Source organism: Bos mutus, chromosome 11 (assembly GCF_027580195.1).
Source record: "Bos mutus isolate GX-2022 chromosome 11, NWIPB_WYAK_1.1, whole genome shotgun sequence".
Classification (NCBI taxonomy): Eukaryota; Metazoa; Chordata; class Mammalia; order Artiodactyla; family Bovidae; genus Bos; species Bos mutus.
In genome coordinates, this window is record NC_091627.1 from 86,243,173 (window position 1) to 86,387,351 (window position 144,179).

The 144,179-nt window shown below is 42.3% G+C and overlaps 1 long non-coding RNA gene across 1 annotated transcript; it reads left to right on the plus strand.

Annotated features, from left to right (window-relative positions):
* Positions 1–2,883: 2,883 nt before the first annotated feature.
* Positions 2,884–51,012, plus strand: LOC138990002 (uncharacterized). Its single transcript, XR_011466192.1, has 3 exons — positions 2,884–4,629; positions 49,823–50,019; positions 50,809–51,012. It is a non-coding gene; the product is annotated as an uncharacterized lncRNA (long non-coding RNA).
* The last annotated feature ends 93,167 nt before the right edge of the window (positions 51,013–144,179 follow it).

The following is a 144,179-nucleotide window of genomic DNA, read 5'->3' on the forward strand; positions in this document are numbered from 1 at the left end:
AGCTATAAAATTAAGACCTAAGAGTTCTTGGTTATATAAACAGAATTCTTCCAAGACCATAATTATTCCCATAATCAAGAACTATTTGTGAAGTCATCAGTGTGTGATTTTCTGAAGATAAAAGCAAGAAGACTTGATCCTTACAGGCTGGATAGCTGTAATATGGACCAAGAAGTAAGTTTTTGAGTGTCTAAAAATTTAACCAATATGAATTAATAATATAAATGTTATGAATGTATAAAACAAAAATGTTTATATCATGGGACAGTGAGTGATAGGGAAATTTTTCGACAGGGGAAACCCAGCTCCTGATTTTAGGATGACACCTTCCATTTCAGGTGTTCAGAGCCTGAGACCCACAGGGACTCTCTGGCATGGCAGAACTGTGTTCTATATTCTGTTGCCATTTGCAACAGATCTGAAGGGGTGATGGGTCAAACAGAAGGAGCCCTTCTGGGGTTAATGACCATAAAAGCTGAAGACCAAGGCTGCACAATGATACTCATTGGAGTGAGTTTCTTTTAATGGATGTCCTTGGTCACCTTAAAGAAACCTGAGTGTCAAAGAATTGATGCTTTTGAACTGTGGTGCTGGAAAAGACTCTTGAGAGTCCCTTGGACAGCAAGGAGATCAAACCAGTCAATCCTAAAGGACATTAGTCCTGAATATTCACTGGAAGGACTGATGCTGAAGCTGAAACTCCGATACTTTGGCCACCTGATGGGAAGTGCTGACTCACTGGGAAAGACCTTGATGCTGGGAAAGATTGAAGGAGGGAAGGAGGAGAAGAGGACATCAGAGGATGAGAAGGTTGGATGGCATCATCAACTCAACAGACATGAGATAACAAAGTCCAGGAGATAGTGAAGGACAGGGAAGCCTGGCATGCTGCCGTTTACGGGGTTGCGAAGAGTCAGACATGACTTAGCGACTGGACAGCAACATTGCTCACCTTGAAGAGACTAAGAATGTTTAAGTAACTTAGCCAACACTCAGTAAGGAAGGGAATCAGGATTCAAACTCAAACTGCCTGACTCCAGAGCAAACAGTTTTAACCACAAGTCTATACCGCCTACTTCAGAATTCTGCCAACCTGAGTGTCAGTAATTTCCAATCCTGACAAATGGAAGCCATCAACATTAGGGATTCTCTAACTAGACTGCATGTTAGGACCCCTTGGAGAGCTTTGTAAAAACCACCCATGCCAGGCTCATCCCCAGAGTTTCCAGTATTATTGGCTTGAGGGAAGACCTGGTTATCAGTTGTTTTTGAAAGCTCTCCCTAGGTGATTCTAAGTGAAGCTGGGGTGTGAATCACTAATGTTCATAGTGAAAAATGTCAGACTCCAATGAAACTCAGGTCTGGGGCTGCCCTCGTGGGATGTATCCATGGCAGCTTTGAGCTGATGGTTTGAGTAGTGGCTTGTGGCAGGGGATACAAATCTTAGAATCGTTAAGCAGTAGATAAAGCTCTGGACCCATGAGAGCTCTGCTCTTGGTGAAAACTCCCCATGTACCACAGGCCTCTGCTGGAGAAACTACCCAGAGAGCACAAGAGGGATTTATTTGGCTGCAAATGAATGTTTGTATCAAGAAGACAGATTTAACCATTTAAGTTCCTATTAATGGGAGAACACTTTCTCACTCCTCTCTGGTTTCCAGGAATGGAGACTTCCCCTAAACGGCATTTTCTTACCTCATCACTAACATTCCAGGGAGGCTGTGCAAGTTGCCAGTGGGAACGAGTGGAAGGGAAAACAGGTGTCATCCAGGCCCTTTCTCTCTCCCTTCCTGGTAGAAGCCAGCTTCCCCGGAAAAGCTCACATTCTGCTCTGCTCTGTTTTTGTCTTTGGTCTCTCAGGGGAGACAAGTTTTCTAAGACTGCCCACGTGGCAATGCTTCCTAATCAGGGTGCAGAGCTAGCCATGCCATATATCTCAGCTGTCCTCATTAAGGTGATATCTTAACCACCCTCTGCCTTATTCCTTATCTCTTACACAGTTTAGAACTTGGATGGGGGAAAGACAGTTGTTATATATTGACTTCATAAAAATGTCTCATCAGTTCCCTTTAAAATGCCATTTTCCACAAGTTAAACAAAAGACTCCAAAAAATATGACAAGTTCTCTCCCTATCCATACTGTCTCACCATTGTACTACAGCCCTCATTATAATGCTTTAGCTTTTTCTTGAAATAATAATAATCAAATCATTTGTAATCCATATGTTTCTACCCAAGACTGGCAACCAGAACTTTAGGATTAATTGCAAGAGCTCTAAAGAGGTTTTTGGACACTTGTCCCAAGAGCTTCCACAAACAGCACCAAGATGAGTAGCAAGCCCCGACTCAGAGATCCCCACTGCTTTGCCAGGTTATGATGCCTTCTTTCCTAAGTAGTGGCCAAGAGAAAAGGCTTTTCAGATCTTCTGGAGGGTGTATGACATGAAAAGCTCGTTCTGGTAAATGGAACCAGACCCCTGTCATCTGACACCAACCATGTCCCTAGGCCTAGAGAGAACCAGAGGAGGACGAGCAGATAACCTGCAGCCTAAATAAGTACTGTCATCACTGCCCTGGAATCTCTCTGAAGCCTGCCCGGCTACAGCGTAGAATTCCACAGGGCACGTGGCACTCTTGGACTCCATCCAAAGGAGTAAGTTGCCAGGAGGTCCTCATCCCAACATGTGCCTCTGGGACCGTGTTCCTCAGCAAGCTTCAGCACAGCGAGTGTTAATAAAATCCTGCTGCTAGTCAGCTGATCGCTACATGCATGTTGATTCAGTCAAGGCTCCGTTTAGAAGCAACAACCCACTTTGTCACTCACCCATTCCTCATTCCCTCATTGACCAGTGAGTTTGTTCATAAGGCAGGTCTGGGTGTTGGACAGAAGGAGCCTCTGCTTACTGGCCTAATCCAGAGGGCTTTCCTATGACGTGTTGTTTTCTATCACCAGCACCTCCGCTTCATGCCATACTCTTGGCTAATTGAAGCTGCTGAAGGCAGGAGGATCCCACTAATGGACTCGGCTCTCCCTCAGGGCTCAGACGCCAAGACAATGTCACAGCAGCGGGAGGAAGAGCCCAGATGGCCCGGCTCAGGTGGTGAAGGCCTTTAGAAGCTGCCTTGAGGCTCTCAGTGGCTTTAGATCGAAAACCATCTTGGCCCCTTCCAGCAGCGTAAGGCATTTTATGACAGCCTGAAAGCACAGAGCTTAAACAGAATGATGATCACAGGGCAGGAATTTGGACTCCAGGAGAACTGCCTAAGCACAGATTATTTTTCTCCGGTATTTGATGAGAACAAACGAAGTTAAGAATTTTCCTTTTGTTCGTCTGGCCTGTGGCATTGTTTACTTTCTTTTTATTATTCTCGAAGGCACTTAGAGCTCTGGCAGCGTTTCTGTCCTAAAATCTTATTGTCAGAGGTTTATTTTTCAGCTGTTTCAAATCATATCTGATAGAGTGAGTGCTTTGCCTGGGTTCATCGCTTTACCTCAAAAGAAATAAAGTTCACCCTTTAAATGACAATATTGATTGTCTACAGCTTTAAGTTTTCTACACTTAAGCTGCAGGCTTCATTTCAAAACCTGTTTTCCCTCATCACAGAGGAACGATGGTGGAAGTCTCACTCTGCTGGAGTCTGGGTAATGACCTAACACCGTCGTTTGGACTATCACTGCGTTTTGTCAGATTTTCACTGCGCGTGGAGTAATTCTTTGTCAATGGTGGTTCTGTCAACTGTGGTTTGGAGGCAATGAGGTTTTATACTTCTGCCTGAAATTTCTTAAATATATAAGCTTTTAACGTTTGCGAAGTTGACTTCAGTCCTCTTTTAAAAGAAACCCAATATGCTGTTTTTCCTCTCCTCAATCAGGACGTGCGTCGGAGAGTCTGGACTTCACGTGCTGCTCTTCCAAAACAAGGACAGGATATCAACCCAGAGAAATGAGCCCTTCAGACCTGTGATGATCTGTGAAGAGCTCAGATGGACTTAGCAGGCATTTTCTTGACACCTGGGAAAAGTCAGCATGTGAGAGAGGGAGTAGCATTATGGTTACGAGGCTACGTTCTAGAGCTGGGCTGCCTGGTTGAATGCCAGCTACTCAGCTGTAGTGGGTTAAATGGTGTCCCCTGCAAAAAAAAAAAAAAAAAAAGATAAGAGCACCTCCTAACCCCAGGAACCTGTGACTGTGGCCTTATTGGGGAAAAGGGTCTCAGCAAATGTAAATACATTAAGGATTTCTGAGATGAGATCCCCCTGCAGGACGAGTCCTGTATCCAATAAAGAGAAGACACAGATGCAGAAGAGAAGGTCATGTGAAGATGGAAGCAGAGACTGGAGTGATGCTGTCATAGGCCAGGGAACACCTGAAGCCACCAGAAGCTAGAAGAGGACAGAAGTGTTTCTCCTTAGAGACTCTGGAGGGAGTGTGGTCCTGCTGGCCCCTTGGCTTTGGACTTCTGGACCCCAGAACTGTGAGAGAATACATTTCCGTTGTCTTAAGCCACCAGGTTTGTGGTTATTTGTTAGAGCAGCCCTAGGAAACAAACACGTCACTTACCAGCTGAGTGACCTTGGACACAATATTTGACCTCTACAAATCGGACCCCTTGAAATGCCTTCACACAGGTGAGTGTCTGCACCTGGTATGCTCATACACATGACTTTTTTTTTTCTTGTGACAACAGGCAAATACAACAGAGCTGAGACTTCAACCCAGTAAGTGCTGGTCAAAAGAGTCACTATCTTGCAGATGTAGAGGGCAGACTTGTGGACATAGAGGGGAAAGGGAGGGTGGAACACAATGACACATATGCACTACCGTGTATAAAATAGCTGTCTAGTGGGAAGCTGCTGTATAGCACAGGGAGCTCAGCTCAGAGCTCTGTGATGACATAGAGGGGTGGGATATGGGGAGAGAGGGAGGCTAAAGAGGGAGGGAATATGTGTATACATACAGCTGATTGACTTCATTGTACAGGAGAAACTTGTGCTTGGCACGTAACATGTGCTCAATAGGGTATTCATCACTGTTTCACTTTTACTTACCCTACAGAGTTGTGATGAGAATCAAACGAAAGAGTGTATTTAGAAGAATGCAGTGTATTCAACTGGTAATTATGACCATGATCAAATGACTGGGTCTTTCCGCTTTCATGATCTGCCCTTGCATTTGCTTATAATTAGTGCTAACTAAGCATGTGTGAAGCAAGAAGCCAGGGGCAAAGAGTGTATACATAGAACAACACTGAGCTGGAAGCTTGGTTTTCTAGAGTCTCCTTAGGGCAGCTTCTACCCTGCTGCTGGTAAATCATTTAGGAGACTCCTGCTCTGGAGGATAGTCTTTGGAAGACCCTATGTCCCTACATGGAATGGTTGTTTGAATCCCCAGAGTGTCCCTGTTCTGAGAATGGCCAATGCATGGTTTGTTCTCCAAGGGCCATGTGTGTGTGTTGTAGCCCTTGCTGATCAGCTCTGTGGTGGGCCCTGCCTCGGTCTCCAGGATTTTTCAAACAGGTTCTGAGGAACTAGAATGGGTCCTCTCTGGTGGTAGGAGAAGGCAATGGCAAGCCACTCCAGTACTCTTGCCTAGAAAATCCCATGGATGGAGGAGCCTGGTAGGCTGAAGTCCATGGGGTCGCTATAAGTCGGACTCGACTGAGCGACTTCACTTTCACTTTTCACTTTCACACAATGGAGAAGGCAATGGCAACCCACTCCAGTGTTCTTGCCTGGAGAATCCCAGGGATGGCAGAGCCTGGTGGGCTGCCGTCTATGGGGTTGCACAGAGTCGGACACGACTGAAGCAACTTAGCAGCAGCAGCAGCAGTCTCTGGTGGTGCAGCTGTAACACATGAGGTGGGGAATGTGCGGCAGCCCAGTTTGCTGCCCATCTGCCATAAGAGAGAATGAGACTGATGTGCAGAGAGCACCCAAGTGAGCACGTAGTGTGGGCCCTAAGAACATTTGAAGCCACAGCACTCCTGCCCTTCCCAAGGTCACGACTAACCTTCCAATACATTCCCTTTTTACCTAAACGGTATTTCTGTTACTTGCAACCAAGAGAATTTTCCTCTCCCTTAAGAACCAGTCCAAAAATCTCCTGTTCTGCAAAAATTCTCCTGACCTCCTCCCCACGAGATCTAGTCTGGGCCATAGAATTTTGCACTTCCCTTCCCAGGGTGGGTTCTAGTCCCCCTGAATTACTAAGGGCTTCCCTGGTGGCTCAGACAGTAAAGAATCTGCCTGAAATGTGGGAGACCTGGGTTTGATCCCTGAGTTGGGAAGATTCCCTGGAGAAGGGAATAGCAACCCAGTCCAGTATTCTTGCCATGGACAGAGGAGCCTGGCAGGTTGCAGTCCATGGGGTCACAAAGAGTTGGACACAACTGAGCAACTAATACTTTCCCTTTCTGAAGTACAAAGCTTCTTAAGGACAGTGTTTAGGTCTGACTTGTCACCTGTCCCAGTGCTATGCACCAACGACAGACTGGCTTTGTTTTCCAATGAACATATGAATGACGTAGAATGTATGCACTCAGGTCAGATTACCTCTATGATCTTTTCCAAACTGGAGATTCTCTAATGGTGATCCTAAGTTATTTGTAAAGGGGGGTTCTGAAGTTTCAGTGGATGGTTCCAGAATTCCAGAAGTGATAATTTCCATTTTATGTTTAATTTTACTTCTTTACCTCCATCTTTCCTTGACAAAGGTGTGTCTCTAGCACCACTCATGATTTGGAGTGATGAATTGCTGGCATCGTTCTTAGGTTCACAAATGGAGTGAGAAGGGATAAGGAAGGGAGAGAAGCTGCAAATGAGAGATAAAGAGCTACGAGAAAGCTCATGGTACGTATGTGTGTGAGAGAACTCTCCAGAAAGAGAAGTGAACTGAATTATGTGTGAAGGTCAGAGGGAGAGGAGTTGGTGCCTGCAGGAAGCTTGTCTGATCAGTCATCACAGTGAAGCAACTAAACTGACAGAAGCCGTAAGAGGTTAGATTTCTCTGTTCCTGACATACAGGTGGCCAACAGGCACATGAAAAAATGTTCACCGTTGCTAATTATTAGAGAAATGCAAATCAAAAATACAGTAAGTACCACCTCTCTCTGGTCAGCATGGCCAAAATGTCTATAAATAACAATTGCTAGAGAGGGTGTGGAGAAAAAGGAACCATCCTACACTGTTGGTGGCAATGCAAATTGGTACAGCCACTATGGGGAACAGTATAGGGCTTCCTTAAAAAACTAAAACTACAATTGCCATATGATCTTTCAATCACACTCACGGGCATATCTCTAGAAAAAACTAATTTGTAAAGACATATGCACCCCAGTGTTCACTGCAGCACTGTTTACAATAGACAGGATATGGAAGCAACGTAAATGTACATTGACAGATGAGTGGATAAAGAAGATGTGGTACATGTATACAATGGAATGTTACTCAGCCATAAAAAGGATGATACAAAAAAGGATGATGCAAATAATGCCATTTGCAGTAACATGGATGGACTGGAGATTATCATACTAAGTGAAATAAGCTAGACAACGAAAAATATCATATGATATCGCTTATATGGGAATCCAAAAAAAAGATACAAATGAACTTATCTACCAAACAGAAATAGACTCACAGGCATAGAAAAGCTAATGGTTACCAAAGGGAAAAGGATGGGGAGGGATTAAATTAGGAGGTTGGGATGAACATATCCACTGCTACTGCTAAGTCACTTCAGTCATGTCCAACTCTGTGTGACCCCATAGATGGCAGCCCACCAGGATCCACCATCCCTGGGACTCTCCAGGCAAGAACACTAGAGTGGGCTGCCATTTCCTTCTCCAATGCATGAAAGTGAAAAGTGAAAGTGAAGTCGCTCAGTCGTGTTCGACTCTTAGCGACCCCATGGACTGCAGCCTACCAGCATTGCTCTATATAAAACAGATAAGCAACAAAGATGTACAGCACAGGGAACTATCTGAAAAAGAATATATATGTCTGAATTACTGTGCTATATACCTCAAACTAACACAATACTGTAAATCAACTATGCAATTTTTTTGTTAAGTTTTAAAGATTTCTCTGTTCCTGGCCACCTAAAAAATTACTTTCATTTCCCAAAGTGTTTTCCAGAGAACAGTCTGGTAGGGGGAGAACCTGGCTGCAAAGAGGTCATGGAACACTGAGTCTACTTTCTTCATGAAGGGAGACAAACTACTTTGGGCCATTTCTTTGAAGTCCCTCTAGAGGCTTCTAAAGGTTGGGTAGTGGCATCTGGTCTTTAATCCCAGACTTCAAACTTGTTGATTTTTGCCCTGAACCATCTGCTTCTCAACTTTCAGAGAATCTTTTCCTTTGTGACCTGTAGGGAAAGAAATATTGCATTTTTATTTCTTTCTGTTTTGCCTTCCCCTCCCAGTCACAGCATTAGAAAGGGGGGACTTATTTGTCAGATGGTGCGCTGAAAGACGCAAAGTGCTGACCTTGGCGTCTGCAGCACATCTCCTCAGCTGGATGCCTTTCCCTTTACTCTCTGATAGGAAGGGAGCGACGCTGAGTCTAGTCTTGGGACCGTTCAATGTCAGCACACTGTTTCTACTACTTGCCGTCATCAAGATCACGAGGAGCATGGGCTCTGGGACCTGACTGCCTGTTTGAATTCCAGCGGAATAAGTACCTGGACATACCATCTCAGACCCAGTCTCCACGCCTCCAAGGTGACATAATGATAGCTGCTGGCTCGATGAGGCATTGTGAGGATTAAATGAGACAAAACACGGAAAGCCTTCACTCAGTGTCTGGCGTTTTATAACTCGCATGAACATTAGTTGGGGTTTCCCAAGTGGCATTAGTGGCAAAGAACCTGCCTGCCAATGCAGGAGATATAAGAGAGGTGGATTCAATCCCTGGACTGGGAATATCCCCTGGAAGAGGGCATGGCAACAGACCCCAGTATTCTTGCCTGGAGAACCCCATGGACAGAAGAGCCTGGAGGGCTACAGTCCATAGGGTCGCAGAGACTTGGACACGACTGAAGTGACTTAGTATGCATGAACACTAGCAATTATTACTATACTACTACATCTTTAATATAGTAATAGTATTTTCAATAATAAAGTGGGAGAAAGCTCTGCACTGGCCGGAGAACTTGCAGCAAGAGGGAAGCTTAAGTAGTCAAACAAGCCCTTCCTTGAGTTCATCCCACTCCAAAGAATTTGGTGTTGTTGTATATGGGATATGAAGTTCAGAAATGGCTGTTTCCAAACTGATGGCTTCCCCGAGGACCTTTTCTCCATTGTGGTTCATCTGATCATGCCCTCTGTTTCCAGCGGTAATGATCGTTTCAAACCAGCCGCAAGCTGGAAGAACATTGCTCTGTGGTAAGCCCAGTGCCACCCTAATTCCATCTTCTCCAATTCTACAAACCCCAGGTGGTATGTGGGACAATTAACGTAGGCTTCCATGACAAACAGTTGCTGGGCATCGTAGAAACCCTCACTTCAAGAGGACTGCAGGTTCTGGTCCTCAGAATGATGACCATGATAATTGAGCTACCTTTCTGGACAAAATGGCAGCTCTCTCAGTGGAAAAGTTTAGGAGACTGATTTTTCCCCTCTGCAACTACTATTTGCTGCATGAGATTTCAGAAGATAATGAAAAAGAGCAAGTTTATAAGACACTATGAGGTTGTATAAATAAAATGAAGTCATATCTGGAAAAAATGTACCAAAGAACATTGAACCAAAAATATCTAACTTTGCAATCCATACTCGGCCAAAAGTCCCATTGAATTAAAGCACAGACAGTGTAACTATGTACACAAGATGCCTTTAAAGTTCCTCCATAAATTTAGAGAAAAAGGAATAGTCTGTTTAGAGGCACTAAGGCAAAATTCCTTACTGTGGATTTATAGGCCCTTGTACAAGTGGTCCCCAACACCCTTTTTAATTTTTTTAATTATAAATAAGAAAGAACAGATTCTACCCTCATGACTTCCACTTTTGAACTTGTAATCACCAGCACAAAAAAACAGAATTCTTGGAAAAAAGGAAGGCTGAATTCCAGGCCTCTGAAAGGGAAGTTAGTCTGACTGAACATTGATTGTATTTTAAATCTACCACATTTCTCCTTTGAAACCCATGTATTTTTTAACATCTTAGTTGCTTTATGTTGAATTTGTTGAAGAAAATTTCTCAATGTTTTCAGGCCTTTATCCTAATGGTTTTTATTTCTTAATTTCCCCTTTTTTCATTTCTTTTTAAGAATTTCTTTTCTTTTCTTTGAATAAGTGAGAAAATCAAGCTGACTAAGCAATACTATATGAGTCATCCATTTATTAATAACATAGAAATTCTGGGAATTGTAGCTTTCTTTTGGTGCTCACCTTCATTGCATGTATTGAAATCAGTAGTTTCTAGGCAAACCTAGGCAGTTTTTGCATGCGTGCTAAGTCACTTCATTTGTGTCCAACTCTGCAACCCTATGGACTGTAGCCAGCCAGTCTCCTCTGTCCATGGGATTCTTCAGGCAAGAATACTGGAGTGGGTTGCCATGCCCTCCTCCAGGGGATCTTCTGGAGCCAGAGATCAAACCTGCATCTCCTGCATTGCAGGCAGATTCTTTACTGCTAAGCCACTGGGGAAACTCCCGGCAGTTTTTAGGGGATGTCTAAAGGGGTGGTATCTTGGTTCTTACTGTAGAAGTGCCTGCAGCTGCTGTGACCCAAATTTAAGCAGTAAGTCAGGGGTGTGGCTGGCAAAGGAGGAGGAAGTGGCTATGAAGAGCTAACGTTAACAAACAGATGACCAACCAAGGGGTGGTAAAAAATCTGCCTGCAATGCAGGATACCCTGATTGGATCCCTGGGTCAGAAAGATCCCCTGGAGTAGGAAATGACAACCCACTCCAGTATTCTTGCCTGGAGAATTTCATGGACAGAGGAGCCTGGTGGGATACAGTCCATGGGGTCGCTTAGAGTGGGACACAACTGAGCACCACACACACATAATCAACCAAGTCATCCCTCCCCCAACACCTACAATTACCAAGAGTGATAATGTGGAGATAGCTGTGCAATGGGCGGTGCATATGTTTGCTCTCTATGAGTATTCCTTTATTACAGCTCAGTGCTACTGAACTCTGATTATATGGCACAGAAATGTATGGGATGCAGGAGGACTGTGGGATTTACCCTCGATCCCACAGCCTTATCTCCATATAAAGTAACTATCAACTACACTGAGACCGCAGGATTTATATGAACATATCATGTCATTGCATTTATTAAAAATATTCACAATCACCATTTCATACAATTTCCCCGCAACTCTACGATATAGGTAGGGAACATCATTTTCATTTTACCAAAGAAGTACTAAATATAGGAAAAGTGCTTGATCTGACTAACAATATAAGAAGTATGCATTATAACAGGAAAGCATACTTGGACTATCAAACTAACAAAGTCATGTAGATCATCAAATCAGCAATATTTTCAAATAACGTTTATGCTGGCAAGGTTGCACGAAGATGGAATTTCTCTTTCTGCTAGTGGAGGCACACGCTGGTTAAACCTTTCTGAAGGGCAATTTGCAACATGTATCAGAACCTTTAAACGTATTTAAACCTTTGGATGCAGTGATTTCATATCTGAGAGTTCCTTCTAAGAAAGTAATAGGAAATGTGGACAAATATTATCAACAAAGATGTTTCTCACAACATTTTCATTAAGGTGAAAACTTGGAAATAAGTGAAATATTTAACCACAGAAAACAGTCATGATACATCTACACAGTGGAGTACTATAAGGCTCCTGGAAGTGATATCTTTGAGGAACTTTTAATGATGTGAGAAAATGTTCAGAATACAAAGGTTAAGTGAAAAAGCAGGATGAAAGGCTTACCTAATAGCATGATCATAGTTATATAAAAACATGTACCTAAACCCATTTAAACTAGACTGGAGAAAATAAGACTATAGCTTCAGAGGTTTCTAGGTTATGTATAATTTTGGATTTTAAAAATACTTTTCTGCATGTTCCCTATTTTTTAGAAGGAGGCTATATTACTTTTATAGTCAGGGGGAAAAAAACCCCAACAAAGTTCTAAAAATAAAGTGGAAAAGTATGCTCAGAGAGATTAATTAACTTGCCCAAGGTCACACAGCTGCAAAGCAGAGGAGCCAGTACCTAAACCTGGTTCTGGCTCTAATTCCAGTGTCTCCTTCCCCATACCACAGTGTCTCTGAAAATAGTTAACTTCAGCAATGTATCACTGATGTCTGAGTTTTTAGAGAACAAACCATTTGTGGAATCATGCTAGAATCTTCATGACTTCTAGATTAGACTCAGATATACAAGCATTACTTTGTGGGTGGTGGTGGTTTAGTCGCTAACTCACGTCCAACTCTTTCGACCCCATGGACTATAGCCTGACAGGCTCCTCTGTCCATGGGATTCTCCAGGCAAGAATATTGGAGTGGGTTGCCATTTCCTTCTCCAGGGGATCTTACCAACCCAGGGATTGAACTGGGTCTCCTGCGTTGCAGGCAGATTTTTTACCAGCTGAGCTACAAGGGAATTCTTTTGTAGTACTGCTTAAATTTCTGACTCCTACAAGCTTCTGACACCCAATTTGAGAACACACAAGTATGTTAAGCTCACTGCTGGGTATTACCTGCATGAGATGTGAAGCTCCCTTAACACAGAGAACCATGGAGATCCAACACAGAACACGACCTGGAAAGGTTATTTATTCCAGTGATTTCTAAAATGAACTAAACGGCAAAATTACTGGGATGATTTTCCAGAAATACAGATCCAGGTCCACCCTAGAGATTCTATTTTAGTAAGTCTGTGGTGAAGCCCTTGCCTTTGTACCAAGACTGTCTTTAAACTACTCTAGCCAGTGGTGGAAATACGTCTGAGGAGCTCCCTGTATGCACAGTGAGTCACAGGTAGCAATTCCACTACTCAAGTTTAGAAAAACTCCCCCTCAAATATCAGGATTCACTTAGAACTCAAGTGTGCTGCCACTGAGTCCTGTGATGACTTGGCCCACCCTCTCAGTGGGTAATGGGGGAACCACCTTGTCGTGCAGTGCTGCCTGTGTTGGCTTTCTACTCCTGCTTAATAAATGACACCCCTCGCTCAAAAAAAATACTTGGTGTCTTCAAACTACAAACATCTATTACACTTTGTGTTGGTCAAAAATCTGGGCACAGCTTCACCGAGTGCCTCTGGGTCAAGGTCTCTCTGAGGTTGCAGGCGAGCTGTTGGCCAGGGCTGTGGTTTCATCTGAATGCCAGAGAGGGGACAAAAAAGGGGAGGGAATTTACTTTCATGCTCCCTGATGTAGTTACTGGCAAGTCTCTTTTCTTTTTTCTGCAGCCTAATTCACAGCATGGTTCCCACAGAAAGAATGATCAAAGAGAAAGAGAGAGAACGAGAGAAAGTGAGAACGTTTGCATTCAAGCTGGAAACCACAATCTTTTTCTGCTCTAATCTCAGAAATCACATCTCATCACTTTTCTGCATTTTCTAGATGCCAGTGAATAGCCAAGGGGAGGGAATTACACAAGGGTGTGAATACCAGGATTCAGAGGCCACTGGCTACCTTGGAGGATGCTTGCTATGCTGCCCCAGGCAAACAGCAGAGTTAAAGTTGTACACTAAACCACCTTCATCTCTATTCTACAACTTCTACTTGACAAATAGGCAGAGGTGGGACTGGAGTGAACTCTGCCTATTGGTGGTAATTGAGTCAATAGACCCCAAAGTAGAAAGAAAAAAAACTTCATGTTTAATATAGGGCAGTACCTGAATTTTCACTCACAGCATAAGCCATGATACTTTAGGTATCAATGCTGCTGCTGCTGCTGCTAAGTCGCTTCAGTTGTGTCTGACTCTGTGGGACCCCATAGACGGCAGCCCACCAGGCTCCCCCGTCCCTGGGATTCTCCAGGTAAGAACACTGGAGTGGGTTGCCATTTCCTCCTCCAATGCATGAAAGTGAAAAGTGAAAGTGAAGTCACTCAGTCGTGTCCGACTCCTAGCGACCCCATGGACTGCAGCCTACCAGGCTCCTCTGTCCAATAGAGAGACTCGATTAGCCAATAGGTTCAATCAGTCTACTTTGGTCTTTAAAGGAGGGAACATTTCAAATGAACTTGGGAACTATTATTTTCAACTCTGACACACTAGTGAAATATTCAGTTCTACTAGAAAGCATACTTGAACTTCAAGTCCTGACCTCAAATGCAACTTGCTCAGGGGTGGATATAATTATATTTTCCATCCTCTTTGGAAGATAGACAACAAATACTGAGTAAAAATAAATATATTTATTTATATTTTGTACATATGTGTATATATACATATATGTATACATATCCATGTATATATTAAATATGTATATTTAATATATGTGTGTATGTACACACCCCACACTCTTCATTGGGACCACCTAGGGTGCCTTTACTTACCCATGATCTCCAGCTCAGCCTTGGTAGCAGAGCCTTCTAGTAATGTTGACAAAGCTAGGCATCCAGACACAACCAGCTTATCCACTAGACCTGCCGTGTAGAGTTAATTTCAACCTGCCATCTGGTCGCCAGCTGACCACTGCTACACGCATTTCCAGCATCTCAACTTGCTATTGTCAGTGCCCCAAATTAAAGCAGTCAATACAGCTGCGCCATGGCTGCTCTTAGTAGAGGGTGTTTTCTGACTCACTCTGTGAAATCACTGATGAGGAGGGAATCCCCACCGTCATTTCAGCTGCCAAGACATTTCACACCAACAAGCTGTGAAAGGAAGGCTGCTAATGACACGAAAGCCCTTTTTATGGCCAGGGCTGGGCCAAGGCCACCAGAAAGGCTATGCTTTCCCCATGCTGCTGGACCACTCAGAGGAGTTCTTAACAACCAAGACTGATCCGTCTGTTCATGGAAGGTAGGAGAAGGACAGGCCAATCCCCAAGCCATGCCCAAGGACCCTGAGAACACTGGCAGGATTCCTTATCCATATCCAATCCTTCCTTCACACCTCAACATTTTAGAAGGGAACTTAGGTTTAGAGGTAAAATAAAAGAGGTAATACTTTTGGCAGATCACCTAGGAAAACTAAAAGTGATTCCCAAGGTACCTGTTTGAGTTGCAGAAAGTCTCATAAATATTGCTACCCCATCAATGTCTCTCTCTGCCCCTAATTCAAGCCAGGTGATGGCCCAAACACTTGCACAAAGTGATTGCCAAGGGAAGCCCTTGTGGTGCAGTGGAAAGACCCCTGCTTTGGAGTCAGAGAACTTGCTTCCATGTTTTACTTTTGTTACTTTCTTGCTGTGTGACCGTGTGTAAAAACTAGGACTTTCTGAATTTCATATTCTTATCTATTTATTATCAACAACTTCATATGATTGCTGTGAGATTAAGTGAATATTAAAATTATGTCTCTAGACATAGGAGGGAATATTAAAATAATGTCAGTATTTAAAAAAATGTTTTTAACCATTCTGTCCTTGTGACAGACTGGCATCAGAAATATGATTCTTTGGGATAAAACTCTGCTCTCTGGTGTGTGTGTGTGTGTGTGTGTGTGTGTGTGTGTGTGTGTATGTACTCCGGTATCTGATTCTTTGCGACCCCATGGACTGTGCCAGGCTCCTCTGTCTGTGGGATTTTCCAGGCAAGAATACTGGAGTGGGTTGCCATTTCCTCCTCCAGGGTGCCCTCTTTTAAAAGTAAACATCTTTGGAAAAAAAGGTAACAGAATCTAAGTGATCAGTCAAAAGATTGAACTTCCTCAGCAAATAGGTATTTTAAAGTACTCAAGGGATGAGGGTGCAAGAGAAAAGGGATTTGGGGGAGCTTAGGAATGGTGTCTTCAAAGAACAGAAATGCAGGTAGGTGTCTCTGGTCTCCATGTGACACAGGCTGGCTGGTGCAGGGACATTTTTTGAGAAGGAGAAGGGGACCCTGGAGGTGGGGCGACCGCTTGATTCCAGTCTGATATTTGAACTCTAAGTTCTTGTTTCTTGTTCACCAATGTTTTCCCCCACGGCTTATTACAGGGCTTGGCGTATGATAGTTGCTAAATGAATGTTTGTAGACTAAAAACTATGCTTTGCAGACTTTGCCCTTTTCCCAGGGTCAGTCCTCAATTAGCTGATTGACCCAGGTTTTGGGATACCTCTCCTGGACACACTTCTCTTCCTGCCCTCTGCCTTTCCCTCTGGTATTTCTGAGGTGGGGCAAATCTCCACCCCCGACCCTGAGGCATTACAACCCTGGCAATGGCTTCCCAAATGCCCATGAAGCCCCTCAACAGAGATCTGCGTGGTGGGGGCCCCTCCTACAAACAGGTCAGTTCCTCATCATTTAAGACTCAGAAGCAGAATGGGCGCTGATTCCAGGTGTGACACGCAGGTGTAGGTGACATCTCTAAGGCAGGGGCACCCAGCCCAGCAGAATAAGCATGAGTATCATAGAAGCCAAGGGGCTAGCAGGCTCATGGGTCAGGAACTGGCCTGATCTGACAAGACAATGCTCAGGCCTCCTGGTATTTTCGGATTCCTGTCTTTATTACAAGAGCCTCTCTGACCAGTTTTATGATTCTTCTATATGAAACTAAAGCACCATTACAGCTCTTGATTAGAGGTAATTATAGGGCAGATATAGATTCAGGGGGAAAAAAAATCTGTTTCCCCAGTAACCAGGAGACTAAATTCAGGGGCTGAGAAAATTAGAAAGTGTCAAATAGAGAAGCATCAAATTGGTTTTCACCTGATTAAAATAACAGCTCAAAATTCCCTTTTTTCCCACACATTCACAGTAGATTTTTTAGAGTGTTCACTGCCTGAGTCTCAGTGAAGGTTGAAACCCTATCCTTGTGTTTTGCTGACACCAATGCAAAGACTCCTAAGGCTGGACTTGTAAGGGCCTGGGGAGGCCATGACCCCCACATGGTAAAGTGATGGCACTTCTTCTTGAGCAAACATTATCCTTCTTGGAGTTTCACCTGCTGATCCAGTATTAACATTCTGTCCCTTTCCTTCTCTAAAAACACGTGAATGGGAAAGCTATTCACTATTTATCCATCTGAGGCAGGTTTGCATTGTTAAAAATTAATACTTAGTCACAAACGAATCATTAATAGGCCAAGATTTAGGAGTGCAGTGGGGAATTTTATCAAATCAACCGAGTCTCCCTGAAGTCTCTCAGTTACTGTAGAAGCAATCTTTTACTCAGCATTTGTGGGAAGGCAGGATGGCTAGGGGAGTTCCAATGTTTTAAATAACTAAGAATGAGAATAGATGTCCTTTGGAAGAAATCCCTGTTGAATTCACTCGAGGTGAACTTTTGCTGTTGTTGTTCAGTGCTAAGTCATGTCCGTCATGTCCGACTCTTTGTGACCCCATGGACTGCAGCATGCCAGATTTCCCTGTCCTTCACTATCCTGGAGTTGTCCTTCCTTCCTGGAGTTTGCTCAAACTCATGTCCATTGAGCTATTTAACCATCTCATCCTCTGCTGCCCCCTCCTCCTTTGGCCTTCAATCTTTCCCAGCATCAGGGTATTTTCCAGTGAGTTGGCTCCTCACATCAGGTGGCCAAAGTACTGGACCTTCAGCTTCAGCATCAGTCCTTCCAATGAATATCCAGGATTGCTTTCCTTTAGGATTGATCTTCTTGCTTTCCAAGGAACTCTTAAGGGTCTTCTCCAGTACCACAATTTGAAAGCATCTGTTCTTCAGCATTCAGCTTTATTTTAGAGAAGGAAATGGCAGCCCACTCCAGTATCTTTTGCCTGGAAAATGCCATGGACAGAGGAGCCTGGCAGGTTACAGTCTATGGGGTTGCAAAGAGGCAGACATGATGGAGCATGCATATTCAGCTTTCTTTATGGTCCAACTCTCACATCCATATATGACTAGTGGTAAAACCATAGTTTTGACTAGATGAACTTTTGCTGGCAAAGTGATGTCTCTGCTTTTTAATATGCTGTCTAGGTTTATCATAACCTTCCTTCCAATGAGCAAGCATCAATCACCATCTGCAGTGATTCTGGTGCTCAAGAAAACAAAATCTGTCACTACTTCTACTTTTTTCCCTTCCATTTTCCATGAAGTGATGGGACTGGATGCCATGAGCTTAGTTTTTTGAATGTTGAGTTTTAAGCCAGCTTTTTCACTCTCTTCTTTCACTCCCATCAGGAGGCTCTTTAGTTCCTCTTCACCTTCTGCCATTAGAGTGGTATCATCTACATATCTGAGGTTGTTGGTATTTCTCCTGGTAATGTTGATTCCAGCTTGTAATTCATCCAGCCCTTTGCATGATGTACTCCACATGTAAGTTAAATAAGTAGGGTGACAATATATAGCCTTGACATACTCCTACCAGTGGTCATGTATGGATGTGACAGTTGGACTGTGAAGAAAGCTGAGTGCTGAAGAATTGGTGCTTTTGAACTGTGGTGTTGGAGAAGACTCTTGAGAGTCCCTTGGACTGCAAGGAGATCCAACCTGTCCATTCTAAAGGAGATCAGATCTGGGTGTTCTTTGGAAGGAATGATGTTGAGGCTGAAACTCCAGTACTTTGGCCATCTCATGCGAAGAGTTGACTCATTGGAAAAGACTCTGATGCTGGGAGGGATTGAGGGCAGGAGGAAAAGGGGATGACAGAGGATGAGATGGCTGGATGGCATCACTGACTCGATGGACGTGAGTCTGAGTGAACTTCGGGAGATGGTGATGGACAGGGAGGCCTGGCGTGCTGCAATTCATGGGGTCACAAAGAGTCGGACACGACTGAGCAACTGAACTGAACTGAACTGAACTCCTATCCCACTTTTGAACCAGTTCGTTGTTCCAGGCCATGTGGGAAGCTTAATCCCAACACCAAAGCAACACTGAAACCCAGGCTGTAGGAACCCAGCTTCAGGACTCTACCCACTGTGCGATCCACCTTCTGGAGGTCCAGTTCAACGCTCTGCAAGAGGTCAACCTCTCTTCAGTGAGTCCAGGACTCCCAACTCTTGTTAAATGTCCAGTCTAGGCCTGTCTTAAAGCACTCATCATGACTGAGGGGTGCTGATGGCTGAGGAGATGGTGCCCAGGGCAGTCTGGGTGCAACACACTGAAGCAGGGCAGATGTCCAGGGCTCTGCTTTCCCAGAAGCCTGGACGTGAGGGTGCCAACTTGCCTCAAGCAGTTGGAATTCTTCAGGACCTGCCTGACTCACTTCCAACATTACATTCAGTGATGGCATCTCCCAATCTGTCTGGCCAAATCCCTTCTCATTAAATCTCTTCTGATAACCTTCACTCAGCACACGGTATCAATATGAGATTGCCCCAGGGAGGTGGGGATGGAAGAGGCTTGGAATCGTTTTCTCATGGGCAGGGGCAGTGGAGAAACAACACCAGTGGAAACTGAGGACCATGGGAGGCAGAGCTCCACTTGGGACCCCCATCCCCGGGGTCCCTTCTCGGCAGCTCCCCGGGTGCTGGCGTACAGAATGCTTTCACAAGAGTTTTCAAAGGAAGATGACCTCCATACACTCAGCTTAGAGGAATTTGCACTGTCAGTCTCCTGAGCCACAGTGGTCAGGTCACGGCTTCTAGCTTATCACACAGTCACACCTCAGGTGTGCTCCATGTGTGTGTGCGTGCACGCGCACATTCAGTCACTCAGTTTTGTACACAGCCCTGCAGATCCTTCCCCACACTGGGTCTCAGCACTGGGCCAGCCTCTGGCTCAAGTATGCCAGTGGCCCAGCATTTACATTCATAAGTGGCTTAGAAGTCTGTGCTCTTATCTCCATGTAGCAAAGGAAGAAATAAACTTCTATACAAATGATCGTTGGTTAGCAAGTGGTCAGCCAGGCAGGAGAGATAGTTCTGCTGAAGTCAGGGTCCACAATGTGTGTGTCAGGAACATATTGTTGAGAATATATGTGTCAGGAAGAACATACGGAAGAAGCATGTAGGTCATGGAAGAAAGGGCCTTGTTAATTCCATGCAGGTTATGTCATACTTCCCACTTGGGATTTTGCTGCATGGAATCGGACCTTCCCAGAGACTTCACTTACCTAGTCCAGGAACTGACAAGAACTAGGCTGGCCTTGGAAACCATTCCCCGTGCAGAGAAATTTGTGCTTAAGAACAGGAGCTCGGCATTAGGTGTCTGGGTGACACAGCCTTGGGCAAATCACTGTTGTCTCTTGTGTCTCAGTCTTCTTGTCTGTAAAACACAGAAAATATCAGGTTCTTCCCTGAGTTCATTGTGAGAATTAAATGTGACGATGTCTGTAAGAAGGTTAACTCTGCACTTACCATGTGGCAATAGATTCCACTCTTACTCAGATGGGCGTGTTCTCCTGACAACACTTCAGACAGAATAGAGACTTCTGGCAACTTTCAGGGACATACAGAAGGTTGAAATGAATCCTTCCCATGGGTTTCTAGAGCTTTCCCAGAGGAAGAGAGCAACTAGGAATCAGCATTGCCCCAATGAGATATTTGCACGTGGATAAATGTTGTTTGCTTGAATCTCTAGGACAGATATGAAGCATCGCTCCAGATCTCTGGAAGTTTCTTTGTAAAAATATTCATACTGTACCCAGAGCAAGGTCTTTCTTCATCCAGGTGAAAAGAGATTACTCTATTAATATGGAGAATGATCTAAGGTGAATCATATATAAAGTGTGGATTCTTTGTACTTGCTTCTGAGAGTGAACAACTCCTCAGCAGCTATACCCCTGGGATATTAATATTAAACATCCACACACCCTGCCCACAAAGACACCATCTAAACTTGCTATATAACACTTGAGATATTCTCCAGAGAGAGGACCCAGATCTGAGACTGCAGGACAGGAATGCCCCCTTCACCTATTACAGATCAAACTGTTACTCTCCCTCTTTACTCTCTCCCCAAAGTGCTGTAAGGTAGGTATATGCCTATATTTTTTAATGACTTGCTAAATCACTGAACTCTCAACCAGGAATGAGAACCGCTGTAGTTGATGATATCTGCAGATCTTATTCAGATTAATTTTGTTAGTCTCTCTTTACCATTTTTGGGGGGTAGTGGAGAAGATGGTCATTTTTATTGTGTTCATGACAGCTGATTACTTTCTGTGCTCATGCCAGCTTGGTTAACAATAAGCTTCCTCTGGCAGTCTGCATGGAAGTGAAGTCAATTGCCTGTATGTGGGTGAGTCTGTGTCCGTGTACTCAATTTCCTTGTATTAACTTAGGGACCATTTCTCACCTTGTTCTCTAGCTTTGCAGCCAAAATAAGTACAGGGCTCCTATTGATTTTTGTGACCTAGAGTTGGGTTGCTTTCAGTAGAAATGAAACATACTCAGATCTGTCCCATGGAGAATAGAGCAAGCAGAGAAATAAACCATAAATTCAGGTATACCCAAGTATAGGCTGTGGTTGGATTTCCTTCTTTCTTTGAGTGCAGACCAAATGCTACAGTTGGGCTTAAACTTTCTGTACAGGGCAGATTTTGGGAGTTTTTACTATGAAGTATAGTTTCCATTATTCATCCTATTCTCATGAGTTCTACTAGCTAAAGGAACCACCACTGTGGAATGTACAGAACTCAGCTTACCTAGAGTACTAGCTCCTTGAGACCAGGTAAATTTGAAGTGGGATAAAACATGAAAAAGGAGCAGTTCTCTGCCCTCCCGCTGTGTGTTTTCCATTGGCAAGTATGTTCAGTCACTTCAGTCATTCAGTCATGTCTGACTCTTTGGAACCCCATGGACTGCAGCATGCCAGGCTTCCTTGTCCATCAACAGTTCCCAGAGTTTACTCAAACTCATGTCCATTGAGTTGGTGATGCCATCCAACCATCTCATCCTCTGTTGTCCCCTTTCCTCCTGCCTTCAATCTTTCCCAGCATCAAAGTCTTTTCAAATAAGTCAGTTCTTTGCATCAGGTGGCCAAAGTATTGGAGTTTCAGCTTCAGCATCAGTCCCTCCAATGAATATTCAGGACTGATTTCTTTTAGGATGGACTGGTTGGATCTCCTTGCAGTCCAAGGGACTCTCAAGAGTCTTCTCCAAAAGTTCGAAAGCATCAATTCTTTGGCGCTCAGCTTTCTTCACAGTCCAACTCTCACATCCATACATGACCACTGGAAAAACCATAGCCTTGACTAGATGGACCTTTGTTGGCAAAGTAATAGCTCTGCTTTTGAATATGCTATCTAGGTTGGTCATAACTTTCCTTCCAAGGGGTAAGCGTCTTTTAATTTCATGGCTGCAGTCACCATCTGCAGTGATTTTGGAGCCCCCAAAAATAAAGTCTGACATTATTTCCACTGTTTCCCCATCTATTTCCCATGAAGTGATGGGACCAGATGCCATGATCTTAGTTTTCTGAATGTTGAGTTTAAGCCAACTTTTTCATTCTGCTCTTTCACTTTCATCAAGAAGCTTTTAGTTCCTCTTCACTTTCTACCATAAGGGTGTCATCTGCATATCTGAGGTTATTGATATTTCTCCCAGCAATCTTGATTTCAGCCTGTGTTTCTTGCAGTCCAGCGTTTCTCATGATGTACTCTGCATATAAGTTAAATAAGCTGGGTGACAATATACAGCCTTGACGTACTCCTTCCCCTATTTGGAACCAGTCTGTTGTTCCAGATAAAATGTGTTTATACTTGATTCAATTCTGCAAATAGTGTAATTATATAATCTGATATGGTTTTGTGTTTTTTAAATATATATATATTGTATTGAAGTATAGTTGACTTAGAATGTTTCAGGTGCACAGAAAGGTGATTCAGTTACACAAAATACACATATATTATTTTTGAAATTATTTTCCATTATAGATTATTATAAGATACTGACTATAGTTCCCTATGCTATACAGTAAACTTTATTTGCTTGTTGCATATCTATTTTTTAATTAGAAATTTAGCATTTTATTCATAGTAAGTCAACCAAGTGGAATCAAGATGTCATAATTTTTTTAGTTAGGCAAAAATTCATAAGTTTTATAAAATATATATCATATATATATATACAAATACTATATATGTATGGGAGCACTGAATATGAAATAGAAAAAGTGAAACCAACTAAATAAAAGTAAAAGATCATCCTGTGGTCCAGTTCTTCTTAAACATGGCTGCTCCTTAGAATCGTATCTGGAGCTTTGGAGGAAAAAAGCAATACCTGGGCATTTGTATTTTTCAAAAAATTCCAAGATATTTCAGATATGCATCTTTATTTTAAAAGGTGATTATAGGTTTTCCTATTAAATGTTAGTGTTGATGATATAGAATTCTATTGTTGCCCAATCATGATACAATGATATTAAGGAGTAATAGTTACATAATCACAATAGTAAAAGATGTTTTTCAATTTTCACAATCATTAGCCAGAGAGCATTTAAAGATCAGTGCAATTGCAAGCTGTAATGGGAACATGATTAACCTAATAATATAAAATAATTCCATATTGTTTGGGAGGTTAAGCAGAGAGATATAGTATTTGGAAGTACATATATGCACAGGTTTTCATCCACCCAGTCAGTCTATGTCTTTTGGTTGATGCATTTGACTCATTTACATTTAAGGTGATTATCAATATGTATCATCCTATTATCATTTTCTTAATTGTTTTGGGTTTATTTTTTGTAGGTCTTTTCCTTGTCTTGTTTCCTGCTTAGAGAAGTTCCTTTAGCATTTGTTGTAAAACTGGTTTGGTGGTGCTGAATTCTTTCAATTTTTGCTTATCTGAAAGCTTTTGATTTCTCCATCAAATCTGAATGAGGCTTGCTGGGTAGAGTATTCTTGATTGTAGGTTCTTCTCTTTTCATCACTTTAAATATATCATGTAATATTGGTGTGTTTAATGTTGTCCCAGAGGTAGCTTTATCTTTTAAAGTCAATGGAAGTTAATAGCTTTGTTGTGGGATTGGAACTGTATTTCTGCTGTTTCTGTTAGGCAAACAAAACCAAATGCTTTCTTAACTCTCTCATTTGATTCTTGGACTTGGTATGCTTGTTAAAGCCCACCAAATTGAATCATTGTGTGTCAGGGATGGTGTTTCATGTAACGGCATTCTCACCTTTACACAGAGTGAGTGTCTGTCTCACCTAGAAGGAGAGAACCAGTCATGCCAACCCCTGAGGCTGTGGGCATTTGGACCTCCTGATTAATTTGTGAAATTAATTTCACAAAACTCTTTTTAAAAATGGATTCTTTTTTTTTTTTTAATTTATTTGATTGTGCTTGGTCTTAGCTGCAGCATAGGGAATCTTTTAGTTGCGGCAAGTGGAATCTAGTTCCCTGACCAGGATCAAACGCGGGTACCCTGCATTGAGAGCACAGCATCTTAGCCATTGGACCACGAGGGAAGTCACAAAACTTTTTAACTTCAGAATTTCATATGTTGAAAAGATCAGAACCTGCAGAGGTCACTCATTTTAAATATTTTCCCTTTAATTATTTTTTTATTGATATAAAGAGATGCCTGGGTGATTGTCGTTTTTTAATGAAACTTCTGTGAGGAGAGTTAAGGTAGAATTTCCTCTCTGTATTTTGTTTGCTTCCTTTCTGCCCACTTCTCTTTGCTCATCTTGCCAAAACTAACGTTTCTCTATGGCTTTGGTATGCTTTATCCTCAAGATGGACTTTTGATCTTGAAAGATTTAAAGTTTGGAATAAGCATTGGTGGCCTCAAGTTTGGAAAAAAAAAAACTTCTTAATTTTCTTAATGTCTTACTTTTTTGAACTTGCCACCACTCAGGAATGTGGCTTCCCTTATGTAAGATCCAATTAATCAATTCAAAGGTATTGGGCAATTATCCAGTGAATGTGGGAAAATACAGCTGGGCTGAAGCAAGCTGCTGAGCAGTCATGAATTCACCAGATATGACTCTCACAACTCTGCTTAGCATGATTCATGTAGACCTAGCTGAGGAATCTAACTCGGGACTTGAAGTTGGAAAAACACTCATCCTTAGTTCTAGTTGGTAGTACTGGTCTAGCAACTTCTTAAATCTTTCCTTATTTTCAATTCCTTGATCATTCTCCCTCACAAAAAAAAAGAAGGTCTCATTTGCTGATTAATTGTACAGCATCTTAAACACAAAACCTGTAGGACCAGTAACTCTTTATCGTTAAGGAGTTTTATTAAAGATAGTAAGAAAGCTAGGGTAATTAAGTTTATCAGTCATTAGGCCATAAGTTCCTTAAATGATAATGTGAGACTTAACCCTCCTGTGAGGTCAAAGGCCCCCCCTCTAGCCATCAAGAGTTAGTCTTGAGCAATGTCCTCCATGCCCAGGGGTCCCCAGGCTCTCATCTGACATTCCTTGTAGCTGAGGCATTGGTGCCCTGCACCCACAGCTAGCCCATGACAGTATGCTCCCTTAATTGCTATAATTGCTATCAAAATGTTGCCAAACATCTTTCCTTTTTGATTCATATTGAAGTCAGCTTCTTTTGATTCATACTGAAGTCAGCTAAATTACTCTAGAAAAGGGAGTCCAGGGACTCTTTTGTGGAGCAATGTAATGGAATTGGCCCCCATGAGCATACACAATGAGAATTCAGATAAGCTGAAAATTGATGCAGAAAGGCAGAGACGGAAACAGAAGGGCAACATGATGCTCAGTTATTGTGTGAAAGAGAAGGGAAAGCCACCTTCCATAACTCCAAGCATAAGTCACAGATAGCCCTGCCCGAATAGGACTTGGGAGAAAACAAGTACAACCAGCTAAGAGAAACCAGAAGTAGCTGCAAATGCTTCTTGCAAAAGCTTTTAATGATGCTCCCCCAAACCTAGTGACTCACCTTCTTCTCCTGCTGCCATCAGAAACTCACTTGATAGGAGCAGATGAGGCTCTAGGTTCTGGTGAGAAAGAATCATGTTATGTTACTAAAAGAGCTACAAATGGAGCCCATTTGAGAGGCTCTGCAGAGAGACGAATCTCCACAGAGAGGTGTGTTTAACTTCAGAAATTTGGAAGGAGAAATCTCAGGACAGACTGGAAGCACCCTTACCTTTTCCCCAGGGAGAGGATCAGAACTGCTCTCCTGCCTCCCTTCCCAAGAGCCCGCAGTCACTGGAAGGAAAGCCCAGGAGATTCGAGAATGCCTGGCACTGCCAATGCTGCATTGCCAGAAGAGTCTTGGGGCAGGGAGCCAAGTTATTCCTGGAGCAGGAAAGGGCTCCCAGGAGAAAATGGGGCACGTAGAGGCCTGAGGAAGGCAAAGAGGTAAAGAGCTGAGGCCAGAAAAAAGGGAAGAGAAGGAAGGGATTATTAAGAATAGAAATTACATCCCCAAGACACTCCCTCAGAAGCCCTCGGCAGTGAGGTCTCTCCTTCCGGGCGATGTGTCTACACAACACCTGACTTCCTCTCCTAAGCTGAGTACAGCTTTGAGAATGAGGTAGAAACCCTCCATGGAAATAGACTTAACTCTTCATCCAGATTCAGGATATTCTTCATTTGGGGAAGCAGGGAAAAGAATGCTGGTATGAATCAGTTTCTTCAAGAGATGGTATAAGATGGGCTGAAGGAGCAGGATTGGCAGAAAGAATCTGAGAAGCAGGAATCAGTAGTTCCAAGTCACCAGATCAAAAATGCATTAAACATGTGGTTGAAGGAACAGGCCCAGATCAGAATGCCTCATGACGTCGGCGTTAGCTGTTACAAAGCAAACTGAATACATAAGCATCCTTTTGACTCTGCAGGTCAAAGTGCCCCAGAAAGTTTGCAGGGAGCAAGACAGAGTAGATGGAAATTAATTTTCACTAATGCAATACTCATAAATATGACTATAGCTTCTTTGTTTAATGTTCTGCCTTTACCGACTTATTTTAATGAATGTAAAAATGTATAATAAATTTTATAGATTTACACATGACCTCAGCTTCCCTAATCCTGTTTTTCTTATAAGGTTACATGTTTCTCAACTGGAAATTCCTCCCCCACAAAGGGCTTCACAAACCTAATATCTGCAGTTGGTCATGAATTAAATGTAATGCTATCAAACTGTACAGCACTGCCATTAACTGACAGTAAGTTTGAGATGTGGCAGATATTATAGGAAGATAAAAATAATGGCCATTATACTGCCATTTGCAGCAACACGGATGGGCCTAGGGACTGTCATGCTGAGTGAAGTAAATCAGAGAAGGAGAAATGTCATGTGACATCCCTTATGTGCAGAATCTAGAAGGAAATGATACAAATGAACTTATTTACAAAACAGAAACAGACCCACAGACTTAGAGAACAAACCTAAGGTTGCCAGGGGCAAGAAAGGAAGGAAGAGATCGTTCGGGAGCTGGATGACCATGTGCACATTGCTATATTTAAAATGGATAACCAACAAGGTCCTACTATATAGCACAGGGGACTCTGCTCAATGTTATGTGGCAACCTAAAATGGGAGGGGACTTTGTGGGAGAAGAGATACATGCATATGTATGGTTGAGTCCCTTTGCTGTCCACCTGAAGCTATGACAACATTGTTAGCCAGCTATACTTCAACATAAAATTAAAAGTGTTTTTTTTTTAATTAAAAAAATTACTGATCTTTGTTTATTGATTGGTTACTACTTACCAGCCACCATGCTCTACGTTTCATCTCATTTGATCCTCCTGACAACACGGTCCGGTGGTATTATCCTACTTGACATACTTTACAAATATGGAATCTGAGGCAAAGAAAATATGAGGGATTTGTTCCACATGCTAAACTATTGTAACAAGTAGCAGAGAGGGGGATTCAAACCCCAGACTATCTTATCCCAACGTTTGCAGGTGCTGCCTGTCTATGGGAAAGCAAGGTAACAGAGGGGTTGTGATGGCCCTTGAAGAATGAGTGAAAATTGGACATAGAAAGACGAAAAGGAGAAGTTCAAACTGAGGTTGGGGCAGAGGAGCAAAGACAGATGGAGAGTAGGGAAGACCCGTCTGCTTGCTGTTCAAGTTCACACTGGGACCTAGCAAGAGCTGAGGATGGAAAGCCCAATGGGACCAAATGGGGATGCCCTTGAAATAAAGGCTGAGGACTTTCCACATGATTCATCATGGGAGAGAGAGTTCGTGGGGGTTCCCTCAGTCTTAGTTTGAGTGATGCAACCCGCTCATTTCATTTAACAATCCTTTAGGCCATTTTTGAAGTGATTATTTTTGGCAGCAATGATGTAGGCAGGAAGTAAGGAGGTATAAGTGTGGCAGGAGAGAGCATAAAGAAGAGGTTGTTGAGAGGGTACGGTAGGAATATCTGCCAGGCTGATGGGAAATATTTTGACTGACTTATTCACTCATGTAAACTGGTTTGTCTAATTTGCTTCTTCTGGTACAATGTCAGGCCCTATAAATACAGAAAAAAGAAAAAGGAGAAGGAAATGAATTCTTTAACTCCTGCAGAAAGCTGTAGCTTAGGTTCTCCAGGGGCAGATGGCAGCTGATACTTCTGTCAAGCTGAGTGGTCTCCAGCCTAAGCTTAGACCTTCCTGGCTGGTCATTGCAGCTGATTTCTATTGACAAATCGGCTGTCCCACTGTTGGGGAAGCGAGTCCTCCTAAGTAGACCTACTAGTTTTGAGTCTTATTTCAGACAAGCATTTGGTTAGGGGAGTAAGGACTGGTGGATTTTACTAATGTAAACTGGTGGGTTTTATTAATATAAACGTTTATATTGGCTTGGTCAAAAAGTTGGTTCGAGTTTTCCATAAGATGTTGCAGAAAAACCCAAATGACTTTTTGGCCAACCTAGTATGTGTTATGTCATTTGATTCCCCCAGTAACCCTGAGAAGTGATTATTCCTCAACTACAGCTGTGGAAATAGGCTGAGAGAAGGCACTGTGAGTCACATAGTAAGAAAGCAGAGAAGAAGCCTGGTTCTTTCTACCTCCAAGCTTAACGCTCTATCTCCCCCATTACTGTGGGTTTAGGTTAAAAACAAACTAAGCAGCAGAGCCAGGGAGGAGTGGGTGAAGGAACTACAATAAGGGAGTAGAAGGAAAAAATCTGAGAGGTTTGCCTTGATGTTTGAATGCAAATTGAGGTTTGGACCTGCCATTTGGGATCCCAATGGACTTTTAGCCAAGGGCCGCTGAAAGCTCTCCTCTCCCCCAGCTTTTGAGTTTTCTAGAAGGAATCTCTCTTTCAATCTCTTTGCCAGAAAATGAATGTGAAGGAGTCCTCACAAAGAGATGAGCTGGATTTCAGAGATTTATGTCTGTGATTTCACTGTGAAAACAGAACTATTTTCCTCGATCTGTTGGGGGGCCACAGTAAGAAGCAAGTGAGGTTTACTTTTGATGAAGCATGTGGTTCATAGCACAGGTGATTTGTAGGTAAAATACAGAGGATTAAAAAGAAAAAGTATAAAGAAAATATAACAGAATTCCAGTTACCCCGCTCCAGGACAAGGAAACAAAGGGTCAGTTTTGGGAATATAATTTGATATATTTTTGTACATTTTTTCAGCATTAAGATGCAAGTCATTCTGCACTTAGAAGTTGGTTTTGTATCAGTTCACATAGGATGCATCTATTTTTCCCTGTTGTTATAAAAACAGCTCAAGACACGCATGACAAGTCTTCTGAAAAATGCCATGATTTCTGAGCCACTGCAGATAATTGCACATTAATATGAATCGACAAAGACTAGTTTGCATCCAGGTCTATGACTGGTAGGGTAATAGGGGGTCCAACTGATACGTCAACTGGGTGTAATGACTTCAGGCAATGTTAAGGCCCTTCAGTGTAAAATCAATGGGATAATAGTAGCAGTAAAGCCACATCCTAAAAAATTTAGCCCTTTGGAAGTGGTAGTCCTAACAGTGGTAGCCCAGACCCAGGCAGGAAGTGGACTCAGTTTAAGTCACTTGATCTGAACTATCATGTGATGTGAAGGAGCCCAGAGACAGTCCCAAAATAAAGGAGAGCTCCCTGGAAACTAGTGGGTTTTTCTAGACCTGGGACTATTTGCCCCTTAAGAATAGTGGTCATGGTTTATACACCAGTCCATCCCGCCAAAACTGACCACAGATGTTTACTCTAGAACAATGCACATCAAGGTCTGGTTAAACATGTGAACTTTTTAGCCACTGTTTACACACCAGACATCATGTCTATGAGGCCTAACTGGAAAAGAAATCACAATGAGGAAAAGAAGTCCCCTAAACGCTGCTTCCCAAGGTGGCGCTAGTGGTAAGGACCCGCCTGCCAGTGCAGGAGGAGAGATGCTGACACCATCTTTCAGTTGGGAAGATCCCCTGGAGGAGGGCATGGCAATTCACTCCAGTATTCTTGCCTGAAGAATTCCATGGACAGAGGAGTCTGGCAGGCTACAGTCCATAGGGTCGCAAAAAGTCGGACAGCACACACAGCCGGTCTAGGTGGAAATATTGTCTCTGAGCCCATGAACATTTTGCTTCCATGGCTGAAAGCAGCATGGCTTTTTCCACCTGGAGTTGAGGTCCAGTTTGTTTGGGCTGGAATTGGTACTCCATTTTCTAATAATGGACTGCTTTTGGTTCGCATGTACTCTCTGTTGCCAAGTCTGGTGGGACTCTTTGCTACCCCATGGACTATAGCTTGCCAGGCTTCTCTGTCCATGGGATTTTCCAGGCAAGAATACTGGAGTGGGTTGCCATTTCCTTCTCCAAGAGATTTTCCAGACCCAAGGATCAAACCTGCATCTTCAGTGTCTCCTGCATTGGCAGGTGAGTTCTTTACCACTGAGCCACCTGGGAAGTGCTTTGGGTCCCAGTTTGTCTAAATTTAGTAACTGAGACTGTGACCTCTTTTTCAACAGAAAATTTTCTGCTCTAGAAATGGTTGTGTGTGTGTGTGTGTTACTCACTCAGTCATGTCTGACTATTTGCAACCCCATGGACGGTAGCTCTCCATGTTCCTCTGTCCATGGGATTCTCCAGGCAAGAATATAGGAGCAGATTGCCATTTCCTTCTCCAGGGGATCTTCCAGACCCAGGGATTGAACTTGGGTCACCCACATTACAGGAAGATTTTTTTTTAACCACTGAGCTGCCAGGGAAGCAAAGATGTTTACTAATCACTTACTTAACCTATTGCAACCTATTTTGGGAGCCTACCTGAGTAACACACATGCTCATGTCAGTGTGGTATGAAATAGATTGGCAGGGCCCCTTCCAGGGGTAAAACAGACACCTAAATCATTGTGTATTTTTGCCCTTCTTTCCCTGAGCTTCTCTACCATTCACATGCACTTTCATTACTCTTTATCATGTATTATTTTAATTATTCTATTCTATTACTGTGAACTCTACATAGGTAGAGGCCAAGCATAGTACCTGGTACAGAGTAGAACATCAATTTAAAAAATTGCTGATGATGAATTTAAAAAGAATAATGTGTTGGGACTTCGCAGTTTGCTCAAACTCATGTCCTTTGAGTCGGTGATGCCATCCAACCATCTCATCCTGTGTTGCCCCTTCTCCTCCTACCCTCAATCTTTCCCAGCATCAGGGTCTTTTCCAATGAGGCAGCTCTTGGCCTCAGGTGGCCAAAGTATTGGAACATCAACCTCAGCATCAGTCCCTCCAGTGAACATTCAGGACTGAGTTCCTTTAGGATTGACTGGTTTGATCCGATTTGTATCACAGTCTAAAGACATTCCCTGCCCAAAACGACTTTCTCCTTCTTTAGTTTTCACAGACATTACTCCCAGTCAATCTCTTACACTCCTGTCCCCATCACAGTGTCTGCTTCCTAGAGGACCTAAAGTGACACACCTACACACCTACACACCACCTCATCAGAGTTCTTTTCTTCCTTAAACACGGTGGAGAGATGTTACTAACTTGAATGTATAGTGTTTCCCCACCTAACTGTAGCTTTGTTGAAGTGTCCCTCCTCACCCCAAGGAAAATCTTTAACATTACAACAAATTCTATTCCAAATTGTGCTTTGGAGCCTCCTATTTTTTGCACAAAAATGCCATCTCCTTGGGGTGGCTGAACTTGAGAATGGGGCATTCTAAGACACCACATATGAGTTCTTTGACAAAACTTCGCAAGCTTGGATCACAGCCTGAAAGAAACCTGAGTGCCCCTCTGGGGATTCACAGGGGCCCTGAACATATTGGGAGGTGATAATGAGCGTAATCATGTTTGAATGGGTTTGTGAGGGCTCTTGGATGGGGCCCTTGAGAAGCTGAGTGCTTTTCTTCCACTTGGCATTTTGCATTTTTGGCACAAGATATGTTAAAGCTTGGAATGAGGTTATCACAAGCTATTATTTTGCCAAAAAGCAACTACTGCTTCAAGTCTTATGTTCTCTCCTTTCTTGTTTGCTTCTGCCTTGCCAGAGAGACTGCTCTCATGTGGCTCCTGGTAGCCCCACGAGGAGCTGACAGTGAAACTGGGGGAAGTGGGGTGAAAAACGTAACCAAGAAAACCAAACAGCCCAAGTCCTATTATTTCTCCACTTGCTGCTCACAATCTGGCATTCCTGCACTCTCGGAGCCCCTCTCCCCATTATGAGGCATATCAGCTACACAGCAGACACATACTTCTCCTATTACATAATGCCTCAATACTAGGCATTGAAAATATCAGTTCCTTCAGCTATGACTTTGTGTGTTCAACTACATTTAAAAAGAAAAAAAGAAAGTACTAAAAAGCATCAATTCAAGCAGGCTTTACTGTAATGCAGCAAGAAGATCGTTGGTGCACTCTTTTAAGGAACAGAATGTAAAACGTTGATATAGTTGACTGCTTCCTCCAGGGAGCCTTCCCTGACCTCTCCTTGGCTCCAGCCACTTCATTCATTCATCAGTCATTCATCAATCGCATAGGCCCCTGGGTATGTGACTGTGTAACTGTGGTTAGTTTGTTTGTATGCCCTTTCTGGGAGTTGAAAGGAATGGGACATACAGAACCTATATGACGTATAAGACATATAGAACAACCTCTAACTGAAGCCAGGAAGTCCCTCTCATAAAGAGTAGACATGTCGTAAGCAAGCATCAAGTTCCAAAGACAGTATGTATGGTCAAGTCAGGTGTTGTTAGCATTAGCTTTGAAAATCCCCGAATGAGAGGCACATGGGAGCTGAGGCAATATGGGACAGAGTGGGGCAGGCCCATGTCTTTGGTATCACTTTTACCCCAGGGAGGAAACAACTTTATAAGTGGGATGGCATGGAGAATCATCTACACTATTCAATCATTTTCCCATGTGCATTTTTATCAAAGTTATAAATGTCATATTTTATTGAATCAAACTATTCTACCAGATTTGTTATAGAAATGAACAGTTCCCATATCTTCTTTTTTTTTTTTCCCCCATTGGGAATGATTTCCAACTCTAATGATAGCATCTCCATATTTAATTCTAAATAACACACTCATATTGCTACTTATTGTTTTTTCAGTTTTAGACATTATCTGTTGACTTTCTATAATGGAAAACAGAGAATTTAATTCTTTTTTATTTCCCTTCACTTTCACATGCCCATCTAATTTCCTCATCCTCCCATTGCAATTATATTATAATCTTGCTTAGCTCAATATCTAGTGTTTACATTTTTATGTCTATGTAAATAGTATCCACAGCTAAGCCGTGTAAATGTATTAGTTTCCTTTCTTGAACAACTTTCTATTTTCCCTGAAACTAATAATTTTTTTTTCATCTGCTTTTTTATGCACTTTCACTACCACAACCTCAAACTCTCCATCAGTTGCCCCAGTCTCCTGCCAGTATATCCAAATACATCACAAGGGTAATTGATTTTATCTTGGAGAAATCTTCTGGAGCCTTCTGACCCATCCCTATATGGTCCAGTGACCCTTCCTAGAAGGGTCACAGCTGTCACCCTGAGTCATGCTTCCACACTATCCTGGGAATGCCATCAGCTTTTCTCCCACGTTGGGTCCCCTCTTTCCTGAATCCCATGGTTCCCTCTTCTTCAGCTCAAATTAGGGTGAGTGTAACTTACCAAAACTTCTTGAGAAAGGGTGAAGAGAACACTTTTCAAAAACCTTGAATGTCGAAATAGGCCTTATTTTATCCTCAGACTTCACTGATGTTTTTAAAAATGTTTTTGTTTGTTTATTTGACTATGCGAAGTCTTAGTCGTGGCATGCAGGATTTTCAATCTTTAGTTGTGGCACGCGAACTCTTAGCTGTGGCACGTGAGATTTTAGTTCCTCAACCAGGGATTGAACCCGGGCCCCCTGAACTGGGAGGGTAGAGTCTTAACCACTGGACCATCCGGGAAGTTCAGACTTTACTGAGGCTTTGAGTGTAGAATTCTGGGTTAGAAGTTATTTTCTTTCAGAATTATGAAGGCATGATTCCTCTGTTCTACCATCTAACATTGCAACTAAGAAGAATGATACCATTCTAAGCTGTTTCTTTAAGTGTGCTTCTCTGTGAAAGCTTGTAGGATCTCATCCTTGTCTCAAGCATTCTGAAACTTCACAATGATTTCCACTGATATGAGTCTATTTTTATTTACTGGCCCTGGCACTTGATGGATCCTTTCAATATGAAAACTCGTATCTTCCAACTGAGGAAAATCTTCTCAAATTATTTTTTTACTGATTTTTCTCCCTTTATTTTGCCTCTTTTCTTTTTTCTGTGACTCTTGTTTGCATATTGGACTCCTTAGAATAGTCTTTCTTAACTTTTAAAAACTTTTCTATTTTCTATCTCTATTTTCTATAGAAATTATAGAGAAATTACAGAGAATATTTCTATTCTCTATTTTCTATCTCTTTTTGCTTTACTTGCTAGAAAATTTCTTCAACTTTATCTTTCAACTCCTCTATCGAGTTCTCCATTTTTGCTGTCATATTTTTAATTTCTGAGAGCTTCCCTCCCCCCCAGGAATGTCTCTTTTTAATAAAGCATCCTGATCTTATTTCATAGTTGCAGAATCTTATCCCACTAAAGCTACTGACGTACAGTTGGGATTCACACACACACACACACACACACAGAGGGACATGCATTTTCTTCTCCCTTACAAAGTCTCCACTTCCTCTAAACTGGTTTAATTTTTAAAAATTTGTTTTCCTTTCCATCTTCCATATGAGGTTTTCCTCATATGTCTCATGATCCTTGATTACGTTTACTATTTTTTGTCGTTGTTTGGTAGCCAAGTCACATCTGACTCTTTGCAACCCCATGGACTGCAGCATGTCAGGCCTCCCAGTCCCTCATCATCTCTTGGAGTTCGCCCAAGTTCATGTCCATTGAATCGGTGATGCCATCCAGCCATCTCATCCTCTGTTGCCCTCTTCTCCTTCTGCCTTCAATCTTTCCCAACATCAGGGTCTTTTCCAGTGAGTCAGCTGTTAATATCAGGTGGCCAAAGTATTGAAGCTTCAGCTTCAACATCAGTCCTTCCACTGAATATTCAGGATTGATTTCCTTTAATATTGACTGGTTTGACCTCCTTGCTTTCCAAGGGATTCTCAAGAGTCTACTCCAGGACCATGGCTTGAAAACATCAATTCTTCTGTGCTCTGCCTTCTTTATGGTCCAGCTCTCTCATCTGTACATGACCACAAAAGACCATAGCCTTGACTATATGGACCTTTGTCAGCAAGGTGATGTCTTTGCTTTTTAACACACTGTCTAGGTTTGTCATAGATTTCCTGCCAAGAAGCAATTGTCTTCCAATTTCATGGCTGCAGTCACCATCTGCAGTGATTTTAGAGCCCAAGAACAGGAAATCTGTCACTGCTTCCACCTTTTCCCCTCCTATTGGCCATGAAGTGATGGGACTGGAAACCATGATCTTCGTTTTTCTAATATTGAGTTTTAAGCTGGCTTTTTTATTCTCCTCCTTTACCCTCATCAACAGACTCTTTAGTTCCTCTTCACTTTCTGTCATTAGAGTGGTATCATCTGCCTATTTGAGATTGATATTTCTCCTGGCAATCTCGATTCCAGTTTATAACTCATCCACCCTGGCATTTTGCATCATGTGTTCTGTGTATAAGTTAAAAAAACAGGGTGACAATAAACAGCCTTTAACATTTAAGGCACTAAAAAACTGATTGGAAGCTTCAAAGCATTGATGGCTCTTGTTAAGTATTAGCTTCTTTGTAGGGTGATCTGGATGGAACCCCCAATGTCAGTCTCTTGAGGTGTTTCCTCTTGACTTGGTCAGGTTTCCCAGAGAAGACACATCCAATCTTCCATCTGGAGGGTGAAGACCCATCAGTTGGTGTTCCAATAGCTGACTGTTTCAGAAACTTTGTAGGGTAAATTGAGCTCCCTTTTTCATAGTTGCCTGAGAATTCAGCTGTCTTGGGTTTACTGTCATGCCTCCAACATGTTGCTGTCATTGTTTCTTTTCCCATTTTCTTCACCCTTGTTAGTTTGCTGTGCTGTGCTAAGTTGCTTCAGTCACGTCCAACTCTTTGTGACTCTATGGGCCATAGCCCGCCATGCTCCTCTGGCCATGGGGATTCACCAGGCAAGAATACTGGAGTGGGTTGCCATGCTCTCCTCCAGGGGACCTTTGCGACCCAGGGATCAAACCCACATCTCTTGCGGCTCTCCCATTGTAGGCAAATTCTTTACCACTGATCCACCTGGGAAGCTTGTTAGTTTATGCCTATTTTTTTTTAAAAAGTTCAGGTTTGGAGAGGGAGTGAAAATAGATACATGTACTCAATTCACCATCTTAACCAGAATCCATTATTTAATTGTCTTCTTTCTTCATTTATAGTTTCACAAGCAAAAATTTGGATTTGTGTAAGTTATATGCTCATAGGCTTTGTCTTCCCAGGGATTATGGTAATATTTGATGAGTATCTTATAATTTATAATTATTTTCTCACTCCTGATCTCATTTGGTTTTCACTATGACCTAGTAAGGACTTGGGTTTGATCCTTGGGTCAGGAAGATCCACTGGAGCAGGAAATGGCAACCCACTCCAATATTCTTCCCTGGGAAATCCCATGGGCAGAGGAATCTGATGGTCTACAGTCCATAGGGTCACAAGAATCGGACATGACTTAGCAACTAAACCACCAGTGAGGTAGAAACTATTATTCTTTATTTTTAAGTATGAGAAAACTAAGGTTGAAAGAGGTTGAGTCCTACCCAAGTTCCATTAGTTGGTAAGGCTGAGACAAGACTCAAAACTAGATTTCCTGACTCCAGGCTTTTTTGGTGAACATTCTATAATCAATCAGTAAAGAAGCCTGTCTCACTAGTGGACAGCTCTGCTAGGAGATCTCTCCTTTAATAGCTGAAATCTGCCTCTTCTAACACTTTCCCACAAATTCTGGTTCTGCCATCTTTAGCTACATGGCATAGATCTAATTTTATTTCCCAATATGAGGCCTTTAACTCTTTATATTCAGCAATCATTGGGATGCAGATGAAAGGCAGTGGAGTCATGAAATTTAAAATCTGAGTCTAGGATGTTGGATGAGTGTCACAGTTGCCTTTGGTTGCAGGTAGGGTGTGAATGAAATGCCAGAATTCTCAAAGAATGATGGTAATGACTGATGGGAGGGTAGCAGATGACAGCAACATGGTGCATCTGAATAGCTTAAAACTCAAAGGAGGAGGAGACTTTGCCTGTGAGTGCCTGATAGAGGTGCAAGGAGAAGATTGCAGAAGGTCATCCCTGCCTCCTAGGCATAGAATTAGGTTGTAAACAATCCAGATAAGACAAGGAGGTAGAAGAAACAATGGTCTTATAGATTGAAAATGTAGAAGTGTTCATTACAAGGAAATGAGGTTTCAGCAAGGTGAAGTGAAAATAATTGGGATGAGGTAGTGAAAGGTGTGGAGAAGGAAATGGCAACCCACTCCAGTATTCTTGCCTGGAGAATCCTGTGGACAGAGGAGCCTAGTGGGCTGCCGTCTATGGGGTCACACAGAGTCGGACATGACTGAAGCGAGTTAGCATGCATGCATGCATTGGAGAAGGAACTGGCAACCCACTCCAATATTCTTGCCTGGAGAATCCTAGGGACAGAGAAGCCTGGTGGGCTGCCATCTATGGGGTTGCACAAAGTCGGACACGACTGAAGCGACTTAGCAGCAGCAGTGAAAGTTGCCTCAGCTGGTATAGAATCTGCCTGCAGTATGGGAGACCTGAGCTTGATCCCTGGGCTGGGAAGATCTCCAGGAGAAGGGAGTGACTACCCATTCCAGTATTCTGATCTGGAGAATTCCATGGACAGTATAGTTTACGGAGTCTCAAAGAGTTGGACATGACTGAGCGACTTATACCTACAGTGAAAAGCAGAGTTGGGAAAAAGTAAGCTCAATGCAATTCAAGGATGTACCTGTGGGACTTTCTTGGTGGTCCAGTGGCTAAGAATCCATACTCCCAATGCAGGGGGCCTGGGTTTGATCCCTGATCAGGGAGCTAGATCTCCCATGTTGCAAGTAAGAGTTCACACACCACTACTAAAAGATCCCTGCATGTCAAAACTAAGACCTGGTGTGTATTAACTATAATTATAATATTTGTAACATTATGAAAGTTTATTTGATTTATTTAAATAATTCTGTACCCCTGACCTGCTGCTGAGTCAGTTGAGGACACTACCAAGACAGCCAGAGTCTTGCTTCGGTCTCTCCCTTCTTCCAATGGGAACATGCCAGTGGGGAAAGCCCGTGTTCTCACCTGTAACGTGTCCTGGCTTGCCACCTGGCCCACAGTGTTTTTTCCTGTCCATCACTGCCAAAGGCACTGGGTAAAGGATTTGGCCTGAAGCCAAAGCAAATAGCAGCTGAGAGACACCCAACAGTTGGCATCTGGCTCAGATGGCTCTGGCGCCTTCCTAGAGAAGGCCCCTTCCCCCCAAGAAGTCTGCCTGACTTGATGAAAACTACAGCTAACATATGTTCAGGGCTTTGGGGCTTACAGGCATTTCCATGTATAATATCTCATTACATCCTCCCAAACTATGTTGGTTGTAAGTTTTGACTCCCATTATATAGATGAAAGTGAAAGTCAGTCGTGTCTAACTCTTTGCAACCCCATGGACTATACAGTCCATGGAATTCTCCAGGCCAGAATACTGGAGTGGGCGGCCTTTCCCTTCTCCAGGGGATCTTCCCAACCCAGGGATCGAACCCAGGGCTCCTGCATTGCAGGCGGATTCTTTACCAGCTGAGCCACAAGGGAAGCCTCTGTCCTGGTGGCTCAGATGAACCTCTGACCTGGTGGTTCAGAGGGTAAAGTGTCTGCCTACAATGTGGGAGACCTGGGTTCAATCCCTGGGTCGGGAAGATCCCCTGGAGAAGGAAATGGCAACCCACTCCAGTACTCTTGCCTAGAAAATTCCATGGATGGAGGAGCCTGGTAGGCTACAGTCCATGGGGTTGCAAAGAGTCAGACACGACTGAGCAACTTCACCACCACATAGATGAAGAAACTTCCTTCTCCATCCCTTAGAAACGAGTGACACCAATCCCTTCTCCCCACCAACCATGAGTTCATTTTCTAAGTCTGTGAGTTTCTTTCTCACAGAGGTTTCTTTCTTACTTACTTATATTATATTATAAGTAAGTTCATTTGTATGGAAGTGATAGTTAAGGACTTTAGGAAGGTCATGTACACATTGCTATATTTAAAATGGATAAACAACAAAAACCTACTGTATAGCACATGGAACTCTGCTCAATGTTACATGCCAGCCTGAACGGGAGGGGGTTTGGGGGAGAATGGATACGTGTGTATGTATTGCTGAGTCCCTTTACTGCTCACCTGAAACTATCATAACATTGTTAATCACTATACTCAATACAAAATGTTTTTGGTGTTTAAAATAAAAAATTTTTTTTAAAAAAGAAAGAAATGAATGACACTGAGTCATTAACTCTCTCTGAACATCAGCTTTTTTAGAAATAAAATAGGATTAAGACTTTCCCAGGTGGGGCTAGTGGTAAAGAACCCACCTGCCACTCTAGGAAACATAGGAGATGTGGGTTTGATCCCTGGGTTTGGAAGATCCCCTAGAGATGTGGCATGGCAATCCGCTCCAGTATTCTTACCTGGAGAATGCCATGGATAGAGGAGCTTGGTGGGCTACAGTCCGTAAGACTGCAAAGAGTCAGACATGACTAAAAACACACACATGCATACATGCACTCACAGTTCAGGATCTTTCATACAAAGCTCAAGCTCAGAGTCTCATTGACTCTTACCTCATCTTTATGACCAGTAAAGAATCAGACCATTTATTCCTGATAGAAGATCCCGGAATATTCCTAACATCTTGCTGGGAGTCCACAGTCAAGGTTGTGACCAAATCTCTCAGTCCTTGACCCCCGTCACTCTCTTTGGCCATGTGGAGGGAGCACAGTTCCCTCATCACATCTAATCGGTTTTCCAGAGACCTCTAAGTTGTTCTGGAGCAAATAATGCTGAGAAAGGGGGATACAGAAGCTGGAAGGATGGAAACAAGATATTTCAGGGTATGCTGAACTGATTATTTCAGACCTGATCCTGTCTGAATCAGCATTTCAGAACTGTGGTCTGAAGGGGCTGAGGCAATCCCTGAGGAACTTCACGATGAAAGTGAAATGTCCAAGGCAACCCTTTCTCTGAGCAGAGAGATCCAACGGGTACTTCCCAGACCCCTGCCAGTTCTGACCTTGGACTTGCTCATGGGCGGGAGAGAAGACTGAAGTGATTTCATGCAGTGGAGACCAGACCACCTTCTCCCTGCAGACTTTAGAGAAATTAATCCCTGGGCCAATGGGAAAATGCTAGTAAATTATTCACATGTATATCTGCTTGTCATTTAGTAAAGTGAGATTAATAACATGGGTCATAAGTCACTTGTGAAGCATAAGGGGTGTGGGTTGCTGTGTAGATTTTAAGCTTCCTCTCAGTGGCTAAAGTTGGTTTTTGTTGGGTCTGTCTTACTCCCCTCCTGTTCTCTCCACCAACAACAGAGATAAGGACAGCAGGAAATAGTTTGGATTCTGAGCTCTGTTCTCTCTGTACAACCCCTGTGCCCATGAGGGCAGGCAGGAGGAAGAGAAGGGCCACAGACTGGGGGCCTCCACCGCTCAGAGCTGCGGTGTGCAGCACCTCCCGCCCCCCAGCCCACAACATTTATGGGGACTCCTAGGAGACTCTTGAAGAAAGGACACCAGGAATAAGGCAGTCCGGCTCCAGAACTGCCATATGTGACACACAGTATTATTACTAAGATGAAGAAGCTGAGGTTTAGAGAGGTCAAGCAATTTGCCCAAAGGCTTACAGCAAGCAGAACCAGAATCTGCTGCCTCCAACTCCTTCTGCTTCTCCCACCACCACTTGAACCTTAACTTCACTGAGTTGGAGTCTCATCATCACTGAAATGATGACAATTTTACTGGGCACTCTCTCTGTGTGAGGTAAGCACGCTACTCCTGTTAACTCATTTAATCCTTAAAATAACCTATGGGCAGGAGCTATTTTTATCCCTGTTTACAGATGAGAGAACTGAGGCTTAGAGAGATCAGAAACCCACCCTAACCAAAGCTCATGTTCTAATCCACCTTGCTGCATAAATTCCCATGTGCAATTGGAATGATTTTCCCCACCCTCTGACCTCACCAGGTAACACTGAAAACAAAATTAGATGATAGATGTTAAAATGCTTTGTGAAAGTTAAATGTGTGTGGCATAAAATAAAGACAAATTAAAATCTCAACTCCTGCAGATCTTATACTATAATAAAGCCCAAACTAACTCCCGCAAAACTGACACAACCACAAGTCCTTGCTCACGTAAAGTGGTAGAGAGAGAGAAAAAATAGCACAAGCAAAACCGTAGAAGGCCTATTTAACATGGTGTATGTGTGCTAAGTCGCTTCAGTTGTGTCCGACTCTTCACAACCCCACAGACCATAGCCAATCAGGCTCCTCTGTCCAAGGGATTCTCCAGGCAAGAATACTGGAGTGGGTAGCCGTTCTCTTCTCCAGGGGATCTTTCTGACCCAGGATTGAACTCATGTCTCTTATGTCTCCTGCATTGGCAGATGGTTCTTTACCAGTAGTGCAGTAGCTGACTGCAAAAAGAAGTTGCAAAGGGAGAGTGCAGGAGCTAAGGAGCCCCAGTCCTGGCCAGCGGGGCCAGGCTGCTCTGTCCACTGGGGCCAGGCTGCCCTGTCCCTGGGAAGGAAAGCAGGAGTTCAGGCAAGGATAGAGATTCTGATGAAAGTGAGTGGAAGGGGGCTATACTCTTGATGCCACAGCGATGTGTGTGTGTGTGTGTGTGCACACACGCGTGAGACAGGCAGGGCCACTCACCCACCCTCTGCAGTATCATGCACAGTAGGTTCCACCTTTTCTTAAACACAGACCCCACTCATCTTCCACCTAGTGCTTCTTGCTGCCACAGCCCCTGATCCCCTACAGAATCAAAATACACTCTGCTCTTGGCGCAGACTCTTGCTCTCACTGCGGGCCTCTTCCATGGACTTTTATGTCTCTGTTTACTTTGTGAGCTTCTTGAGTGGCTCATGCCTTTAAAGGAAATGCTCCAACCCTGGCCTGTCATTACGGCCCTTTGCTGGCCACTGGCTGTGCTCACCCCACTCCTGGGACGGGTGAGCCTGGGCTTTTAATTTGCTGTGACAGGAGATAATTGTTGCTTGGGTTTTGACCTCTGAAAATAAACCAGGGTGGTGCTTCCCAGCTGGGACTCCACAGAGGCAAGCTCACCCCTGTGGCCCGTGCCAGGGGAGGCTTAGCCAGGGTTGAAATGGCTGGTCTCAATGTCCCTCACCCCCTTTCCTTTTCTGGATCGCAAAATGTACAATTAGTGTTTTCTTTAAGAGCTCAAGATGGCAAAGTTAAGAAAGTTCAGGGATACTTTCTGATATTGTATGCAAGGATTCCAGAGGAGGGATTCTGTGAAATCTCAGTCTCTAGGGATATTAACCCCTCCTCCACTCAGGCCTAACCCCCAGTTACAGTTCTGTTTAAGTTCAAGTACATCACAGGCAGCCCACCAGGGCTATACTCTGTGTCTTTTTCTTCTTTTTTAAAATACAACATCATGCATAGAAGTATCTAGGCAAGGTCTCACCAATCGAAACACATGGAATTGCAAATCAGGTTATCGGGTTTTGATTGATGGGCAAGACACTTCTCACTCTAAAATGAGATAGCTGGAGAGATGTTCTAAGTTTCCTTCCAGCACAGGGATCCGTTTATCTTGAACTCCATTGCCTGGCTTGTTTCACCATACCAGAACTGTGAGAAGTATTGTGAAGCCTGAGTCAGCCATACAAGTTCAGACAGTATTAAGATGTCTAACTGTCCATTTCAACTCTGGCTTGGGACTAAGATAACACAGAAGGAGAAGCAAGGGCAGGGAAGCTCAGAGTGGGTGAGAAGAATGAATTCATGAGGACCCTGGCCCCATGTGCTCAGGGCCCTGTAAAAGGTCCTGCTTGAGCCCCAGGTCTCTGTTCAAATCTGTCCCTTTACTTCCAGTAGTCATGTATGGATGTGAGAGTTGGACTGTAAAGAAAGCTGAGAGCCGAAGAATTGATGCTTTTGAACTGTGGTGTTGGACAAGACTCGAGAGTCCCTTGGACTGCAAGGAGATCAAACCAGTCAATCCTAAAGGAAATCAGCCTGAATATTCATTGGAAGGACTGATGTTGAAGATAAAGTTCCAATACTTGGCCACCTGATGCAAATAACTGACTCATTTGAAAAGACCCTGATGCTGGGAAAGATTGAAGGCAGGAGGAGAAGGGGATGACAGAGGATGAGATGATTGGATGGCATTACCAACTAGGTGGACATAAGTTTAAGCAAGCTCCGGGAGTTGGTAATGGACAGGGAATCCTGGCGTGCTATAGTCTATGGGGTCACAAAGAGTCAGACATGACTGAGTGACTGAACTGAACTGAACTCAGTAGCTATGTGACCCTGGGAGAGTTATCTAACTTCTCTTAGTGTCCCCTGCTACAATGTGGGAAACCTAGCAGACACCTCACTGAGCTGAGGTTTAAGATAGATCTCCTGAGGTCTAAGACAGATCCAGTAAGTGTGGTAGTTATTTGTGCATCTCTAACAATGCTCACTTTCCTCCTTTTGGGTACATGGTCAAACAACATTTCCTTCATCCCTTGAGGTTGAACTTATTAACGTGGCTTGTTGTGGCCAATGAAATGAGAGCAGTATTCTGTATTGCTCTATGCAGAAGCATTTAATAGTCAGTGTGAGACACTGCTGTGCTCCTTTTTTGCCTTGGCAACCTGTGATGCCATAGAAGGAACAGGTAGAAGCCCTTTTACTCCAGGTCAGCATATGGAGAAATGTGGAGCAGAGCACCTAGCCAACCTTCACTGGACATTTAATGAGATTGCAAAGTAGACTTTATTTGCTCCTGAGGTCTGGGGAATACTTGTTACCACTGCACAAACTAGCTTACCCTGACTATAACAATATTGATGAAGCACCTAGCAAAGCTCTTATAACAATTATTATCTCATAATAAATGATAGTTCCCATCTTGATTCATGCAAGAAGGCTAGGACTACTGTCTTTGGAAGCAACCACAGACTCTGTCTGTGAAAGTTCTGTCACTTTCCTAGTGACAAAGGGTGAGTTTAAACTCAATGGAGGCTCTCAGTTCCCAGGTCAACACTGTATCCAAGAAAAAGGAAACTCCTTCCAGGAATCAGAGAGGAGTATCACTATTTGCCCCAGGTGTACAGTCAAGGCATCTTGTACCTGGGTTTTCACCAACCAGAAGGTAGGTGGTAGAGCAATTGGTTTCTTCAATGAATAACTTCAGTGAAGTTATTTCTCAGGCATAAGCCTAACACATCCTCTGCTCAGAGTAACAGATAATAGCTGGTTACCTGATTCCAAGATTTGGTTTTGATTATCAGTGCAGACACCAAAATCTTTGTTCTTATTAACACATCCTAGGAATGTTTTTCTTATTAAACTCACTAAGTTATAAAACTATAGGAATCTCATTTACATTTGAGTAAAGGGAACCACAGAACCTGGTCATTCTTTTCGGGGAGTTGCTGGTGTCAAAGCAAGGTATCACCAGTATAGAAGAAGCAACACAGGTGAAAGTTAAGAGCATGACATCAGGTGCCCCTGAGACATACGTTTGCATCCCAATTTCTTCACTTAACTGTAAATAGTATGTGTTCAAGAACTTAGAACTGGTTTTGATCCATAGACAATAGTCAATAAATATGTCTTTTCATATACAATGGGCTAGTTGATAATTTTTCACATTTTTATTATTGCTTTAGTCATTTATTCATTCAAAAGATATTTGCTTCAAATGTTATTGGTGACATGACTTCATTTCATCTTCCCAGAAACTCTATGAGGTCGGTAATAATGTTCTCATTTTTTTTTTTTAAACTGAGTCATGCAGGTTGTGGAATCTTAGTTTCTTGACCAGGGATTGAACCCGGGACCTCAGTGGAGAGAGTGCAGAGTCCTAACCACTGGACCACCAGGAAATTCCCTTGTTCTTATTTATAAGTGATTAAATTGAGGCATAGAGACAATAAGAATCTTGAGACAACGTAGCTAGTTAAGTGAAAGAGCTGGGTAAGCGAAAACCAGATCTTAAATAAAGAAGTCTCTCATACTCATAGCCATAGAGAAGTAGATCTTGTGAGTAAACTCCAAATCTACACAGCTCCTGGAAGGAGAGAAAAGGTTCTTTTAATATCCCCCAACTCACTCTGAAGCCCAGTGAGTTTGAACTTGACAGGGATATTTATTATAGAAAGGCATGCTGACCAGAAATGGGTCATCTGAGCATAAATACAACCTGTGCAAAGAATGTGTGGTTAAAGAGGAAAAATGACCCCCCCCCCACACCACAACCCAGGAGGCTATGCAGTCTCAACACAGCAGCTGAGGACCAGCATCCATTGTCCTCTGGCCAAGACGTCTCAGAAGGGGGACAGGGACCTGGGTCTCTAAGGCAATCCTTGAGCACAAGTTTAAAGCTTATCCACTAAATTAAACACAATCTCAGGCATCTTACCTTCTCACAAGGTACCCTGGTGACCACTGAGATACTGACTGTACTCAGGAACAAGTGTGCACATCCTCTGACCAAGCTCTTGGAGGAAGGAAGCTGGAGCTCTAGGACAGCGCTTGCCTCCAGCCACCCAGTGCCGCACCTCTCAGGTCTCTGCCAGATGTCACCTCTGCATTCTCCAGAAAGTGGGGAGCCTGCCCTTCTCTCCCCCTCCTGAGTGGAGTACCTTCGGCTTCTGACTTAGTCCGTGGTTCCTGTGGAGAGAGAAGAGCCAAGTCTGGGTTCCTTTCCTTGGCCTCACTCCAGCCCACACACCTAAGCACAGCCTCATCCTTTAAAAAGAAAAACAACTGATTTGGCTGTACCAGGTCTTAGTTGTAGCCTACGGAATTTTAGCTGTGGCATGTGGAATCTAGTTCCCTAATGAGGGATCAAACCTGGGCCCCCTGCGCTGGGAGCGCTCAGTCTTAGCCACTAGACCACCAAGGAAGTCACCATCCTCATTCAAACAAAAGGGCCTGTGCACATCAATGCCTTCCAATAATGACTGGGACTGGGGAGATGAACTCTCAGTGTGGTTCCATGATGCATCATCCAACCCAGGAAATGGTGGAGAGCGCAAAGGTAGACGGTGCTCGGTCGCTTCCGTGGTGTCCAACTCTTTGTAACCCTGTGAACTGTAGCCTGCCAGGCTCCTCTTCTCCAGGCAAGAATAATGGAGTAGGTTGCCATGCCCTCCTCCAGCGGATCTTCCCAACCCAGGAATCAAACACATGTCTCCTGTATCTCCTGCATTGCAGGTGGATTCTTTACCCGCTGAGCCACCTGGGAAGGCTAGGTGAGGCTCTAGAACAACAGGACAATTCCAGGAAGACTGGGGGCCTCTGTCCATGCTTGTTCCCCATCAAACGAGTCTCTGAGTGCCTTGCTGCAAATTCTGGGGACTCTACCCTTGGCTAGTGCTGCGTTTACACTTACTGGCCAAAAGGTGTGAAAGAGAACCATGGGCAAATTTCAGCTGCCTGCCTGGAAATATAAGACAAGTGCTCAGAGATTTAAATGAAGAAGTAGGTTTAGGGGTTTAATTTCTACCAAATCAACCCAACCATCATGGAATCCAGAGCCCCCAGTTTAGGAGACAGCTGCCTGCAGCCCATTTGGGGTGGCATTTTGGGGAGCACAAGAGGGCTGCTTGTCTTCATTTGCACTGATTTGCTGCTGCCAGTTAAAGGGCTCTTATTTAAGACTAGAGTCATTTGTTTCCTCTTTACGCCTTGAACAAGATTCCTCCCTCGGCTAGAGAATAAGTACAATGTTTGTAAACAGCTGTCTTTAGGCTGGCACAGCAGCCTTCCCCTTATGCAACTGAGTTTTCTCTGAAAAGACAGCTGTTAAAAGCCCAGCCTGACACTTACTGACTTGACTGTGCTGTATCCATGGGGAAATCAGAGTCACCGGATTGAATGGGCTAATCAAGTCCTATGAATCACTGTCTGTATGAATAGCTGCTTTTCCAGAGACTAAAGCCACATGGCTGGGAAGAACAACTTTCAGCTGCTTTTCTTGCATCCGATCAAAATGACTTATCACTTGAATGTCGTAATCATTGCAAGGTCTTTTTTACTTCCATGTTTTATACCAGACTGTTGAGTATTGGATGACTTAGCAATTTCAGTCCATTAAGCTTTTATAAGTTTAATCTGTGATTTAAAAAATCCTTCTCTTTGAGCATCTGTGAAAGGGGAAGAGTTAAGAACTATAAAAATCAAGCAATTGGCAGGAGGCCAATAAGCCTGGTCCATCCACCTGAAAGATAGAACTTCATGGAAGCTAGGGGTGGAGATGTGTTAAAACTAATGTTTTTTGAATCTTCTGAAAAGGTTATAAGCAGACTTACTCTGCAGAGTCTGATAAATGCCAAAGATTGAAAGGGGTCTCAGGGTGGTGTAATAGTCTATCATAGGGTTGCAATACAGCCCATGTGTCCTTAACTGTTCTAAAAGCTAATTCTCAAGCAGTCCAGGAAAGTACCTGGCAATGGTAGGGACTCAGGAAATAGTCATTGATGAAATGACCTGGTGTTGTCCCAGCTTCCAGGGTACCTGGTGGAGCAACTTTGTCTTCCCAGAGGCTAAGATAGATCCCAGCCATGAGTCTAACCTACTGAGGCAGCCCCTCCACTTCAGCCATCCATGGCCCATGTGGGCGGGAAGAGAGAAACTCTGAATGGTCACTTAACTGTGTTTGCTGTTAAAAAGAGCAAACCCTAGATGCTTGCTCAGAAGCTATTTCCCTCCTTGTGGACAAGTGAGCTCTGCATAGGGGAGCAAGCCAGAGGATTGGTAGGGGGCTTCTAGAGGAGGTGATATTTTACAGCAACTCCAAAATGATCAGAAATGCCCCCAGGCTCTCTCAGGTGTGGAGCCTCATCCAAACGGATGGCTCAGAGTGAGTTTGTTGACACCCATGCTGTATGAGCACCCGGCAGCTGGAGGAGCCTGGGGCAGCAAGTGCAGACACACCTGGCGGAAGCCATATTGACAGATGAGCTGGGTCTTGAGTGAGGGCAACCCAAGGTAATGCTGTGGAGCCTCAGGCCAACTGGAAATCCCTACCTCCTGCCCCCAGCCCAGCCGCTCAACTTGACCCACAAGGCATCTCCAGGGACTCTTACCAGCCTTTTCCAGAGATGATATTTGCCACACTGGCATTTCCTACACTTCTCCCGGCAACCGCATCTCTGGGGGCTGCTGGGAGTTCACTGACGGAGCTACTCAGGATGGTGGGTCAGCAGGCTGGCATCCTTAAGAAGGTGGTGTTTAGCTCTGAATTGGGAGCTTCTGGGACTCAATATCCCCTCTCCCCTGCCATACCCAAACCCCAAGGTCACCTTTCCTAAGAAAGAACTCCTTCAGAACATTCCAGCCTTAGCTCCTTCTGATGTCCCTGCCATGCAGACAGCCCCTGAGTGACAGCATCCCCTTTATGTGCAGTGTCACTGGGCTGACTGCAGAAAGGTCACTCAAGGAGCGTGATGAGAATCCAGGCTCGTGAGCCTCACCCACAACACTTCCAGCGTGGAGGAAGGATGAGGGGAACAGCATCCGGTATGCAGACACATCTCCAGGTGCTCCTGAAACAGCGCTGGGGCTGGGAAGCGCTAACAATTGGAACTTCAAAAGTGTATTTAAATAGTCCTTACTTTGTTAAACCTGTGAAACAGTAAATTTGACCCCCAGCTTTAGAAGAAGCTTCCTGACAGCTTTAGAAGAAGCAGTTCCCTCTTTTACTCAAACAAGGCTGCTCTCTGGGTTCTTAACACTCTGAACCAGCAAGAATCTTTGAGCAGCTCCAGTGCAGCATGGGCTGCAAACCGCCTCCCTGAGCATTCCAGACTCCCACAGATGCGGCTCCTAGCCGCTCCCAAACTGATGCAGTTGAGTGAGGCCATGGGCTTTCCTGCAGGGCTCACCAGATCCCAAAAGCTACTAGGAGGGGTTTTTCCTTGGGTATGGAGCATTTACAGCTCAGGAAGAAGTCAAACTTGACCCGCATTGCAGAATGAAGCCCTGGAAACAGCTAAATTGCCATATTGTGTGAAGGGCAGCAATGTGTCTTAAAAAAAAAAAATGAGCAAAGCCAGAAGGCTCGTTGCTAACAACATTCTGAATTAAGTACCAAGAAAGACTGCTTGTTGCTAGTGCTGAGGCAGGAAATAACTCCTTTTCCTTTAACTAATCTCTTTGTTTACTTTATTTCCTTTGTTCCATAGGACTGGCTCAGAGAAGGCCTGATTTTTGTTTGTTTGTTTTGCTTTGTTTTATAGTTCCCGATGGGTAGGATTTGGTAAAGTTGAGCCTCAGTCCAGGGAGTCCCATGGCTGAAGCCACTCACTCACAGCAGACTCGCTGCAGGACAAAGGGTGCAGGCAGCCACGGCCAGCAACACATGTGCTCCTCAGTTGGGAGACCACCTGCCTTGTCCACCATCACGGTCCCTGCCCAAGGCTGCCGGCTGAGCCAGGCAAGGCTGACCTGCATGTTGGGTGGGAGTGGGTGGAGGGGGAGGCTTGTCAGACTTTCTCATATTTGTGGTCAGGTGTTTGGCACTATGCTTACTGAATGCAGAACACAAGAATGAGAGATGAGGAAACAACAGATTTCCAAAGAGGGCTAGACAGATTTCTCTGTCTCAGTTTCTGCTCACACTTACTCACAGATGCATTCAAAGTAGAGGAAAGGGGAGGATGGGAAGGAAAGAAGGAGAAGGAGGAAGAGGGGCGGGGGAGGAGTGAGGGGGAAGGAGGGAGAATGGAGTGGGGGAGAGGGAATGATAAACCACAGGTTCCTCCATGGGCTGAACTAGGCTGCCTCGGAGGTGACGGGAGAGCCCATGCCCCACCACCATGGCTCCGCGATGTCAAGCACATCACCTGCCCGCTTCACCCATTCCTTACAGTGTGGAGAGCTAAGAATAGGCCATGGAGCATGGTTCTAGACCAGCAAGGTGGTGCGTGCCTGCATGGCTCCTCACCCATGGTCTCTGGTGCCAGAGCACCCCTGGGGAACTGTGTAAATGTCCTGCTCTTTTTACAAAGTTGCTTCTTTTTAATTTAAAGAACCCACTGGTCTGATCTCTAGTTTGTCCACATTGTGACATCTGGAGACACGAGGGGTCTCTACCTCCGCTCTGCCCTGTCAGTCAAGGATGAGGAGAGAAGACCCAGGAGCCAGTGTCCATGGGGAACCAGGGGGAGGGGCAGTGCCCAACACATTTAACCCCTTTCTTCCCACACTGTTCTCTTCCTGGTAGAGACGTGTCACGACAACACCCAAGCTCAGTCCACCTGAACATTCATGGCTCTTGGCACCGCAGACGTCGCGGATGAAGAAATGGGTGCATAATGTGTCCAAGGGCGAGATCCTACTTAAATACACTTTCCTGCCTTCCAATAACAGAAGGAAATCACTGTTCTTTTGGGTCAAGCAAAAATAAAGCTGTTTTTTGAAAGCGCTATTTAAAGGGCTTATTATCTCACAGGCTGCTAACTACGTACTCCACACCACACTCAATAAAACTTCATATGACTGTCTTTGAAATTAACAGCCACCTCTTATGCTGCTCAAGTTATTAAAGACGTTGGTATGGCAGAGAGACTGTAAACTTTCTATACTGGTGATTAGTCAGCGAGACTACAGCCCACCAAATCTCCCAGAGCGTTCCCAACAAAAAGTTCCTTGTGACCCAGGCACCAATTTTTCTTTCTTGTCTGTTCATTCTAATTCCACTCAATTACTCCTGAGCAAGCTGTTTTATTCCTGTCAACTCATGTTATTTACTGGAGCCTGTCAGGAGGCCCAAAGTGGAGGCTGATATTATGTAGGATGTTTTGAGACTCATTAAAACACTTTAAAACAATCACCTATTGTGATATTCACAGCCGTAAATGGGGTGGCCGTGCCTGGACCATTTGGAGCCTGGATCACTTTATTTACTTGCTATTAAAAGTTTCAGGTTAGAAATGCTTTGACTTGCTACACAAATTTTGGACCTGGAAACCCAGGACCTGGTCTGGGCTCCTGGTGGATTCTGAGTAAGGATCTGAAAGTAAACGGATTAAGTGTGTGTCGGTGGGGGGAGGTGGGGCATATCCAGGAACAGCTCTGCGTCTGCCTGCTGGGCTGGGAGGGATGGGGGTCAGCAGGCAGCCTCCAGTAGCCATAGGTCTGCATCCCAGCAGAGAGGAAGATTTCCCCAGGAGAGTTTAAGAACCGTTTTCCTGTGAAAATGGAGCGGTCCCCCGCTGTCACATTTAGTTCACCATTATTCCATCGTTATTCGTATGTACAATACCTGAACAGTGTGTAGGAGAGAGGCACCAGGCTAGATTCCCCAGGTTGTAAAGCATGAAACGCTGTAGTTCTTGCATCATCAGATGAAGGGTCCATTTTACTGATGGCATGTGGAGTGTCAGGTTCAGCTGGAGCTCTGAGCCAGGGAGGAACCAAAGCAGCCTCAACCTGTCCGCCTACCCTCCCAGCTGCCCTTCACTTCCTCTCTGATCATCCAGATGCCCACGGTTCCCTCTGCTATGAGCATCTACTCCTGACTGACCATTCCCAGGAGCTCAGCCTAGGCAGCCTCTGGATTTGGAGGCTGACTTCTGTGCTAGAGCACAGAATCCAACAAAAAAACCATAATCAACCTGGGGTAGAAATAGAGGATTCTTGGTTTCCAAGTTCCAAGATCTGAAATTTCATCTGGGGGAAAAAATGAGTTCTGCTTTCTTCAGTGATTCTAAGATCTCTGCGATTCCAGTGGCTGCCATGGTCTCACAGGCAATGCTCAGAATAAGGTCAGGTCACCTCACACGCTGTCAAAGCATGGTGTTCCCACAAGTGTCACATCTGTTTGCGGCCTGCCATCCTCCCCCCATGGTGGTGGTTGTCATGTCCGACTCTTTGCGACTCCATGGACTGTAGCACACTGGGCCTCCCTGTCTTTCACTATATCCCTGAGTTTGCTCAAACTTAGGTCCTTTGAGTCGGTGATGCCATCCAATCATCTCATCCTCTGTTGTCTCCTTCTTCCTACCATGGTGGTAGTAGGAATCAGCCAGGAGTATCCCAGGCAGGAGAAAGTGAGGCTGGAGATCCAGAGCCATGTGCCGTCAGACGGTCACTTCTCCTTTCTTCAATAGCATAAAGAGGAGGTTGAACTAATCAGTTTTTACCGTGCTGTGTCCTTCAGGCAGTGAGATAGTGAGATGTCAATCTACACTCCAAGAGAAGTTGGTTCCCAGTCATGTCCTGGGGTAAACGCTGCCCATGACATTCCCAGGTCTTAAACCAGCTTCTTCCTCCCATGAGTTTAAAAAGTGCTGCATTAGGACTTCCCTGGTGGTCCAGTGGTTAAGAATCCACCTGCCAGTGCAGGGAACATGGGTTCAATCCCTGGTCCGGGAAGATTCTACATGCCACGGGCAACAAAGCCCATATGCTCCACTGCGAGAGAAGCCATTGAGACTAGATAAAGCCCACATGCATCAGTGCAGCCCCAGCCAGCCAAAAATAAATAAAAAATACAAGTGCTGCATTAACTGATCTTCCAGATCCCTCTAACTCTAGAAATTCTAGGATGCAAAAGACAGGGAACGTAAATGCAAAAAATTCTAAGGCATTTGCCCGAGGCAGTGATTTTCCATCCTGACTGTGTATCATAATCACCTGGGGAGCATATATTGAAAAATAAAACTCACAAGCCTATCTCTCAACCTGGAGGTTATGGTTCACTGAGTCTAGGATGAACCCCAGCATCTGCATTTCTAACTCGCTGGTTCACGTTGATATATGGCAGACATCATAGCTGATAAGTTGGGGTCAAGTTGAGAACCAGACACGTTCATGAGGCAATGAAATGAGAGAAGAGCTAAAGCAGGCTTTTAGTTCTCACTTCTGTTCATGGGATTATTGGGCCCATGGGTGATTGTGTCTGCTATATTTTTAGAAGATACTTTACCAGAAGTCAACAATTTAAGATGCAGTGAGGAAGAATTAGTTTTGTTTTGTTTTAAACCACTGACTGACCCTGAAACCACATCCCAAGGGCAAACATCTTACAGCTTAATTGATAGGTAGCCATTGCCTGGAACTAGAGGGAAAGAGAAGCTGCTAGCTGCCCACCCCAGAAGTGATGGAGAAGGGTCCCTGTGAAAGGCGGCCTCTTTCACAGAGGAAATTTATTCACTGCCGCTGGCTGCAGGCAGAGCTGCCCCAGGCTTCTGTCCAGGGGCTCAGAGCTTCAGGATGAGAAAACAGAAAGTCAGAAAGAGCCAGATCGGCTTCCCAGGTCAGTGAGGCTAGTGCTTGTGAACAGGGCAAGTTTCTGAGTGAGGAAACCACCTTGACCCCTGCATCGCTGGTCCGAATATACACACACATAAGAGAGAAGCTGGGCTGCTGGCCAGGCTGCCTACTGACTGAGGGAGTCTGGTCCTGCCAGGAGGACAAGCCAAAAGTGATGGGTTCCTACATCAACTGAAGTTCAAGGTGAGGTGCCAACCCAGAAAATAAGCCTTCTTCCTAATACTCCCTCTCATACATCTGACAATCCATACAAGCCGAATGACTCACTATTTAGACAGATTCTGTTCTTTTTCCCCACTTTGAGCATTCCTTCTGTTCTTTGGCTCCATACCCCTGTCTGTTGGGCTCCTACACATACTTCAAGGCCTATGTCAGATGCCTCCTCCACTGATATCCCCATTAGATTCAGTGATAACACTCCCCTCTGGAGTTGCCAGAGTTTACTATTTGTATCTATCATCTGGAATTTTCACACAGTCATATTTCATAGCTTCTTCCTCTGTAAGCCCCTGGAGAGTGGAGACTGGGTCTTATGTCTCCCTCTCATCCCATTATCTTCAGCATTGTGCTTTGTACACAACAGGTACCCAGGGAATGGAATGGAAGATGTTCATTGTAAACAGTAATTGTGAAGTGTCATGGCCGTCAGTACTTATCAGTGGGCAACCATTGGCACACCTCCATCTCTGCAGCATCCCTCCATTTCTGCAGCATCTCTGCAGCAAGACATTGAGAGATGGCTAGCCCTCCTGAGCAGAACCAAGGTTTTGATTGGCAGGTCTTGACTTGTTTGAGTTTCAGTTCCTACATGGTGTTGATATTCCAGGCTGCATTGCTTTGGGAATCCTCTTCCAGAAATAATTTTTAAAAGGAAATTTATTTCACTGGGAATAAAACTTGGGTGTGTATACAGACCAGATTTTGCCACAGATGAGTAAATTATCTGATTAAAGAATTGATCATTTGTCATAATGTAAGACAGTATTTTTATATAGCCCATCTTTATTATTTGGAGTTTTCATGATTATCAGTCTTACCTCCTTAAGAATGATCACGCTTCTTAAAAACAGAATCAGCAATTTATACAATGGTAGAAAATTCATGAGTATTGAGTCAGATCTGAATTTGAATCTTGGTTTCATCACCTCATAGCCAGGTATCTTGGGCAGGTCACTGCATTGCTTTGAACTAGTTTCCAAATTTATAAACTTAAAGCAATAATGCCTATCACTCGTTACACATAACCCTGCAAAATTTATGGCAGTTTACCTGTCACCAAGCAGGCATTCCATGCCTGCCCTCCCCTCTCTCCAACTTCTTTCCTCCTCCTTTAAAACATGCAGGTTCACCAAGATTTCTCCAACCATATTTTTGAACCAAAAATTGAGGGAACATGATTCTGGTGCACTTATGGGGCGATCAAACAAAATATTAGCTATTAAGACTGTCTCAGGAAATGCGTATGGCCACTCCATCAATATGACTTGTTCAGGGACTTCCCTGGTGGTTAAGTGCTGAAGAATCCGCCTTCCAATGCAGGGGACGTGGATTCGATCCCTGGTCAGGGAGAGATCCCACATGCTGTGGAGCAATGAAGGCCAAGCTGCTACTCCTGAGCTCGTGCCCTCTAGAGCCCACTGCTGTGACGAAGGATCCTGCTTGCCACAGTGAAGGTCCCATGTGCTGCAACTGAGACCTGACCAGCCGCATAAAGGAACAAAGAAATCATCTTTTTTTTTTTTTGAAAAAAGATTACTTGTTCATTCGAATGAAACAAAAAATAAAAATAATTCCAAGGCAACATCTGCCACGTATCAAACTCTTAGCACGATTACCAGATCTCCATTTCACTCTGGGTCATGGAGACAGAACAGAGGTGGGGACAGGAAAGCCACCCTGCTGTTCTGGGAGCACCTTCTCAGGTTTATCACCTAAGACCTGCTTATCTGAATGACTCAGGCGAGAAGGTTTACATGCCGTCCATCTACCGGCTGACCCTTGGGTCACAGTGTCTCATACTCCATGTGAACCTCCGTTCATCTCTTGTCCTGTGATGTTTGCCTCAGAAATGCTTGAGGAAATCAGACATCCAGCAACAGTAAGCTCTGCTGTTTGTTCTACAGCCAGAGTCTCGAATTAAGAAAAAGAAAAGAAAAAAAGCTTATATGGGCCTTGGGTATTTCCAGTAGCTGGAATTTCCCACTGCTGGAAACCTAATGAAATAGTCTCAATACAGCACTTTATAGATCCTGTAGCAGAAGTTGAATTACCCTGAAAGGACCAGAGAGGCAAGCAGGAAGAAAGCCTGTGAGTGACCAATAATCTAATAAATTAAATGGCTGTTTTCGTCTTGGTGGATGTGTGGTTATTTCATTATGGATGATAAGGTGGGATTTTTTTCCCCCCCTCGAGAGTTTCAGAGAAAACAAAGACACATCTTCAATTCATTACCCAGGGAACCAGTAAGCATGGCTCCTTGTTCAAAATTTCAATCAAAAAAGCGGCCAGCAGGGTCCTAAAACAGCCCTCCTGTGGGCAGGCCATGAAGTAGCGGACTGTGTTTTGACTGGGACCCGTGGAGGCAGACTTCTGGGGCTCCATCTCTTAAACACGTGGTGTTCTGAATATGGCTCTGATGGTCGTTAGCCAAAGTGGATTTAACACATAGCCTCGAAACCAGCAGCTGCTTTTGCCACAGACATTGACCCCATCCTGCCTACAGACAGGCATCGGGTCTAATTATGCTGAGCATTTGCCAGAGTGTGGGATAAACGCAGGGGCTTCCCACCAGGGACGTTGCTATGACACAGTGGACTGGATTTAGCCCGAGAAAGAATAGTTGTGGTGTACAGTCCAGCCCAACTGCCCATTCCCTCTCCTTGACCTACCCTTTGTGGGAAGCCAGGAATGCCAAACATTTCTTGTCGTTCTGCCCAGGCTTTTGCTATATTTACAGTCCCCCCCACGCCCCGGCCTAGCCCCAGTCCTGTCTCATTTCCTGTGGCAGCTCAGGCATTCCTGCTCTCTCTCCTTGAATGGTTGCATTTTTGTTTGAGATGGTACCATCTCAGGTATTTCAAATGAAGAGAGACAAAAGCATAAAATGAGGGATTTCCCTGGAGGTCCAGTGGCTAAGACTCCACTCTTCTAATGCAGGGAGTGCAGGTTCAATTCCTGGTTGGGGAACTAAGATCCTACATGCCACACACCCAAAAATAAAAATTGAAAAGCATAAAATGAAATCCACTGAACAAGAAGCTGTGCTCTGGCAGGGATGGGCACAATTCACAGTAAAAGTGTTGACAGACTGTATCAGAGTTTCTAGGTGGTAGATAAGATACTTTTTTTTTTTTTTTCAAAAAGTGAAATGTGATAGTCAGGCAGAAGCAGACCAAATGAATATGTGGTGGAAGACTGATGGGAAGCATCTTTAAAGAACCACTGGCCAATCTGTGTGTTTTGCTTCCTGAAGGGCAAAATTAAGCCCTTAGGTCGGGCCTTTCATTTTCAAGTTTCTTCTCTAATTCTAGAATCTCCTCTAACCACACTGGGACAAAGTGGGAATAGAATTTCGTCTATAGTTATTGCTGCACACTTATGAGGACATCGTCTTCAACAAATCTGTTTTGCTCCAAAATACATTCTCAAAATCATTTCCAGGCAGTATAACCCTGAAGGTGAGGCTTCAGGGAAGCTATAGATGTTTTCACTGCAAACCTAGTAAAGAGAAAGTACAGGTATCCTGAGCAGGCCTCCTCTGGGTAGCAGAGCCCTGTGTCCCCATTTGTCTGGGGTGGGCTCCATTCATATCTATTGACCTGGTGTGAAGATTAATAGTGCCCTCTTTCCAAAGTGTCTAGTTTGGATGATAAATTATACAGGCTTCCTGCCTGCCACTATTTCTGATGTCCATTGCAAACAGCCTATGTTCTCCCATCGTTCTCCCTTCTGGCAGTTGGCCTCACTATCTGAGCTCACGTGCAGCACCGTGGTCCCCGAGGCCACAGTGCTTCTCCTCCCTCAGAGAAGGTCCTGAGCTTTGCAGCCAGCTGATGGCTGCAGGCTGCAAAAGAGATTTTTTTTTTCCTCTCTCTCTTTTTTTCCTTTTGCAAATGAGATTTTTTTTTTTAAACCTTGTGCTTGAAAATATGACACTTGGTATCAAAATAGAAGACAAATCAGACCTCTGGGTTTCTTCTTCTCTGTCTCAATCCCTCTTTCTCATCAAGACTACTCCACTCCATCAGCATCTGCAGTGTAAACAGTTACTTTGCTGGCTAAGGACCCACTCAGTCCAGTTTTCCTTCCTTGCTAGAATAGGTGGAACATCCTCAGGTGAAAAGAAAAATAACATCCACACATTTTTATCAGCAAATGTCAAAAACACATCGGGAGTCTGGCCTGTGCATTACTGCTTGCTCAATAGACAGACAAAGCTCATTTAAATTCTGGCAGTGTACATCCAAAATTAATATGCAATAAACCTGTTCAGTGTGCACTATTTTGTGTTTTAATTGGGGTTAATTTTAAATGGATTGCACCTGGGATGCTGCAAAATGCCTTGTTAATTTCCAAGCTAGCCATGACATTGATGGACACGGGACAGACACTGGGTCTGTTACCGAGACTTTCCTGCCAGACCCTACTTTGTTGCATTTAGGGTGACATTGCACAGAAGAAAGGGTTTTGGTTAAACTCTAGGGCTAAAAGAAGTAAAAAATGAGTTGTCAAACCATACCCATTTGAATCAAATCCACATCTGTTTGCCTGTATCACGATATGATATCTATAAATAGAATAAGATACAGGAACACTAAGAAGACAAAGCATGCTGGTTTTAGTGTGGGAGTATCTCCCTGCACCCCGCCCCCGACCATCACCACCCCCCCGCCCCGACCATTTTATTTTGTCTAAGCAAATGGCTGAGAGTTAAACTGTAGAATATGTAGAATTGGAAAATTATCAATTGACTTTAAAAATGTCTCTAGTTAGTTAGTGTTAGTGCCTCAGTCGTGTCTGACTCTTTTCAACCCCGTGGACTGTAGCCCACCAGGCTCCTCTGTCCATGGAATTCTCCAGGCAAGAATTCTGGAGTGGGTTGCCATTTCCTACTCCAGGGGATCTTCTCTACCCAGGGATCGAACCCAGGTCTCCCGCATTGCAGGCAGATTCTTTACTGTCTGAACCACCAGGGAAGCCCTAAAAAATGTCTCTAAATTCTGTAATCTACTTTGAAGAGACCTTTCAAGGACAGAGGTCACGCACTAAGCCACATAAGGAATGAACACAATGAGAAGAGCTGAAATAAAAATTGGTAAATACCCACACACTGGTAGGGTAAAAAACTAAAACCCAGTATGGAGCAATTTACAATAAGAGTATATTTATTTGATAGACAGTTTTTGAACAGTAACTTTTCAGATTTTCTTTGCTACTTGCTTTATCATTTATCATCTTGTGTTCAACAAACAAACAGCTCCATGTCGTTACTGTGGAATTCAAGCCGCACAGCTCTGTTTACAGAGTGAATGGGTGCTGAAGGGCTGCCTGAGTCAACTCCTCCCCTTCCTTTTACTAATTACATTCTTGACATTTGACTTCACAGTAGTATTTTAGAGATTTAACACATAACTCTTGTAAACAAATATAATATTCTTGATGTGAGTTATTGCTTTTTATAAGAGTCAGTAGTTTCCAAACTAAAAAAAGAAAAATAATTATTTTGTCAGTTATAAATTTCTAAGGTTTTTGTTGTTTTCTTTCTATTTGCTTCAGAATCCACCAGAGAATTTCTCTATAGTGAACCTGGTATGGAATTATTCTGCTCTTTTCAAAAAAATAGCTGCTTTACGAAGTTGGAATGTACTGGAGTTGTTTATTTATACATTGGAAGTATCTGGCATGTGGCGTGTGGTATGGATCTTGTTTAGTCACAGCACCAGAATGGATGTAAAGAATAGCGTGTGTGCTGTGCTCGGTCGCTCAGTCGGGTCTGACTCTTTGTGATCCCATGGACTGTAGCCCGCCAGGCTCCTCTGTCCATGCAGATTCTCCAGGAAAGACTGGATAACTGGTAAAAAAAAAAAAAAGAAAGAAAGAAAGATTGCTCCCCTTCTAAGGAAGATCTTCCTATATGGGGCATGTAGTACAGAACCCTGCTGCCAATGCATGAAACAGGAGATGTGAGTTCAGTCCCTGGGTGGGGAAGATCCCCTGGAGAAGGGCACGGCAACTCACTACAGTATTCTTGACTGGAAAATTCTATGGATAGAGGAGCCTGGTGGGCTAGGATCCATACAGCTGCAAAGAGTTGGACATGACTGAAGCGATTTAGCATGCACACATGTTTAGCATGCGTGCTTATAAGGAAATTGCTGTTTCAGCCTGGACCAAATGATATTTCCTTTGATGCACCAAAAATAGCAGATTTACACCCATTTTCAGTATGTATTCTGCTTATTTGTCATGTATAGTTTCTAACTCCTTAATCACTCATTTGATTAACTAAATATAATTTTAATAATTATGCTGGAAATATATTAATAATTACCTTTAAAGTAGAGTCAATATATAAACTTGTATAATTCAATAAGAAAAATCTCTCAAGTAACCCAATTAGAAAGTGTCCATTGATGGATGCGTGAATATATATACATACACACAAATATTTCACTATGCATATGTGTGTATAGTTGTGTGTATACACACATATGCATAGTGAAATATTATTCAGCCATGAAAAATGAGGAAATCTCACTATTTGCAACAAGATGGATGGACCTTGAAGGCATTATGCTAAATGAAACAAGTCAGATGGAGAAAGACATGTACTGTATGATACCATTTATATGTGGAACCTAAAAAAAAACTTATAGAAAAAGGGATGAGATTTGTGGTTATCAGAGGTAGTGGGTGGGGCTGGGAGGATTGAAAGAAGGTGGTCAAAAAGTACTAGCTTCCAGTTATAAGATAAATGCAAACTAGAGATGTCGTGTAGAACATGAGGTCTATAACTGACTCTGCTCTATGATAAATAGGAAAGTTTTAAGAGAGTAAATCCTAAGAGTTCTCACCACAAGAAGAAAATGTTTTTCTGTTCTTTCTGTTTTCTTTTCGTTTTATTGTTCTATATGAGAAAACAGCTGTTAGCTGTACCTACATGGCATAATTTTACAATATATGAATCAAACTATCATGCTGTATGCCTTAAATTTAAACAGTAATGTATGTCGGTCATTTCTTAATAAAATTGGGGAAAAATGGAGGGGAGATCTGGGATTGATATACAGATGAAAGTGAAGACACTGAAACAAATAAAATCACCTGTTTTCCCAATAATGTATATAAACTTCAGCTTGAAAACAATGTAGAATTGATGTGGTCCTTAGATGACCATTATATCTACTACTGCAGGCAGAAATCCTTTAGAAGAATGGAGTAGCCATCATGGTCAACAGAAGAGTCCAAAATGCAGTACTTGGATGCAGTCTCAAAAACAACAGAATGATCTCTGTTCGTTTTCAAGGCAAACCATTCAATATCACAGTAATCCAAGTCTATGCCCCAACCAGTAACGCTGAAGAATGGTTCTATGAAGACCTACAAGACCTTTTAGAACTAACACCAAAAAAAGATGTCCTTTTCATTATAGGGGACTGGAATGCCAAAGTAGGAAGTCAAGAAACACCTGAAGTAACAGGCAAATTTGGCCTTGGCATACAGAATGAAGCAGGGCAAAGGCTAATAGAGTTTTGCCAAGAGAACACACTGGTCATAGCAAACACCCTCTTCCAACAACACAAGAGAAGACTCTATACATGGACATCACCAGATGGTCAACCAAAATCAGATTGATTATGTTCTTTGCAGCCAAAGATGGAGAAGCTCTATACAGTCAGTAAAAACAAGACCGGGAGCTGACTGTGGCTCAGATCATGAGCTCCTTATTGCCAAATTCAGACTTAAATTGAGGAAGTAGGAAAAACCACTAGACCATTCAGGTATGACCTAAATCAAATCCTTTATGATTATACAGTGGAAGTGAGAAATAGATTTAAGGGACTAGATCTGATAGATAGAGTGCCTGATGAACTATGGACAGAGGTTCATGACATTGTACAGGAGACAGGGATCAAGACCATCCCCAAGGAAAATAAATGCAAAAAAGCAAAATGGCTGTCTGGGGAGGCCTTACAAATAGCTGTGAAAAGAAGAGAAGTGAAAAGCAAAGGAGAAAAGGAAAGATATAAGCATCTGAAAGCAGAGCTCCAAAGAATATCAAGAAGAGATAAAAAAAAAGCCTTCCTCAGTGATCAATGCAAAGAAATAGAGGAAAACAACAGAATGGAAAAGACTAGAGATCTCTTCAAGAAAATTAGAGATATCAAGGGAACATTTCATGCAAAGATGGGCTCGATAAAGGACAGAAATGATATGGACCTAACAGAAACAGAATATATTAAGAAGAGGTGGCAAGAATACACAGAAGAACTGTACAAAAAAGATCTTCACGACCCAGATAATCATGATGGTGTGATCACTGACCTAGAGCCAGACATCCTGGAATGTGAAGTCAAGTGGGCCTTAGAAAGCATCACTACGAACAAAGCTAGTGGAGGTGATGGAATTCCAGTTGAGCTATTTCAAATCCTGAAAGATGATGCTGTGAAAGTGCTGCACTCAATAGGCCAGCAAATCTGGAAAACCCAACAGTGGCCACAGGACTGGAAAAGGTCAGTTTTCATTCCAATCCCAAAGAAAGGCAATGTCAAAGAATGCTCAAACTACCGCACAATTGCACTCATCTCACATGCTAGTAAAGTAATGCTCAAAATTCTCCAATCCAGGCTTCAGCAATACGTGAACCGTGAACTTCCTGATGTTCAAGCTGGTTTTAGAAAAGGCAGAGGAACCAGAGATCAAATTGCCAGCATCTGCTGGATCATGGAAAAAGCAAGAGAGTTCCAGAAAAACATCTATTTCTGCTTTAGTGACTATGCCAAAGCCTTTGACTGTGTGGATCACAATAAACTATGGAAAATTCTGAAAGATGGAAATATCAGACCACCTGACCTGCCTCTTGAGAAACCTATATGCAGGTCAGGAAGCAACAGTTAGAACTGGACATGGAACAATAGACTGCTTCCACATAGGAAAAGGAGTACGTCAAGGCTGTATACTGTCACCCAGCTTATTTAACTTCTTTGCAGAGTACATCATGAGAAACGCTGGGCTGGAAGAAGCACAAGCTGGAATCAAGATTGCCGGGAGAAATATCAATAACCTCAAATATGTAGATGACACCACCCTTATGGCAGAAAGTGAAGAGGAAGTAAAAAGCCTCTTGATGAACATGAAAGAGGAGAGTGAAAAAGTTGGCTTAAAGCTCACCATTCAGAAAATGAAGATCATGGCATCTGGTCCCATCACTTCATGGCAAATAGATGGGGAAACAGAGGAAACAGTGTTAGACTTTATTTTTGGGGTCTCCAAAATCAGTGCAGATGGTGACTGCAGCCATGAAATTAAAAGAAGCTTACTCCTTGGAAGGAAAGTTATGACCAACCTAGATAGCATATACAAAAGCAGAGACATTACTTTGCCAACAAAGGTCCATCTAGTCAAGGCTATGGTTTTTCCAGTAGTCATGTATGGGTGTGAGAGTTGGACTGTGAAGAAAGCTGAGTGCCAAAGAATTGATGCTTTTGAACTGTGATGTTGGAGAAGACTCTTGAGAGTCCCTTGGACTGCAAGGAGATCCAACCAGTCCATTCTGAAGGAGATCAGCCCTGGGATTTCTTTGGAAGGAATGATGCTAAAGCTGAAACTCCAGTACTTCGGCCACCTCATGTGAAGAGTTGACTCATTGGAAAAGACTCTGATGCTGGAAGGGACTGGGGGCAGAAGGAGAAGGGACAACAGAGGATGAGATGGCTGGATGGGATCACCGACTTGATGGATGTGAGTCTGAGTGAACTCCGGGAGTTGGTGATGGACAGGGAGGCCTGGCATGCTGCGATTCATGGGGTTGCAAAGAGTTGGCCACGACTGAGTGACTGAACTGAACTGATGTGGTCCTCAGAGACCAAACATAATCAGTATATTTATAACAACAGTGATAACACATTTTAGACATTAAACATTTACATCAACAAATTTCCTTTCCAGAATATCCTGGAACTCTGAAACTACAAATTAGAATCAGCATAACCTAATACCAATTTAATTAACTATATGCATTTGTTATTTGTCATTTTTTCATGTTCCCCCATTTATTTCACAAATTTTGCAGTTCAAAGAAAGGTCAAAATTCAACTTTTTAGTTATATGATTGAATACCATGTCATGCTCTTTTCTAACTATATTTTGAAATAATTTTAGATTTAATTGCATAAACAACTCATAAAATTCCCTTTGTCCTTTACTCAACTTCCCCTATTGTAGCATTTTACATAACCATCACAATAATCAAACAGCATAATGACCTTGATATAGCACTGAATACTACTGTGCAGACCTTATTCAAATTTCAACAGTTTTCCCACTAATGTCCAGGAACCAATCCAGGATCCCATATTGCTCATTTATCTTTTCAACATGGCTTCATCCTCTTTTGAGCATTTCCTTACCACCTGCTATGTTTTTGTTTTTGTTTTTTTTTTAAGCATGATTCAAATGATTTTTATAAAGCCGATATATATCCACTATAATAAATTCAAGTAATACAGAAAACTACAAAACACAATGTAAAAATTATACAAAAACTGTACCGTGAAATAACAACTATTTATTTTATTTTATTTTTCTGATTTTCGGCTGCACTGGGTCTTTGTTATTCAGTTCGTTATTCAGTCGCTCAGTTGTGTCCAACTCTTTGCAACCCCATGGACTACAGCATGCCAGGCCTCCCTGTCCATCACCAACTCCCAGAGCCTACTCAAACTCATGTCCATCGATTCAGTGATGTCATTCAACCATCTCATCCTCTGTCATCCCTTTCTCCTCCCACCTTATATCTTTCCCAGCATCAAGGTCTTTTCTAGGGAGTCATTTCTTCACATCAGGTGGCCAAAGTGTTGGAGTTTCAGCTTCAGCATCAGCCCTTCCAATGAATATTCAGGACTGATTTCCTTTAGGATTGACTGGTTGGATCTCCTTGCAGTCCAAGGAACGCTCCAAGGTCTTGTCCAACACCACAGTTCAAAAGCATCAACTCTTGGCACTCAGCTTTCTTTATAGTCCAACTCTCACATCCATACATGACTACTGGAAAAATCATAGCCTTGACTAGATGGACCTTTGTTGGCAAAGTAATGTTTCTGCTTTTTAACATGCTGTCTAGGTTGATCGTAGCTTTTCTTCCAAGGAGCAAGCGTCTTTTAATTTAATGGCTGCAGTCACCATCTACAGTGATTTTGGAGCCCCCCCAAAATAAAATCTGTCACTGTTTCCATTGTTTCCCCATCTATTTGCCATGAAATGATGGGACCGGATGCCATGATCTTAGTTTACTGCATGAGGGCTTTTCTCTAATTGTGGGGAGCGGGGGCTACTCTCTAGCTGTGGCGCACATGCTTCAAGGCCCTATGTTTTCATGCTCTATTATACAGTCCTATTTTACTTTTTTAAATAGAACTACATACATTTAATCTATGTATTTTCTTTTCTTTATCCCCATTCCTAGATCATAAGCTCCAAGAGGGCAGAGATGTTGCCAACCTTAAATAGTGCTAAAATCTAGCATTTATAGCAATCCTGACATGTATAGGATATTCAGTAATTATGTGCTGAACAAATGAACAAAAGTCCTATTTTAGGGTAGGCTTATTCTTTGTTTTTAATTGGAGGATAATTGCTTTACAATGTGTGTTGTTTTCTGCCATACAAAAACACAAATTAGCCATAGTATATATATATACATATACATATATATATATTAATATATCCTCTCCCTCTTGAGACTCCCACCTGCACACCACCCCCCACCACCATTCCACTCCACTAGGTCATCACAGAGGTCTGGACTGGCCTCCCTGTGTTATGTAGCAGCTTCCTACTAGTTACCTATTTTACACATGATAGGGTATATGCTGCTGCTAAGTCACTTCAATCGTGTCCGACTCTGTGTGACCCCATAGACGGCAGCCCACCAGGCTCTCCCGTCCCTGGGATTCTCCAGCAAGAACACTGGAGTGGGTTGCCATTTCCTTCTCCAATGCATGAAAGTGAAAGTGAAGTCGTTCAGTCGTGTCCGACCCTCAGCGACCCCATGGACTGCAGCCTACCAGGCTCCTCCAGTACTGTTGTCTGGATTCTCCAGGCAACAGTACTGGAGTGGGGTGCCATTGCCTTCTCCAGATAGGGTATATATGTCAAAGCTATTCTCTCAATTCATCCTGCCCACTCCTTCCCCTGCTGTGTCCACGTGTCCATTTTCTATATCTGCATCTCTATTACTGCCTCACAAATAGGTTCCACAGTACCATTTTTCTAGATTCCATATATATCCATTAATATATATTTGTTTTTCCCTTTCTGACTAACTTCACTCTGTGTAACAGGCTGTAGGTTCATACACCTCAGTTCAAATGATTCACATTCATTTCTTTTATGGCTGAGTAATATTTCATTGTATATATGCACAGGTAAGATTTATTATCAATTTTGTTGTGTATAATATAGCTTTCCTCTCTGTAATATTTTTCATTTACATGTACATCCTATTATTTCTTTGCAAGTACAGAGAATTGTTTGTCTGAACTCTTCCTCTGTTTACTTGGAAATTTTCCCTAGTTCTTATTTATTTTTATTTATTTGTCTTATTTTTCTTATTTATATTTCTTTGTCTTACTTTCCTTTCTTCTTTATTTTCCCTCTCGTTTCAAAGCAGATCTATGGCGAGGGTCCCTTCTGACCACTATTCATCTCGTATATCAGCTGAAAGATAGTCTGTGGAGGAAGGAAAGTACTGGAAGACGTTAGTAAGCTCAGGTACTGCCTCAGAGCTCCTCACCAAATCCATTGTTTTTCTTAGCCTGTGACTATGTATCATCACTTAGCCTTATGTGTGTAGGAAGTTGGTATTTGGAAAATGCTGTTTTCTCCTATCTATTCATCTTGACTCATCTTTGGTCATCTCTATGGCTCGGATGATAAAGAATCTGCCTGCAATGTGGGAGACCTAGGTTCAATCCCTGGGTTGGGAAGATCCCCTGGAGGAGAACAGGGCAACCCACTCCTGTATTCTTGCCTGGAGAACGCCCATGGACAGAGAAGCCTGGCAGGCTACAATCCGTGGGGTTGCAAAGAGTTGGACATCACTGAGTGACTAAGCACACACATACACACAACTAGGAGAATAGACAGTAGATAAAGATTCTGTGTGAGCCTGCTTTCCCCTGGATTTCAAGCTGCCATGTTCTATGGTATCAAACTGGGTCTCTATGGGAACATTTCTGCCATGGCTCGCTGTGCCCCCAAATCTCATATCACTTGAAGAATCCTTGGACGGGCATTTCACTGTAGTCCCACTTGCTCCTGACGAAATATCCGTCTTGCCGAGCGTCTGAGAATATGTTGTCAGCTCTCTGTTCTTCCCCATTTTTGGTCTAGATTTCACAGCATTTAGCACGTTTGCTACATAGTTTGTGGTTTAAAACTGCAGTCATATCCTTATTTTACTGGCAACTAAAATATTGTCTCCATCTTTTATTCTCTTTGAGATTTAGAGGGAAGAGAAGGGGGAGAATAAATATCTACACACTGTGATCTTTAACCAAAACTCACTTTGTGCTTTTCCCGTTGCATTCATCAATGTGTCAAGAATGCAGAAGAGGCCTTAAGCATCACCCACCAGTTTTGACTTAGACCCAAGTTCTCATAAAGCTTATATACATTTTAATTGCATCCATCACCTTTCTTCTCCATTTCCTTTGCTTTGCTTTTCTCTACCTCAAAATCTCTGCAGGTTCTGTTTTGGTTTTTTTGTCTGTTTCTTACCTCCCAGTGTAACCTCAATATTCTCTTTTCCTCCTCTGACAGTGATTTCTTTGTGGCAAGAGTTTTCCTGGTCCTTCACCTCTCTAACCTCTCTAAGTTAAGCCCCAAAGTCACCTGGCCCCAAACAAGTAGTGATTTCACCATCATCACCACTTCTACCACGACAAGCACACTAACTGTTGCCTCTGCTTATTGACTGTCTACTTTATGCCAGTAATGCTGCTAAAGCTTGTGCATCCATTATCCCAGGCAATCCTTCCAATAAGCCAACAAATTTAATATAGTTACTTGCACTTAAATATAGAAATGTGAACAATAATTTTTTTCTCAAACCTAGCTCCAGAATTATGCTCAAAGAGACCACTTGTGTTTGGTTCAAGAAAATACTTTGAAAGTTATTCCTGGGGTGGTTGACCTCTTACAATGACAGAAAAGAGGGTGGGGACAGAAGTTTAAAAGGAGAAATTGTTGTGTTACTATCAGAAGGAGAAGGAGAAAGAAAGGAAGGGAGGGACTTTCCTGGTGGTCCAGTGGCTAAGGCTCTGTGTTCCCAATGCAGGGGGCCCAGGGGTCAATTCCTCGTCAGGGAACTAGATCCCACGTGCCCCAACTAAGAGTTCAATCCCACAACGAAAGATGCCACAGGCCACATGAATACCAAAGATCCCACGTGCCACAACTGAAACCAGACACAGCCAAATAAATAAATAACAATAAATTATTTTTTAAAAATAGGCACTGCTCTTCAAAAAACAGAAAAAATAAAAAGAAAAGAAATGCAAGAAAAGGAGAGAGGGCCCGGAAGTTAGAGACCAGCCTGAGAAGCAGCTGAGACACTCCTGGGACTCTCGCATCTGAAAAATGGGCCCTGCCTCTCTGTACAAGTCATCTGTGCCCCTCTGGGTCTCTCCTCATTCCCCCATCTGCTGTGTACACAATTCCTAGGACAGGGTGGGTGTTCTGCAGTTCTTATGAAAAGTCCTGGTTATCCTACCTTGTGCAATGCCTCAAGAGTCAAATGTGCACCTATGGGATCAGGGCCTTGAGATGCAGAAAAGGCATGAGGACAGAACCCTCAGGAGCTGGAAAATCTTTGAATGAGAACATTTGGACATTTTCTAGGCACAGGATCGTGGTGGTGGTGGTGGAGGGAGAGGGATGTATTAAGCCAATTTTTTAAAAAATCATTTTTATTAATTAACAATAGAAAATTTACTAGTCCGCATAAAATTATTAACAGTTCCTAGTCTCCATGGAAAATTTTAGGTGATAAAATTAATAAAACATTCAAACTTTACTACTCAAATCATATCAATCATTACATACCCTAAGAAAATTGTGATAAGCCAGTTTTTAAGAGAGAGAGGCCACAGGGTCTACTGTTATCTGGGTTGCATGTAGGTAAGGAAAATGAAGCACAGAGAAAGTAAACTAGTTTAAGGACACTTAAACAATGGAGGGCCTTCTTGCTGTTTAACAAACAAGACCAGTTCCTTTCTGCTCAGAATATTTCTGGGGGAATGTTTTTCCCCCAAGATCTGTGCATTGCTAGCTCCTTCTTATCCTTCAGAATTTTACTCAAATCATCTCCTCGGAGCTGCTTCCATCCACATCCTGTCAGAAACAGTCTTCACAATATACCCACCACTTTCAATCTTTATCTCCTCATTATGTTTTATCTTTATGAAGAATAGAAGGTATTACTACTAGATACAGTATTAAATATTTTATTTTTAGTTGGTTACCTCTAATAGGATGTAAGTTTCAGGAGGCCAGAGATTTTGTCTCTTGTTCACCACTGTATCCATGTTCCTTGGTATTGAGTTTAGCACTTAGATAGTGCTCAATAAAGATTTGATAGGTATACCCAATAAGTACATACTCATTGGGTGACTTCTATATGGAGGGATGGTCTCGTGGCTATAGTTTTCAACTGACCAAATGCAACACAGTCCACCAGTTTTCAAGCTAGCCATGCAGACCACCTGTTTTCTTTAGAACTGAGCCAAATCGCACATTATACCTGTCCTCATGAATAACCGCAGCTACTTACTGACTTTGAAGAGAACTTCAAGGAGCTCTGGAAAAGAGCCACTGCTACTTCACTCAGGTATTGGTTGTCTCAGAAATGGCCTTTTCCCAGCATGAGTGTTCAGAGCTACCGAGCTGCCATCTCATGGTTCACCTGTCGGGGGTAAGGAGGCTGAAACTCTGGAGTAGTTAAGAAGAGGGTCTCTAAAACCAGACTGGATTGAATCTCAACTCTATGAGCTAGGTAATAATAGTACCTTCCTCACAGGGCTTTGATTTAGGTCGTACCTGAATGGTCTAGTGGTGTTCCCTACTTTCTTCAATTTAAGTCTGAATTTGGCAATAAGGAGTTCATGATCTGAGCCACAGTCAGCTCCTGGTCTTGTTTTTGCTGACTGTATAGAGCTTCTCCATCTTTGGCTGCAAAGAATATAATCAATCTGATTTCGGTGTTGACCATCTGGTGATGTCCATGTGTAGAGTCTTCTCTTGTGTTGTTGGAAGAGGGTGTTTGTTATGACCAGTCACAATAAACTGTGGAAAATTCTGAAAGAGATAGGAATACCAGACCACCTGATCTGCCTCTTGAGAAATTTGTATGCAGGTCAGGAAGCAACAGTTAGAACTGGACACGGAACAACAGACTGGTTCCAAATAGGAAAAGGAGTTCGTCAAGGCTATATATTGTCACCCTGTTTATTTAACTTATATGCAGAGTACATCATGAGAAATGCTGGACTGGAAGAAACACAAGCTGGAATCAAGATTGCCGGGAGAAATATCAATAACCTCAGATAGACAGATGACACCACCCTTATGCAGAAAGTGAAGAGGAACTCAAAAGCCTCTTGATGAAAGTGAAAGTGGAGAGTGAAAAAGTTGGCTTCAAGCTCAACATTCAGAAAACTAAGATCATGGCATCTGGTCCCACCACTTCATGGGAAATAGATGGGGAAACAGTGGAAACAGTGGCAGACTTTATTTTTCTGGGCTCCAAAATCACTACAGATGGTGACTGCAGCCATGAAATTAAAAGACGCTTACTCATTGGAAGGAAAGTTATGACCAACCTAGATAGCATAGTCAAAAGCAGAGACATTATTTTGCCAACAAAGATTCGTCTAGTCAAGGCTATGGTTTTTCCTGTGGTCATGTATGGATGTGAGAGTTGGACTGTGAAGAAGGCTGAGCGCCGAAGAATTGATGCTTTTGAAGTGTGGTGTTGGAGAAGACTCTTGAGAGTCTCTTGGACTGCAAGGAGATCCAACCAGTTCATTCTGAAGGAGATCAGCCCTGGGATTTCTTTGGAAGGAATGATGCTGAAGCTGAAACTCCAGTACTTTGGCCACCTCATGCGAAGAGTTGACTCATTGGAAAAGACTCTGATGCTGGGAGGGATTGGGGGCAGGAGGAGAAGGGGACGACAGAGGATGAGATGGCTAGATGGCATCACTGACTCGATGGATGTGAGTCTGAGTGAACTCCAGGAGTTGGTGATGGACAGGGAGGCCTGGCGTGCTGTGATTCATGGGGTCGCAAAGAGTCGGACACGACTGAGTGACTGATCTGATCTGATCTGATCCCCACAGGGCAGTTGTGAGAAAAAGTTGTCAAGAGCAGTAGGCAAGGGCAGAGGATCTGTGTAGAACACTTGGTGAGCGGATCAACTAAATTTAAGTCAGCGAGCACTTCCTGGAAGAGGGAATTCCTGGCCAAGAGTGTTTGTTTTGTTTTGTTTTGTTTCTGGCCAGAATTTTAAAGGAAAATGAAAGCATGAATTGAAGGAGCAGATGGTAAGTTTGACGGCCAGTTTAGACTGAGAGCGGAAAGCCACTGTGGACTTCAGGAAGAAGCTGATCTTTGGGTGGACTGATGTGGGCAAAAGATGAGAGGCCAAGCCAGAAGTCACTGGTTCCTGTCCACAATCATCAGCTGGGCAAAGTCAGGCCAGTTTCATTCTACCTGAATGAATCCATTTTATCATTGTTAATTGTGATGCTGGTAATCCAAACCTATGAATTTGTGTAAAGTCTAAGTGATTACAAGTAACATTTGTGAAAATACTTATAAATAGTTGTGGACAAAGAATGTCCCATGCCACATCAGTAAACAAAGGATGTTGTGGCCATCAAGTCATCAGCCATTGAAACTGCCCCAACTGTGCATGCTGAGGGGATCCTGGATGGAAAAAAAACGAAAACAAGATACTGGCCTTAGATTGTTAAAGTGCCTGTAAAGGAGTGACTTCAATGAGCCCAGACCCTTGCATCCTCCCATACATAGAAAAGTGCTAAATTCGTTAATCCGAGATGCCTATTTTTTCTTTTTAACAGTAATTTTCTGATGTTCAGACTACTTGGTTTTTTAAATACTGATTTGTTTCTGCATTTATTAAGTTGGCTGGATCAAATCTGAGTTGCGACACATAGGGTCTTAGTTGCGGCACGTGGGATCTTTTGTTGTGGTGCAAGGGCTCCGTAGCTGCATTGTGCCAGCTCTCTAGTTGCAGAGCATAGGCTTAGTTGCCCCATGGCGTGTGGGATCTCAGGTCCTGGACCAGGGACCAAACCTCTGTCCCCTGCATCAGAAGGTGGATTCTTAGCCACTGGGCCACGAGGGAAGACAACTGGTTTTTGAAAGCTCTTTTATATTCCGGCTCCTCCCTTACCTCTTCGGAAAATCCTTCAGAGCTATCTGAGAAGCTGTCTCTTGGGCTTAAGTCTTCAGTTTGTCCACTGAATAATGCGTAACTCTCAGTCCTTAGGCTGTACTTCTTGTTTTCATCAACACTGTAAAGAACTTTCCTGATGCATATACTGATCTGGTCTAGAAATACGGTAACACAATAAAGAAAAGAGCTCCGGAGTTGGGTTAGAAGGAACTGGATTTAAATCCCTGCCCTGCCACCTGTTAAATTTATGCCTTTGAGTTGATTGTTTATTCTCTTTGAACTTCACTCTCCCATCTGTGAAGGGAGAGAACTTGTCAAGGTTAGACCACATCCAAAGAGCCCAGCATGTCATGAACCTAGGTGCATGGAAAGCACCTAGCATGTCATCTCCATCACTACCACTGTGGCCAGTGTTAATCTGAGCTCTCAGCACCTGCCAGACACCATTCTAAGAGAAATGGTACCTGTACATTTAGGTAGGTATTGTTAACCTGAAGTTCAGAGAGGTTAAGTAATTTGCCCAAAGTCATACAGGTAGGAATGGTGGAGTCAGGTTTAGGATCCAGGCAGCGGAGCTCAGTGCACCAAGGTAGTTATTGACAATTGTTATTGTTCAGTCGCCCAGTCATGTCAGACTCTTTGAGACCCCATGGACTGCAACATGCCAGGCCTCCCTGTTCCTCACCATCTCCTGGAGTTTGCCCAAGTTCATGTTCATTGCATCAGTGATGCCATCCAACCATCTCACTCACTGATGCCCTCGTCTCCTTCTGCTGTCAATCTTTCCCAGCATCAGGGACTTTTCCAATGAGTCTCTGTTTGCATCAGATGACCAAAATACTGGAGTTTCAGCTTCAGCATGTCCTTCCAGTGAATGTTCAAGGTTGATCTCCCTTAAAATTGACTGGTTTAATCCCCTTGCTGTCCAAGGGATGCTCAGGACTCTTACTACAGCACCACAGTTTGAAGGCAACAATTTGAACATTTTATTTTTTAAATATATATTTGTTTATGTATTTATTTATTTGGCTGTGACAAGTCTTAGTTGCGACATGTAGGATTGAAGGCGTTCTGCCTTCTTTATGGTTCAGCTCTCATAATCGTATGTGACTACTGGAAAGACCATAGCCTTGATGATGTGGACCCTTGTTGGCAGAGTAATGTCTCTGCTTTTCAACACACTGTCTAGGTTTGTCGTAGCTTTCCTGCCAAGAAGCAGTTCTCTTCTGATTTTATGGCTGTAGTCACCATCCACAGTGATTCTGGAGCCCAGGAAGGAAATCTGTCACTACCTCCACCTTTTCCCCTTCTATTTGCCTTTGCAGTAATGGGGCCAGATGCCATGATCTTAATTTTTTTAATATTTAGTCTTAAGCTGGCTCTTATTGACAATATGTAGTGCAAATTTGCCACTGAAATGGGCCAATTTTTAGAGAGCTCCTTTGTGAAATAACAGAGAAGAACTTTCAGAAGAACTCACGTTTTCCAAGGAATTTGATAATGGACAAGAGAAATCCCTCAGGAAGATCTTTAAATCCTTCTTACTGGCTCTTCCTTTAAAAACAGAGTTGATTCTGCTCGAGAATAAGAAACTGATGCTACTTCCAAGAAGAAATGAACTTGAGTTAGCAATGTTAAACTAAAGCACCTACATCAACATCTGACCTCTCCTCCCATATATAAAACTCCTGAAGACCACCAGGGAAGTGGACTTCAGAAAGGAGATGTTCCTTGGGTGGAGTGATGTGGACAATCCTGATCAGCTTTAGGGTTATTTGGATCAGTAAGAAATGCCTCTAAGCTTATGTCTCTAGGTGATGGAGTAGAATGAAAACCTTGTTTTGCAAGGCTTCAGTTAAAAGCATGAGACATTACAGACAAGCAGAGGTGGTCCTTTCACCTCAAAGAGATCTGCTATTGCATTCTCTCATCTGTATGTGAGACCGTAAATCCACAGGGCAGGAGAAAGTCTCACCCCATGGCTTACACTTCATGCAGCTTCCTCTGGAGGAATCATATGCTTGTTTCTAAATTCCTCATGCCCATCCTCTGGGCCACAGGTCAGACCCCAGTGGTCAGAAAACACCAGACCATCCTTGCAAAAGACTTCTCTAGCGTTTGGACAGGGTTAAAAGATTCTAAAGGGTGCTGACTAAAGAAGGTTGACCATCTCTGGCTCTCCCAGGATGGAGTCACTAGCTATTGCTACCATAGACCTTTAACATACCCTGAAAGGAGTTTAGGGAGGAAACTAGGAATGAGACACCCTGTGCTCTGGGAAAACTGGCTGAACAGGCCTTCAGATAGCTATTTTCAGAAGAAAATTCTTATGAACCTGGATTCTTGCATCGTCCCATACTTGAGAAAGCTCTCAAACCATCAGCTAAGATGTCTGTTCCTAATGACTGGCAGCAACCATCTACTGGGGTGTGCTTTGTTGCATGTGTACCTACTTTGCCAAAAATCACATAAATACTGACCTCCCCCTTACCTCTTTGGAACAGTTTCTCAGAGCTACTGAGAGGCTTCCTCCCAGGCTACAGTCCTCAGTAAGACTTGGTACAGAGACATTTAGACTCAGCTCACAGCTTTTACATTGTGCAGTTTTTCTAAGCTGACAATGTCCTTTCATTCCAAGTTTTCTAAGACATTTCTCACTTACATAAAATATCAGCAGAGGCCTGTAGATCCTTTGTCCATGAGTTCCACGCACACCATCTCCAAGGAGCTTCCGTAACAACACCCCTGAGTCTTTGCTGACTTAGAGATCACATAGCACTCTAAACTTTCCTTATCTTTTTGAGATCATCTGTCTGTGGGACGGGTCATTAAATTAGTAAAATTTTGGAATGCCACGTGCCCAGAAAATTCTTAGGAAGAATGCGGTCATAAAAATAAAATCACACTATTAAAAAAAGACAACAAGCAACAACAACAGAGACAAAAACATAAATCAAGACGATAAAACACATCTATTGGGAATGACTGGGGTGAGGCAGAGAGCCCTTTCTACATGCCAAACTGAAATGTTCTATTAAGTTTTAAGAAATCACATATACAGCACATATAAATTAAATTAACTGCGAAGCCATAAAATAGAGCAGCTGTTCTCCGTCTCCTCTGATGATAGAACAAGAGGAAGAGGCTGGTCAGAGGTAAGGAAGACTTTCTGCTTGGCAGTGAGCACGGTAATGAGGAGAGGCAGGAGACCTGGAAAACCATCTTCTCCAATACACATTTAAAAGACACATATTACAGGAATTTTACATGCAAGTTGAAGTCCTTTGCCCTTGACCAAGATTTCATAACAGCCCTCCATTTCTCTGTACGTTCAGCTATTCCACTTTAAATAAAGCCCTTTCCAAATATGACAAGCATACAAGCGCACATCTAAGACAGTTATGAAAAACAATCAGCAACACCCAAAAAAGATGTCCTTTTCATTATAGGGGACTGGAATCCAAAAGTAGGAAGTCAAGAAACACCTGGAGTAACAGGCAAATTTGGCCTTGGAATACAGAATGAAGCAGGGCAAAGACTAATAGAGTTTTGCCAAGAAAATGTACTGGTAATAGCAAACACCCTCTTCCAACAACACAAGAGAAGACTCTACACATGGACATCACCAGATGGTCAACATTGAAATCAGGTTGATTATGTTCTTTGCAGCCAAAGATGGAGAAGCTCTATACAGTCAGCAAAAACAAGACCAGGAGCTGACTGTGGCTCAGATCATGAACTCCTTATAACCAAATTCAGAGTTAAATTGAAGAAAGTAGGAAAAACCACTAGACCATTCAGGTATGACCTAAATCAAATCCCTTATGATTATACAGTGGAAGTGAGAAATAGATTTAAGGGACTAGATCTGATAGATAGAGTGTCTGATGAACTATGGAATGAGGTTCCTGACATTGTACAGGAGACTGGGATCAAGACCATCCCCAATGAAAAGAAATGCAAAAAAGCAAATGGCTATCTGGGGAGGCCTTACAAATACCTGTGAAAAGAAGAGAAGCGAAAAGCAAAGGAAAAAAGGAAAGATATAAGCATTTGAATGCAGAGTTCCAAAGAATAGCAAGAAGAGATAAGAAAGTCTTCTTCAGTGATCAATGCAAAGAAATAGAGGAAAACAACAGAATGGGAAAGACTAGAGATCTCTTCAAGAAAATTAGAGATATCAAGGGAACATTTCATGCAAAGATGGGCTCGATAAAGGACAGAAATGGTATGGACCTAACAGAAGCAGAAGATATTAAGAAGAGGTGGCAAGAATACATAGAAGAACTGTACAAAAAGATCTTCACAACCCAGATAATCACGATGATGTATGTGATCACTGACCTGGGGCCAGACATCCTGGAATGTGAAGTCAAGTGGGCCTTAGAAAGCATCACTACGAACAAAGCTAGTGGAGGTGATGGAATTCCAGTTGAGCTATTTCAAATCCTGAAAGATGATGCTGTGAAAGTGCTGCATTCAACATGCCAGCAAATCTGGAAAACCCAACAGTGGCCACAGGACTGGAAAAGGTCAGTTTTCATTCCAATCCCAAAGAAAGGCAATGCCAAAGAATGCTCAAACTACCACACAGTTGCACTCATCTCACATGCTAATAAAGTAACGCTCAAAATTCTCCAAGCCAGGCTTCAGCAATACATGAACTGTGAACTTCCTGATGTTCAAGCTGGTTTTAGAAAAGGCAGAGGAACCAGAGATCAAATTGCCAACATCTGCTGGATCGTGGAAAAAGCAAGAGAGTTCCAGAAAAACATCTATTTCTGCTTTATTGTCTATGCCAAATCCTTTGACTGTGTGGATCACAATAAACTGTGGAAAATTCTGAAAGAGATGGGAATACCAGACCACCTGACCTGCCTCTTGAGAAATCTGTATGCAGGTCAGGAAGCAACAGTTAGAACTGGACACGGAACAATAGACTGGTTCCAAATAGGAAAAGGAGTACGTCAAGGCTGTATATTGTCACCTTGCTTATTTAACTTCTATGCAGAGTACATCATGAGAAACGCTGGACTGGAAGAAGCACAAGCTGGAATCAAGACTGCCGGGAGAAATATCAATAACCTCAGATATGCAGATGACACCACCCTTATGGCAGAAAGTGAAGAGGAACTCAAAAGCCTCTTGATGAAAGTGAAAGTGAAAAAGTTGGCTTAAAGCTCATTCAGAAAACGAAGATCATGGCATCTGGTCCCATCACTTTATGGGAAATAGATGGAGAAACAGTGTCAGACTTTATTTTTCTGGGCTCCAAAATCACTGCAGATGGTGACTGCAGCCATGAAATTAAAAGACACTTACTCCTTGAAAGGAAAGTTATGACAACCTAGATAGCACATTCAAAAGCAGAGATATTACTTTGCCAACAAAGGTTCATCTAGTCAAGGCTATGGTTTTTCCTGTGGTCATGTATGGATGTGAGAGTTGGGCTGTGAAGAAAGCTGAGCGCTGAAGAATTGATGCTTTTGAACTGTGGTGTTGGAGAAGACTCTTGAGAGTCTCTTGGACTGCAAGGAGATCCAACCAGTCCATTCTGAAGGAGATCAGCCCTGGGATTTCTTCGGAAGGAATGATGCTAAAGCTGAAACTCCAGTACTTCGGGCACCTCATGCGAAGAGTTGACTCATTGGAAAAGACTCTGATGCTGGGAGGGATTGGGGGCAGGAGGAGAAGGGGACGACAGAAGATGAGATGGCTGGATGGCATCACTGACTCAATGGACGTGAGTCTGAATGAACTCCGGGAGTTGGTGATGGACAGGGAGGCCTGGCATGCTGCTATTTGTGGGGTCACAAAGAGTCAGACACGACTGAGCGACTGAGTGACTGAACTGAAGTGAATGGTGAATCCCAAGTGAAAATGATAATCTAGTCCTGTTCTGCAGTAGCTTAGCCTAACATTGAGGAACTGCATGATTTAAGGGATCTCGGACCCCAGAGGCAGCAAGCCGATGATTAGCAGCTGAGTTAACCAGACACCCATAATGCCTGAATCATTCTTGCCTCTACTTGCCAGTCTGTCTTTCCCTAAAACGTTGCATTTGTGAGGATGGTCAATCACGTCTGCTTTGCCCACCACCGTGCACCATAACCTCTGGCCTCCACTCCCCAGGGCTCTGGAAGAAGGAAATGGAATGGCAGATAAGAAGAAAGAAAGGATGTGATGTTCCATATGTGTTTCCATATGTGTTCTAAAACACACTCTGGAATACAGAGTATCCAGAATAAACAAAACAATCTTGAAGAACGAGGAATAAATTTGGTGGAATCATACTTCCTGATTTCAAAGTTTTACTGTATAGTTTCAGTAGCCCATGCTGGCATAAGTGTAGTTATATAGATAATGGAATAGAATTGTCAGACCAGAAATAAATCCTTGTATTAAGGTCCATCGGATTTTGACAGGTATATCAATCAGCTTTCCTTCAAGAAACAGACCCAACAGGATTTATGTATGTGTAAGTTGAGATTTATTCTAAGATATTGGTTCATGTAATGTGGGAGATGGCAAGTTTGAAATTTGTAGGGCAGGCCAGTAGGCTGAAACTATAGGCACGATTTCTATGTTACAGCCTTGAGGCAGAATTCCTTTTTCTCCAGGAAACCTCATTTTTGCTCTTAAGGCTTTCAGCTGATTAGATAAGGCTGAATAACCCACAATATCAAAGATACTGTCTTATTAACTTGAAGTTAACTGACTGTATATGTTAATCACATCTATAAAATATTTTCACAGTAACAGCTACACTAGTGTTTGAACAAATGACAACACCATAATTGAGCCAAGCTGATGCAAAAAATTTAACCAAGACAATTATAAGACTATTGTTTTTTTGAAGGGTGTCAAGACAATTTAATAGGGAAAGAATAGTCTTTTCAACAAATGGTGCTGGGGCAACTGAATTTCCACATGTTAAGGTATGAATTTGGACTCTCCTCATACCACATCCAAAGCATAACTCAAAATCCACTGGAGACCTAAATATAAGACCTAAATTATAAAATTCTTTGAAGAAAACATAGAAGTAAATTGTGACCTTGGATTAGGGAATGGTTTGTTAGCTATGACACTAAAATCACAAGTGACAAAAGAAAAAAATAAATTAAACTTCATTAAGATAAAAACTTTGTGTTCTGAAGGATACCATCAAGATGATAAAATAGATAACCCATAGAAAGGGGAAATATTAGCAAATTTAAATGTATAAAGGCATAAATCTAACAAGGGTCTTAGAATATATAAAGAACAACTCAACAACCCAATTTAAAAATGGACAAAGCTTTGAATAGATATTTCTCCAAAGAAGATGTTCAAATGGCCTAGAGCAGGGCCTGTCCATCTAGAAGTTATCTTGGTTTCCATTTCTTTGCCCTTTCAAAATTCCCAAAACTCCTTAATCTCCAAAGGTCAAGAGGAGCAAGATGAGGGCTCCACATCTGCCTGATGAGTTAATTACTCACTTATCCATTTGTTTGAATCATTCATCCATTTTCTCAATAGATACTTCTTCAACACTTACTATGTGCCAGTCATTCTACTGAATGTGGAGATCCTCAGGGTATCTGTGTGCAGAATTTTAAAGCACAGGTAGAAAAGACTTGGGGCTTCCCTGGTGGCTCAGTGGTAAAGAGTCCACCTGCCAATGCAGGAGACATGGGTTCAATCCCTGGGTGAGGAAGGTCCCTGGAGAAGGAAATGGCAACCCACTCCAGTATTCTCACCTGGGAAATCCCATGGACAGAGGAGCCTGACGGGCTACAGTCCATGGGGTCACAAAAGAGTTGGACGTGACTTAGCGACTAAACAACAAGAGAGAAAAGACTAAGGCACAGTCCCCGCCCTCAAGGAATTCGCAAAGTTGCTTCATGTCTTGCCGTTCAGTCATGTCGGACTCTTTGTGACCTCTGTCAGTGGAATTTTCTAGGCAAGAATACTGGAGTGGGTTACCATTTCCTCCTCCAGGGGATCTTCCTGACCCAGGGATTGAACACATGCCTCCTGCAGCTCCTGCAATTCTTTATTGCAGGAGAATTGCAGGAGAATTCTTTATGGCTGAGCCATAGGATAGCAATAGTAACAGAGTTGCTCATCAGACAAATAAGCATTTCCAGGAGATGGAGTAAATCTGCCACCTCCTGAGAACAATTCCCATAGCTGTGTTCTATCCCTGCTGGGTTTTCTGATCTCTGTGGCATTTCTGAAGGTCATTTCCTTGGACTGTTTGCGATATCTTTTTGTTCCTTTTCCTTCCTTAAACTAGATTCTTCCTGGGCTCTGGATTCTTAAATGGATTGCAGATGGCTGTATGTATGTTACTGATTTCATTTTAGGAGCACTTGTATTGCTTTATGCCATTTCTGGTCATTTTGATTTTCAACATGAATAAAACAATTCCACCTGCTTCTTTCATAAGTGGGGTGTGGAGGCATTCAAAAGATCCCACTGGTGCTGCACAGAAATTGTTCATTGCTGACACATGGGTTCACAACTCACTTTTACAACGCTAGTCCAGAGTCCCTAAAGACATTCAGTTTATCTTGCAGTTCACTTAAAGTGTATCTTCCGTTGATAGAGAACAAATGACCTGGGTACTGCTGGAAGACTGTGTTATTGAATATTTGTAGACTTTGAGTCATTTTAAATCAAGTAAATATCAACTTAGGTCTGGAACTGATCTCCTGCCTGTTAATTTGCTCATCAGTCTTCCTTTTGTTCTTACAGCAAATGCTACCATGAGTCTACTCTGTACCATACTCTGTGTTGGCACAGGAGAAATAGACACATAAATAAACATGGGCAAAACACAATCTCTATCTTATTGGAAGAAGGAAAAATAGGAAGAGGAGGAGAGGATGTTCTATGGACTTCCTAGTAGATCTTCCTCTCCACCTCCACCATGCCCACACAGCATGTGGGAGCTTAGTTCCCAGATCAAGGACCAGGGATCAAACCCCTGCCCCTTGTAGCGGGAATGCAGCCTTAACCACTGGACCACCAGGGAAGTCTATGGACTTCCAATAAGTTAATTCAACTAATCTTTGAAACAATTTTATGAGGTAGGTAAATTTTCATCCCTATTTTACAGATGAAATAGTCAAGATTAAGTTTACTTACCCAAGGTCACCTCATTGGTAAGTACTTCATGGCTCTGGAACCCATGAACTATGTCACTGTATTAAGTTTCCTCAGCTAAAATATAGTTTTCTGTATTAAAATTTCTAAAAAGCACATTAAATGAACTATGGGAGCCAGTGGGAGACACAGAGAGGAAGGTTGAGAGGTGCTTCCTAGAGGAGAAGGTATTTGAACATTTTCTTTATCTAGTTTCTGAGTTCCAGTCTTCCCTTTCTCCCCACAGACTCACATGACAGACCTCTCTGCCTCACAGAGGCAGTGCATAGAAGGCCACAAAGTGACCGTTAGGACAAAACGCTAGAAATCCATGTGGGCAAGAACTACCCTGCGAACTTGGAGCCTATCTCTGTGTCCTATCCCTTGGGTACACTGTGTGTGGGGGCACCTAAGACCTCCAGGAATGAATACACAAGTTCTGTCTCCACGATTCCTACAAAGAGAAACCGTAATCAGTGGACAGGAGCTGTAGAGACACTGATTTCAAGTGTCATAAATGGAGTTATTCAATTCAGTGCCTGCTGGACTCCAGTCTGGATTTGGAGAAGGAGGGTATATAGAGGATCAGTGCATGGTCCCTTTCTGTGGCGATTACTGTGTACCATGCAGCGACTACCTTCCCCAGCATTTCCTCACTGCACAGGAAATTTTCAAGCCAGCTTCACATTCAACATCCCTTAAATAGAGGTGACTAAATATCTTACTTGCCTAATTCAAGTCTTAGTTTATGTTTGTTGTGACAGTATAAGCATCACTATCTCTGTTTTCATTTCATTCTCCAAGAGTCCTAGTTTTAGCTGATAAATTAATTCTTCAGTTACATGACTTACAAGTGTTGGGGAGTATGATGTCCTAGAATGCCTGAGTTAAAATCCTATTTCTGCTACTTATTATCTCTACAACCGAAACAAATTACCTAAATTTTCCATTCCCTGGATTCTTAATCTATAAACTGGGATGCTAATAACAATACATACCCCACAGGATTGTTGTGAAAATTTAATGAACCATTACAAATAAAATTCTTAGAATGGTACCTAGCAGAGTAAGGACTGTGTGTTTGCTATCAGGATTGGCTTGCATTGATCACTGTATTGATTTGCTGGTTGATTATAATACTTTAGTGCTTCATTATATTCCTTATCCCTTGTATGAGTTCTGGAGGTAGGAGAGAAATGCATGCTGTTTTCCCAGTTTACATCTCAGGAAATTGAGATTACGAAGGGGTAAATTATGTACTTAACATTAAACAGCTAACAAATGGCAGGGTGGGATTCAAGACCAGGAATTCCAGTATACACAGTCATTGCCCAATGTTCAAGTGTGTGTTGCAAAGAATTCTCCGTTGCCAGGAGAAGTTTTAGTCTCGGTTAGCATTTCTCAACAGACGGATAGTAAAACCTCCAAGACTGGTGTTGCTGTTTCAGGATGTCAACATCATTAATGGTAGATCTGGGATCTGTTTCCATTGTTTTGTTTGTTTTAATTAGTAAGATAACTTTTAATAAGATAACTTGACCTTTTATTGAAATGGGTCAGAGTGTCCACATAAATGTCAAGAGGCCCTAGTGGGCGGCTGATGGGCATCAAGGAAGGATGTTTACAATTTAGCTTTCCTTTGGTGCCCAGCTTAACTCACTAGCCACTTTCACGATGGGTTTGACAATCAAACACAGTTTACAGTGGTATTTATTCTTAGTCTCATGTAAGTATAATATAATAGATAGTTGACCAAATATAGGAAGCATAATGAGCTCTCATGTTAAAAACAAGTTAATGAAAACATTAATGTAATTACTCATGCTATAACTTTGCCTCATGATGCTATTTACTGGATTTGTTCATTGTATTCATCTTTGCAAAATTCTCATCAAGAAGTCTGCACTACTTCACATTAATACACAAATACAGGACTCCAAAGGTTAATGTCAGCAAGACCCAGAGAGGCAAGGTGGTTAACAGGATTGGATGCCACAGAGCAGGGTTAGGCAAAATACGACCTATGGTTCATCACCTGTTTTTGTAGATTAAGTTTTATTGGAACACGCACATATACACAAAAGAAATCTGCAGTACTTTAAAAACCAATTCTGAAAAAAGAAGCTATAGACACCACATCTGATTTAGCTTATCTGGAGGAATACTGTTAATACTGTTATGGCTGACATGTGTCCCCTCAAATTCTTATGTTGAAGTCTTAACCACAGATACCAAAGAATATGATTGTATTTGAAGAAAGGGTCTTTAAAGTGGTAATTAAGATAAGAAGAGGTCATTTCAGTTTTGTTTAGTCTCTCAGTCATGTCCGACTCTTTGTGACCCCATGGAATGTAGCCCACCAAGGTCCTGTGTCCATGGGATTTCCCAAGCAAGAATACTGGGGTGGGTTGCCATTTCCTTATCCAGGGGATCTTCTTGACCTGGGGATAGAACCCACATCTGCACAGGAGGTGGATTCCTTATTGTTAAGCCACCAGGGAAGCCCCAAGATGAGGTCATTAGAGTAAGAGCTAATGCAAAATGGCTAGCTATGTCCTTATAAGAAGAGGAAGTAAACACAAATGGATACAGGGGAAAACTGTGTGAAGAGCCAGGTTAAAGATGACCATTTTAAGCCAAGGAGAGAAGCTTCAGAAGAAATCAACCCTTGCCCATACCATGATCTCAAACTTCCAGCTTCCAGACTGGGAGAATATGAATTTCTGTTGTTTAAAACACCCAGTCTGTGATACTTTGGTATGACAGCCCCAGCAAACAAAAACAAGTACATAAAATGATGCAGTGTTTACTGTTCCAGGCACTTTGACAATGTTTACAACACATTTTCTCACTGAAAGCTCACAACAACTCTCTGAGAGATGTTACTACTATCTCCTGATCTTTCAGCTGAGAAAACTAAGCACAAGCAAGGTATGTAGTTTGCTCACCATCACACAGCAAGCAAATAACAGCTGGATTTGAACCCAGGTAGTCTATCTCATAGACCATGCTTGTAATCAGGAGTAGGCCTATTCCTAACAACCGCATGTCATTTGCAAATAAGAATTTACAAATCCCAGCCCGAAAATCTCTCTCTGGTCTTCCTATTTAAAAACAAAATGCAAATTATTAAGAGACACTAGCTTTTATAATAATAATAGGAAAAATATTTCAAATATGTCATAAAATTTTTGATGACATAAAGTTAAATTTCAATTTTAATATGCTTTTGTGACTCAAATCATGTTTTCTTATATAATCAAACTTCAACTAAAAGATGAGAAAGTAAGAATAAATAAGTTTTTAAAAGTTTTATATATTATACATATATACATAAACATACATATAATATTAAACAGTCACTAAAAATAACATCATAGAAATTTGCATATTATATTTCTGCCAAATAAAAATTGACATGTGTTGTATCTTTATCACATCCAGGTTAAACTCATTCACTTATTCATTCATTTATTCCACAAATACTTACTGAGCTTTAACTATGTTTTAGGCAATGAACTAGATGATGGGGATAAAAGATTACAAGAAAGACATGCTCCTATCCCTTGTAGAGCTTACAGTCCCAAAGCAAATAAATACAGGTAAGAAAACCAAGCCAACCATTATAAACCGTGGAAGGACTAAATTAGGATAGAGAGCACTCTTGGAAATTTTCCTCTGGATGTGGTGGACAGGAAAATCTTTCTGACATGTAAACTAACAACTAAAGGAAGAAATGGAGCTGAACTGAAGGCAAGAGCGTTTTGGGTGGGAAAAGAGTGGTTTTGAGCAACTGAAGGCAGAGGGAAGAACAGTGAAAGATGAGGTTGGAGAGGTGCTCGTGTCCAGGTCACATGGGGCCTCAGGGGATTTTGTGAGTAGTGCTGATTACAAGCTCAATGCAGTGGAAAGCCAAGACAGGCTTTAAGTGGGGGCATAATAAGTGGTGTAATCGGATGATGGGTTTTAAGGACCTACTTCTGTAGCTGCATGGAGATGGATTGCAGGAAGCAAAACACCTGTGGAAAGACCTAGTAAGAGACTCCTGTAATGTTCTAATTGGTACTGAGTTCACTACGGAGGTGGCTGCTGCTGCTAAATCGCTTCAGTCATGTCTGACTCTGTGCGACCCCAGAGACGGCAGCCCACCAGGCTCCGCCGTCCCTGGGATTCTCCAGGCAAGAACACTGGAGTGGGTTGCCATTTCCTTCTCCAATGCATGAAAGTGAAAAGTGAAAGTGAAGTCGCTCAGTCGTGTCTGTCTCCTAGCGACCCCACGGACTGCAGCCCATCAGGTTCCTCCGTCCATGGGATTCTCCAGGCAAAAGTACTGGAGTGGGGTGCCATTGCCTTCTCCATGGAGGTGGCCACATAGATGAAAAGTAAATGAATTTGAGATATAGTGAGCTGGCAGAGTTCATAGATTTGATACTAGATTGAATACGGAAGAGTGGAAGAGGCGGCAAGGGAAAGGAAAGAGTCAAGGATCATCCCCAAAACTATTGGGAGGGTGGTGGTTCCCATTCCTGAAATGGACAAGTGTGTGTGTGTGTGTGTGTGTGTGTGTGGTAGGGGTGGTTACAAAAGGATGCAGTAGTGCTGCCAATCCATGACATCAAGTCTCAGGCTCCTTCCTTCTTCCTGCTTTGCCGTCTTAATGCATGATTTTCATTCTTATTGTCCCAAGATGGCGGCTATACTCGCAGCCCCATATCCATGTTCCTTAGAACACGAAGATGGACTGCCCTAGTGGCCCAGTGGTTAAGAATCTGCCTGCCAATTCAGGGCACAGGGGTTCGACTCCTGCTATGGGAAGATACCACATGCCAAGGAGCAACTAAACCTGTGTGCCGCAACTACGGAGTCCATGTTCTGGAGACAGAGCTGCAACTGCTGAAGCCCATTCACCTAAAGACTGCGCTCCACAACAAAAGAAACCACTGCCATGGGAAGCCTGTGCCTCGCAGTGAAGAGTAACCCCTGCTTGCCACATCTAGAGAAAGCCCACGTGCAGCAACGAAGACCCAGAGCAGCCAAAAATAAATGAATAAATCTTTTTTAAAAAAGAAACAGGAAGATGGAAAAGGAAGCAACATGTAAGAAAGAGTGAACTTTATCTGAAAAAAAGAAAACTTTCTCTGACGTTCCCACAAACTTAGGCTTATATCTCCTTGACCAAAATTATACGACGAGTTTAGTCCTTGTTACAAGGGATGCTGGGAAATGTAGCTTTACAACTGCATAGATTAAGCCCTTAATAAAATCAAGCTTCTCTGATTAGATATTGGGTAGACAACGAGCAACTTTTGATAGGCCATCCTCTGCCTGAGTTAGCCTATGAATCCAAGTAGGCTGTAGCACTACTTATTAAATTTTTAATTTAGTTGGATCTTAGTTCGTCATGAGTGAGCACAATGTATAAATGCTGGCAAATCTGGGGCTTCCCTGGGCCTGATTTTAAAGAAACTTTTATTTATGGAAAGGAAAACCCAATTTTCTGTCATTGACAGCCAAGTTTCTCCCAATGGCATCCCTTGGTGCCGAACTTTTCTCTTTTCATAGTGATTGTGTCACACGGAAGCACTGCCATCAGGTTTGGTGTTCTGCTACCAGTGTGCTCACACCAAATGTCCTAAGAGGATGACTTAGCCAAGTTGAGTGCTAGCACTTTTATCTTACATACTGCCTTAAGGTTCTTGGAAGGTATTATCAGATTTAGCCCTAGGATAGTCTCCTTGTCATAGTCACTCAGGCAGTTTAAATGACCCAGGTATACCAGCCAGCCCGTCCCAGTGTGTCTCTGGGATGCTGAAGCCTTTATTCTCTGTGTGTTACAGGGACCCTTATACCCGAACCAAAAAGAGAATTCTCTGGCAGAAAGCAGAGGCCTGTCTAGAAGCTGTAGCCCATTACCCCTGCACAAAGATAGACTGTGCTTTGCTGGAATCTAATCTGGAAACGTTTAATACATTTGCAGCACAAGTGCCAGCTACTTTACTCAAGAGGAGGCGTGTTTTGTTTTGTTTTTTCCTCTTAAAGAGAAACTTCAAACTGAATAGAAATCAACCTTTTCAATATGCCCATCATACCTAAGAATGAAAGCATTCTACAGTGAGGGGAAGAACTTTGGCCAAGAAAGGAGAGATCAAAAAAAAAAGGAAGGAACAGGCTTTTATTGTGTTGAATCAGAAACTACTTTCTCTGGAAGAAATTCAGTGAGTGTCTTGTCAAGTAACTCTAATGAAAACAGGACAATTAAGACAGCAAAAATCATCCCCAAATGCTCGAGGTTGGGATTTGTTGAATGTCTAAAGCTATTTTCCAAATGTTTGGGGTTTGGCACGGTCCAGGCTCACGGTTGGGAAGTTTTCCTGAAGGTCTGTCTAAATGCTCCTATTTTTATTCCATTTCCTTGTAGTTAATATCCGGCCAATTCATTGGTTCCAAAGTCTAAATTTGATACATGCTAGATATCGTTAGACTTTGCACGTCCCTGTTCCCCTGCATGTGGTTGACAGAACTCCCAGAGTATTGCTTTCGTGCCTGGGTAGGTTTCAGATCGGGGCCCCTGGTTTCTCTTTGTCCACCAATTTTTGGGGACTGGGAGACTGTTCCAAGGTTGGAGTGGGGACCATCACACGAGGTATTGCACAAGGATGTGGGAATGTTGGCTGCGAGAAACATCTCTCAAAACCTCAGGGAGATGTGATCACTGACCTCACCATGTGAAAGAATGGTGTATGGAGAGGGATTAAACCTATTCTATCTGGCCCCAGAGGGGTGAACCTGGGACCACAGATACATGTTGCCTTAATACAAAAAAGATGTTCTCATTTTAGAGCAACCAGGAAGAGAAGGAGCTGCCTTGCCTTCACCTAAAAGAGGTGGGTCCTTATCAGAGGTTTGTAATGGTTCTCCATTAATCTTTGGAGCCTGAAAATGGATTCATGAAGCCATTCAAATATAGACCGAATAGTTGAATTAGAAGACCTTAGAGTCCCTTTCTTTAAAGTTGCATACTACATATGTAACACTTAGCATCATGCTTAGTACATAAAAGGTATCCAGTAATGATTTATTGAATGAACTAATGAGTAATTGAATGAAAACTAACACAACTTTGGCAGTAACAAGCATGATGACAACCTTGAAATATTGGGGTAGGTAGTAAGGAAGCTCTGGATGTAGTAAACATGGCCATCCTTGTCTCTGAGCAGGACGGCTGTTTCCTGCCTCTGAGAGGCAAAGCCTGAAGTTTGAAGAAGACAGCCATCCTGACTCTATTCACTTCTTTATCATTTCTCCAAGCCTTGGTTGGAACTGTCCTTGTGCTGCCACGTGGTGTGAAATCAGAACCTACAGCTGAGAATATGGGGGACACACAGCCTCTAAGCCTGATTAGACTTAAATGACACTGGTGTCCTACTGGGATTAACCAGATAATTAAGTAAAACCTTGCCATGTTAAAGAGTCCTCTTGCGAGGGTCCTGAGAAGTACATTAACACTCCATCCAACCCGGCTTATTTATTCCATAACCATTTTTGAAGGCCTGCTCATTGCCAGTCCTGTGCATCCTGGGGAAGGGAGGAGATTGTATTAGGTGGGAGTGGGCACTGCTGGTAAAACTGACTATCAGGGAAAGACAAGGCTGCAGAAGTAGAATGGGCCTCAGCTTTCTGGGAGGTATCAACTACATTTTCAGTTTTTAGAGCTCAAATCATCCTGGTTCAACAACAGCTTCTTCTGAGTCCCCTGGCATGGCCGGATGCAGAATACAGGGGAATGAGGAAGAAAAGGAGTCAGTGTCCACTTTTCAGGGTTCGTTACTGATGGTGTTGATGATGAGCACAAATTGGGACCCTTTCTGGTTCTTACCTCCTGCAGAGGACCCGAATGCCAACCATCCTCATCACTGCGGTCAACTCCACCAGCACTGAGTACTTATTAAATTCTGGGTGATATTTTAAGCACTTATACATTTGGATCTTCATAAAAAAAAATCTGTGTAGGATATACTGTCATCCCTGTTTACAGACGAGGAGAGGCACAGGCCGTTAGCCCAGCTGGTAAGCAGAAGAGCCAGTACCCCAAACCCCCTGGAGTTTGACTCCAGAGCTCATAGGTTCCACTGCTACATTACATTGCTCTCACAAAACACAAATTGATTTTGAATATCTGATTCTAGAGTTTCCCTGGTGGCTCAGATGGTAAAGAATACACATGCAACGCAGGAGACCCAGGTTCAGTCCCTGGGTTGGGAAGATCCCCTAGAGAAGGAAATGGCTACGCCTCCTGTATTCTTGCCTGGAGGATTCTGTGGACAGTGGAGCCTGGCGAGCTACAGTCCATGGGATCACAGAATCGGACATGACTGTGACTGACAAACACACACATCTGATTCTATTTTTGCATTCTTTAAAAAAAAAAAACACAACTTTTCCTTATTTAATGTAATATCCAGTAGGGCTGAGTCTTTGTTTATTACTATTATCATTATTATCATTCATTATTATTGTCATTGCCTTAGGAATTTCAGATATGATGGCAATTTGCTTTGGAGCAGACTTTCTATATTTGGAGGGAAAGAACCAGAAAGGGCTTTTGGTTGCATAAATAAAAAACACGTGCTCTTATTTTTCTTGGAAAAAAAGTGAAGCTATCATAAACCCGGATATAGATTGCAGCCCATCCTATTAAATTCTGTTTTGTAATAGAAATGGAATGTATTTTCAGGATGACAGTATCCTTACAGAACTAGAGAAAAAATTTAGTCCCTTAATATGGACAGGAATTGCGTGGCTGGAATAACCCACACGGTATTGTAAAGATTGGATAACCCACAACCTGGAGGGCAAACATCACTCTCTGGAGCTTCTCCTGAAGAAAACAGAGTTTCCAGTGTCAGTTGTTCCATGCTAAGAAGGGAGCAGGAGAGCAGGGGAGAGACCTGGAGATATGAGCTGGGCTCTGAGCTTCTGGAACAAGGCTAGGAGCTGGGGGTGGTGGGGTGGGGCAGTGGGAGTTCAGAGATTGCAGACTGGCCTGGGAATTCCCAGTGCAACCCCTCATGGTATTAACTACGCTACTTTCTGTTATTCTTGGACTATCCCTAGGCTTTCAGCTAATCTCCTGAACCTGGTTTTAACTATGCTTTGGACATTTGAAAAAAGGATCAGTGCTCACAATAGGAGCCAGAGTTGGCAGCCAATGCCCTGGGAACACACATGGCTATGCAGGAAGGGCTGTGGGCAACGCATGGATGTGTCAGTATGCCCCCCGGGGTCCCAGAACCTGCAAGAGGAGAGGCACCCAGCAAGAAAAGGATAACCCGTCTGAGAAAGAAAGATGCTTCAGCTTTGGGAGTTTGGATATTGAAGGACATTTAGTCACGATTTAAAGAGGTCTGGAAATAAATCTGGTTTATGCTAATGTAATTTCCACTCTGAACAATAGCAGAAAAAGCAGCTTGATACATAGGAGAAGACGTTCATTTTACTAGTCAGGAATAGTTCATTTTACTAGTCAGCTTCCTATAAGGAAGCTTTGTTTTCTCATTCAGGAGAAGCAGACCTCCAATTTAATAATAATAATAGTAGTAAATTCTGCCAATGAGCAATCCTCAAATGCCAATTTTGATAACCTACCACTTATGACCACATAAAACTGTCTTATATGGTCAAAGATGAGGGAATCTAATACAACGATGGTATGAATCGAACAGAGCATTTTCCATTGTGCATTTCATCCTCACTGCAAGCTGGTATAAACAAAGAGGCTGTCTGAGTAATATATTTGCTCACTACCTATGTGAATACAGTGCTCTCAGCACAGTGCTGCTTCCACAAGGCTGTAGGCTTGGGCCTGTGCCAATTTAATTTCCCCACACCACCATTTTTTTTCTATTGCAAAGCTTTCAGTGTGCCATGTCATTGTCCTCTGTGTGATGCAAATATGAACAAAAAACAAAATTGCAAGTGCATGCACTGAATGTAGCAATAACAGCATTTCGTTATTATGAAGTCATTACAGACTAAATGCTCGTGTCCTCCATAAAATTCATACATTTACACTCTAACCCCCAATCTAATGGTATTTGGAGCTGATGCCTATGAGATGATGAGTGTGGGGCCTCTATGATGGGATTAGTGTCCTCTTGAGAAGGAGAGCCCAGAGCTTTCTTTCTCTCCACCAAGTAAGAACACAGAGAGGAGTCGCTGCCTACAGTCCTGCAGAAGAGTTCTCACGAGGAACTAAATTGACCATGTGTTGATCTTGAACTTTCCAGTCTCCAAAACTGTGAGAAATTTGTGTTGCTTAAGCTGCCCAGCCTATAGCAGCTTGTTCTGATGGCCCCAACTGACTAAGATGGTGGTCATCCAGATGCTTCAGTAGAGATTTAATTTTATTAAGACTATCATTGAAATGATAACCCCCCCCCAACTAAATTCTTGAGCAGAATACAGAAATCCTCAGGAATTCATCTGCAGACTCTAGTCTAAGACCCTGAGGGGTTGTGTGTGTGTGGCAGGGGGTGGGGGATGGGGAGTGGCAGAGGACTTCAGCTTCCTAGGCTGCTACAGCTTGGGTGTAAGAACAGGACAATGATAACAGCCATGAAGCAGTGGGCTTCTGTCCCTGTCTCTACCTGCACTGGGAGGATTCTAGCCCCATCTCAAATTCCTTGAAAATAATTCTGGGTATCCGTGATGTCTCTCCTGGACTCTGAGAACTGGTTCTTACAGCCTTCATGTACTGTTGGCCCTGCCCCCACTTTGGCTGTGGCAACACCTCTGATCACTAAGAGGAAGAAAAGCATCAGTTCTCTCCTTTGATGTCCACTGAGGCCACCATCTAAGCTGTATCTGTCTAGTAAGGGCCCCACTGCTCTATCTGGCATTACTACTGTGTCAGGGCCAAAGGTGGGGCCTGAGTGTGAGTGGCTGAGCCGACACCACTGAGGTGGTGGGACACAAAAGGGTCTCCTCGTTGCTGCCATCAGACCTGCTGATGCCTTCACCTCTCCATATCCCATGCATGGGATATGGATGGGCTGCCCATGAAGGCATAGCTTATTATTCCAGGGCTCTCCAGAACTCTGCCCTGTGATCTGAGTCTCCCCAGACTCTAACTCTGTCTCCTCCATTCAGGGCCCCTCCCTGTGCTGTGGCCTGGACCCTCTCTCAAGGCAACTGCTGGACAACTGTAAGGCTCACCTGATTTGTTTCTCATTTCTTAGGGGTCACTGTCCTTCACTGTCTTATATTTAGTGTCTTAAAAAACATTATTCATTTAACTTATCAGATTTTTTTCTACTTTTTTTTATACATGCAGGCAATCTCAGTCATTATTGCTCCATCTTGGCCAGAAGTAGAAACTCCTGAACTGTTTTAGAAAGTAGTAGTCATCTATACTCACAATCACATTGCACAAGCATTGCTATTGCTCTACATCCTCATGAACTCTTGGTATTTTCAGACTTTCTAATTGTGTTAGGGATTAAATTAGTTCACATAAGGGATTTAATGTGGTTCTTCTTACAAAGAATGTAAAATTTAAAAGAGAACGGACAATGTTTAATCTAAAGGAATGAATCTCTCTAATCATGAAATTTCAGGCAGTAAGGGTACTAGGTGGGGGTGGGGTATACCAGCACCCGGGAAATTTTGTCCTATACTCTTTACCATTAGAGTAATTCTATTTGTTTATTTAAGGTAAGCAAAATTGTTAACTCATTAAAATTAATAGTTCTGTGACACAGTGGTAACATTTACTGCCTACTATAAATCATAGAAAATCACTGAATTCTGTAAACAGAGAGAACCCTACAGATTCTTGACAAAAATTTCCTACTTAAAGTCCAGAGGAAGACACAAAGATTAAGTGTAAACACACACACACACACACACACACACACACACACACACACAGAGGTTGTGCTGGGTCAGAGGAACAACATCAGCTGGCCACTTCAGTCACTTTGTAAGCACTCCTTCCCTCTCCAGAGACTGTGTGGCCACTGTAAAAAGCAGTTATAATTGCTTCTTTGAAAATGACCATATTCTCCAGAGAAACTCTGAAGGAAGAAATCTAGTTATCTTGAAGTGATTGAATTCTCTTGGTAACAGAGTCTTTCTATTTCATTTTAAGAAAGGTTGTTTGGTATTATTCATAATGGACTGCTCATCCTCCCCTCTCCCACCACTGTTTGGAGAGAGAAGCAGGCGAATTCTTCAATTCTTGCTCTGCATCTGGACCTCATCAAATTCTGCAAACACCCAACACTGTGTAGAACGTTTGGTTTAAAAAAAAGAGAAACGGGCAAAGCTTTAGTAGTAAGCACGCTCATTGAACAATAAAAAAATGTCTATAATCTTCATTTTATTTCGTTTTTAGTATTTCTCCATCCATAGTCTCCATTCTGAAATAACATTTGTTCTGCGGTTGCTGACGGATGTGATGAAACAGTCCAAAATCTGCATTCCACAGTTCTTTACAACAGACCAAAATAGCATTCTTGTTCACACTAGGATACCCCAGTGTTGGCGTACATTCTGGCCAACTAGCAGAGGGCGAACAGAAAGGATTTAATTCCTTGGTGCAGGAAGATTCTCTTGGTAGTAACAAAATTACTTCCTCCAAGGAAGAAACAAAGCTGCTTTATGCTACTTGTCTCCTTGGTCTAACTCAGGGGGTATAAGAAGTGGGAGACAAGGGTGATCACAGGCATTCATTTCTGGAAATTAAATGTTCTTACTTCCTGGTAAATGTGAGCTCTAAGAGTTCACTGATGAAAATTAAGAAAATGTTTTCCAGTAAAGAACTTTATTTTGGAGGCTGTAAGACTCAAACTGCCAACAAGGCTTCCACATAATAAGCCCTGTTTTGAAGTTTCTCAGATTTTTTAAGAACGGTAAACTATGTCCTTTGTGTACGCCTCAAGAAACTCTTGCAGCAGAAAGCGGTAGCTCAGAGTTGGCTGGCAGTACTGGAGTTCTGTCTCCCACTCACTACTGATTAGACAGGAGTTGCCAGGGAGGAGGCCCAGGGGATAGTTGAAGCAACCATTCATTCCTATTATGGATCCTCCCAAATCCAAAATCAAGAAAGATCTTAAAAATAAGTCCTCTAATCATGGCATTTCCTTTCTTCATGAGAATCCAGCACATTCCAAACTTAACTGCAGAGTCCTTTATTAGAATGAAACCACTCATTCTAAAATCTAAAAGAAACATTCTTGTCAAATGGATCTGGGTGTTTAAGTATTACTTATGTCTCACAGCTGCTGGAAGGAATAGCTCTCAGTGTATCCTTCCCTTCCTCCTACATTCAACCAACAACAACCCTGCCTTTAGCACCGTCCTGTGCTCATTTCCATCATGATCTGCTTTCCGCGGGCCCTATCATCTCTTGTGTGAATATAGGTCCCGGATGGGTTCCCCTACTTCCGGTCTCTCTTTACTCCCAGCAGTGTTGCCAGATTGACCTTTCAGACCTGCAAACAGCACTGGATTCCTTCTGTGCACAGGGGTCTCTTCCTTTGTCTAACAGCTTGGCTTTGTAGGGAGCGCTGAGGGCCGTGCAGACTGAGCCCCAAATCTCCCTCCGTCCACATCATAGGAGCTGTTCTTCATCTATCTCTTTTGTGTTTTGCAGCCTGGATGAAAGATTTCATCCAAAAGGAAGCATGTTCCTTGAACAAACAAGCAAACCAAAAAACTCTACAAACCCCTGACCTTAAGATAAAACCCCAATTCATTTTCGTCGCATTAGAAGGCCCTCCACGGAGAGTGCTAACCTTTCCAGGAGCCTCAGCTCCTGCCATTTCTCCCCATAACCTCAACTCTAAGCCCTCATCAAAGGCATTACCTCTGACATATCAGGGTTCCCATGCCCCTTGTTGGAACTACCTTTCTGAACTCATCTCTCCCATAAAGGACTTGTACACAATCTTGAAGACATGGCTCATTTGTTACTTCCTCATTGAATCTTCCACAGTTTCCCCAGATAATTATTCCCATCTTCATGCTCCCACAGTATTATGATCTTTTGTCGTCATCATCATCATCATCTACATTTTCACAGTCATTTTATTTTCCTTCCTGGAACCATGTTCCACTGACCTCAGCACTGAGAAAGGCTTTCTTGGCAGATAGGCATTCTCCAGGTAATCAATGCTCTCATGCTATATAAAACCAAATATTTTCACCATCAATTTTATTAATGCCTGTATATGGAACCTAAATTCAACCCTTAAAAGCAAATAACCAAACAAAAAAGCAATCTGCTACAATATATTAGAGAAAGAAAAGAACTTTGAAGAGGTGGGGAAATGTGGGGTAATTGAACAAAGCTAAGAATCATAGCTGATTAACTGAGTTCTGAGTTTTGCAAAGATCTGCTATTTGTGCATATGTGGAAGCTCCTGGAACTTGTAGGCACCAGGGTGAGCTGGTTTTGGAGGATGAGACTAACACTTTCCCCTTCATTTTATGTACAGTTCAGTCTCACTGTGTGTGTGTGCTCAGTTGCTCAGTCGTTTCTGACTCTTTTAAGACCCCCTGGACTATAGCCCACTAGGCATCTCTGTCCATGGAATTTTCCAGACAAGAATACTGGAGTGGGTAACCATTTCCTCTGCCAGGGGATTTTTCTGACCCAGGGGTCGAACCCTTGTCTCCTGCACTGCAGGCAGATTCTTTACTACTGAGCCTCCAGGGAAGCCCCCAATTAATTCAGGCTAAAGTGTGAGATAACTGAATTAATGAAATTCTGTATCATAAGATGCTTTCAAAGTCACTGATTTTTTTTTTAAACACATTAGACTTAGTTTAATAAAAGCACAGGATCATTTCAAAGTACACACTCATCATACACAGTAAATTGGTGATTACTTAAGTTTAGTGTTTGTATCATCAATTTCATTACAAACGTTGTTTTTCAAATATAAGTCAAAGGGAAACCTCATGACACCTGGTCAGATGATCGTAATTCTGTAATAGGTTCAGATGAATTATTATCATTTCAACATCATGTCATTCATCAGCAATTATGCATTAATGCATTGTATTCCCAAGACTGGAATGAAGAGCTAGGCTAGGGAGGGGCCATTCTGTACTCACTGCATGTTTCCAAATATTTTCATGGTGAATTTAGCCAGTTTTCCATGGCTCACAAAACTCCAGGCTGGCTTGAGTTTCCTGCTTCCTTCTTTGGCAAGACTACACCAAACCTTTTCAAGAGATGTGTTCTTACTTAGAGGAAAGGAAATATCAGATCCAAGCCATTTTACATGCACCAAATGCCAAGCACCGAACAAAGCAGCTCAGCCCTTCAAAGACTTGATATCGTAACTGTAGCCACTTGAGTAAAAGCTCAGTTCTGGAATGGCCAAGTTAAATAAGGCAGAATTAGGGCTAAATTGAACTCCACGTTTAGTCTTCGTAAATCTGCATGAAGAAGTTGTGAACCAAAGAAAATAAATTAAAAGTGTGTAATACTGGTTCATGTCCAGTAGATCTGTGTGTTTTGGTGTTGCTGTGAGAACTGTCTCTTCTCAATGCATGTTGAGTTTGATTGTGGAGGTGGAACCAAGAAAATGTTGGATTCCAGAAGACAGCATTTCAGGAGATCGAATACTTGGAATCCTTGTCTCTCAATAAGGAGAAGGGAACAGATTTCATAGACTCCTTGAGAGTCATTGTGGCATCAGAGTGGCTCTAAGAAAGGAAACACAAGAGATCCACTGCTCCATCTATTACTGGATGTTCATCTTAGGCAAAAGAACTGTAAAGAATCTGATGTGTCATTGATCTGACATATTAGTGGGATTTCTGGCCCCAAATAGAGGTAAAGAAACTGCCTGCCAATCAGGAGACACAGATTTGATCACTGAGTTGGGAAGATCCCCTGGAGATGGAAATGGTAACCCACTCCAGTATTCTTGCCTGGAAAACCCCATGGAAAGAGGAACCTGATGGGCTACAATCCTTGAGGTTGCAAAGAGTCAGACACAACTGAGCAACCGTACATGCACATAGAGGAAAGTTACTAAGGTGTAGAAAGTGGGAGGGTTTTATTAGCGTAGAGTTTGATGTTCTAGCAACTGTAGTTGGTTGGGTCTTTACAATAAGTGCTGTTTGACCATAGCTGAGGATTGCTCATTGCACACCATCATTGGGCATCACTCACATATGTAACATAATGTAAGAAGTGTCCCCTAGAGTTGTACAGTGCAGAATCCCTGCCCACAGTAGCGTATGAGCCAGCTTTTTTGGCTGCAGTTGGAATCTCTGGACCAGGGATGAGTGAATGCTTGGCCATGCTGAGCCAATAAGATTCTTCTTCTCTTTTTTTTTTTTTTTTAGTAATTTGGAATTTGAATTGAGACATTTTCAACAAATTTGTTTCCTTATATGAAGGCAAGTAAACTTTCATTCAGTCATGTCAGTCATGTCCAATTCTTTCAAGACCTCATGGACTGTAGTCTGCCAGTGTCCCCTGTCCAAGAGATTTCCCAGGCAAGAACACTGGAATGGGCTGCCATTTTCTTCTTCAGGGGATCTTCCTGACCCAGGGATCAAACCTGTGTCTCCTGATTGGCAGGCAACTTCTTTACCACTGAGCCACCAGGGAAGCCTGGGCAAGTAAATTTTAACCTTCTGGAATAAGGTGTGTATATGTGTTGAGTGGTGGTTGGGAAGGAACAAGCTTCTATCTGAGGCTGAATATTCTGAAGAGAGCAAAGAATGGAGACAATAATTAGGAAGAAGTAGCATCAAGAGATCGGAGAAGGCAATGGCACCCCACTCCAGTACTCTTGCCTGGAAAATCCCATGGACGGAGGAGCCTGGTAGGCTGCAGTCCATGGGGTCGCTAAGAGTCGGACACGACTGAGCGACTTCACTTTCACCTTTCACTTTCATGCATTGGAGAAGGAAATGGCAACCCGCTCCTCTGTTCTTGCCTAGAGAATCCCAGGGACGGTGGAGCCTGATGGGCCACCATATGTGGGGTCACAAAGAGTCGAACAGGACTGAAGCGACTTAGCAGCAGCAGCAGCAGCATCAAGAGATAGAGATGGGCCTCTGAAGGTTCCTGACATCTTCTCTGCTCCTGGCTGTGGACCTTTCTTGAGGCTCACCTACATTTCTGTTCTTGAGCTCCATGAGATATCTATATCCTTAAAACAAAGAGTGATACCAAAACTCACTTAAGTTGATGGTGGTTCCCATAACCTAAAAGCCCCAATAAACATGCTAAATAAAATAGTAACATGATAAAATCAAATCTTGTTTCTAGAAGAATCTGCACTTCTTTATAATCAATGCTAGGCTCAGCAAGAACTCTATGTAGTTCACCAAATCAGGCTTCAGATTTTCAAGCCCTCCTTAAGGACCTCTAAGGGCAGCCAGACTAACAGTAGAATCTGGCTTGATAGTTAATACTTCTTTCTATGGTGAAGTTCTTTAAATTCAGCCTGTGTGCCACTAGATGCAGTTTCAACCTGTGTCTCAGCCTCCTTCTTACTGGTTCTCATCTAAGTGGATTTAGAGAATAAATGACAACCAACCATTCTTGAAATAATAACATTAAGAGCTAGACATAGAAATAGGCCGTCATCTCAAACTAACTTGATTCAACCCTCTAATTTGACAAATGAGGAGTGTGAGACCACAGAGGCTTATGTGATTTGCCCAAGGTCACGTGTGGAATTGTGGCAGAGCAGGGACTGGCACCCAGATTACAAGCTTTCATCAGAGACAAATGCTGAAGGGAAAGGCAGTCAATTTTCTGGTCGTTAATTTTAACTTCCCAGTTATATGGTCTGGATAGTTCCTAACTCTGGGACGCTTTCAAGATGCAAAATTCCTTGGCAAATAATTGAATGATTTCTCCATTTAATTACTGACTCAAGAGTACATAGCTAAGTCATAGGGCTTTTAAGATCATCTTGACGATTTTATACTTGTTAGGAAAAAAAATCTTCTGTTGCCGAGATACCAAATTTTAGAAATGTATGTGCTACAGGAGGTTAAAGTTGTTTTAAAAAAGAAGAGGAAAAGAAAGAAGGAAAAAGCATACATACTTAACTATGTGTTAATGGTGTGCTTGTGAGTCATAATGAAGTCAATTTTCAGCATGAGTTATGAGTATGAATGGTTCTTATTATTGCTATTAAATATGATGTAGGTTTCAGGTAGAGTACAGAAACACAAATATGAGGTCATCTAATCCTGGTAAGTCTATAATGCTTCTCTAACATTGCATTATTCAGAGAAAATGCTAAATTCTAGTAGTTAAATATATTATTCTTCTTTTAAAGAAATGGATGGAGTATTTTGAACTTTTGAACAATTAAAATCCCCTTCGTTTCAAATCAATATGAATTATTACATTGAAGACCTTTTTAATCAAAGGAAAAGAAGAAAAAAAATATTTAACAACATTCAGAATACTAGGTGCAGTGTAAAATAGAGAGAAGAGATAGAATTACTGTTGTGATCTATATGTGTGTGTGTGTGTCAAGCTGGGTCTTCCATGCATGGGACCTACCATAAGATAAGTGCCTGAGCTAGTGGATCATGGCTCTGATTCAGTAGTAAAAGGCGGAATTTCTAGCATGAAGAGAAATGAAAAGGAAAATATTCTAAGTAAGACCTAGCATGGTAGAAAAGAGAGAGAGAGAAGAAGAAATAAAGAAACAAAAAAGAAAAAAAGGTCAAAGGGGAAGGAGGAAAGAAAGGAAGGAAGGTAGGTAGGTAAGGGAGAGTGAATAACAGATCAAAATTTAAAAAAAAGAACCTTACTTTCGCCACCCTGCTAAGATTTTACTGTGTGATCTCTAGCTACCCACTTCCCTTCTCTGGCACCCTTCAGGAAAGTTGAGTAAGAAAACCTGAAATCTCTACCAGTTCTGCAATTCTATGATTCTGTAATGTATAACTTGAAAACAAAAAAGATCAGTGTTTAAGAAAAGCCATCTGATAAAAAGAAGGCTGTATCCCAAAATACAGTTGGACTATTGTCCATGACATAGTAAACCATCTACCAGAATTACGTGTATTACACTCACCGGACTTCAGTCTTTAACCAGACTCCTGGTCATTTTGACCCTGCCTTTCAAAATGGATAATAGGAAATGAATACATGTCAAAACAACCTGAAGCTTTCCCTTGAGTTGTTATTTCTTTATGAGAAACTCGTGGCAAAGAAATCCTCAGTGATGTACAGCAGTGGGTGTCCAGAGAGAGTTCACTCAAGTACATTGCTGGATGTGAGGCTCTCCTCTCCTCAGGATAGTGACCAGTGCAAGGTCATTGGTGCTTTCGCCTGCTCTAGCCAAGATGCTCACTACTTGTAGCTCAGAGAGCAAGCTGAGCTCTCTAGGACCTCCATCCCTTCCATCAGCCCTTCCTTCTATCTCTCTCCCTACCCTCACCCCAAGCCCTCCCCTTCTCTAACTCACAGCTCCCTCATCCTCCAGGTCTCAGCTCAGTCATCCTCATCTCTCAGGAGCCTCCTTGGGACCTTCAGGCCTGGACTTGGAGCTCTTCCTAGACTTATCTTCTCTGGATCTGGTATACAGGTCACTTTTGACTGCACACACAAGTAATCAAACACAACAAAAAGCACAATTTCTCACCCATCCATTGGCAGGATGGCTGGGGGACTCCATGCTCCATGTCTCCTGTGGAGTGGCAGTGATTCACTGGGACCCATTTTCCTCATGGTCATGCATAAACTCAGAAACTCGAGCCCAACCAAAAAGTTCCACTCTAAGCCTCTACCTGTGTCCCATTGGCCAAAACAAGGCATGGGGCCAAGCCCAGAACCAAGGACCCTGGAAGTCCATTCCACCTATGACATCACAGAAAAGGTGAATATGTAATACTAATGCTACAGGGAAGTGAAGAATTGGAGCCAACCGTTCAACTGCCCCACCTATATTAACAGCACCTACTACAGTGCATTACCATTAATCTGTGTGGAGTCTTCTCTAAACTGAACCTTCTTAAAAGCAGGGACTACCTTTATTTTCATCTTTGTATTGATAATGTGGTATACAATAGGCACTTGAAAATATTTGCATGAATTAATGAATGGAGATAGGCAACACTATTCCAGGCTCTGGTCCTTCACAATGCCTCTCCCATGGGTCCATTGAATATCCTTACTCTGGTCACCAAAGTGCAAGTGAAAGTTGCTCAGTTGTGTCTGACTATTTGTGACCCCATGGACTATACAGTCCACGGAATTCTCCAGGTCAGAATACTGGAGTGGGTAGCTGTTCCCTTCTCCAGGTGAGAAGGGATCTTCCCAAACCAGGGATCAAACCCAGGTCTCCCGCATTGCAGGCGGATTCTTTACCAGCTGAGCCACCAGGGAAGCCCAGGAAAGCAAAATCAGTTCACATTGGATCTGGTTCCTACTGGATTTGAGAGCAAGGGAAAGGGTCTCCCAACTTAAGTCCCTTGACCAACTTTGGTCCATGTCCTTGATGGTCATTGGCATCCTCCCTGGAAAGAGTTCTCATTGTGTCTGACCCAGTTGGGTCCTGATGTCCCACCGGATTGCAGAGTAAAGCGGTAGGGCTCTAGAACACATTTTTAAAAAGTATTTCAGAATCTGATCTGCTACTTGGCAATTTGATTTAGAGCAAATGGAAGAAATGGAAACATTTCTAAGCAAATACTTCCCTGATTACTTACACATGCAAATTCATGGACTAAATTTAGAGGTGCAATTAAGCATCTAGTTATTTTGGAGTCCACACTTACAGGCCAAATCAGATGTCCAAAGGAGACACATGGTTGGTTTATTCCTGTATATTTGCTTGCATCCTTAACTCTGGGCTCTCACCTGAAAAGAATTCACTGGCTCACAGGTCTCAGTGACCCAGGTGTGGGCCTAAAGGAACGAGGTGGCTGAAGGGCATGCCAAGTTTTGTGATTTTTAAAGGAGACAGCTGCTCAGAATGACGCGTCTTTGGGCAGAGAAATGAATGGTGGCGCTCTCCTCTTAGAAAACTGGAAATAAGGACAGAACAGGCACCATCCTCAGCACAGCTGTCTCTCTTGTAAAGAATAATTCATGGTCCGCTAGCCAAAGCCAGTACTGGTTTCCCATGTGGCAATTAGCATTTCACATGCTTTCGTGATTCTTATGAAACTGTTAATCCCGCACAATTGTGTGCCAAATGACGTGCTCAGATGCCAGTTTTACACATGCAAAGCAGATGAGTGGTTTGGAAAGTTTGTACTCATTGTTACTTTGCAGGCAAATGGCATCACCCCCTCAGCTCCTAGTTACAGTGACCAATGGTTCAACTTTCTTTTTGCCTTACCTATAAAAGCATTATTTGCTTAAGAGTTTCTTCACAGAGCATTCACAGATCCCATTTCCAATAACAATCAGGAATTCTTAACTGGGAACTTGTCAGTGATGGTCAGCACATGCCCATCTATGGGCACTGATGACCCACTTTGGCCTGACTTTCTGCATCAACATTACGGAGAAAGACCTCCTTTGACAGGCGCTAAGAGAATGGCCTGTGCTGTCTGCTCTGTTTTCAACTCTCTACCCCAACCTCTTTGGCACCAGGGACCAGTTTTGGGAAGACAATTTTCCACAGACTGAGGCAGGGGGTGGTTTTGGGGTGATTCAAGAGCGTTACATTTATTGTCCATTTTATTTCTATTATTATTACATCAGCTCCACCTCAGATCATCAGGCATTAGATCCTGGAGGCTGGAGACCCCTGCTCTATCCAACTTCCCCACGGCTTTCCCTGCTGTAAGCCGCCCATGGAGGGTAGTTCTATCACTTAGTCTCTGCTAAGTAGGAAAAGAGGTCTTCTGTGCAGAGAGTGCGGAGTTGAGAGTGCAGAGTCCCTGTGGTATGTATGGGTGATTGTTTAAATACCACTCAATGAGAAACTACCACATGCCAGGTACTGTTCTTATAAACATTAGTGTATTTGCTCCTCAGGAACAACCTTAATGACTCTACAAGATATACATTATTATCTCCATTTTTTGGATGAGCTGAGGCAGTTTTTCCAAGTCCCAAGTAAATAGAAAATCTGGGACTCAAACTCAAGCCTCTCTAAATGTAAATCCCAGGCTCTTTACCAATTATTACAGGTTTCCCCTACCACCCTATGGATACCACAGTTCAGTTCAGTTCAATTTAGTCACTCAGTCATGTCTGACTCTTTGCGACCCCATGGATTACAGGATGCCAGGTTTCCCTGCCCATCACCAACTCCCAGAGCTTACTCAAACTTATGTCCATCAAGTTGCTGATGCCATCCAACCATCTCGTCCTCTGTCATCCCCTTCTCCTCCTGCCTTCAGTCTTTCCCAGCATCAGCATCTTATCCAATGAGTCAGTTCTTCTCATCAGGTGGCCAAAGTATTGGAGCTTCAGCTTCAGCATCAATCCTTCCAACAAATGTTCAGGACTGATTTCCTTTAGGATTGACTAGTTTGGACTCCTTGCAGTCCAAGGGACTCTCAAGAGTCTTCTCCAACACCACAGTTCAAAGCATCAATTCTTTGGCATTCAGTTTTCTTTATGGTCCAACTCTCACATCCATATGTGACTACTGGAAAAACCATAGCTTTGACTAGACGGACCTTTGTCAGTAGAGTAATGTCTTTGTTTTTTAATATGCTATCTAGGTTTGTCCTAGCTTTTCTTCCAAGGAGCAAGCATCTTTTAATTTCATGGCTGCAGTCACCATCTGCAGTGATTCTGGAGCCCCCCAAAATAAAGTCTGACACTGTTTCCATTGTTTCCCCATCTATTTGCCATGAAGTGATAGGACCAGATGCCATGATTTTAGTTTTCTCAATGTTGAGTTTTAAGTCAGCTTTTTCACTCTCTTCTTTCACCTTCATCAAGAGGCTCTTTAGTTCTTTGCTTTCTACCATAAGGGTGGTGTCATCTGCATATCTGAGGTTATTGATATTTCTCCCAGCAATGTTGATTCCAGCTTGTGCTTCATCCAGTCCAGCATTTTTCAAGATATACTTTACATATAAGTTAAATAGGTAGGTTGAAAACATACAGCCTTAACCTACTCCTTTCCCAATTTGGAACCAGTCCATTGTTCCATGTCCAGCTCTAACCGTTGCTTCTTGACTTGCATACAAATTTCTGAGGAGGCAGGTCAGGTGGTCTGGTATTCCCATCTCTTTAAGAATTTTACACAGTTTGTTGTGATCCACACAGTCAAAGGCTTTAGCATAGTCAATGAAGCAGAAGTAGATGTTTTTCTGGAATTCTCTTGTTTTTCCTATGATCCAATGGATACCTAGAGAAGCCTTATGAGGCCCCAGTCCAGTTCTGAATCAAAATAATACTTGCTAATAATTCCTTCCTTGCAAGACATTTAATTTCTTCATTGTGAATATCACTGCATCTGGAAAAGCAATATCCTCAATTTGGCTGGGATATTTTCTGAATGTACATTTTTCATTGAACACGCAAAATCAAGATTGTAGATCCCTGCTTGCTTCTCCTTCCTCCAAAGGTAAAATAGTATGGGACTTCCCAGGTGGTTCAGTGGTAAAGAATCTGCTGCCAATGCAGGAAACATGGGTTTGATCCCTGGGTCAGGAGGATCCCCTGGAGAAGGAATGGCAACGTGCTCTAGTGTTCTTGGCTGGGAAATCCCATGGATAGAGGAGCTTGGCAGGCTATGGTCCATGAGATCTCAAAGAGTTGGACACAACTTAGGGACTGAGCTTGCAAGCAGGCAAAAATAATATGACCATGTTGAAATCTTATGTTCTCTTATCTACCGCATTTTTAGCAGACAGAAGCAAGAACCATGGATTGTTATCTCCACATGGTATGGTGCATGAAGCTCAAAAACATCAACTAGTGTCTTAAATAAGCCTCTAGAGAGTTATTCCTAGTGAGCTGAGAATGAAACAGAAGGACACAGAATCTGTGACTTTTCAAAACATGTCTTGTTTCAGACAAGAGGATTCTGTGCTCAGCTTGCAGCTACTATCTCTGGGTCTTTTAGAGCATCCTTAGCTAACATAAGGATTCCTTGGGTTCCCAGAGTGATGGAACATTGGGGGGCTGGCCACATCCCATGGATATGCTGGGAGGATTTACTAAGAGATGGATGATGGAGACTGCTCCCCAGGAGCCTCCAGAGTTGCTAAGAGCCTGTACCCCATGCTTGTCAGGTAAAGAGTACACAGCACATCTGTCACATTGGGGAAGGGGAGAGGGGAGGTGGAGAGAGTTGGGTGCAAATGTCCAGTGAAAATGGAGACGAAGTGTTTGTGGCTGAAAGAAGCATCCAGATGACTTGGCAAGGATCACCGTGCTGCCTTTTGTCAGAGCTCTGCTTTCCCTTTGTCTCCTCCATTCAGGAGTTGGAAACAGGCCTGTCTGGCTGTGACTGTTCTCAGAACCTCTGGGAAGGCTCTAACTCCTGAGACCTTTTGCATTTCTCACATTAACAACTCCTCCTCTTGTTGAAGAGAAGTAGCGAAAACACTTCCTGGGTCAGTGGCTGCGTGGCCTGGGTCTCTGCTGTCTCCAGTAAATGGAAAGCCTGCACCCACCCCTCCTATACAAAAGTGTGAGCAGCGCAAACATGGTGCGCAATGCTCTGCTTCTAAAGATAATGTAAAGGATCAAAGCAATTTAGAGAATGGACTATAGACCAAGGTGGCCATTGCACAGCTTCTGGAGTCAAAAAAAAATTTTTCCCCTTTATCCTTGTTACTTTAAGCTTATCTTTTAAGCCCAAATGTTCTGTGCTTCAAAATTTTTTGTGTCCAAAAGTTGATAACTGAAATGTAAACGAGATTAGCTTGAGGCCCTCGGGGACAGTGAAATCAGATGATGCGTCTGTTCTACAGCTCCAACCCAAAATACACCCTACTGAGGCTTCTTGGGCTCTGGGTTTTCTCACTTCTGCTTCCAGAAAAATTGTTCTGGGATGCTGTCTGCTTCTCATCAGCAACATTTCCATCGTGGGTATTACAAGCTGATAAAAGGCAGTGCTCGGGCTTGCCATCTCCCCTGACACCCCCTGGAATTTCTGTTGGCACCAAGGTGCTGATGGTGAACATATCTCCAGGGTATTCAAAGGGAGGATCAGCATGACTGCCGTCACATTTATTTGGTCATCATGAGCCTTTCTAATTAACTTCCAGCTTTTTCAGGGATTTGCATAAGAAGAAAGGCATTGGGAAGAAAAAGTCTTCTGTGGACTATTATTTCTCATTTATTCTCATTCCGAAAAATAAAATCCTGCACAGTCTTCAAGGCCTAGTCTCAAATTTCACCTCCATCATGAAGTCTTCAGCAATATTAAAAGTCAGAAGTTTGTTCTTTTGCCTCAGGGTTTCCCCAGCCCTTTGAGGGTAACTCACAGCACTCATTACATTGGGTCTAATCTTTTAGTTCTTAAACTATGAATCTGCCTCTAGACTGTAAACCCCTGCTTGGCAATAGGTCCTGTTCTACTCTATATATTCTGGATCCAGCATGATGCCTTACATGTAATACATTTTCAAGATGTTTGCTGAAATGATTGAATCTATGAAAATGTCTTTGAAATATCATTTTCCAGAGATATTAAAATGAACTGTTTTAGTGCCTCTGAGACTTTATCATGCATCAGGATGACTTGGAGGGCTTGTTAAACCCAGACTACATGGGTCCCACTCGCAGAGGTCTGTGGTGCTGCTGCTGCTGCTAAGTCACTTCAGTCATGTTCAACTCTGTGCGACCCCATGGACTGCAGCCTACCAGGCTCCTCCATCCATGGGCTTTTCCAGGCAAGAGTACTGGAGTGGGGTGCCATTGCCTTCTCTGAGGTCTGTGGTAACGCTGGGTAATTTACATTCCCAACAAGTTCCCAGGTGATGCTGATGATTTTGACACAGAAGCCACTCTTCCGAGAGTGCCAAACTATTTTTTTCATGTTTCGATATCTCTGACATCAAGCTATGTCTTAAATTTGTTGGCATGTCAGTTTAATTGACAAATGTTTTTGCAGTAGTGTATAAAATAATGGTCTTACAATCAACAGTATCTTACATTAAATGAAATCTAAATAAATATTCTCTAACAGGTCTGACTCTACTTTATAAAGCATAGCAATGAAATGTTTAAAAACTGCAGCCCAATACTAGTTCTAGAGAGCACATACTTAAGATTGTGGTGCTTAATCTTTATAATGGCAACAGAATAAATCATCTTTAGGGCCTTGTGTGAGAGCCATAGAATAACAAATTAGCTCAATCTAGCCAGTAACATTGAAAAAGGTAGGCATTTTCACATAAATTTTTGGTGACTGTGAAGGCCAGTCTCCTTCTCTAAAGTAAAATTTCATGAGGTCAGAGTTAATATCTGGTTTTACTCATCACTGTAGCCCTAACTCTAAAAAACTTCCTGACACAGCACTCAATAAATATTTGTTGAATGAAAATGTTTATTTTAAAAAGCCAGCATTTCAGAGTTTCTTAGCTGCTGTAAACAAGATGAATTATGAGATACGTCATGGTTTATTGGTAGAATACTCACCAGCCAATGCCTATACTGTTGACTTTCTTCTAGGCAAACAATAACAACAGAACAAATCAAGAGCTTAACAACCAAGATACCCATTAAATTAAAAGTATTTCAGTTAAGCAAGTGTCCCAAGGTCACAGACCCAGACATGTTGTCCCAGCTGAATTCTTGCAGGGCTGGGCCAGGTTTGCCATCTTCCGGAAATGCTGTTTGTTGGGAAGCAGTGGTAGCAGAGGGAAAAGAATTCCTTCTGTGGGGTGTTTTGCCAAGAAGAAGGTTTCAACCCAGACTAATCACTATTCCCATAACCTTACTGGACTTAAGCCTAAAGAAACTTTGGCATTTAATGTCTGAGTCAATAAATATCATCATTTAATCCTTTTCATGAGTTCAGAACCAACTAAGAAATAGACACAGGAGTCAGATAGGAAATCTCAACACAGCAGCACCAGTGGTAATACTGTTTGGAAGATGCAGTTTCAGTGCAGAACATGAGCTTGGTAAGTGAGCCACTTCCCCTGAACTAAGCAGACCTACCCACTGTGTCTCAGTGGCTGGGTCACAGCCAGCCCTGGACAACTGGCACCTCCACACCAGGGCTACAGCCCGCCCTACTCTGCTCATTCTGTGGCCCAGAAAGCAAACAGCAGACCTTCTGCAGGATCGCAGCTCTGAAAAAAGAGAGCATGGAAATGGCAGTATCACATATGTCTTGATTCTGCTGTGTCTCAAATGGGGAGATGGGCCAGATTGTTTCTCTAACAGAGACTCCCCAGCGTGGAAACACAAAACGTAGGCAACGAGTGTCCTCTCCTAATGGACAGTCTCTCCTCATATGCCATAGGTGCCTTAGAAATATAGAACTGGCTGGTAGTATTCAAATAATGTTTCTTGATTTCTTCAAAGCATCATAAAAACTTCAATTTTTAAATTATTCTGATGAATATTCCTTGAATGTCTACTACTACAAAGCACTGTATGGGACTTCCCTGGTGATCTAGTGGCTAAGACTCCAAGCTCCTGACACAGGGAGCCGAGGTTCAATCCCTGGTCGGGGAACTAGATCCTACGTGCAGCAACTAAGACCCAGTGCAGCCAAATAAGTATTAAAAACAAACAAACGAACAAAACAAGGCACTGTAGTCTTTCCTAGCATGGTCTGTAAGGTTATCCCAGTCAGATGAGCCTATAATCAAACCGTGATGGAAACATCATCAAGCACCAGGACAAGCTCCCCAGTAATATCCCTAGGGGGCTGCTGCAGGAGTGGACTGTGTGCTGGGAGGGACTTGGCGCTTTCAGGGCTGATGACACTGTCGGGTACGAGATAGGGATGGGCCAGCATCCAAGGATTAGAGAAAGTGGGGAGAATGACAGATGGCTCCTCCACTTTAACTCTCTCTCCAAACTAATTATCATACATGGACAAAAAGAACAGAAAAAAAAAGAGGGAGAGAAGTGAATGAGAAAAAAGAAGGGACCAAAGAGACCAGGAAAGTATCAGTCATTCCCAGGAAAACGGCTGTCTCTGTGACTCGAAGCCTGCAACACTGAGATCAGACCTTACTCGTGCCATCTGCTCTATAATGGCCTTGTTACAAGGGATCGCCGCTCCAGAGGAGGATCGCTTTATTCAAGTTTCGGTATTTGTTCCTGAGGGAAGACTTTGGTTGTTGGTTTGAAAGGCACAATCAAAGTTCATGGTGGGTCCCCTCTGGCTTTCCTGCCATGGCATTGCCCACCCCACATGGAGCTTGCTGTCTGCATGAGTCTGTGAACTCCTCTTGCTCAGCAGTGGGCCCTCCAAGGGCTCCGCCCAGGGCTTTGAGATAACACACACCTCTACGTGGTGACCCCGTTTTGACTGTGGTTCTGAAGTGAGTTGTGATCTTCTCTGTTGGTGGCAGCACTATTATTAAAGTATCTACCATAGAGGCCTTTGCACTGCTTTGCAACAGAAAATGAGGGAACATTTGGGCAGAAGGGTGCAAAAGTCTAATAAGCGCCCCACCCTGATGGAGGAAAACCTTGCTGGAGCAGCTTCTTGTAAGGGCTCTACTGTTCTTGTGGTTTTCCATCTCTGGGCAAGACACTGTCGCTGGCAAATGTCATGTCAGAGTACCCTAAGCCCGCACATCTGTGTCATTATGACATGGAAGGACCTGGAAGCTGGGAACTTATGAAAGCAACGGAAATGGATGGTAGGAGATGCCTTAGTCCATGGAATGAGAACGATGCATTATTTGGTTAAAGCCAGGCATGATCTTTTTGAGCAAACTATAAGTCATCAGTGGGTTCCTTGTATGTACCTCCAATTTCCCATCACTAAAAACTGGTGAAATACAAAGATTGTATCCATGCTGGCCTCTTCCTGGGATGCCCAAATCCCACTCTCCCTCTCCTGAATCTTCCACAAATTTCTTTTCTCATGACAGTCTGATACTTTTGCGTCAGGGCCTTCATTACTATTTGTTAAACATTCTAATTTCAGCTTTTGACATGCTGTGACCTACTTCTCTGAGTTAGGAGGTACAGAGGGCCAGCTTGCCTTTCCCTGTATATAGTTTGTCCTCCAGCTTTCTCTCTTGGCCTGCCTGAATATTTCCCATATGGTCTGCTGCTCCTGGGTTTTGTTCTGATGTGATGAGAAGGATATCTTCCGGATGATGTTATGACTAAGGAAGGTTCTACCACAGTACAGGAACAAGAACAGCGGCACACTGCCTGGTCTGTGAGTAGATACCTTTCTTGGTCACAGATACTCAGCAGAGCACTGACGATTCTTATCTGTCCTCTCATCTGTGAACTGTGTGAACTTAAGACAAACTGTAAAGGAAGCATAGAACTAAAGCATTTGGGTCGATCATTAAAAATCATTCTGAGAAACTATTAGAAAACACAGCTCCATGTAGGGACTGAGCATGAAAGTGGAGCTTCAGAGAAAATTTAGAGGAGCAGCTGAGAACAACCTTAACGCATCAAAAGTGTGAGCCTGTCACTCTGTGTGGGTGGGATGTATTCCCAGAGTCGCATTTTAGAGGAGAGTCAGGCTTTGGGATGGAGAGATGCCAAAGGAGAATATTAGAAGTCAGGTAGGTGGAACCAGCGGAGAAGGCAATGGCATCCCACTCCAGTACTCTTGCCTGGAAAATCCCATGGACAGAGGAGCCTGGTGGGCTGCAGTCCATGGGGTCGCTAGGAATCAGACACGACTGAGCGACTTCACTTTGACTTTTCACTTTCATGCATTGGAGAAGGAAATGGCAACCCACTCCAGTGTTCTTGCCTGGAGAATCCCAGGGACGGGGGAGCCTGGTGGGCTGCCGTCTATGGGGTCGCACAGAGTCGGACACGACTGAAGCGACTTAGCAGCAGCAGCAGGTGGAACAAGGGACAGTCTCCAACCTTGAGTACATGTGTGTCACAAACAGTTGTAATTATTAGTGGAGTGTTGAAAACAGTATATTATCTATGAAAAATCTACCCTCAAATCCAAATGATCTGTGCACCCCAAGAAGGATAAATGCAGGGATAACCAAACCTTGGCATATCATAGTCACATTGCTGAAAACCAAGACAAACAGCAAATGTTAAAAGCATCCAGAATGAAGAAAAAAAAAACCACACATTAAAATGAAGGATGACTTCTCAGAGAAACAATGGTGCCCAGAATACAGAATGCAGTTTTAAAATGTTGAAAGGATAAAACTATCAGCCTAGAACTCTACAAAACTACCCTTCAGAATTAAAGTAGGATAAAAGACATTTCAGAAAGATAAAAGCTGAGAGGATTCATCTTTTCACATCTATACTACAAGAAGTAATTATGGGGAAAAATGAAAAATAACAGGGTAAACACCTGGGGAAATACAAAACAATCTTTTCCTTTTATAATGATGTAGATAGATAAATGATATTTCCTCCTAAAATCAGGAACAAGATAGAGAGGTAGATAGGTAGAGCTATGTAGATACAGGTGTATATAGCCATTCATGTAGATATATATTATATATAAAATATTATTAACTGAAGCAAAAATAGTACTGTATTGTGGAGTTTATAGCATATTTGGAAGTCATATATAAGAAAACAACATCACAAAGGGTGGGAGGAATCTAAAGGAAATATGCAGTTGGAAGATTCTTATAGTGATTCAGTTCAGTTCAGTTTAGTTCAGTAGCTCAGTCGTGTCCGACTCTTTGCGAACCCGTGAATTGCAGCACACCAGGCCTCCCTCCCTGTCCATCACCAACTCCCAGAGTTTACTCAGACTCACGCCCATCGAGTCAGTGATGCCATCCAGCCATCTCATCTTCTGTCGTCCCCTTCTCCTCCTGCCCCCAATCCCTCCCAGCATCAGGGTCTTTTCCAGTGAGTCAACTCTTCCTATGAGGTGGCCAAAGTATTGGAGTTTCAGCTTTAGCATAGGTCCTTCCAAAGGACACCCAGGACTGATCTCCTTCAGAATGGACTGGTTGGACCTCATTGCAGTCCAAGGGACTCTCAAAAGTTTTCTCCAACACCACAGTTCAAAAGCATCAATTCTTCGGCACTCAGCTTTCTTCACAGTCCAACTCTCACATCCATACATGACCACTGGAAAAACCATAGCTTTGACTAGATGGACCTGTGTTGGCAAAGTCATATCTCTGCTTTTCAATATGCTATCTAGGTTTCCTAGATACCTATTTAACTTTCCTAGATATCTATCTAACTTTCCTTCCAAGGAGTAAGCATCTTTTAATTTCATGGCTGCAGTCACCATCTGCAGTGATTTTGGAGCCCCAAAAAATAAAGTCTGACACTGTTTCCACTGTTTCCCCATCTATTTGCCATGAAGTGATGGGACCGGATGCCATGATCTTCATTTTCTGAATGTTGAGCTTTAAGCCAACTTTTTCACGCTCCACTTTCACTTTCATCAAAAGGCTTTTTAGTTCCTCTTCACTTTCTGCCATAAGGGTGGTATCATCTGCGTATCTGAGGTTATTGATATTTCTCCCAGCAATCTTGAAGCTTGTGCTTCATCCAGTCCAGCGTTTCTCATGATGTACTCTGCATATAAGTTAGAATAAGCAGGGTGACAATATACAGCCTTGATGTACTCCTTTTCCTATTTGGAACCAGTCTGTTGTTCCATGTCCAGTTCTAACTGTTGCTTCCTGACCTGCATACAGGTTTCTCAAGAGGCAGGTCAGGTGATCTGGTATTCCCATCTCTTTCAGAATTTTCCACATTGTGATCCACACAGTCAAAGGCTTTGGCATAGTCAATAAAGCAGAAATAGATGTTTTTCTGGAACTCTCTTGGTTTTTCCATGATCCAGTGGATGTTGGCAATTTGATCTCTGGCTCCTTTGCCTTTTCTAAAACCAGCTTTAACATCTGGAAGTTCATGGTTCATGTATTACTGAAGCCTGGCTTGGAGAATTTTGAGCATTACTTTACTAGCATGTGCTGCTGCTAAGTCACTTCAGTCGTGTCCGACTCTGTGCGACCCCATAGACGGCAGCCCACCAGACTCCCCCGTCCCTGGGATTCTCCAGGCAAGAACACTGGAGTGGGTTGCCATTTCCTCCTCCAATGCATGAAAGTGAAAAGTGAAAGTGAAGTCTCTTAGTCGTGTCCAACCCTCAGCGACCCCATGGACTGCAGCCTTCCAGGCTCCTCTGTCCATGGGATTTTCCAGGCAAGACTACTGGAGTGGGATGCCATTGCCTTCTCCGCACAGATGAGTGCAATTGTGCAGTAGTTTGAGCATCCTTTTGCATTGCCTTTCTTTGGAATTGGAATGAAAACTGACCTTTTCCAGTCCTGTGGCTTCAAAGTATATTATTGAAGGTAAATTATGATAATTTAAGGATATATGCTACTAAAACAACTCCAGAAAATTACAGAAATATTACAAAGAGATAGAATTTAAAGGTCAGTACAGGAGATTAAATGGAATATTTAAAAATAAGTAATTCATCTAAAGAAAGTAGAAAAAAGAAACAAAAAGAGCTGGAAGAGAAAAAATAGCTTCGAAATATATGAAGCAAAACCAGATAGAACATGGTATAAATGGCAGAAAAAGACAAATCTGAAATCATCATCAAATATTTTAACATCACTTCCTCAGAAGCTGATAGAAAAAAAAAAAGTAAAAGTTTAAATAACATTATCAACCAACTTGACCTAATTGACATTTATTCTCAACAACAGCAGAATATACATTCATTTTAACTGCACACAGATCATTAACCATTTAGAGAGATGAAATATGCTGAGCCATAGAGCAGGACTCATTAAAATTAAAAGGATTGAAATCAAAGAGTACTACATTTTATGACCTTAATGGTATTAATGCAGAGATCAATAACAATGAGATATTTGAAAAAAAATACCAACTATTTGAAAGGTAAACAATGTCTATCTAAATAGACTGTGACCAAAAGAGAAATCACAAAAGATAGAAAATATTTTGAACTGAATGATTTTTTTCACTGTATTTGCTAATTATTTATTTATCAAGAGAAACCAGTCCTTAGCCCAGATATTCATAGTTCATAGTTTCATAGTTCAGGAACACGGAACACATAGTTCAGGAATGCATACAAGCATTTGTGCAATGTAGGTAAAGGAGTGTTTAGAGGCAAATGTATAGCTTTAGATTTTTCAGGAAAAAAAAATCAGGGTATGATTCGAATATGATGTAAGCCTCCACATTAAGAAGCTAGAAAAAGGGGAACAAATTAAATGCAAAGTAGACAAGCAAGAATGGCAATTAACGAAACAGAAAACTGACAAACAAGAAAGTCAGCAAGATTTTTTTTTCCTTTTTTTAACAAGTTTTTTTTTTCCCCTCAAAATATTAATAAAACCTCAGACAAGACGGATTAAGTAAAACAGAAAATACTATTATCATCATTAGGAATCAAATAAGGAAGCATATCTACAGGTATCACAATCAAGCAAAAGATAGTTTGGAAATATTATGAACAACTTTGTGTTGATAAATTAAACTATTTAGATGAAATAGAAACATAATTTGAAAAATATAACATACCAAAATAGATACTAAAATAAATAAATATTTCTATGTCAATTCAAATAGTTGAATTTATTTTAAAAAATCCTTGTACAAAGAAAACTTGGGACCCAGGTGATTTTTTTTTTTTTAAACTTTTAGCAATTTTATTCATTTTCCATAGTTTTACAGTATTAGTAAAAAATAATGGTCACTGGAGCCTATTATACACAGTGAAGTAAGCCAGAAAGAAAAACACCAATACAGTATACTAACACATATATATGGAATTTAGAAAGATGGTAACAATAACCCTGTATATGAGACAGCAAAAGAGACACTGATGTATAGAACAGTCTTTTGGACTCTGTGGGAGAGGGAGAGGGTGGGATGATTTGGGAGAATGGCATTGAAACATGTATAATATCATATATGAAACGAGTCGCCAGTCCAGGTTCGATACACGATACTGGATGCTTGGGGCTGGTGCACTGGGATGACCCAGAGGGATGGTACGGGGAGGGAGAAGGGAGGAGGGTTCAGGATGGGGAACATGTGTATGCCTGTGGCGGATTCATGTTGATATATGGCAAAACCCATGCAATATTGTAAAGTTAAAAAATAAAATAAAAATAAAAAATAATGGTCATTATAAATAAGTATAAAATGGAAGTTGATGGGAAAATAGTGCCAAGTCTTCCTTGACCCCCTCCCCCCAAAACAACTAGCTAGTATATGGAAAATATCCTTTCACACATTATCTTTAGGCATATATTCACTTTGTGGTGGTGCATGGTTTAGTTGCTAAGTCGTGTCTGACTCTTGAGACCCAGTGGACTGTATGTAGTCTGCCAGGCTCCTCTGTCTCTGGGATTTCCCATCCAAGAGTACTGGAGTGGGTTGCCATTTCTTTTTCCAATAGAGACCCAGGTGATTTTACTGGTGAAATATATCATGATTTAAGAAAGAAATAGCACCAATTCAACAAGCTCTTTCAAAAATAGAAGAGGATAATCTTTCCCAACTCATTTTATAAAGCAAGCATAATCCCAAATCAAATACTGACAAGAAACAACAAAAGAAAACTGCAGACAATATTCTTCCTGAAGTAGATCAACAATTCCTAGCAAACCATTAGAAAGTTAATCCAGTTATATGTTTTAGAAGAAAATACATCATGACTAAGTGATGTTTTCAAGGAACGCAAGGTTGATTTAAAATTGGAAAATTATTCAGTGAAATTAAAGAATAAAGGGAGGGAGGTGGGAGGGGCATTCAGCATGGGGAACACGTGTACACCCGTGGTGGATTCATGTTGATGTATGGCAAAACCAATACAATATTGTAAAGTAATTAGCCTCCAATTAAAATAAATAAATTTAAATTAAAAAGAATAAAGGGAGAAAACTATATGATCATTTCAGTAGATGCATTTGCAAAAAGTTTTTGACAATTCATGAAAAAACTCTGAGAAAATTATGAATAGAAGGAACTTCCTCAAGTCACTTAAATGTTTCTCTGAATATCTATAAACAATATAATACTTAATGACATTTCCTCCTAAGATCAGAAACAAGTCAAAGACATCTACTTTCAACCACTTTTCTGGAGGTTCTAGCCTATGTTAATAAGGCAAAGTAAAAAAAAAATGTATACAGATAAAAGACACAAAGAAAGAAGTAAAATTGCCATTCTTTGCAGATGATATGATTGTTTGTGTAGAAAATGCTATGGAGTAGAGAAAACAACTATGAGAATTAATGAGTGAATTTAGCACGGTCAACATACAAAAATTAATTCTATTTCTTTATACTAGCAATAAACAATTAGAAAACAAAAATTTTAAAAATGGCATTTGCTATTTTTAATACTATTTTTAATACTATCAAAAATATCAAATACTAAGAAAAATCTAATAAAAGATATACAATTCCTGTACAATAAAAACTATAAAACATTGATATGATAAAGAAGATCAAACAAAATGGTTATGAATTTGAAGACTCAATGTTGTTAATACATTCATTCTCCTCAGATATATTTATGGATTTAATATAATTCTTATTAAAATATCAGCAGGCTTTTTTAAAGCAACTGACAAGCTGAGTCTAAAACTGATATGGGAATGTCAAAATAATTTAAAAAAAGAATAAAGTTAAAGGCTTATAATACTTTGTCTCAGGAATTCCCTGGTGGCCCAGTGGTTAGAATTCCATATTTTGACTGCAGGAGGCCCAGTTTCAATCCCTAGTCAGGGAACTAAGATACTACCAGGCATGGGGCATGCCCAAAAAAACCCCCAAAACCTAAATATACTCCTAGATAGATCGAGACATTGTAGTGTTGACATTAGAATAGGCAAATAACAATAGAACAGAATCCAGAAATAGACACACATACATAAAGAGTCAATCAACTTTTGACTAAAAGTCAAAATTATTATCTTGATTATCTAATCAAGATAGTTCAATGAATAGAGGAAGATTTAACAAATGGTGCCAGAACAACTGGATAACCATATGAAAAACAAAAATAAATTTGACTTTTATCTCACCCTATACAATAATATCAGTTTGAGATGGATCATAGAACAAAATATAACCTAAAACAAAAAAGTTTCTGATAGAAAACATGAAATAGTATATTTGCAATGTTGGGATAGGCAAAAAATACTTATAAAGACACAAAAAAGCATTAACTGTTAAAAATAATAACTAGCTTTCACAAAATAAAAACGTTTTGCATTTCAAAACACACCATTAATAAAATAAATAGGAAAACCTGTTACATATATTTGACCAAAGGTTTCTTTCCAGTATATATAAAGAATTCCTCCAAATCAATAACAAGACTATAATATAATTTTTTAAGATGAACAAGAGACTGGAGCAATCATTCCACAAAAGAATATGATAGTATGACCAACAAGTGTGTGAAATATTTCAACATCATTAGTCATCATGATATGCAAATTACAACCACAATGAGATATTATTTTACACTTATTAAAATGTCTAAAATTGAAAATACGGCAATACCAAAAGTTGTTGGGGATGTGGAGAAACAAACTCTCAAACATTGCTGGTAGGAATGCAGAGTGGTAGAATCACTTTGGAGAACAGTTTATTAGTTTCTTATAAAATTAACCTCTACATATAACTTACGACTCAGAAAGCTCATACTCTATATTTCTCAAAAGAAATGAAAACATATATCTACAAAGAGATTTATACAAGAATATTCAAAGAAGCTTTATCCGTAATAGCCCCAAACTAGACATAGGCCAAATGTTGAACAACAGGAAAATAAATAAACATATTGTGTTTCTTTATAATTGTGTACATTACATTCAGAAATTGCAATAATAATCAGAAATAAAAGGGGAGCATGACTGACGATGTAATGACATCAATAAATCATAAGACTTTCAGTTATGCTAAATGAAGGGAGCTAACCAAAAAGCTGTGGAGACTTCCTGGTGCTCCAGTGGCTAAGACTCCATGATCCCAAAGCAGGGGCCCTGGTTCAATCCTTGGTCAGGGAACTGGATCCTGAATGCCGCAACTGAGAGTTCACGTGCCGCAAGGAAGAGGGAAGATCCCGTATGCCGCAACTAAGACCCAGTGCAGCCAAACAAATAAAGTTTTTAAAAAGAAGCTAACCAAAGGTATGTACTGTATGACTCTATTTTTGTGAAGTGCAAAAATAGGTAAAATTCATCCATGGAGGAAAAAATGCATAAATAGCAGTTATCTCGTTTGGTGTATTCAATTGTCATCATATATTCAATGGTCAAAATTATTAAACAAAATGTTTAACACTTTTTGGTGGATTACATATAAATGACACCTCAATTAAAAAAAAAACTACATTTGGTGAATATCAACTACATAAATAACTGCATAAAGTTTGTTCATCCAACAAACATTATCAATAATTTATTATGTGTTAAGCACCATGCTAACCTCTGGGAATAGCAAACTCAATCAGACACGATTCCAACACTGAAGAATGCATGGATTTAGGGGTGGGGAGTCAGACGATTTCAAAATGTTGGACCAGGTGCTTCAATACAGCCATCAACAAGGGCTGAATATGGGGGCCACAGAGCAATGAGCAAGATATTACACACCAGGAGAGTGGTCTCGTGTCTAACCATGGTGACTGAATCATGGCTTGAGAGAATAAGATGTTGCCTTCTATGTTTTGGCCTTTAGGACTTGAAGTGATAGTTTAGCAGAAGTAAGGACTCAAAATAACCGTTCCCTAAACCCTGGGAACAAACTCCTTTCAGTAGTGGGAGAATGCAGAGACTTTCATCTCGAGGATTAACAGGAAAGGGCCAAACTCTTCCTGAGTATGAGGTTCAGAGGGAAGCAGGACTCTTGAGCCAGGGTCCCTATGCCACGCTGCAGAGCAGCCCACAAAAAACCCCAGAGGATGTGGCTTGCTGGCCCCACCCCTTGGGTCATGACAGCCCTGCCAAAGAATGTAGGGCCCCAACAAAGAATGTCCTGAAAGCCAGTTAGGAGCCTTCCAGGAAAACCACAGCCGGCAATCTACCACTTGCAATGTGTGTGGGTGGGCTCTTTTTCTCCCTCTTTTTCCTGGCATCCCTGAACTCCCACCAAATCCCAGGTCTGCTCAAAAGGAGGTGCAGGGCCAGTACAATTTGCTTGCTGATGGTGTGGAAGACAAAGCACCTGCTTGAACGTCTCTAAGGACAGCCCTGGGGAGCCTGCCTTCAGATCTCCTTGCAAAGCTCCAGCTCCGGAAGGACTGGAGGTGTGACTCCGCAGATGGACCACCCAGAGAGAGGTGGCTGTGGGGAAGCTCCTCCATGCCCTTTGCAACCACAACTGTATAAGTTTCCTATTGCTGCTGTGACAAATTACCTCAAACTTCAAGTTTTAAAGCAACACCAACTTGTCGTCTGTTTTGGAAGTCTCAAATCTAAAGTGAACCTGTAGGACTGCATTCCTTCAGGAGGTTCCAGGGGACACCCCGTTTCCTTGCCTTTACAGCTTTCAAAGACAGCCTACATTTTTTGATTCATTGCCCCCTTCCTCCATCCTCAAAGCTAGCATCTTCAAATCTCTTTCTCTCTGTCCCTCTGCTTCTGTCATCACATCACCTCCTCTCTGACTTTGACTCCTTCTGTGCATCTCTTAGAAAGACCCATGAATTTGCATCAAGCCCCTTGGCAATCCAGGATAATCTCCCCATCTCAAAATCCTTAATATGATCGCATCTGCAAAGCCTCTTTTGCCTTGTAAGGTAACATTCACAGACTCCAAGGATTAGGATGTGACCATTTTAAGAAGATCATCATTCAGCCTATTCTTGCAACTCTAAGGGCTTCCAAGGTAGTGCTAGTGGTAAAGAATCCACTTGTCAATGCAGGCGAGGCCAGAGATGCAGGTTCAATCCCTGGGTTGGGAAGATCCCCTGGAGTAGAAAATCTCAACCTACTCCAGTATTCTTGCCTGAAACATCCCAAGGACAGAGGAGCCTGGTGGGTTACAGTCCACAGGGTCACAAAAGAGTCAGACATGACTTTAGTGACTAGACAACAACAACAGAAAGCAAGTAAAATTATCCATTTCTGGGACTTCCCTGGTGGTCCAGTGGTTAGGACTCCATGCTTCCACGAAAGGTTCCATCCCTGGTTGAAGATCTAAGATCGCGCATGCTGCACAACATGGCCAAAAAAAAATTACCCATTTCTCCCTGTAAATGAAACTTGCTTTTCCATAGCATCTTGTTCCTTTTCTTGCATTGTCTTGCTTCATGTTTTTACTTTTCCCTGTTGTTCTCAACCTCAACAGAGAATGCTTTTCCAAGCAGAACCATTCAACCTACCTAAAATCTTCCCTTCATTTTTGGAAACTGTATCTGCAAATAACTCATCACAAATTATTCAAGCACCCTGAAAGGTGAAGTCCAGAAATACCACAGCAAAGGAAACAAAAGTGGTAGCTGAAGAATATAAATACATCACTGTGGTTTAAAAATAAAATAGAAAAAAAAAATAGAAATCAGTATCTCATAAAACAAAAGTGAATGAAGAGTTACTTCAACAATATCAACCTGGACAGCAGCCATTCCCAGTATTCTTCAGTGAGGTTTATTTTTAAATATTTTAACATGTGTATTAAATCAGAATTATTAAATTTCTAGAAGACAGAATCCCTTTCTCTGAGATACTCCTTAAATGGCAATAGCCGATCTGTTTATGAGTCTGTCTCCATAATAGCTAATATCGCTCTGTTGAGCCTTTTGTTGAGGACAAGAATGAAATATGTTCCTGATTTTTATATGCCTCTGACATTGCTAGATCATGTGATTTGGGGATTCTGGCTCACATGGTATCGATTTTTTTTTTTTTTTTAATTACTGCCTTCTCAACAAATGGTTCCTCAGTGTTTATTGACAAGCACGGCCGTATTAAAATCTAGATCATGAATAAATGATGTCAAATGAAATTAGGCAAAGCAGAACAGGAGAGGCAGGAAGGTAATGAATCAAGTGTTGGAACTTTAACGCCCAAGATGTAATCCTGGTCAGGTGAGTATACCAATATTAGCCCTGCTGGGACCTGCTGGTGTCTGACAGGTACCCCCTGCCCCTGGCTGCCCAGCCTTGCCTTGTCACTTGGATGTCTCCCCCTCCACCTCCACAGCAAGGACCAGAGCAGGACTGCCACTGGTTTGTGTCAAAAATGGTAGAAACGTCTGGTTTTGTGATGAATCATCATAATTGAGAAATAGGTTCTTCAGATTTTTATCTTAAATAATGCTTGAAATAGATTTAATCATCAGAGGATTGGGTGATAAGTGAACATTTTTAAGATTTTAAAAGGAATGTTGGTGTAGTTTTAAGAGTATCAGAGGCTGTTCATGCTTATGCAATACTATCTATTTTCACTTAAATCTTTTCATACTGGTCTCCCTGTAACATGTTTGCATTCCCCCAATGTGTTCTTTCCTGGACCATGATGCTGGGAAAGACTGAGGGCAGGAAGAGAAGGGGACGACAGAGAATGAGATGGTTGGATGGCATCACCAGTTCAACGGACATGAGTTTGAGCAAACTCCGGGAGACAGTGAAGGACAGGTAAGCCTGGTGTGCTGCAATCCATGGGGTTGCATACAGTCGGACATGTCTGAGCGACTGAATAACAATGTATTCTACTCTGAAGTCAGAATTATTGTTTCAAAATGCAAATGTGAGACCTTCCCTGGTGCTCCAGTGACTAAGATTCTGTGCTCCCAAAGCAGGGGGCCTGAGTTTGATCTCTGATTGGGGGAACTAGATCCCACATACTGCAACAAAGAGCTCACATGCCACCACTAAAGATCCCACACACCTCAGAGATGGAAGTTCCTGTGTGTTGCAAATAAGACTTGATGCAGCCAAATAAGTAAATAAAATAAATATTTTAAAAAATGCAAAACTGATCAGACCATCCCTTCCACCCCATGTCTCTCTCTCTCACACACACACACACGCACACACACACTGTTTACTGTTCACCTAGTTATCTCCGCCTCCTCTTCATCTCTCTGACCTCAGTTTATATCAACACTTCCTCCAAGAAGCCTTCTGTGATCCCCTAAACTGGGTCAGAATTCCAGACACACGCTCACATTGCCGGGTGGTCCACAGTGTCTGGCATAGAGGAGGCATGTGAGAAATATTTTAGCACTAGTGAGTTAGCAAACAAACTTCTTCATTGATGCCAATTTATCACGAGCAAGTCAGACAGAGGGCTGTGGCTTTGAGCCCTGTGAGTGAGTGGGGGAAATGTGGAAGTGATGATTTCCCTGAGGTGGCAGTGAAAGAATGTTAGAGGAACTCAAAGGTAGAATTGGATTGGTGTAGAGGTTATCTGAGGTGAAAGTCACTCCCTGAACTTGGAATGACCCAGGAAAACATTGAAGGGGGGAGGTGGGGGCGGGGGAAGGTGCCTTTGGCTGTTATCAGCTTACGGGTTTGCTTAGAAAAAGCAAAGCAATCAAGGGAAGGGAAGGGGAAGCAGAAGCAACTGACATTTGATAAGTTTTTTCATGTATTTCAATCTTGCTCCCAAAGATTTTAAAGAACACTTACAAAGATGTATGCAATACAGTTAATAAAATGTAACTCAAATAAATGATAAAAAGGAGGAAAACAATTTATATGTATGAGATTTCCAAAGAATCTCTGCAGTAAAGTTATAAAGCCATAACCACTTCAGTCATTACCTTAATTTGGAAATATGGAAAATATTTCATTGACTTCTGAAGAAGCTGCCTGCAAAGAGTGTGGGAGTCCGTATTCATAGATACCGTTTATGTGAATATGGTAAGTGTGTTTGAATGTGTTTTAAAAGTATGGAAATGATGTGGAAGGAACACATCAAATACAGCTGTGGATACTTCTGGCAAGAGAGATGGCATGAGAACTGGGATGTGGAAAGATTTTAATTTTTAATTTTTGCCTTATATATAACCGAAATTTGTGCAGTTAGCTTACATCCAGGAGTGGCATTTGTAATTTGAAATAATAATGATGATGATGATGATAAAGCCTCTACAAAGAAGATGATATTATTTAACACTAGAATTTGAGAAATATTCCGTTATATATGTACTTAGTCATTCACTGAGATCAATTAACAACAACATTCAAGGACTTCCCTGGGGGTTCAGTGGCTAAAACTCTGAGCTCCCAATGCAGGAGGCTTGGGTTCGATCTCTTGTCAGGGAACTAGATCCCACATGCTGCAACTAAAAACTTCCACTACAACTAACTGGTTTAAAAACAACAACATTCACAGCACTGCTCAGTGTTCAGAATGTTTACGTCTATTATTGTAGGGCATCTTCCCAACAGTCCTCTGAAGCAGGCAGGGCCAGACGAGGTACCCACGTTATCATCCCCACTTTACAAAACGAAGAAGCAGAGGCAGGAGCAGAACGAGGCACCCGGTTCTGGCCATGAGATGGAAAGAAGCAGAGTTTGCAAAGGAACCCAGACCTTCCAACTCTTTCCTTTTGTCCTTGCTTCACAGTGTGACTGGAAGTCTTAGCATTTCCAAGCTGAAATAAAGAAAAATCTTTTGACTGCTGCATTTGATGGCTCATAAAACTGTTTCATTGTAAATACTGTCCTATAACTTCTGAATTATGCGACGTAAATGGTTTGAGCGTTTCTCATTATTGCAGAAGAGGAAGATTTACTGCTTTCATTTAAAGTCTGAGCACTCTCTAAAGAAAAGTTGCAGTAGCCAAATGTCTTTATTACACTATTACCCTCAGAGCTCATGTCTTGGAAAAGCTTCCTGGGTGCAGACAACAGTGTTCAGAGGAGGGCGTTTCTTGATTCAGAGACTTAAGGTGACAAAGCATATAGCATATAGCCTTACTGATGATAACCCCAATAAATCATATTTCAGCTTAGTTGCCTCCTTAGCAGTCTCTGACAGCTCTGTTTACCTTCAAGACAGACACGTGCCTCGCTGGCAGCATTTCATGTGTTTCCTGGTGCCTTAGTCAGTCAAGACACTGAACAGCCTTTGTCCTCCCTGGCGTAGCTTGCTTGCAAAAGGACTGCAACCATTGCCCCATCCCTGTGCCTGCACACCGCCACGTCCATGTAGAGCTGGGATCTATTTTCCCTCCCTTTGAGCTGGGCTGGACTGTGACTTGCTTTGATCAATAGAATGTGATGGAAGTGACACCTTGCCAGTTCCAAGCCTCGTCCTCAGGAGCTGGCAGTTCTATCTTTGCCTTCTTGGGTCCAGCCACTATTTAAGACTAGTATTGAATGATTGAGGACCCCATCTTGGGTCCAGCCACTATTTAAGACTAGTATTGAATGATTGAGGCCCCTGGAGGATGACAGGCCATCTTGGGTGGAGCTCTCACTGAATGCAGCCTTGTCAGTGGCCCCAGGCAACATCATATGTAGCAGAAGGACCACCTGACTGAGCCCAGTCAACCCACAAGATAAAGAGAAACAACCACGGATTGTTGTTCTAATAAGTGAGTTTTGAGGTCATTTGTTACAGAGCAAAAGAGAATTAAAACATGAAACATTCTCTCTTTTCACTGCCCTGCCTTCCCCTGACCAACTTAGTACATCCCTGACCATCTCTTATGCTCCTTTTCTCTACCATCATTTCTATCTGAGGAAAAAGAAGCATTCTTCTCAAGTCCTCACTCTGAGCTGGGCACTGTGTGAGCCTTTGGCAACAGGGAAATGGCTAAGCATAGACCTCTCTTCATGTGACTCTTATATCAGTGGTGGAGATGTGAAAAAAAAAAAAAAAATAACCCTCCTAACTCACACCTGCCCCTCCCAGCCTGTGATCCCACAATTTCCTCAGGGTTAACTCTTGAGTCTCCAAGGTTCAAACAAGTGGGCAGTACAGAGAGAGCCAAGTATTTTAAGCTCATTCAAAAATGTTACAGTTTCTTTCTATTAAACAATTATAAGGATATCTGTTATTAGGAAACTAATACACAAAAATTAAATTTTACAAGACAGATAAAGGGATAATTATTCACTTCATAAAATTTGACCTTTCATTTACAGATAAATTCCTTTAAATTACCTGTTGCCTAATTTATGACACTGGGTGGTACAGGGAACGAATTTTCAACTGGAAAACAGGAAACCCGAACACAAACACTAATTCCATTCCTAAGGGATTATCATTTAGGTAAATCATTTAACTCTTCTATCTCTTTATTTAAAAATATCAAGAATTTTGACTCAATGATCTCTAAAACGCTTTCTAGTCCAAAAGTCTCTGATTATGAGGAGGCTTAAAGAAACGGGGCTTACCTGGTGGCTCAGATGGTAAAGCATCTGCCTGTAATGCAGGAGACACAGGTTTGACCCCTGGGTTGGAAAGATTCCCTGGAGAAGGGAATGGCTACCCACTCCAGTATTCTTGCCTGGAGAATTCCATGGACAGTTGAGTTTGGCAAGCTACAGTCCATGGGGTAGCAAAGAGTCAGACACGATTGAGCTGCTAAAACACACACACACACACACACACACGTTTAAAGAAATGGGACCAGGTTCGATGCAGGATACAGGAAGCTTGGGGCTGGTGCACTGGGATGACCCAGAGGGATGGTATGGGGAGGGAGGTGGGATGGGGGTTCAGGATGGGAACATGTGTACACCCATGGCGGATTCATGTTGATGTATGGCAAAACCAATACAATATTGTAAAGTAAAAAAATAATAATAATAAAAAAAAGAAGAAGCTCATGGGACAGAAAAAAAAAATGTGAGTGAGAGAGGTAGAAAGTATTATCATAAAATATTAGGCTCCTTGGACAAATTGAAGCTAAACTGCAATATAAGGCATCCCTGGGATAAACCGAAGCCAGGGAAAAGCAGGACAATATCTTTTGAGGCCACTCCCCCTGTGATTCACTCTTTCACTCCAAAAAGAAGCAGAGACAGAAAATGAATATTTGAAGAGCAGTCTTGAGACTGAGAGAGGAGGGAGGCTGGCTCCAAGCAGCAGAAGACCCAGAAGCAGGCAGAACTGCCTGCCATTAAGCATATCATCATATGGGACTTCAAACCACTGGGTTAAGATTCTGAGCTTCCAGTGTGGGAGCCATGGGTTCAATTCCTGATAAGGGAACTAAGATCCAATCTGTGGCAGCACCAAAAAAAAATAAAAAATAAAAAAACCTGGTTTCAAAATTAATGCTGGATGAATCACCACATCGTAGTGTTGACATGAGAGCAGACAAATACTTGGTTGTCTCTTACACGGCAGACTTCGATCAGTGTCATCTTACCCAGAAACTGTTTGTTTCTTAAGTGGTCACGCCAAACTCAGTAACCACACCACCACTACCACCCCCACACTCTCCCAGCCTCATCTGCTTGGTTTGTATTAACTATATGTGTATGTTTGCATCTTTCTTCAGTAAATATTTTCCTGGAAGTCAGAGATTGAATTTTTCACTTTTTTTTTTTTTTTTTTTTACATTTCCTTCTGTAGATCTAGCAAAGTGACAGGAACATATTAGGTGCTGAATAAATATTTGATGCACGAAAATAATTTCCACTAAAAATGAATTTGCAAAGTCCCAATGGCCTTCATGCCTGTAGGCCTTCATTTGTTCAACAACAGAACATCTACTAAATATTTATATCCTACTTATCTAGCATCCTTGACCTCTCTGTTATTTAGATATGCTGAAACTTCTTGAAATGTCTAAAATTCAGTTTCACTCAGAAGCATTGTCTCATGTGAATCACAGTGTCTGATGCAAAATAACTGGGAGAGGAGATCTGAGAAGAAGCAAAAGTATGATAGCCCAGGTTCCCATGAATTTACAATCTGATCTGACTAAACACATCTGCAATATTTGACAATACATAATTTTTAAAAACCTTTCAACAAATGTAAATTAATAAAACATAATCTAAATAACTACATGTCTAGAGAACTTGGAGAGAAAAAATATTAGAACTAGGTGAATTTAATGAGAACCAGATGTAGAAAGTAAGGTTTGTCTTTAATATAAAGACTCAGTGAACATGAATGGCTTAAAAAATACTATTTCAGATTAAATGAATGATATGAGCAAAAGCAAGAAGACAAAAGGCCTATTGAGAAAACAGCAACCCCATTTCCTTGCTGGAACTATGGGATCTGAACTAGGATGCGGGAATTGATGCTCAGCATGCTAGTCCTGCAGAAAAGTCTATGAAGCTGAAATCATCTTTAGAGCCAACTGTGCAGAGAGCCTCCAAATCAATTCCTTCCTCCCTTCTTTCCCTGGGGTGAGGGTGGAAATGGCTATTTCTCCTATTATGAAGCAAAGACTATTCCCCTATCCCTTGAAATCCAGAATAGCCTTGTCACCTGCTTTGACCAACAGAATCTGATGGAAGTGACACTGGGCTACTCCACCAGAGGCCTGGATGCTCCTTTTTTTTTTTTTTCCTTCTCAGAACTATGTCATAAAGAAACTCAGTCTTCATCATTGAATGAAGGAAGTTCACATGGAGAGAGATCTGGAAAACAAAACACCGTCTTGGAAGGACCGTCCAACCTCCAGATGAATGAAGTTGCTAAGTGACCTCAGCTATACCAGCTAGATCAGAAGAACCACCAGCAAGCGTAGGCTAACAACAGAGTTGTGAGAAATAAATTGCTGTTGTGCTAAGCAACTAAGTTTTGGGCTTATTGTTATGCAGCAATAAATAACTGAAACATCAGCCCATTTCTTTCATTTCCTCGTATCCACCCAACTTCAGACACCCTGTGTCCTCATGCTGTCTAATAATCATCATAATCATAATCCAATCTGACCTTCATAACTTACTATTATGCCAGACATCACAGTAAATGTTTACAGGAATGCTCTTATTCACAGAAAACCCTAAGAGATGGTATAATGGCTTGAATGGTGCCCACCCCCCAAAATATATGTCCCCGAAAACTGTGAATGTGACCTTATTTGGAAAAAGGATCTTCACAGACATAATTAAATGAAGGATCACAAGATGAGATTATCCTGGGTCAACTGGGTGGTCCCTCTATCCAATGAACAGACAGAAGAAAGGACTGAAGCAAAGAGAAAGCCATGGGAAGACCAAGGCAGAGAGGCTGGAATGTGCAATCACAAGTCAAAGAATGCTATCAGCCACCAGGAGCTGGAAGAAGTAAACGTGGAATCTCAAGAGCCTCTGGAGGAAGCATAGCCTTTCTGACACCTTGATTTCACACCTCTGATCTCCAGAACTGTGAGAGAACACTTTTTTGTTTTAAGCCAAGGTTGTGGTAATTTGTTACAGCAGTTATAGAAAGCTAAAACAGATGGATTCTCTTTTTATCCCCATTTTATGGATGAGGAGATTAAGCTACTTAATGAGAAGATTAAATAATTTGCCCAACATCACATGGTAATAGGCAGAGGGGTCAGGCTTGAATGTAGGCAATCTGTATACCTCCTTCACATCAGTTACCTGGACCAGTCCCATCTCCTTGCACTCTGTACCTGGCTTTCCAGGCTCCTTCTGTCAAAAATGCCCTGCTTGCAGTAAAGTGTAAGGAAAAGGTCTAATAATTAATTCATATAATATCTTATTAATTCTCAATGCCAGTTTTGTGTTTGAATCCTTCTGGGACATGACAGTAATTATATTTTATTGAAAGAAAGAACAGAGTCCAGTGGAATGCAACAAAATAGTGAAGCTTTAAGTCTCAACTACAGGCAGATGGTGGAGACAGTTGGCAACCAAAAAATTTGCCTTTGTGTCTATGAATTTAATATGTAATATCTTGCCTGGAAAAGCCCATGGATGGAGGAGCCTGGTAGGCTGCAGTCCATGGGGTCGTTAAGAGTTGGACAGGACTGAGCGACTTTACTTTCACTTTTCACTTTCATACATTGGAGAAGGAAATGGCACTCCAGTGTTCTGGCCTGGAGAATTCCAGGGATGGGGGAGCCTGGTGCGCTACTGTCTATGGGGTTGCACAGGGTCGGACATGACTGAAGCGACTCAGCAGCAGCAGCAGCAGGTAAGATATGGGAGAAATTTAGAATCCACTAAACTGTAAGTTTTTAAAGGGCAGCATTCAGGTTTGATATATAGTAATTTCTGCTGCGATGGAACAAATACATAGCTGAAAAACCCGAGGTCTACCAAAATTATGCATAAAAGCATAACTTTATTATGGGAACAGCTAGGGACCTTGTGACCCAAGGAATGACATAGAATTGAGTTCCCTAGGCTTTCTGTTTACTTCCTATATTCCAGACATGGAGATAAAGAAGCCAGTAGTCCCAGAAATGCCAGTGAGTGCATACAAACAAAAAAATCTCAGACAAAAGCCTACTCTTCTGAGCCAAAGGACCAGGAAAGAAAAAAACCTCAAAAGAGAGAAATTAAAAATGCAATGCTACTTACAATTGTTCAAAAGAGTGAAAAGCTTTGGTATATAAATAAAACAAAACATGCATAGCAATTGTATGCTGAAAACTACTAAAGGAAAAGAATCAAACAAGATCTGAATAAATGGAAAGACATACTCTGTTCTTGAATTGAAAGTCTCCATGCAGAACAGATGTCAGTTCTTTCCAGGCTGATATACAGGTTTAACACAATTTCTATCAAAATTCCAGCAAGTTTTTTTGTAGATATACTTCAGATTATTCTACAATTTATATTCAAAGTTAAAGCAACTAGAATAGCTAAAACATTCTTGAAAAAGAAAAAAAATAGGAGAAATAAGTCTAATTGTAAGCTAAGTAATCATAGACACAGTAACCAAGACTGTGGTGTTGCTAAAGGAACAGACACACAAATCAATGGAACCCAATCGAGAACTCAGAAACAGACTCGCATAAATATGCCCAATTGATTTTTATGAAAGTGTAAAAAAAAGTCAGTGAAGAAAGGATAGTCTTTTCAACAAATGGTACTGGAACACTTAGCAAAAAATTGAAACTATATATTGGCCAAAAAATGAAACTATGACATAAACTTCACACCTTATACAAATATTAACTCAAGATGGATCACAGGCCTAAATGCAAATGTAAAACTATAAAACTTCTATTTAAAACATACGAAATCTCCAGGATCTAGGGACAGGAAAACAATTATCATACATGACTCCAAAATGCAATCCCCCAAACAAGAAATTGAATAATAGAGCTTTGTCAAAATTTAAAATGTTCTCTTTACAAAACACTGTTGAGAGATGAAAAAACTACAAAACTACTGATCAGGAGGAAAAAAAAAAAAACAATTAAAAAACGGGCAAAAGATGTGAAAAATATTTTCACTGAAGACATTCAAATGACAAATAAGCAGATGAAAAGATATTCAATATCATCAGACATTCAGTTCAGTTCAGTTAAGTTCAGTCACTCAGTCGTGTCAAATCTTTGCAACCCGATGGACTGCAGCACACCAGGCCTCCCTGTCCATCACCAACTCCCGGAGTTTACCCAAACTCATGTCCACTGAGTTGGTGATGCCATCCAACCATCTCATCCTCTGTCATCCCCTTCTCCTCCTGCCCTCAATCTTTCCCAGCATCAGGGGCTTTTCCAGTGAGTCAGTTCTTCGCATCAGGTGGCCAAAGTATTGGAGCTTCAGCTTCAACATCAGTCCCTCCAATGAACACCTAAGACTGATCTCCTTTAGGATGGACTGGTTGGATCTCCTTGCAGGCCAAGGGACTCTCAAGAGTCTTCTCCAACACCACAGTTCAAAAGCATCAATTCTTCAGCGCTCAGCCTTCTTGACAGTCCAAATCTCACATCCATACATGACCACAGGAAAAACCATAGCTTTGACTAGACGAACCTTTGTTGGCAAAGTAATGTCTCTGCTTTTTAATATGCTGTCTAGGTTGGTCATAACTTTCCTTCCAAGGAGTAAGAGTCTTTTAATTTCATGGATGCAGTCACCATCTACAGTAATTTTGGAGCACAAAAAAATAAAGTTTGCCACTGTTTCCCCATCTATTTGCCATGAAGTGATGGGACCAGATGCTATGATCTTAGTTTTTTGAATGTTGAGTTTTAAGCCAGCTTTTTCACTCTCCTCTTTCACTTTCATCAAGAGGCTCTTTAGTTCTTCTTCACTTTCTGCCATAAGGGTGGTGTCATCTGCATATCTGCTGCTGCTGCTAAGTTGCTTTAGTCATGTCTGACTCTGTGCAACCCCACAGACAGCAGACCACCAGGTTCCCCATCCCTGGGATTCTCCATATCTGGGGTTATTGATATTTCTCCCAGCAATCTTGATTCCAGCTTGTGCTTCATCCAGCATTAGACATTAGGGAAATTAAAATTAAAACCATAATGAGATACCAATGGACACCTATCAGAATAACTGAAACAAAAAATATTACAACACCAAATGGCAGCAAGGATGCAGAAAAACTAGATCACTGATGCGAATGTAAAATGGGACAACCACTTCAGAAAACAATTTGACAGTTAAAAAAAAATCATGCAACTCTCATATAAGCCAGTAATTGCAATCCTAGATATTTATCCCAGAGAAATTGAGTTATTTTCACACAAAATCCTGTACACAAATGTCTATAGAGCTTCATTCATGATAGTTAAAAACTGAAAGCAACCCAGATGCCTTTCAACTGACTGGTTAAGCAAACTGTGGTATATCCATACCGTGGAATACTACTCAGGAATTAAAGGAATGAACTAGCATCACACACACACAACTTGGATGAATATCCAGGAAATTATGCTGCGTGAAAAAAGCTAATTCCGGAAGACTGCATATTATATGCATTCATCTTAACAGTCTGGTAATGACAGAATTACAGAAATAAACAACAGATTAGTGTTCACAGAGATCAAGGGAATGGGGGAATGAAGTAGGTGTGGCTATAGAAGGGCCCCATGAGGGATCCTTGCGGTGATGGAAAAGCTCTGTATATTCATTCTATCAGCAGCAATATTCCAGCTGAGACAGTGTGTTACAGTTTTTGTAGGCTATTACCACTGGGGGTAACTAGGAAAATGGTACAAGGCATCTATTATTTATACAATCGCATGTTTAAAAAAATACACAAGGATCAAGAACTCTTCCAATATTAAATCCTTCCAAGAAAAACCCTTCCAAGTCAGAGCATGCAGCCAAATATGGGAAGAGCAAACGCAGTGACTGGGCACTGTGCGCCGTACTGGCTCGCTGCATTCAGCTCCTACTGTGGCCTTTGCGCTGGAAGTGTTCAGTACTAACATTCAGTGGCACAAAATATGAGAGTGGCACAAAATGTTAATGTCACATAAACCAACATGTCTTCTGTGTTATTCTGATATCATTCTTCTACTTACCACTCATATATCAGCTAACTTGTGTTACAGAAATATGTTCTTTATTTCCAAGTAACTATGCTGGCATCAAGTAGGTAAACAATATCGGTGGGGGTGGGGGGGACATGGAATCTGAATGAATGAATACATGAACCGAAGCCAGAGGTATGCAGATAAAATTGGAAAATCATGTTTGAAGAAGATTCAGCTAGTGGCTTACTGTAAGCTGTAAAACATAAAGCAGAGACAGAAAACATAAAAGCAATCAAGGTTTTTGTCAAAGTCTAATTAGGGGTATCAAAGGCCTGAATAGGAGTAAAACTGTAGGACTTTACATGAAAAGGAACCAGCAAAATTAATAAGGGATTGGATGCAGAAAAGGCCCTAAGTTGGGACTTCCCTGGTGGTCGGGTGGCTAACACTCTGTGCTCCCACTGCAGGGCGCCTGGGCTTGATCCCTGGTCAGGAACTGGATCCCACATTCTGCAACCAAGACTGGGTGCAGCCAAATAAACAAACATTGAAGAAGAAAAGGCCCTAAGTTTTTATTCAGGACACCAGGAAAATCCAAACGGTTCTCTTGACAGTGATGAAAAAAATCTTTGAAAGGTGACAACTAGAAGAGAATTATCTGAGTTTATTTAATAAGCTAAATACAATGTGTAAAGATATTCAAATAACATTGTCCTGCAGACAAATGGAGATGTAGGGTTAAAGAAGGGGCATGAGATAAAAGCCACTTAAACAGTGGTATTAGTTGGTGCTAGAGATGAGGAAAAGCTCCCAAAGCAATGATTCATCCATCATCCTAGATATGGGGTGTGTAGGACTGGATTAGGGTTCAGTTCCCCTCCCCAACAAGAAGAGGAGGTTTTGATAGAGTTGAACTCATATGTGAAGATAAATTACCTCATTTTTTAAGGTTAGAGGAATAGATGGAGCAAAATGCAACAGAAATTTAAAACAACATTTCAAATGCAATGCAATTGATGCCAAATTCCCCATCTTTCCCCTCACCAAGTCTCCTGCCTAATTATAAGATACAGTTGAAAATATTGCCAAAGACTTGTTCTAATTTTGCAGCGACAACACTATCTCAGCCTCTGCTTCCTCTCCCCACACCCGGTGGTTAACTCTTACTTTTGCAGCTATCCCCTCTCAAAAATAGATCCTTTGAGACCACGACAGCTACTGAAAAATTCCTCATCTAAGTGTAACACCCACTACAGCAAGTCCATCCACACATTCTCTAGATAATTAGTTTCATGGAATTCTGCTTTTGCTGGAACATTCTGCCAATAACTCTAACTTGCCTAGTAAAGAAATAAAGAACAGGTGTTTGTCTTGCCAACACCCTCACCACAAGATTATTTTAACAATTAATAGAAAGCAAAACACAATAGTAGTATCCATATTTTTCTACTGCATCATAGTAACTGATGAGGTGGAAAGATTTCCCAAATGGGCTTCCCGTTGGCTTCTATACGATTCCTCTGATGGACTCCTCCTGGTTCCCACCCTCTCCTTTCATCTTCAATCCTTTTAGGATACAGGTATAGCATTTCTGAGAAAGCCACACATGATGGCTCAGATGATAAAGAATCTGCCTGCAAGGTAGGATACCCGGGTTCTATCCCTCTGTTGGGAAGATCCCCTGGAGAAGGAAATGGCAACCCACTTCAGTATTCTTGCCTGGGAAATGCCATGGACAACAGAGGAGCGTGATGGGCTACAGTCCATGGGGTCACAGAGAGTAAGACACCATTGAGTGACTGACACATGCATATATACACATATGTACTCAACTACCTCCAATGTTGAGAAATCTGCTCTTCCAACATCTTAATGGAGGGGCAGGTAGAAAGCCTCCTTTCTTTGATTTGCGTAACCTCAGTGGACACTTCTTCTGTTACACATCACTCCAGTTCTCATCTGCTTTTGAAGTGATCCAGCACTGTGGCTTACCTCTCCCAGATCCACCTCTGGCTACTCACTGCCAGTTCTCCACTTAGATTCCCAGGAGCTCTGTCCTCTCCTAGAGGGGATGCCGGACACTGACCTCAACAGAAGTTTACACGCCCCTCTACTGTCACGTCTTTAATCTACCCCATTCCATCAACAACACAAGCTTTGTACTTGACCGAGGGTTGGGAGATGGAGGTGATAATAATTTTAATACTAAAAATAACCCTACAACTGATTCACTTTTCTGTGAACAGAAACTAACACTACATTGTAAATCAACTATAGTCCAATAAAATTTTTTTTTAAAAGACCCTAAACATCACTGTTTCCGGAGTGTATGAAAAAAAGTAAAGATCAAGTTAAATTCTTCACATAAATTCTCTCATTGGGCAACTGGTTCCCAGCCTTGCTCCCCTGTCCATCCTCAGCAACAGGAAAAGAACATTCTTAAATCCACCATGTTGCAAATTTTTCCCTCCCTCTAGGAAACTTTATCCCTCTACTTAAGGAGGTTAATCTTATTCTAAAATATGATCCTCCACTTCCAATTAGGGAAACCCATAGCTCAAGTGGATCTCCCCGAAAAGGCTGAGTTGTTCAATCTGGAACAACACTTTGGACTTTCAGCCAAACAATGTACATGCTCATCCTTCCCAGAACAAGTGTAATCAAAACTCCTTTTAAAGAAAAGAAACACTTCCCTCAAGGCAACAAGATCTGCAGAGTTTGCCCCAGGTCACTAAGGAGATAGCATTTTCATGCTATTAACAAAGATATGAATCCCCCTTTCTCAGTCTCCTGTTCCCAGACCTTATCTAGGCTTTTCACTTTGTAAACCAACCAATCAACCAACCAAGGAGACCATGACAGCACCTTTGAGAATAGTGCCATCAACTTAATTGCTACTCTGTAGCTCTCTTTGTTGTTGTTTTGTTGCTAAGTCATGTCCGACTCTTTGTGACCTCATGGACTGTAGCTTGCTAGTTCCTTCTGTCACAGATTTTCCAGGCAAGAATACTGGAGTAGGTTGCTATGTTCTCCAGAGGATCTTCCTGACTCGGGGATTGAACTCTCCTGCATTGGCAGGCGGATTCCTTACCATTGCACCACCAGGGAAGCCCCATAGCTCTCCTTCAGTCCTATGTTATACGATACAGTTCAGTTCAGTTGCTCAGTCGTGTCCGACTCTTTGCAACCCCATGAATCGCAACACACCAGGCTTCCCTGTCCATCACCAACTCCTGGAGTTCACTCAGACTCACATCCATCGAGTCAGTGATGCCATCCAGCCATCTCATCCTCTGTCGTCCCCTTCTCCTCCTGCCCCCAATCCCTCCCAGCATCAGAGTCTTTTCCAATGAGTCAACTCTTCGCATGAGGTCGCCGAAGTACTGGAGTTTCAGCTTTAGCATCATTCCTTCCAAAGAAATCCCAGGGCTGATCTCCTTCAGAATGGACTGGTTGGATCTCCTTGCAGTCCAAGGGACTCTCAAGAGTCTTCTCCAACACCACACTTCAAAAGCATCAATTCTTCAGCGCTCAGCCTTCTTCACAGTCCAACTCTCACATCCATACATGACCACAGGAAAAACCATAGCCTTGACTAGACGAATCTTTGTTGGCAAAGTAATGTCTCTGCTTTTGAATATGCTATCTAGGTTGGTCATAACTTTCCTTCCAAGGAGTAAGCGTCTTTTAATTTCATGGCTGCAGTTACCATCTGCAGTGATTTTGGAGCCCCAAAAAATAAAGTCTGCCACTGTTTCCACTGTTTCCCCATCTATTTCCCATGAAGTGATGGGACCAGATGCCTTGGATCAAATCCTATCCTAGCCAAGATTCCCTCCCATTCTAGGACAGTGTTCCTTGGTTTCCTTGAGGGATTGGTTCCAGGACCCCCTGAGGAGACCAAACTTCACAGATGCTGAAGTCCTTTATATAAAATCGTATAGTATTTGCAGATAAGATACATACATCTTCCTGTATATGTTATATCATCTCTAGATTACTTGTGATACCTAATACAATGTAAATGTTATATCAATAGGTGCCAGGGCAGCAAACAAATTTTGCTTTTTGGAGCTTTATGAAATTTTTTTTCTAAAGTATTTTTGATCCATGGTTAGTTGACTCTGTGGAGAAAGAACTCACAGATGTGGAGAGTCAGGTGCACTGAAATAGGGCAACGACTAAACTAACATGGAGGTGGATATTCCACAAAGCCACCTATTTTTTTCTCTGCAGGATTGCTTTTTTCCTCATTTTCCTAGGATGTGCCTTATTTTACTAGGATGGAGTAAATTTACCTTCCCTGCAAAGCTCTTTCTCATTAGTCCTCAGATCTCCTGTCCTCCCTGGGTTGTACCTTGTCCCTCATCAGTGAGAATTTGTGGCTAATCTGTTAGCCTATTGGTTACTCCTAGTTAGAGTGAAGTTCCTTGTGGGAGACCCAGGTTCGATCCCTGGGTCGGGAAAATCCCCTGGAGAAGTGAATGTCAACCCATTCCAGTATTCTTGCCTGGAGAATTCCATGGACAGAGGATCCGGCCAGCTACAGTCCATGGGGTCACAAAGTGACTTTCACTTTCCACAAGCTTTCATCAGTATGGCTTTTTCTTTAGTGTGTGTTAGTCACTCAGTCAGGGGATCTTCCCCACCCAGGGATTGAACCCTGGCCTCCTGCATTGCAGGTGGATTCTTTACCATCTGAGCCACCAGGGAAGCCCATAGCTTTTCTCTATTACATTTCTCTAAAATCGAAGTGGTTCCATCAAAAGCCATTCAAAATCTTCTGCCAAAGTCATCTTCTGTTTCTCACATTATAAATCCCTAACCTTCTAAATCCACATTCTCTAAATCCCTGTATTAGTTCCCATTTCCTTGTCAGATTTTACTTCTCATCCTCAGATAACTGATTTCTTCCACCCCCTCTACTCACATCATTTTTTGTTCCTGGGATTTCTCTTTTCCTGCCCTTTTTGGACTCCACATCTGCACAGTTTTTCAAGCCACCTGACCTCTCACGAGAATACCCTCTCACTTCTCATCTGACAAACCAGCTTTCTCAGCTATTAAAATATGGGAAATTTTCCAACAACTCCTACATACTCTAGAACCTATAGTGACAGATTCAGTACTGCTGTCAGGAGACAGTTCTCAGGGCTCAAAGTAAACACTCCTTAATTGATCAAGAACTTGATGATTTATGTTGCAGTGGCTGGCATAATATATGCATTACTTCAGCCACCTGATAAACTAGAAATGTACTCCAAAGACATTGTTAATTAAACAGCCTTGTGAGATAACTCAAGAATCTAACCACCATTTATAACATTACTCGTTTGTGAAAATGAGGCCTCCATTCTAAACAACCACAAATGAACTTTTGAAGCACGAATGTTCCACACCTGGCATCGGTAGACATTGCTGTAGTTTGCCATCCACGTGCAAGCTTCGTCTAATGCAGGAAGCCACAGCTTTTCTGTTTCAAGGACTCAGAAAAAAATGCATTGCTGCACACTGGAGGAAGCCCACTTGTTGATGACAATAACAGTAAAACATTTATTTCTGTATATTTTTACCTTTTAATCACATCTAATTTTTAAAACCATCCTTAAGATTTTTAGAGCCAAAAGCACAGATATGAGCAAAGAGCCAACAATTTGGAGACAGGGAACCTAGATCAAGGCCTGACTCTACTGTGTATTAGATACCTAATTGGCCAAGTCACTTAATCCTTCTGAGCCTAGTTTCCTTAAGAGTAAAGCAACAGAAGTAACAATACTATTTACCCTATCAAATGTCATGGCTCTTCAGTAAGGCATGGCATCGGGACTAGTTGTGAGCGGGGGTGGAACTGCTGGGACAAGTAGGGGCTAGGGTGACCACAGAAATTCAAACAAACAAGTAGGGCATAGCAACCAAGGGAATGAAGCAATGCTCAAACGTAAGACAGGCAAACACCAGGTTAGAAGGTAGAAGTAGCAGGATGTCCTCACTTGCGTTCAAAATCTGGTGAACACGACTTAGTGGGTGGCATTCACCATCCTAGGATTCCATTGAGGTCTTTATCAAAGCCAGTTTCACTCCCTTGGGAAGAGAACCAAGCAGGCATTTAAAATTATAGGGAGATAGACAGAATGTGAATCCAAGGGAAGCCCAGTTCTATGCAATAAGTGGGGCAATAGACACTTGGAAACAGGTGGCAAATTATGATGATACTGTAGAGTGGCTTCACCAGACCTCAAGGATTCTAGTGGTCAAGAACTCAAAGGATTCTAGTGGTCATCCCTGAGATACCATGCTCAGCAGCAAAAGAATCTTGTAGCATGACACCAAGGTCACACATTATCACGGACAGAAATTTTTTTTTTTTAAACATTTCAAGTCACTCAGTCATGTCCGACTCTTTGTGACCCCACGGACTATACAGTCCATGGAATTCTCCAGGCCAGAATACTGGAGTGGGTAACCTTTCCCTTCTCCAGGGGATCTTTCCAACCTGGGGACTGAATCCACGTCTCCCACATTGCAGGCGGATTCTTTACCAGCTGAGCCATAAGAGAAGCCCAAAAATACTGGGGTGGGTACCTATCCCTTCTCCAGGGGATTTTCCCAACCCCAGAATCGAACCAGGGTCTCCTGCATTGCAGAGGGAATCTTTATCAACTGAGCTATCAGGGAAGCCAAAAATCTGACACTTGTAGTTTATTTCCTCCTGCTTCTTAAGAGAGAGAAAAAATACCTGATACTTGCAGGCTATTTCCTGCATTTGGAGACCCCTAGCCTTCCTACCTGTTTCTTCTCATTCCCTGCTTTTCTTTTAGGAGAATTACATTGCCTGGGGAAAGGGGTGTCATCTCTAAATTGGTGAGGCAACATATTCTCCTAACCCTCATATTGAGGGTCTCTGATCCAGGGGCCCCAAGTAGCAGTTGGAGCAAACTGCCGCAGTGGCAGGAGTTTGAGCAACCATTTGTAACTTAGCCTATAGCAATGTACACTGAGCGAGCAGAGGGCGGTTTGACGAGAAACATCTTCCAGTAGGATTAAACTTGACTTTAACTCAGTTAGTTCAGTGGGCTGGGACATGGTGTGCTTGGTTTTGGGGCATTGGAGCAGGTGAGTTCCTCTCACGGCCGTGTGACCACAGGCCTCTTCTTTGCTCCTGTCAGTTACTCTGTAAATGCTGGGTGCCAGAGCACCATGGGGGTAAGGCAGATTGGCACCACAGCTGATGCTCAACAAGTGTCAGAAAAGTACATAGACCAAGGACTGAATAATGAATTTGTTGTTTATTAGTTGCTAAGTTGTGTCTGACTCTTTGCAATCCCATGGACTGCAGCACAGGCTTCCATGTCCTTCACTATCTATCAGAGTTTGCTCAAAGTCAAGTCCATTGAGTCAATGATGCCATCCATCCATCTCATCCTCTGTCACCTCCTTCTCCTCCTGCCCTCAATCTTTCCCAGCATCAGGGTCTTTTCCAGTGAGTCAGCTCTTTGCATCAGGTGGCCAAAGTATTGAATAATGAATGCCTCGAGGTAAAGTGGCTTCCCTCATAGCTCAGTTGGTAAAGAATCCATCTGCAATGCAGGAGACCCTGGTTCAATTCCTGGGTTGGGAAGATCCGCTGGAGAAGGGATAGACTACCCACTCCAGTATTCTTGGGCTTTCCTTATGGCTCAGCTGGTAAAGAATCCACCTGCAGTGCAGGAGACCTGGGCTCAATCCCTAGGTTGAGAAGATCCCCTAAAGAAGGGGACTGTATAGTCCATGGGGTCACAGAGTCAAATATGACTGAGCGACTTTCACTTTCAAGTTAAAGTCCATGAACAAGAGGCGAGGATTCAGACATAGGAGCATTTTGTACAAAGAAGAGCCTGTACTTTTTCTCTCCTGCACAGGAACTTTAAGGACAGTGTCTCATTCCTCTTATTAATAATTAAGCCTGCAGACATCCTTAGTCCTGTGCTCTCTTCACTTGGAAGATAGAATGCAGCCCTCTGAATGCATTTTAAGAGCTGTGTAGAAAAAGACAAGCTTAGAAAAATTCAATAAAAGATGAGAAGCCACTTGTCGACAAAATTCAGCGTTCCTGATTTAAGCCAGTCAAAAGCACTAAACAAAAAATGTGTTAGGCAAAGTGAGTTAATCACTTAGTAAATACTTTAACATCCATGTGGAAGTGCCTGGTGTATCAGTCCTGCTATATCTCCCTTGCAATGCATTTAAGGAGTAGTATAATACAGGGTGCAATCCAAGGTGTTGTGATCTCGGCTTACTGGTGATTGTGTGAAGAGTGCGGTCTAGATGGGTAAGCTCTGCCCTGTGTGCATGCTGCGTGCTCAGTCGTTTCAGTCGTGTCCTACTCTATGCAGCCCCATGCACTGTAGCCCACCAGGCCCCTCTGTCCATGGGATTCTCCAGGCAAGAATACTGGCATGGGTGGCCATGCCCTCCTCCAGGGGATCTTCCCGCCCCAGATCGAACCTGGGTCTCTTACATCTCCTGAATTGGCAGACAGGTTCTTTACCACTTGCCACCTGGGAAGTCCGAGTTCTGACCTACAGCCCTGCAAACCCATGTGTGAGCCTCAGAAGTTCCCACCCCGGGGAGAGGTATGTGGACCTGTTTCTTCGGCTCTCATCCCCAGCAAAGGGACCTTCACATTTCCTAATTAGGCTATATTCAATGTTCACAGGCTGCTGATGGATGAGATACTGAAGTGTAATCACAGCTGATATTATTCATGTCCCAGGAATGTGCAGCCGAGGCCACTGTGCTTGCTCCAGCAGGAAACAATGGTGTAATTGACAGGGCTTTTTAGTTTCAGATTCTGGTCTGACTTTATTCCTTCTGTTTGGTCATGATTGCAGAACAGGTATCTAGAGAGGAGAAGTAAACATGCTGTGAGTTCCTTTTCCTTGTTGTTTGAAGCTCATTGAGTCATATACAGACTGGCGTAGCCTGTCCAGAAATGGGGCCAACTGGGGAAGCTTTGAGTTGTTGCCTAGAGGCCATGGTAACCACAGAAGGACAACTACCTTAATCAACAGGTATGCCAGGCATCGTGCTAAAATAAAAGGTGAAGACAAGCTGCCCTGAGAAGGTTGGCAAAGAGGTGAAAAAGCAGACAAAATACGCCAACAATTAACACAAGTCAGATGCAACTCAGTGCTGTGACAGAGGAAAAAGTCGTAATGACTCACCGGAGCAGGGGAAAATGAACTCTGACTAAAGGGAGATGTTCTACCAAAGGAGAGTCTTGAAGGATGAGTAACAGAATATGAAGGAGGTATGGGGTACATTCCAGGAGTTAGGAAATGGGGCAGAGTTGTGTGCAAGAAGCTACAAAAACACAGAAGAGGCACAGTAGCCCAGCCAACAGGACCCCAGAGCATTTGACAGAGGCTGGGGGCCTTGAAGGACCCGGAGGTGGTAGTCAGGTGGAGCTGGAAAGGATATTCTAGAAAGAAGAGGCAGCGCTGCACATACAGAGTGGTGAGAGAATGTGGTGGCTTTGAATACCACAAATCACTCAGTTTGTTTGGAAACTGAAGAGGATTTAAAAGATGAGCTTGGAGAAGTAGGCAAGAGGCAGGGCACAGCAGAAGTTATTTTTAGCCAGCTGAGCACTTTATATTTTATTCTGATGGCTATGAGAAACCACATAAGGTGGTCCAGTCTTTCTGACTCAGTGACAGATTGGATCTGGAGAGAAAGTAGAGATGGTGCCAGGATCAGTGTCTAAACCAAGAGAAAGTCCTTTAACAGCTTGCTGTGCAGAGAGGTACTTTCTGTGTCTTCCTGCACTTTCTCAAGACAGCTGTGGCCGTGAGAATCAGTGTGAACTGAAGACTTCAGAGCTGCCCATCTTCTCAGGGATGGTGGCCACAGAGTCTATATCATTTCCAGAGGATTCCAAAGACAACCAGACATACACTTGCCAGTGCAGGGCAAAAGTGAGAAAGAATTTCTCATCAAAATTTAAAAATATCCACTCACTTATTTACTGATACTTGCTGGGAGGGATTGGGGGCAGGAGGAGAAGGGGACGACAGAGGATGAGATGGCTGGATGGCATCACTGACTCGATGGACATGAGTCTGAGTGAACTCCGGGAGTTGGTGATGGACAGGGAGGCCTGGCGTGCTGGGATTCATGGGGTCGAAAAGAGTCGGACATGACTGAACAACTGAACTGAACTGAAGAGTTCATCAGGTTTCTCTCAAGTCATCCATTTCCAATCCCTATCCAGAGCCAGCAGTATTTTGGATACTGAATGTATATATCAATATAGAATGTAACTAAATTTAAAATTTATGTTTGTCATGGGACTTTCATAGTTGCATTTCAGTAATGCAAATCAATAGTCAGTCATCAACCCTTATTATCAATACAGAAAAAAAGATAGTGTCCTATACTTTTGTACCCTTTTCTTTTGCTGGCTTAATTGTCTACTTCTAATTTTCTGCAAGAAAGCTCTTTATTCGTGATGAATCAAAATTTATTTATTTTATTATTTAAAAAGTTAAATTTCCAAGCTCTAAACTGTAAAGGAAAGAGTTAAAGAAACAAAAGCCAGACAAACAAAATAATTAAGCCCAGATCCTCTTCCCAGCACTTTTTTAAGACTAAACTTTTTTTATTTTAAAATAGTTGTAGACTTACAGAAAAATTACACCCACGATAGAGTCCCCATATACCATTTCCCTCTTATTACCATTTTACATTAATAGGGTACATTTGTCACAGTTTGTGAACCAATATTGATACATTATTTTTAACTAAAGTCTGAACAAAATATTTTATTTACATTTCTTCACTTTTTACCTAATATTCCTTCTCTGTTCCAGGATCCCATTCAGTATGGCGTATTACATGTAACTGTCATGTCTCAAGGCTCTTCTTCATCGTGAGTTTCCAAGGCTTTGTTTTAATGAATTTGACGGTTTTGAGGGGAAGTGGTCAAGCATTTTGTAGAATGTCCCTCAATTAGGAACTGTCTGATGTTTTTCTCATGATTAGACTGTGGCTATGAGTTTTTGAGAGGAAGATCACAGAGATAAAATGCCATTCTCATCAAATTATTTCAAGACTGCATATTAGCATGATCTATGACAGCTGAT